The sequence below is a fragment of the Brachycentrus maculatus genome, unplaced genomic scaffold, assembly GCF_059751285.1.
Source record: "Brachycentrus maculatus isolate JH-2025_06_01 unplaced genomic scaffold, ASM5975128v1 h1tg000601l, whole genome shotgun sequence".
Classification (NCBI taxonomy): domain Eukaryota; kingdom Metazoa; phylum Arthropoda; class Insecta; order Trichoptera; family Brachycentridae; genus Brachycentrus; species Brachycentrus maculatus.
Genome location: NW_028281340.1, coordinates 297689 through 419584, shown reverse-complemented (window position 1 = coordinate 419584; position 121896 = coordinate 297689). Strand labels below are relative to the sequence as shown.

Sequence of the window (121896 nt, the reverse complement as noted above, 5' to 3'; positions counted from 1 at the left end):
ATTACACTACGGAGGCGGACATAATTACAGCTCCCAAAATTTGAGTAGAGTGATTAACAATCATGGGTGTATAAAGTAATCAGTCAAACCTGCCAAAGACAGTTCGTAAGCCCTGTAAATACCCAGACAATATATTCTTCTTCATCATCTATGTTAATATGTCAATATAAATAATATCCGTGTTGTATCAGGTTTCAAAAATACAGGGTATAATTCTACAATATTTTATTTTACTTTTTTAATAAAAACTTTTACTTGGTAAATACCACTATTCAAATACACACCGTATGCGTATGTTTGAAAATGTTGCGGAATGCATCTAAACACGTGTCGTAGTAGATTTTAAAAAATAGTGGTATTTACTAATTATTTTTTTAAATTAAAAATGATAGGTTTTACCACAAAGTGACTGCCGAATCAATTAATAAAATAATATTTAACATTTTTCCCTGTGTTAGTTTAATTTAATTATTTTATCTTTTTTTTAACTTTATTTGTGCTTCAGTCTTATTAACCTCACTCGTAAAATCAGTAAAAGAAAATACTCATTGGAAATAACATACATGTGACTTATGTATGTAGTGTTTTAAAATAAATAAATAAAAATATTTAAGGCACAATATTTGTACGGTTCTATGAATAAAGATTTTCCAGTTCACATCAAGTCAAAGAGTCAAGGTATTATTTTTCTAAATTACTGTTTTGTTTCGCTACACTGTCCTCGGCTTCGAAACCCACATAACGCAGGAGATGTGCGTAAAAATACATTATAGAAGAAGAAAAAATCATAATTACTAGTGTATAAAAATTGCTTATCTAAAACTAGTTAACGGATCTAGTAAGATTTCAGGCCATATAATACACAGGTTTAAAAAAATACTGTTTATAATATAATTAATATCTTATTGCAGCTAATTAATATTTTAAGGCTAAATTATCGTTAAAATTATCGTAGATATTAAAATAACGAATACGCGTTATATGAATGTGTGTGTTTTTCATTGATTTTTTTATGCTACCTTGGACTGATCCTTTTTGATTTTATCTTCTTGACATATTTAAAAAAAATACATATATATAAACAATATATTTTTCTAAAGAGAATTCTTAAAATTCGTTTGAGATTAGTATATATTATTTTATTCAAGAAGTACCTATACGCGGCGATGCCTTGCTATGGCTCAGTCTGATAAAATGGAAAAAATAAACGAAATAGCTCACATTTCTAAATGAGGAAGATCGAGGAAAACTTGGTATGATCAAGTATATCAAAAACTTGAAAGCGGTCAGGTCAGGAGTCGGAGTAATTGACGAGTATGTATGAGGAGATGCATGAATGTGGAAGAGGCGAATAATGTTTTCGGAGAGAGAGAGAGTGTTAACGAAACCAGATTAAACAGTTTTGATTAATCTGGATTTGTTAAGAGAATTCACTGGAAAATCTCAATGTATACCTACTAGTTAAACACTATCCTTATCATTCATCGTTCACTTGTAGTTCACAGCAAACCTGATGATGGAATTATTATTCCGAAACCGGTAGTCGTGAAGTAGAGCTTTAAGTGATATTACACAAACTAAACGATTTATTATAAGGAGAGTGTCATGTTACCATACCACAAAGTTAAAAATGCTATACATGTATACCTACTATCCGCCTCCGCGGTGTAATAGTTATCGTGTTTAACCACCGCGCTGGAGGTCTCGGGTTCGATTCCCAGAGGGAGTAAAAATAAACATTAGTGATTTTACACTAAAAAAATTATCTGATATTACCCTGGACTGGTAGGAGTAGAGGAGTGATCACCTTGTCTTCATATAAATAGCCATCAAGATTACACTGCGTAAATACGATGCAGTGCCCTATGCACCATTGGAGTGTGGATCAGGGATTGAAGATAGTAGTGAGGATAATAAAGTAAGTACAAAGAATGATATGTCCGCCTTCGTAGTGTAATGTTCAGAACGCTCGGCTACCGTACTTGAGGTCCCGGGTTCGATTCCCAAGGGGGGGGGGGAGTCAAATAAATATAAGTGATTTTTTTACTTTTCGACTGATACCTGAAGTGGAGGGCTGATCACGTTTCCTTCATGTGTTAGCGATCAAGATAACATTGCATTTTATTACGCTGTGCCCTATGTTAGAAGAAGAATAAGAAGAAGTTGAGTGAAATCTTCATATATTGGCTTATTTTATTGGATCATTCATTTCGGAAAGCCCGTCTGTCATCATAGATTGCAGATCTCCAGATTATGGTCTATGCTCGCCAATTTGGGGTGACCAGTCGAGCACATCTCCGCCCTCACTAGAGATGGCCGGGGCCATAGACTCGGAGAGAGTTAGGTAACAATCTCGCGCCGAGAGAGTGAGTGGCGCTCGGCGGGAAGGCGAAGACGAGACTAGACGGTCCGCGGTGCTCTAATGGCCGCAGTCAGTTCTTCGGAGGACATAATGCACCCGACATTATCGCGCCGGTTCCGTTTTGCTTTTAGGTTATTTAACACCAAGCTCTCTCGGGCTGCGGTCATGCCTCGATCGCTTCCGACCGCTTACTGAACGTTGTCCGCGTTTTTGAATATCGAGTGCAAATCTTACGTTCGCGCGCTTTTAGAAAAAAAAAACTAAATAGAATAAGATTCTTCTGAGTGTTTTTTTTCGTTTATTAAACTGTTTGTTTCTTTTAATTTTTGCGATTAAAAACTTTTATTCGGTGATTGAATTTATATCGTATAAATTTTCATTCGAGTGACTGGAATTGGAAAGGAAATATAAGATCAGCATGGTGAGTCATTTTTTTATTTTTATTTTTATTTTTAAGAATAACATTCGAACGACAAACTAAAACATAATATATATATATATATATATATATATATATATATATATATATATATATATATATATATATATATATATATATATATATATATATATATATATATATATATATATATATATATATATATATATATATATATATATATATATATATATATATATATATATATATATATATATATATATATATATATATGTATATGATGTAATTTTTTTTAAATAATTTTGTTTGGCAGATAAAACATGAAGTTAATATATAACTTATAAATAAGGGTTTACACTCTTGACATACCATTTAAAAAAAAACTTTGTATTAATTCATACTTAATAAATATTAGAGAGCCATTTTTGTACAAAATATGATTAATATTATATATAAGAAGGAAAAGGATATGTTATTTATATGTATGGATATATATATACATATTTACATATATTTCATGATTCATTATAATATAGTTTTTTTTAATTGACATTATTTAAATACGTACATTAAGTAACTTCCATTATACGACAAAGTAATCTATCATTTTACGGAAAGTTTCCTTTATAATATTTTCAATCCTGGACAAGAAAAAATAAGGAAACTAAGAAAATTAAAAATTCTACGTTTAAATAACAATTAAACAATATTATCCGTTTGTGCAAAACAAAATATTTTGAGCACAATTTCTCGTAGATGACAAGCTTCCTTTAAAATCAATAAATTAAAATACATTCAAATTTAAAAATTCTATGATGCCGGAAGACAGAAACAGAACCTCCCACGAATATTTTGTAAATTAATTTACTTTCATAACTTTCAGTAAAAGGTCATGTCGCCAATAATAACCATTTTGCTTAAAATTGAAATTTATTTGGCCATTTTATTGTTTTATTTATTAAGTAAAGATTCATTTATTGATTAAAACTTTAAATATAATATAACGTTAAAGGTGTTTTAATTAAAGTGTACTTTGAATTATTTTTAAATGATGATTTTAAAGTTAAACATTTTTCTACTTTCTTTAGTGATATAAATTCATATTTTTTAGTGCTTTAACACAAACACCGTGTAGTATTTTGTGATAGTAATAAAAATATAAATATACAATACAAAATTATTGCGGTCAACCGTTTTTTTTCATACTTACTTACGGTTATTAGATAAAATCAATAGATAATGACGCCTTTGCTGACGATTCCACGTGTTAAGAAATAATAAACGCAATATAAAAACTACAGAATGTTTGCTTATGTAACGTAATAATTTCTCCAACTTGTACTTCTTCTCAAATGTCCGTAATGACAAATATATTACATAAAACAACTTCAAAGATTAGTTAATACAAATTATACTCGTGTACGTTTTATGCGCTTGTTGGCCGAAATATTTTTAGAGAATCAATGAGTTTATCAATTCCTTTGCATAATCCTCAATATGGTGTGCTTTCAAATACCTGAAGACACTTTAATACCTAATGAATTTACCCGTTAAATGACGATTACATAAATTTGTAAATATGTAAATATGACGCAAAAAGTTATTTAAACGGTCATTTATAATTAACCATTGACCTTTTTGTATGATTTTTAAATTATTACCCATTATAAGTTAGTCAAATTTTATTTTAAAGAATGCGTTTAAATTTTTTTCTATTACGTTTTGATTCATTGAATACATCGTTTGATGCGCTACGCTGTATTTATAATAATGTGATATCATAAATTTAGTCACTTTGTGGTAATATTTATCCATTTTTAATTTAAGTTTTACTCCGTAAATACTACTATTTCTTTAAATCTATTGTGACACGTGTTTCGATGCATACCGCATCATTTTCAAACACCGATTGTGAAGGTAAGTCTAAATTTTATAGCTGTGTCCTTGGGACCTTGAAGGATGAAGCGGGAGAAGGAGCTGTTTCTTATTTTTATTTATTTATTTATCATTATATATATATTTATATATATATATATATATATATGTATATATATATATATATATATATATATATATATATATATATTATATATATATATATATATATATATATGTATATAAATAAATATATATATATATATATATATATATATATATATATATATATATATATATATATATATATATATATATATATATATATATATATATATATATATATTGGATATTTTTTTGTTTTTAGAATATATATGGAAAATATATTTTTATGTTTATTTTTTTAACTCCTTACCTTTCATTACCTGTTTACTTATTTTTTCAATGAAAAAACAACGTTTTAAGAAAAAAATAATTTACATGAAATGTTTCCTAGATTTAGAGAAAATAAAGTTGCTATATATATATATATATATATATATATATATATATATATATATATATATATATATATATATATATATATATATATATATATATATATATATATATATATCAATAAAAATAAGAAAAAGCTCCTACCCCCTCGTCATTCATCAACATCCCAAGGATAAATCTCTAAAATTTAGACTTAGTTTCACATACGGTGTGAAAATGACGTGGAATGCATCGAAACGCGTGTCACAATAAAAATATAAGAAATGGTTTTTATCAAGTAAAACTTTAATTAAAAAATAAGGTGGTTTAAATTATTTAGGAACGTTAAAAAATAGTAAATCATTTTTTTTATTATCATAATATATTATTAGATTAAAACCAATATTTTTAGCTTTTCTACTTTATTTTTATTTGACCAGCGACCGGGTTTCGTCGTTACCGACATCATCAGACTACTATTTCTTTAAATCTATTGGTTTTAATCTAATAATATATTAAAATGCAATTCCATCACGAAGTGTCAGTGGATAATATAAATCTATTTTTTATTATCATAATTATTCAATAAATTCTAGTAGAGTTAAGGTCGTACATATAAAAATAATATATTTCTATAATACTAAAAGTTTTTTTTAAATATATTATTGCGTATTATCTAATGTTTTTTTATTATTTAAAAAAATGTATTCAACAGTAAATATACATTAAAATACAAATGTGAACACGGAGGTCGCTGTTGTTGACCAAAACATTTGTTTATTTATTTATTATTTCACACTAATGTTATAATTTTTAAAGAAACATAAATTCCTGTTTTTATTTGCTAACATATTATGTGAAATGAATGTTTTATAAAAATAAAAACCAGTTTTAACGTAACCGTTTTTAATTTAACAAGCAATACATTAATCGGAGTTAGAATAGAGTACAACGGATGATAACTGATCATCACCTTGATTTCATAAATATAATTAACTTTCAATACATTGATTCGTTGAAGTACCCTATGCACCATTGGGTGAAGATGAGAGCCAGAATAATAAGTAAAAAATTGTATTACCATGAGCATTTGTATGACGCCCACCTCCATACTGTAATTAATGGTAAGCATGTTTAGCAACCGAGCTAGAGGTCCCAGGTTCAATTCCTAGATAAAGGTCAAAATAAATATCATCGATTTTTTACCATCATATTTATTTACCTTAACCCTGGACTCGTACCAAAAGTACAGGGTTGATCACTTTGCCTTCATTGCGTCACTGCGTCATTACAGTGTAGTGCCCTATGCACCATTGGGTGCAGATAAAGAATTAAAGTTTACCATGAGAAATAATCCCAATGTGGTATGTGTGCTGATGCAAACATACCACTCGCTCTACAGTGTCGGGGTAACGTCACGAGGGCCCTGTATCCATTATTTTAACTTTTTTTATTATTTTTATTTTTTTACAGTAAACCCCCCTACAACGTTTACATAGGTTTCCCTTTATCTTAGGGAATTTTACAATAGGTTGATGTTTTAAATTGTATTTTTACATTTTAACTAGCTGAAATGACTGTAATGAGTCGTTCAAAATTGAAATACAATTTAAAAACATCAACTACCCTATAACGTCCCCTCTGGTACCTATCTCAACGTTATAAGGGGGTTTACCGTATTGTACTTTAATCTAATATATTATAATTATTCACCACATCTTCTTTGCAACATCATGAAAAAAAAATTAAAACTGTACCATGATATACTTAGAATGTGATAAGATCATTAGCAAATGAGTCCTTAATTTCTTCTGACATTATGGTCAGATCACGTTCTGTAGTAATATACAAGTGGATGATCTTTACGTTATAAAACATATTTGAATATTATTTATTATTAATAAAAGTTAATGTATATCATCTCTGATAAAATCTGAACCAATTTCTGGGTTTGTCCTTGATAGCAAGGATTTTGCTCTAAACAATCACTTTTCATTTCGCCATTAACCTACGATGCATCTAATAGATGAATCCTACTTGATCTTCCATGGGTATGAGTATATTTAAATGCATATCGCTCACTGCTTTCAACAACGTCATATATAAAAAAAACTAGATTTTTCAGGAGATCGTCTTTAAGTTTAAGAATATAATAAAATGTATTAAAAATAAATATCAAGTCACTTATTGAACTTTTTACTGTGTAACAGATCTTTTTAGGTAAAACCTGAATGATTTTTCTCCATTTGAAAAATATTTAGTATATTTGAAAAATTAATTAAACAATACATTTTCTTCAAATTGTAAAAAATTATATTTTCTGCCCTATTAAATATTAAGTTAAAAATATACCGCTTTTGCTGGGATATATTACATTTTCTGGGCATTCCGAAAACATGCACAACTAAAAATTGACGATTTTTCATATATGACGTTGTTGAAAGGAGAGAGCGATATAATACCTATCTTTTCATTAAAAACGATCCTTTTTTAAGAACATTTTGAGTGTGTCCAAACACATTAAAATGCTTTTTGCAATATTAATTTTTTTCTGTAGAATTAATTAATTGATTTCATAAATGTAGATGAAGAAGAATATGAAAATCGACTGTCATAGGCTGGTTTAAGCGATCACTTTACACACGTGTGAAATTCACCAATTCTACCCATGATTGAAAAAAACACTACTACTTTTTTTTTTAATTACCTAACGTCCAAGTGACTCTGAAATCTAGCTACGGCTTATGCAACACCGTTTATCATGTCCCTACTCAGGCTTCAACTTTATAAGTTGCATAGCCTATGCCTACTTGGGAGTGGATTTACTCTTTATGTTTAAAGTTACTTTAATTTCATGTAATTCATGAGTGAAAATTCTAGGCAAAAACACTCGCAACCACACTACTCAAATTCTTGGAAGCTCTATATATATGATCGAATTTCGAAACATTGTGCTCGAATCACTAGAACTTCACTAGAGACATCTATTGGTGAGATGAAAGAAGTTTTTTATTGAGCAGAAACTCTTTTATTTATATGTGAGGTGCAAAATCTGGATTATAATCACAAACATGAGAAACGCCAGAAAATATCCTCTTCATTTTATTATTTTAGCTTATAATTTGACCAAATAATTTATTTACAACATTTTTAGTGCGTCCAAAATTTTTATTTATATTCTTCTTCATCTATGTTGAGATGTCAAAAAATTATATGAAAAATAACTTCTACAATTGGAGATAATCCAGATTTGTGAACAAGTATTTGGACACACTCAAAATGCTGTAAATCGAATTGATATTTCATAAATAATCTTCTGTATTGATAAATCATTATTTTTCCGTTAGATCAATATACGAGTGTGCAATTCAAATTGATATTGATCTAAATTATTACCATGGTATTTTTTTTATCTTACGAATATAATACCTCACATTTTATTTAGCTAACAGAAGCTGTAAAGTTAATTTGCCGTGTTGCTTTTTTGTGTCGACTGTCGCGGGTAATAAATTGCAGTTTTATTTAAATTAAAGATGCAAAAGAAATTTAGCAATATAAAATACACAGACACTAACGGGAAAAGTGTATTGTGTTGTAACGTAATATTCATTTACAAAAAAAACTTTCACTGGATTATCCAAAGATCTTCTGATTTAGTGATTTTATTTCTTGGGCGTTTTAATAAATCATTTTGATATCACAATTTTACAATACCAGATTACATATTATGGTCATGCCTCGATCGCTTTTTTTCTTTGTTATCTGTTGAAATGTGATTTCATTTAAAAATGACGACGTGAAAACTGTTTTCAAAAGTGTACATGAATTTTAATTTATTTTAATATAAATGTAACCAGGGCTTTATTTTTTAACAAAAATGGTCCCGGAAAATGGTCTCACTTCATGTCTAGCTTTTTACTAAAAAACATTCAAATAACATTTAAATATTCATTACAATATCATATTTTATCATTTCGATGAACGTGTATGTAACTACATGTATTTTATGCATTTATGCTTAGTGAAATAAAAACCTCGACTGATGACTACGTTGTAACTCAGTTCTCGGCGCCAGTACTGACGCCAGTAACTTACCTAATGTAAGCCGCCTTGAATTACATATTGTAAGTTTTGACAGATATATATGACTAGCAATATTTATTAGAATATTTCAGAGTGTCGTTTTTATTCTTCCCGATCAATGCAAACTTTTATTTTATTTTATATTATTTTCGGCAATTTCAACAGGTACATATTATTATTGTATAACTAAATTAACTTCGTCCTACGATAGAGTGATGAGAAATGAATCAAACAGAAAACCAACATTGCACAAAATGTATTATTGAATCTTTTACCTTAATGCGTGCAGTAATCCATAGATTATTTCTTTTTGTACGTTCTTTGTTTCCATTTAACACCATTAGATAATTCCACGTCACTTTTTAATAGCCAATGTCACGGTAACGTTTAACATTGAAAAACGATCACAATAAACAGGAAGACATTTATAAAAAGAGATTATACTCCTAACCACAGCCCACATTATGTACCTACATGCGTACAAATTGTATGCGTATGCAGTCAGTACTTGATTACCTAACTGCTTGTTTATTTTAGGTAGGTACTGCGGTAGCGGTTCTTTATTCAAAATTTCTGGCAGTTAAAAAAATAACAAATGAATGTGCGAAGCAAACATAACATCTACCTACAATAATCGTAATTAATAGAAATTGACACTTATATCCAATCCAATATGTCAATGTTTTTTTAAACGCATTAATTATCACTACAAAGATATTTCTAAGATTTGATAAACCAAACCGTTTAACAGTGCTGTTAATTTTGTGGCCACGTTAAAAAACGCAATGTTTCTTTTGACGTTACTGTGTAGTTTTCTGTTGTAATTGTTTTACGAAGATGAAGTGTCTTTCTTTACAGGTGAAGGGGTAAGATTCTCATGTTTTTATATTACTTGTAAATTACTTGAATTGATTTTCCTTTTTAAAATGTTTAGATTTTTTTTATTAATAAAATTTTAATCGAACTTAAAAGAATAAAGTAAAATATGTACAAATAATCTTCTTACATCTTCAACAAATTTTATAACACTTCTTTTTTAACAATATTATATTATTATACACTGCAATCTTACAGTATTCTTAGATTACATTTACGGGGCTGACGACCGGCATAGGCTGGTTTAAGTGATCACTTTACACACGAGTAACATTCACCAATTCTACCCATTATTGACAACCACACTACTCAAATTCTTGGAAGTTCTATATATATGAACCAATTTAGAAACCTTGTTCTTGAATCACTAGAACTTAACTAGAGACATCTATTGGTGGTCGTCAGCCCCGTAAATGCCCAGACTTCCATATTCTTCTTCATCTTTGATGAGATGTCAAAAAATAATATGAAAATAACTCCTGTAATTGGAGATAATCCAGATTTTGTGAACAAGTATTTGGACACACTCAAAATGTTGTAAATGATTATAAATGATAATAACCACCCTTGGTAATTTATAATTTTAAAGTATAATATCTAATTGCCAATATTCAAAAATACAAATTTCATTCTGGTAATTTTTTATTTCATCTTATATAATTTACGTGGTGAATTATTAATGTTTCTTAAATGTTAATAAAAACTATTTTTTTAATGAAAAATAAACAATTTTACAATTTTGATTCGTTTCCAATATGTTTTTTGTTAGAATATCTCATATGAATATTACGAATATTACAGTTTAGAAGATAATATAAAATAAAACAACAAACCACACGCCAATTTCCCGCAGTGGTAGGCAAAGAGAATAGATCGCCACACCGCTGTCATTCCAAACAATATTTACCACCTCCACGTATATGCATCTCCTCCTACATACCCACCGATTATTCTGACTCCTAACCTGATCACTTTTGAGTATTTGAAATACTTGATCAAGTCAATTTTTTTTTAAAGGAAAATATCTTTGGAATAATTCAGTTTTGTTAGACAATATTCCTGTTTTTATTTAATTTTATAACGTAACTATGATTCCAAGCAAATATATTTTTTGTACATATCAATAATTGAACTCTCTTTACGCGATACATTCGATATACCTACGCGATATACCTTCAAGATTTGATACCTACATGATTTTTTCTTTTTCTTCTAACCCTTTTCCACACCCAATGGTGCATAGGGCACTGCATCGTATTGACACAGTATTATCTTGATCGTTAACACATGAAGGAATGAGGTGATCAGCCTTCCGCATCAGGAACCACTCCAGGGTAATATTGAATAAACACTAGAGTGAAAAATCATTTTTGATTTTTACTCCCCTCTGGGAATTTTGAACCTCCCCTGGGAATCGAACCTGGGACCTCTAGTAGGTACGGTAGTCGAGTGTGCTGACCATTACGCTACAGAGGCAGACATTTTTTTACGTATATTATTATACCCTGGCCCAGCAAGGGCGAACATGAGTGCCTCGCCGATAATTCACTTCATTCCTTTTGCAAATACAGGGTTAGATGACTTTGAATATTAAAAAAAAATTGGAAACTTCTTCCATGAGCTACTGATAATCTACAATTAATACACATTCTCAGGTAACTAACTACATTAAGTAATCATTGGGAAAACGCGATATATGTAATAATTAAAAGAAATCATATTCATCAGTCTAGAAGTTTCGATAAAACCTGCCCTTCGATTCACAGTAATAACCAGTTACATAACATAATACAAACATGTTTGCTAATGTGAACAATTATTATATAGATTTTACAAATTGCAAGTCATAGATAGCTAATATATATTTAATTTTATCCATTCACGTAGACCTGCAAGTACTAAAACTAGTAGCAATAGTTTAATCACCTTTTTTCTCGATGTTGCCACCATTCAAGAGCTAAAAACCAGTATCAAGATCAAGTACTCGTATATTGAACTTTAGCAGATCACTGGGTCTAACGTGGTGAGTAGGATGTATGGGCGTGTTTACAAACATGTTTTTGTACGCGGAAATGACCGAGAAAGCCATTTGGGGTGGACGATATATATCATAATATATTCGAATACTAATATGAAATCCATAAATTTCAAATTTATTATAAGTAATTGCTATATTAGGTACTGAGAAAGTTAAATTATGCGATATTATAATAAGATATTTATTGCACTTTTAGCTGTCCTTTTCAGTAAAATTAATTCAGGTTGTCATAAATATTGAAGCAATCTAGTATAACTATAAATCAAAAAGTATTTTGTGGGATTGAATGTAATGGGGAAAATGTATTAAAAATAAATATAAAGCCACTTATTGAACTTTTTACTGTGCGACAGATCTTTTTAGGTAAAACCTGAATGTTTTTTCTCCATTAGAAAAATATGTAGTATATTTAAAAAAATAATTAAACAATACATTTTTTCAAAATGCAAAAACAACACTTTCTGCCCTATAGCGGGTAAATATTTAGTTCAAAATATGCCGCTTTTGCTGGGATATATTACATTTTCTGGGCTTTCCGAAAACATGCACAACTGAAAATTGACGATTTTTGATATATGACGTTGTTGAAAGGAGTGAGTAATATGTCTTGTTGAAAGATTTGCATTGATTTTTTAGCCCTAATTAGCATACTATATAATTAGGGTCAGGGTTGATGAAAAAATCGACATTTTTAAACAATTTGTTAAGTAAGTAGGTACCTATGTATTTCCCTCGAGAGTGTAGGTATGTAATTGATGCGATACGATTACATTGCGTGCGGTATCCAGCGCGGGTGATCACATCACATAACATTCCGTGAACTTGTAGCGTTGCCAATACTAAATATGGCGTTGTGTGTGTAAGGCTCCTATACACAGGTGGAAGGTGGAAGAAAGGCTCGGCTGACCTTCCTTGACACGCCGCGCACAATGCACCGCGCTATACACACAATGCCAGGGGCGAAGGTTCTTGGGTTCACATTCTGACACACTGGTTAACATTTTAACGGGCGTTAAAAAGAAAATGAAAAAAAAAACTGCTGTCTTTTTAAATTTTCGTTTCGTCTGAATTTAACATACTCGTATATTCATTTACTACTACTACGACTTATCCTTAAAATACACAAAAGATACATGTGTTTTAATGGGCGAATGTAAAACTATAAATAACTTATAAATTAATCAAAGTAAATTTTAGCAGATTTCAAAAAAAATTACGTACTTTTTCAGCACCTTTTATGACCACAATGGCAGCGCTGTGCGTTGAACGTAATAATAATATACGTAATACTGTACTCATCATTGCTCGTGGCAGACAGTCCGCTTCTTGACAGCTGCTTACATATTGTATAGTCATAATTGTAATTGTATCACAAGTATTGCGAAAATTAACATATAAGAAATGTGGGATTTCTACGTTCTTTCTTTCAATTTAACCAGACAGAGCCACTGCAACGCGTGGTCGGGTATAGCTAGTTTTTATTAAAAGGAAAATTCATGATTGTTATTGATTACTGTTTCGAATAACATAACGCAAAGCAAACGACAACATAAAAATATCAAGAGAGTGTGGCTTTTTTGTGGGTTCACAGTAATACCGAAATGTATTCATATCCCAGAAGGAAAAATGGTTTAAAATATGACAATATATTTAAGGAAGAAAAATTCAAAAGAATGACACTTTTTTCTACAAATTCTTCTTCTTCTCTCCGTGTCATGTCAGGTCCCCCTGTCGTCGAGAATTACTTGAGATTAATTGTCCTTGTCTTGGGTAGCTCTAAACAGCGCCTCGACGGTCCTGATCCCCGTCCAATCGCGTTTATTCCGGAGCCAGGAGTCCTTCTTCTGCCCACAACTCGTCGACCCTCTATTTTAACTTTTATAAATAGTAAATTAGTCCACAAATTATTTATAATTACCATTAATTATAAATAATTTGTGGACTAATTTCCTGATGTTTGATGTTTACAACGTGGATTGTCTTATGACATCATAACAGAGGTCGCTACACAGCCTACTACAGCCCTGGTCGACATTTGATAGCAACTGTTAAAACTCGATACTAACCAAGGTTAGTGAATAGTACCCTTGAACTGGTACGTATCCTTCACTTACTTTCAACATCTACTCTCTTAGAAGTGTAAGCAATGAAAGTTTCTTGAACAACGATAGTATAATTTAATTATCTCATAAACAACTCAATCCGTTGTGTTGCACAAAACGCGAAACCGCGTTAGTGTTGGGTTTTATTAGCGAATACAACTGTCGACTTGCTCACTTCCTTTATAGCCAAATTAAAGGTAACGTCTTGTGATTAATTACATAATATGCATTAATGAATTTCGTAAATTTCTTTTCTGCGCTGATGAACTATTCTGTAGTTAGCAAATGAATTATAAGTTATGTAACTAGGGTTTTACAACATCAAATACATATTGTATCGCTTATAACAGTTTGTAGCACGATAGAAGGTAGATAGGTACTTAGTGAAAATCCCTTTCATTCTAAAAAGTAGCTAACTAACCATCACACCGCTTCCCCGCAGGGGTAGGCAGAGAGAAAAGAACGCCACACCACTCTGTCTTTGCAAATATTCTTTACCTCTTCCGTTTGTTTTACCGTTTATTCCTCACTCATTCGTTCCACATGTCCAAACCATCTCAACACACCTTTCTTTCTCAATACGCCATTTCATTTTAATGATATTTATCGATTATTATTCGTTTATTTATTATTTATTCATTTGGCATTATTTTTTTGACCTGATGATTTAAATATATAAAAAAGCACTTGTATATATAGAACCATTTTTATGAGTTTATTAATGTAAACACGACTTGTTTCGAGAACTACAGATATTCTCACCAGCAGATTAAAATACAAAAAATATTTCGTCGTCCATTTTAAACCTCGTTTAAGATGTTTTCAAGTGCGTTTCTTTTTTTTAAGTCTGCCAAAACTTACTTTGATTTATATATGAATCAAATGACATTTACATTATAATCTTACATTCTCCTATTAAAACACAAGTGATTTACATAAAATGTCTTCTGTTTCGCCAAAAAATCGTGCTTTTCTAATTCGATTCGGTAATGATATTTTTTTTTCAAGACAATCGTACACGAGTAGAATCTCATGAATGTGTTTCTATCGGAAAGAGAAATGCAAATAAAGGTATACTGGATATAAGGATTAAATTTATCTCTGGCTTATTCTTAAAAACTGGTTTCTGACCGGTCGTCTTGTATTTTCGAATGATCACTTATATAAATTATTTAAACATAAGTATCACGCTTTTGCGAATGCCAAAAGAAAGGAAAAAGTCATTAATGTCTAAATTTAGAAATCAACACTGCATGAATAAGAACATTTATGTATGAGAATACGTGTATAATGTATAAGAGTGCATACTTTACACAATTAAATTTATTTGTTTTGAAATTAGATATTAAAAACGAAATCCTTTAACATTTCTTTTCAAATAAATAATTTTTATATTTTAAAAAATGCATAAAAATCATGCCTGTAGCGATAGAGTGAATATTTTTTATTTGTCAAATTTCCACTCGTGAATCACATGAAATTAAATTAATTTTAACCATAAATATTAAATCCACTTAAGAGATATAGGCTATTAAACTTACAAAGTTGAAGCCTAAGTAGGGCCATGATAAACGGTGTCGCATAAGCCGTAGCTAGATTTTAATCACTTGGACGTAAGGTAATTAAAAAATATGTTTTATTGAAATAACTAAAATAATCAATTTTGTTAATTATTTTCCACTGATACTCAAGGTCGAATAAATTAAATTTACTTTAAAATCAATATATTTTTATTTCGTTATGTACATCGTTGAGGCTTTCAATTCAACACACATAAGTTTAAAAACTTTATTTATTTATACTACCGTAGAACGGGGCTACTTGAACTTTTATGTGTTACTTGAACCCAGTACAAAAGAAATTGATCTGTATTTGGTCTACAATAATGAACTATCGACATGATTCATTGTTTCCCTGACAGGTGACACTTAAACGCTCATTATTGTAGACCAAATACAAATTTCTTTTTTTTTTGTACTGGGCTCAAGTAACACATCAAAGTTCAAGTAGCCCTACGGTACTCAGAATACATGGCAGAATAATTTATTCCATGTCAGAAGCTAAATTCTTAGATCGACTAACCAACTCTCAATTTAAACTAGTCATGTTTTTAGAAGCTCATATTATTGCAATGGAATTCTAAAAAAAAGTAAATATTTACGTGATCTTCAAATCTCACGGAAAAGATACATTTAAAGCACTTACTGTAAAATAATAATAATAAATATGGCCAATTTATAAAGCGCCGTTTTTGTGAGAAATCACCTCAAGGGCACTTTGCAATTTATAGTAATTATTATGGACAAGGGATCTGGAAAATGTGGGTCTTGAATTTAGATCGAAATTGGGCAGAATCCTGGATAGCTCTCAGATTCCGGTGGATATTTGGCCTAGTATGCATTTGGCAGAACGGAAATTTATCATAACGAACAATAAAAAATAATAATAATAATAGAAGACAGACTTCCACGTATCGCCCTCCAAGGCAACCCTGAAAGACGCAGACCCCCAGGCAGACCTCTGAAAAGATGGAAAGACAGCTGGGAGTCGACATCCCAAGAGCGAAATGCGGAGGCACAAACAGATCCCTAGGATCTACAAAAAAAGAAGAAGAAGATGAACAATAAAATTAGACCACAGATATTTGGCCGAGTAAATATTTAAATATAATTGTTATTAAAATTACATTTGAAAGAATTTTTTATTAGTTATTTTGAATAATACGTATAAAAATTTATGCATAAATAATACTAAATTAAAGGTATATTAGCGCAATCTACCCTCTGGTTGCAAACAGCTATATAAGGTATCAAACATTTTGACCAATATCACTAGTCCGTTTTTGGTTGTTGGAAAGATTGCTTTTTAGAAATAAGCCCGCCAATGTACATATTTCTTTGTTGTCCATGAAATTTTAAGACACATTTTTTAAAAAAAAATTACTTTGTGTGATCATCTTTGGTGAAAATGTAATTAGAAACGGATATTGGTATTAGTAGACTATTTCAAGTAATTAGTGACACTGGCTATAACACCCAAGAAGGGTGAAAAGCCATCAAAAAGAAGAAGAAGAAGAAGTAATTAGTGTAATGGCGAAAATAAAAATAAAAATAAAAATAAATGAAAAAATCTGTGTGTGAATTTTTAAAATAGGTAATCTTATACTCCATTGTGCTATCAGTTTTAATCTACTTTTGGCTCTACATCGCCGGTAGTTTAATGTGAGTGTATTAATTAACCAGTGATTCAACATTTTTAATACGTAAACGTTACGACTTCTCTCGTCGATCGTGAGCAAGGAAAACGTAGAATCTACCGTGATTTCTCGTCTCGCCTTGTGCACTATAATTATGTTTCATTTGTATCCAGGATACTATTTAGTTGAATTGCACACAAATGATACCAAAATTGTAAATTTTACCATCACAGCTGTATTGCGTGGCGGCATAAACTCGGATATTACTATGAAAAGTATAATAAAATAATAGGAAACAATCTCAAAAATGTATTTACATTTATTATTTTTTTGACATCTCAACAAAAATGAAGATATGGAAGTCTGGGCATTTACGGTGCTTACGACCGTCATACGTTGGTTTAAGTGATCACTTTACACACGTGGAACATTTATCAATTCAAGTATTTGTGCACGCTCAAAATGTTGTATATATATATATATATATATATATATATATATATATATATATATATATGTATATATATATATATAAAAATATATATATATATATATATATATATATATATATATATATATATATATATATATATGTATATATATATATATATATAATATATATATATATATATATATATATATATATATATATATATATATATATATAAATATATATATATGTATATGTATATGTATATGTATATGTATATATATATATATATATATGTATATATATATATATATATATATATATATATATATATATATATATAGATATATATATATATATATATATATATATATATATACATATCTATATATATATATTTATATATATATATATATATATATATATATATATATATATATATATATATATATATATGTATTTATATATATATATATATATATATATATATATATATATATGTATTTATATATATATATATATATATATATATATATATATATATATATATATATATATATATATATATATATATATATACATAAATACATTTCATACGATCATCAAGTCAAAAGTAGACTTCATGTAATGTAATCGTTATTGTGAAACTCGTAGTCATGAAATAGTGTTTTAAGTGGTATTACACAAAGTGAACGATGAATGACAAGGAGAGTGTAAATTTACCGTACCACAAAGTTAACAATGATTTTAATAAACAAAATATGCTTTACATTTAAATGAATAAATCTGGTTACAAATAGATAAGAAAAAAATATTAAAATTATGAATTTTTATAACATTTAATTTCTTTGTATCTAACTGGTGCGAATCATTTAGAGTAGTAAACGTTCATATTTGTTATATCCGCGTATCCGCGTAATATAAAACCAGATTAATTTAATGCATGCATAAAATTATTTTAATCTTTAAAAACACCAAGTACTGGTTTTCGTGACTAAATTTATATGTACATACGTACGTATTACTTTCTCTACGTGAATTAACAAACCTTAAAAAGTTTACTTTCATTCTGATTTCATTAAAAAATAAAGAAAGGTTGACCAAAAACGCTAAAACTTGTTATTATTAAAATAAAACTTTTTGTTTGTCTTCCGTATACTTTACATCGCTAATTGCAAACTCGAATGATAGGAAGTCTCTGTTCACAGATATTTTACCTCTATTTTTAATATTTAAAATTATATATTTTTACTTGAATTAATTTAATTATTTATAAAAAAAAAAATTGTGCTGCATAAACGATAAAAACAATGCAAAATGACATGGATTCAACATCCACTCAGGTAATAAAAAAACCAAAATATGTTTTAATTTTTTAACGAATAACCCTATTTTTTTAGAGGCTTGTCTGCGAATAGGATAGTAAAGATAGGGAAGGTTTATGTAAACAATAACAATAACAAATAAACAATAACATCATAAATATCCAGACCAAGAAAAAATAAATATTTCTACAATTTATCTTGTAATTGGTGGGAATCGAACCCACGACGCTAGTTCACAGCCAAGCGTCTACCCAACTACGCCACGGCGCCTGTTAAATTGTTGTACATATATTTAGTTCTATTTAGTATTTTGTTCTCAAAATAATATAACGTAATATGAATTTGGCCATGCTTTCGGATGCCTTTACCAATAAAGTAAAAAAAGTCAAGGAAATGATGCGTTTTTATTTCTCTCTTATAATATATTTCTAGCGACCGATCTCTGAAATAAAGATATTTATTCCTATCGATATTATTTGCTAAAAAAAGCAATAGTTACAACATCGCGAATGTAAAATTCTTAGTGATCGCAACTAAATTCTTAGTAAAATAAATAAAAAGGGTATTCTTTCCTACCAAATTCCATCTATTTCTTTTCTGTATTCAGAACGAGAATGCTCAGAGAAAGTTGACAACCAATTGTTTTGTGTTGTTGATTTGCATAAATGAAAAAAATAAGGAATTTATTCGTTTTTATTTTATGTTTGTGTCAAATGTCTGGTATGAAATAATAATTTTATCCATATCGTTTATATTTTTGTCTTAAATTCGTCAAAATGATCTGAGATTATGTTGCTCTCGCGAATGCTCTTTTTTTAAAAGCCGGTATCGCTTACTTAAATGTAATATCCCTTTATGATTTCGTGTATTTGGGTAGTATGTTTTCTAGGGATGGAAAGATTGATAAAGATATAGAAAGGAGAGTGAATGCTGGGAACAAAGTGAACGGTGCACTGAAATCAGTTATAGCAAATAAAAACCTATCAACGGAAGCTAAACTGGCAGTGCACAACGGAGTCCTGGTTCCAACTCTAATGTATGGAAGTGAAACATGGAGTTGGCAAAAGAAGGATGAAAGTAGACTGAATGCAGTCGAAATGCGATCTCTCAGAAGAATGTGTAGCAAAATGATGTATGATAGATGTGCGAATAGTGAAATAAGGAAAGAATGCAAAGCTGAGATAAGCATTATCGATAAAATTAAGAAAGGTGTGTTGAGATGGTTTGGACATGTAGAACGAATGAGTGAGGAAAGAACGGTAAAACAAATTTATGAGGCGAATGTTAGCGGGAAAAGAAGCAGAGGAAGACCGAGAAAAACATGGCACGATCAGGTATGCCAAATACTTGAAAGTGGTCAGGTTAGGAGTCGTAACAATCGGCGGGTATGTATGAGGAGATGCATGAACGTGGAAGAAGCGAAGAATGTTTGCAAGGACAGAGTGGTGTGGCGCTCTATTCTCTCTGCCTACCCCTGCGGGGAAGCGGCGTGATGGTTAGTTAGTTAGTTAGTTAATATCCCTTAAATTTATCTTATAACTAACTAAAATCACGCCGCTTCCATGATTCCCTGAATAGAACGCCACACAAATTTGTTTTAACGAACTATCTTAGCGTCACATTCATGAATTTCCTCATACATATCCGCCTATTTTTCCGACACCTGACCTGACCACTTTCAAGTATTTGAAATGCTTTAAATACCCGTTTAAATACGCTAAGTTAACAGTGTGTAACACATAGTTTGAATACAATACCACATACTTAAATTTATTATTGTATTAAGCGCCCTGAAGACGGTCCGCAATATTGGTAATTTTTACGTCACTTTGTGATAAATGTATCGTTCAAAGATGGATCAAGTGAGATAAAGTGTTTAATTAAATTAATTGCGTATTCCCGATTTTTTTTTTAAAGATAAATATTTTGTTTTTTTTTTATTATTTTCACAAATATTTCAATTTCATACTATTTATGTGAGCCTAATCGGCTCATTATATCGAGTGTCTCGAATCCCTTCAAAAACAAAGTTTTTTTAATGGTTTTTTTTAAATTATTTTTTATTACGAAGAAGAAACGACAAATAACATAATATCAGTGGAAACTGCCCTTTTCATACAAACTAACATCATAATTACACAGTACATCCTTCTCTTCTGTCTTAAAAGGAATTCGTACGAAGTTCGAGGTTCTAGTGTATATAATATAGTAGCTAGCATAGCGCCAAGAAACCGATATATGTAAAGGATAGGACATATAGAGTGTTTTTTAGGAGGTTTGGTTTTTAAACTGACAACATTGTTTCTACAGACTGTCAATTTGACAATGTAGTTAGTACGTTTTCCCATTTCAACATGAATAGACTGAATGGCCATTATACGCGTCGTAGGTTCAGTGATGGGCCGAAATCAATATTCAGCTTGATCCTCTTTTTCAACGCAAAATTTTGTTCACCGATGGGGCACATTTTTGGCTAAATGGCTATGTCAATAAGCAGAATTGCCTAATTAGGAGTGGAGAAACCCCAAAAGCCTTTGTTAGAGACGCCCTTGCATCCATCAAATGTCACTGTGTGGCACTTGGTGTGCTTTATGGGCAGGTGGAATCATTGGCCCATATTTTTTTTACGTCGATGCCTGCCAGAATGTTACGGTCAATGGAGAGCGTTACAGAACCATTATTACTGACTACTTCGTACTTCAGTTGACTGGGATTGATGTGATAGAGCTGTGGTTTCAACAAGATGGTGCAACATGCCACACGGCGGGTGCCACAATCAATTTATTGCGAGAAATTTGAATTTTTATAACTCTAAAAAACACCCTATATTATAGCATAGCGTGATGAAAACGATATATGGAAAGGATATACTAGACGCAGAATGCAATGGAACCTGATATACAGGGTCAATTGTTTATTTTTGCAGCCTTTGAGATTGTAAAACTCGTATATGAAGTTAATTTAAAGGTATGCCTACTCCTGCATAATTATTTATTCCGGTTGTGGATATATCATCCAAGTCATGCAAACTTCTAGATTAGCGTTAATGCAGGTAGTTAAACACGACACGTTTAAGGCCCTACATACGTTAAAAAGCAACATAACTTTCCTTGAACCCAGGTAGCATTTGACGTACTTGATTTTTTTTTCTTAAAACGTCGTTTTTGTATTGAAAAAATAAGTTTTTCTTTGAAATAAATAAATGGTTTTGAAAATAATAAAAAATTATTGAACGGTAAGGAGTTCGAAAAAATCTATTTATAAATATATGCATAGAATAAAAAAACAAGTATGTAATTTTTTCCACATTGATTTTATTTGACCAGAAACCGGGTTTCGTTGTAACCGACATTATCAGACTGGAGATTTGTCGGTTACGACGAAACGGTTACGACCAGTCTGATGATGTCGGTTACGACGAAACCCGGTTGCTGGTCAAATAAAATTAATTTGGAAAAAATTACATAGTAGTTATTTTATTCTGTAAAATGCAGTTCCACCAAGAAATAAGAGTATCAAACTTAAATCTGTATATTTATTCTAAAAACAAAAAATATCCGAAATAGATTATTTAAATAAATCGGGCGTGAACAGAAGTGATCTCTCCAGTGGAATTAATTCTGTGTTCGCGAATATCCTTTTAATAAATAAAAATACAAGTTTTCTTGTTTTATTTTTTCAATTATCATTCGTGCTTAAATTACACTTTCCACAAATACACACAATGATATGACCTGAACCTAGATTCTTGTACTTTTCTGTGATATAACATAATGATCCATTTTACGAGAATTTTATTTTGTGAAGAGCGAGTACCATTTCGTCATTTGCTAATTAACAATGGTTCTCGCGCTTCCTCGTAATAAATACATACACGCGTGTTTCGAAATCGCAGCAAAAGATTTTCTTTGCAGATTTAGACAGTTGAATTCTGATTTACCAAGTTGCATGATGTTTATAAATCATTAACCACTTAACGCTTTTGAGTGTTCGGATGTAAGGTATCGCGCCAACCCGTGCACTGCTCGCGTGTTTCGACTTGTTTGCGATACATATGATACCGACATCATCAGACTCGGTAACGACGAAACCCGGTCGCTGGTCAAATAAAAATAAAGTGGAAAAGCTAAAAATATTGGTTTTAATCTAATATTATATTAAAATGCAATTCCATCACGAAGTGTCAGTGGATAATATAAATCTATTAATCAAACTGAGCTCGCCAGTTGCCATTCGACGCTTTTCATTGTAAATTCTTTGATAAATGTTTATATTTTTAAAGGTATATATTGCTTTATAGAATTTCATTGTAGTTTTTGTCCATTTACATTAATTCTATTGTTGTTGATTGAACTGTAATTTTGATAAATATTTTCATCAGCGTATTTTGCATTGCTTGGAACTTTTTTTCCAACGTTTCCTTTATGCATTGCTTGGAACATTTTTGCCAACGTTTCCTTTATGTATTTATTTTTTGCATTTTTTAAGGCATTGCAACAATTACCCTCTAATCCTTATACGCACCAAATGGTGCATAGGGCACTGCATCGTATTACCGCAGTCTTACATTCTAACGCAAATTACATAAAGGTAAGGTCATCAACCCTGCACTTTGTGTACAAGTCAAGAGTCATATAAAATCAATTTTAGAGATCAAAATTCATTAATTTTATTACGTTATTTTGACCCTCCTGGGAAAGGAAACTGTATATTTTACACATGAAATTATATTGTACAATATATTATTCTATTATTAATCATTAAAAATTAAATGACTTACCTCCTTTCTCCATTTAATAATATGTATTACACGAATAATGTTACAAATTTAATAACTTTTTTTACTGTAATGAGTAAAAAGAGGCGTTTAGAGGTAAGCAAGCAACAGAGAGATTTCTCCGTATATAATAAATATTTCTGCTTCTTTATTACTTCTCGTTAACGACTATACATAATTCACTTTTGCTTTTATCTCATTTACATACCACACAAGTTCCCACAGACTGGTCTAGTTTGTATGTACTGTAGATTACCACAGTACCGACACGTCTTCCATCTCTTGTACTTCCATAACTTTATAACATAACACGTTTATCCTCTCGCAATTACTGTTTACGGCGGTATTCCGCGAAGAACGAGACATGTCATATCCAACCATTCCGAGGCCGTTAAGCTGTATCCTTTAATGAGGAATGCTGTATAACTGACAAAAGGAATAAAAGAGGTGCATTGAGCTATTTTAAGTAGGAAAATAATACAGGATATTGGATATTTTCAACCGCGGTTAGTGACAAAAGGAGCAAGGGAATCAAATAGCAAATGCAATAAATTAAACATTGGTAATTTTATATACATATATTTTGATATGCATCATTTTCTGGTACTAAGTTCGGCGGAGATGTTTAGTATTATGTAAAAATTCAATTTATTTATTTCAATACACCAATTCAGGATTCAATCAAGGATTCTATTTAAAATACAAATTAATCGATGATTTGTAAATATTTTTTTGCTTTCAATATAAATTTAATACTCGTACATGACCAAAAAAATGGACACATTTTACACCATGATATGAAGCTGAATATAATAAATTTCAACCAGAGAAAATACAAAAAAAATATATAAAAAAACTGATAAAACAAAAGTGTGAAAATAAATGTTGAAGTAGAAAATCAACAATAATGTCAATTGTTAAAAAATGTATAAAATCTACACTATGATATGAAGCTAAATAAAATATTCTTTTACCAGAAAAATAGATTGAAAAAAAATTATATAAATAGTTTAAAAAAGGATGAATTGAAGAAAGAATGTTACAAAAACAAAATAAAAGATAAAAGTGTGAAAACAAATTTTAAAGTAAGAAATCAATATTTAATTGTATCAATTGATTCAACAAGAAATTCATTCTTACACCGGACTACATTCATTGTTACCGGATAAATGTCAATGACCCCTTTTTGAAAATTGTAAAGTGGTATATTGATAATATGAATTGATTATATCATCAATTCATCAACTCAAAAGTATTCAAATAAACCTTTTAAAACCTTGAATACAAACAAATTGAAATACTCGTGATCATATCTGTTAAACCATTACAATAACATAAAATTTTAACACCAATTTAAACTTTTAAACACTATTTCTCAATGAATTAAAGTAAATATGTAATTTTATTATCAGAAATTCCGCGGATTATACCGACTAATTCATCATGAAGGACAAAAGGCGAAAACGAGCCAACTGTCTCAATTAACATTATACCAAATAGGCTAGTCAATTTTGAAGAGTTATGAAGGTCAGATCTTTCCAGCTGACACAGGAAAGAGACAAGTTTGAGGAGACGTTGACAACTCTTTTAAGACTAGGTTGGACAAGTTAAAAGAAGAAGTAAAATAATAATTAATCTAGGTTCTAGAAGAATCGAATTTCACTAAGCCATTTATTTATAACGAAAAAATTAATCAATGTCATAAAATCATAATTCATTTTATGAAATCTACTAAGGGACCATGCCAAAATTGATTTATCAATATTGGACGAATCGCAAATAGCAATCATTCGACAGCCTGTCCTTTTAGAGTATCCTGTCGCCGTAGGATTTAATATTTAAATGTTTCCTACGCCCGTTTATAAATACTCTAGTACCGCGATTAAATAATAATCATAATCATTAGTGGTTATTCATCACGATTTTAAAATAAAAGCTGCTCTTGTAGCTCTTTTCGAACATGATTCATAAATCTCCTACAAGGATACGTTTGAAAGACATCCGAGTAGAAGTTTACGTCTCAAAAGTGAGTTATTTCTTGTCAAATAAAACTGTAACACCTTGAAAATGTAGTATTAAGTTTGTATAACAGAGCTTTACATCCGTGTTCATCTGGTCTAATATAAATGTATATGTCTATGGATACTTCTTAGTGATGCTTTATTTTCAGACAATTTAAATATTTCAAACACTCAATGATTGCTGGCATATTTTCACATTCCGCGAGTGATTATTGTAGTACACATCTTTGAATTGAACATCATTAACCCTGACATTTCTAAATAATAATTTATTTACTCACGCATAACAAGTAGCTTATTTTATCCAAAGTTTATCACGCTTGTTCTAATTTAATGATATATGTATTCACAATTCGTATACGATTTTATCCAAAATCAAATTATTGGATATTATAATTCCACAATATTTTGATTGATCTGACCTTAAATGTTCATAATACCAATAAATAGTTTTTTTAAACATTCCCAAGCAATGCAGGTTTTTTATATAAATTTTTAAATTAACAAAATAAAAACCTGCATTATATTAATTTGTCCGCCTCCGTAATGGTTAGCGCGTTAAGTATCGTGCTGGAGGTCCCGGATTCAATTCCTAGGGGGGGGGATGAAAATAAATATTAGTTATTTTACACTCTAATATTTATATAATATTAGATTGAACTCTGGACTGGTCCCTGAAACGCAGGAGTGATCATCTTGCGTAAGTAACGATCAGGATAACACTGCTTCAATACGATGTAGTGCCCTATGCAATACTGAGTGCAGATGAGGGTTAGAATAAGTAAATACACAAACAATTAAATACTATATTTTATATGTGTAAGTAGTCACTTTTTTAATGAGTTATATGTGAAGATTTACATATTTCAACTGAAAATATACACACACTGTACATATGAAAACAAAACTTTTCATGGTTATACATGGATAAATAAGGTATTTCAGCACTAATCTACGGAATAATTAAAAATTTAATGAAACTTTTACGCCAGTACTTAAAAAAAATGCAATAGTAATATTTTGTTATTACCATCCGTTTGTGATTAGCGTCCACTTTTGTTTTGGGTTTTCGCGATTTTAATTTGATTTTCGAAAATACAGATTGATAAAAAAAGTAATTTGATAAAAAAATAAAGTAAATATTAATGAGGAAAGGAACATTTTTATTATAAACGTATTACTAATTAATTTTCACTTCGTGTATCTCGAAAACATCACAGGTCCAATACAATATAAATATAACTCATAAACTATGCTCTTTTAACACAAAAAGCATGTAAATTCCTTCAAACATATGTACAAGGCAAGAATTTTTTATTTATTCATTTACTCTCCTTTAGAATTGAAGTAAGTGGATTACGTTATTGAAATACATGCCAAATTCAACTATTTCTTATGCAGATCATTTTGAAGAAAATTTTAGAATAACTGCAGTCACGGTAGAAGTAACACAATGATGCTTTTAGACAGTCTTTGCACAATTTCATTTACATATTTGAACAAGTAAATACTATCCTCGATATCAACGATCACAATCCCACGTTAAGACCATACTCGCAATAATAAAACTCAGTTACTTCCGGCAACGCATAGAGCTGGTCGTCAGATCATGCCCAATTAAAAAAAATGCATATTGCATTATTTTGTTTTTAAAAATGTGTATTAAATACACACACACATATTATATATATATATATATATATATATATATATATATATATATATATATATATATATATATATATATATATATATATATATATATATATATATATATATATATATATATATATATATATATATATATATATATATATATATATATTTATACATATATATATATATATATATATATATATATATATATATATATATATATATATATATATATATATATATATATATATAAATATATATTTATATATATATATATATATATATATATATATATATATATATATGTAAATATATATTTATATATATATATATATATATATGTATATATATATATATATATATATATACATATATATATATATATATATATATATATATATATATATATATATATATATATATATATATATATATATATATATATATATATATATATATATATATATATATATATATATATATATATATATATATATACATATATATATATATATATATACATATATATAAATATATATATATATATATATACACTTATAAATATATATATATATATATATACACAATATATATATATATATATATATATATATATATATATATATATATATATATATATATTGTTAAACTCCTTACCTTTCAGTTACTCTTTTCTTTTCAAAACCACATATTTATTCGAAGAAAAAACTTATTTTTTCAATACAAAAACAGTGTTTTTAAAATTAAAATAAAAAACAATTACGTCAAATGTTACCTGGGCTTAAAAAAAATATTTGCGACTTATCGAATACTGGGCCTTAAGACAGTATTTGTACATTTTCAATTGCGTATTTGGACAAGTAAATAATATCCTCGATATCCAATCCCACGCTAAGTGTATAATATTGAGTACCTATCTAAAGTACGCTGAAGGAAAAATGATTTTATTTAATTTAATCCCAAGTATGTATTACTTCATCTCCACATTGATACTGATATTATCTTTCATATTAATCTCGTTCTGTAATAATATTATTTACTTGGGCAGGAAGAGATTGTTGAAAACAGAAAGGTTTTCATTTATACCTGTCTGATGGGACGTTCACTTAAACTGCAAAAAGAGAATTACGATAATAATTGTAACTAAGTGCATGTTCACTAACAAGGATTATCAGAATCAACGAGGTACTCTTAAGTACATCTCAAGTGAGCTACAAGGTATTTTTTCAACCAGTCATACAATCCCATTCTATCGCTTTCATAATGTTATTTATATAACTACACATATACATATCGCTCACTCCTTTCAAGGACGTCATTAATCAAAAAAGTTGATTTTTCAGGAGGACGTTTTTAAAGTTTAAAAATATAATACAATATATTAAAAATAAATATCAAACCACTTACCCAACTTTTTACTGTGCAACAGATCTTTTTAGGTAAAACCCGAAGGTTTTTTCTCCATTTGAAAAATATTTGGTATATTTAAAAAAAAAAATTAAACAATACCTTTTCTTCAAAATGCAAAAACAACACTTTCTGCCCTGTAGCGGGTAAATATTAAGTTAAAAATATGCCTCTTTTGCTGGGATATAGTACATTTTCTGGGCATTCCAAAAACACGCACTACTGAAAATTGACGATTTTTTTATTTATGACGTTCTTGAAAGGAGTGAGCGATATATCATATTATTTTTTGACATCTCATCAAAGATGTAGAAGAATATGGAAGTCTGGGCATTTACGGGGCTGAAGACCGTCATAGGCTGTTTTAACTATTCAAGTTCTATTCCAGATTCCTATAATTCTAAAACATTGAAATACTCATAGTTTATAGTTAATTACCCTTCCCTTACGATACCAAAAACTTCCGCGCACTCCGTACAACATATTACAAGAAATGATATATCTTCTTTTCAATATTACATTATGTTTTAATTAAAAACTCCATGCAATTCAAATCAGGGCTGTCGATATTAAAACACTAAAACTGATATAGTTAATATGATTTCTTCTTGACAAACCTTACACAAAACACATTGCAAAGACAAAAGAGCTGAGGTGGCAGTATTAAGTCAAGTCAAGCTTAAAAATTAAGTCCACACTGGACATATTATAAAACAATGAAACAAATGGAGCTATTAACGAGTAGTGGCTATTGTCAGACACAGTAGATTTCAGATAATAATGTAAACGTAATTACAATTACTTTAAAGTTACGAGTATGGTTTATCAGCACAGGATTACGAGTATGTTACTCAACTTGGCTTGTTCTATTCTTACACATTTTCCCGAAGATCGATTAATAACATTGTATGGAATTTATTGGTGGGAATACAAAATAGCTAGTAGCTAATTGATGTAAGTAATGTGTTAGATTAGGAGATGAACGAGAGAAGCAAAATAAATATACGTTGAAATAAAAGGCGAACGTTTAAATGCTGTGAGAATTTTATTGTCGTTGGATATAGGAGAAACACAGCATGAATTTTATTTTCAACTCAAACTGAGCAAGGTATTTCCATCACTCGGAAGGTATATTGGATTTTACAACAATAATACTTTTTTAGAATATTTTAATTACATTTATACAATTCCAGAAAATTTATGGCATGTTTTTAAGATGGATTAGCCTCCAAACAGGCCACAAGGCCTACATCAAGAAGAAGAAGAAGAAGCAGAAAAATGATAATTTGATTTCGAAAAGTTCTCAGAAAATCAGCATTTAAATTAGTTGACGTTTTATTTTATCATCTACAATACAAGAATCCTATTCACATATTTCTTATGATATTTAAAAAAAAAGCGTTTCCTTTTCACTCGGTGTTTTATAATATCGTCGATCTCCTCACCAACTGTCGTATCTGCGATTTTTGACAGGAGAGATCTTTAGATTTACTATTACTATTCTTAGTTTTTGTCTGAAATGACTACGCCATGGATTGGTGTATTTTTTTTTCATGTTTATTTTATCTCTAGAATAAAAAATATAGAATAAAAAATATACAACTTTATATTGATTTGATAAGCATTAGTTTAAAGAGATATGACAAATGTTTAAGTAATCGATATCTTTTCGGTTGGAGATGGAAGTATGCTATTTAGTGGGGGTATATGAAAGCTTAGAAGCTCTAATTCGAAAAAAAATCAATTAGTAGGGCGACGATGTGTGTTCGCTGCTATAGAGGCAAGTAAATATTGGGACTTTGTACATGTGTGTGTGTGTATATATATATATATATATATATATATATATATATATATATATATATATATATATATATATATATATATATATATATATATATATATGTACATATATATATATATATATATATATATATATATATATATATATATATATATATATATATGTATATATATATATATATATATATATATATATATATATATATATTTTATATATATATATATATATATATATATATATATATATATATATATATATATATATATATATATATATATAAATATTAAATATATATACAATTTGACATGACACAATAATAGGAGGAAATGAGTATTTATTTACTCCAATCTTGATAAATCCACAATTAAATACTTCATAAACGATAAAGACGTTATTTATATTAATTTACGTAATTATTACTCGATCATTATGCAACTGAATGAGTTTCATTATTTATTATGAAATGATGGGCAAAATATTAATTTAGTGAAAGTAATTAATGCTTACTCTTTTGATTTGCAAACGTTAACTTGGCGTATCTAAAGGTATTTTAGCATGAAAATCCCATATCGTGATCGTTTTTTATTAATTTATTTTTGTCTTAATTCGTACTGATGTTAGCATCCTTATATCGATGTAAAACAGTTTAAAATCATGATCAAGGACAGATATTATACTCTTACACCAATTTTTTAGCATAAATAATTATGTTATACTCAATTAATAAAAAAATCATATGGTATAATAAAATTATTTCAATTAATTCATTATTACATTTCCCGTGTTTTTATTGAGAACTCGTGCATTTTTTTCAAACTTGGCGATTAAGGAATAAAAATTTTCGTGATGACTTAAAAAAAACAGTTTTTTATTATATTTAAAGGCATAAACAAAATACTCAATATTTTTTTAACGCTTACAGGAGAACGGGGGCATCTCTAGTGTTAAACGAAGAAAAGTTAAATGTCTGCCGTAAAAGGATTTAATTTGTAAAAATATTGTGAATTATTATTTTTCATAGTAAAAGTATCTCACAAGCCTAAATGAAGTTTCAAACTTTTGAAAATCTATAAAACAGGTATAGTAAACCGATTATTGGTTTATTGTTTTTGTCAAACACATATAGCAATGCATTTTAATATTACTTGCTTGCATGAATTTTAAACATCGATTGTACCGTTTATAATACGTTTATATATAGGTATCTATTATAGTTAACTCTAGCAGTGGGGGTCTTCTGTATTCTGCATATTTTCCACTAAGGAATCCAAGAATTTGAAGTGCAGGACTGATTATCGTGCTTTCTACGACTAACATCAAGTTATCACCGCATCGATCTGATGCTGTTAATTATACACTACTCGTACTAGGTCCGAGCGAATGAGGGTTAAAAGAAGAATATACAAATATATATTGTCCGCGTATAATCTACCAAATTCTATAGTGTATTAATTAAGATTGAAATTAATGATGGTGCAAGTAATTCGAATTAAAATTTAACCTTTAATATGCTGAAAAATATATATTACTGCATATCCGCTTACCAAAAAACAACGATTTTCCAAAATTTAATATTTTATTATTTGATTTCTTACGGTGATTAAACAATATGATTGTCAGTTTTAAAAAAATAACTAAAGCATTTGAAAATTTACAAAGTGAATTGTATTATTATTCATGATTTTAATCCTGAAAATACGATGTCATATTGATAAATAAATACCGGTTAGGATTTTTTTAATAAAAAACATAAATCAATCGATTTGACTTGTTGAAAACAATTTTTATCGAAATTGCATAAGAAAAAAAAACTAAATTTTATAATAGGTATTAATTCACTTCTCACATAGGTTATAATTAAAAATGGTATTTTTATTAACACATAAATTCATTCAGAGATATCTGACACGAATTTCTTCATTTCATTTATAAATCTATTAATAAATAACAGCAAAAATGTGGTTAGTATTTAAATAATATATTTTTGAAGCGATGATAGAAAATAATTGAAACATAATTTTCAATCATGTAATGCATTTAAATGCAAACGAATTTTAAACACGCGGATATGAAAAAAACAAAATGACCACTCGAAATACGAAACAAAAAAGAAAGTGGCCATACAAAATATCTAATAACGCAACTTTTGAGAAATTTTCTTGATTGCAAGTCGAGTACTTATATTATTTAACTAACTAACCATCGCGCCGCTTCCCCGCAGGGGTAGGCAGAGAGAATAGAGCGCCACACCACTCTGTCCTTGCAAACATTCTTCGCCTCTTCCACGTTCGTGCATCTCCTCATACATACCCGCCGATTGTTACGACTCCTAACCTGACCACTTTCAAGTATTTGGCATACCTGATCGTGCCATGTTTTTCTCGGTCTTCCTCTGCTTCTTTTCCCACTAACATTCGCCTCATAAATTTGTTTTACCGTTCTTTCCTCACTCATTCGTTCTACATGTCCAAACCATCTCCACACACCTTTCTTAATTTTATCGATAATGCTTATCTCAGCTTTGCATTCCTTCCTTATTTCGCTATTCGCACATCTATCATACATCGTTTTGTCGCACATTCTTCTGAGAGATCGCACGAGAAAGTATATTATTTATATTGTAGAAAATGCCTATTAAAAACAAAACTGGCCTCATCTTCCGATAGGCATCGAATTTATATAAATATCGCGTCGTGAATATCATTCTGAAGATGGATACCAATATTTACAATAGTAGTTGAAATAACAACCACATATTTTAATATTGCCCTCAAATTAATTGGTCAGGAAGTGTTCGGAGGCCGGTATTTTAAACTTGTTTAAATAAAGATGTCTACATCTCAATTACTTATTCCGTTAAATTTTACATAATTAAAAACTGTGGAGGCAGATTCAATAAAACCAATTGTTTGCAATTATCTAATGTGAATGTTCGTTTGCTTAAAATCTTTGATCACCCCAAGTATTCAATTTTTAGTTTTAATTTTTTACAAAACGTTGCATTCAAATACGCCCGTATTTAAATGTATTTACATAAATAAATATGGAATAGATGATAGGTATTTATGTTTTTTAAATTATTTTTTTACCGCAATGGCAGCCTCATCTGTTGAACATAAAGACAGCACACGCAGTACTTAATATTGCTCATATAACGGACAGCGTTCTTGATAGCTGGTGTCACTTAGCATTTTCAAAGTTTTGCATTAGGGCTTTATAGATTTTTAATTAAGCTCATCGCTTTACAGACATTAAAATAAAACATTAATTTGTGTTCTGTTTCTATGATCTTCATTTTTCTTTTAACCAGACTAAGCCGCAGCAAAGTATGCCCGGATACAGCTATTTTTAACTAAAATTCGTTATACTTTATAATTCGTATTCTTCTTCTTCTTCTTCTTTTTTAATGCTTTTCACCCATGTTGAGTGTTATAGTCAGTCTCGAGTTATTATATAATTCTCATTAAAATGTAGTGACATTTATACTCTTAAATATGTGGTAAAATATTTTACTGGCGTTTAATTTTTATTGTTATCTGAATGACAGTCAGAACTTAAAGTTCATAGAACGACAGTCATTCAATTTTAATTTGGGAAAAAATGATTTTTGAAAAATACATCGGGCAGCTATCAACATAAATGTAATATAATGCAATTAAAAAAATAAAATATAAATTTTAAAAATACTTAAAAACTTTTTTTTTAAATGTGTGTGTAAATTTTTATTTCAGGAATTATAATATATAGTCCAACCAAAAATAAAAACGTTCTTGAATATACCAAATTGTATGTATTTATTATTAACTTAATGACTTATACCATTCTCAAATTCATAGAGAATTCAACTCCATAAATGAATTATACGAGTACCTGAAGTTCAATGGATTGATTTTTATTCGCATTTAAGAAAAAAATTGTCGATACGTACATAACTTAATTAGAATAAATTATTGTAGTTAACTGCGTAGGATTAATTTCTGTCAAGAGTAGTGGGACGTTATTATTTTATTGCATTTTCTCAAAACACTCGATCAAACGTAATGAATACTATCGTAAATGACGAATATGTTCGACAAATTATCTGCATATTAATAATACCGCCTACACGCCGATATGCAAAGTGTTTCAAATAGAGGATGTTGCTTGATAAATTGTACTCGTATTATGTCCGTTTTTAGGGGTCTGAAATGAAAATCCTACGGACCATTAATCTCGAGATCCCAATACACACCACTTGGTCAACCAACGTACGTAAAGTGCACTAAATTTGGCAAGCGTGTCTTTGCTGTTGCGGACCAATGCAAATGGTGTGAAATGCTCTTCCACTAGTAGTTAGAAACAGTGAGAGTAAGATGATCTTAAGAAAAAAAACTAAAATCGCATTTGTTTGCTAAATCATTTTCACAATCTCATTTTTTCCGATTTAATCACAGTAAAAAATATATTTATTTTTATTATTATTTTTTTTTTACAAATTATTTACAATATTCCAAATTTTTTACCTCCCAAAGTTTTCATCACATATTCTGAAATTGCTCCTCTTGAGAGTTTGAGAGTTTTTTATAAAGAGATTTCTTGCATATACAAACCTACCCATAATCATCTATTTTCTTTAAAAGAGCCTCCCTCAATCGTGTAGTTTCTTCAATAAGTATCTTCAGCGATCGCCAGAGGATATCTGAAATATATTTAAACGCGCAAATATACATAATATGTTTCCCGTTTTATAATCCCACCAAAAATTACACAAAGAACTAAATTAATGATTTTTTTACTAAGAAAAAAAATAGATTACCCAATTCTTAAGACTAATATATTGTCCTAAAACTGTTTTGCATTCCGTGCGAAGACAAAAGAGCAGACCATAATTGGGTTTGAGCTATAAACTTGTACAGCAGTTTAGGGATTAAATTGCAAAACGGCACTCAGGTTCGTGGCCTTGTCAAGAATAGTAAAAAGTTCATTGTATTACCGCCTACGTGGGTGCCCAAATAAGGATGGTTTGCAAAAAAACATAATGTGGGAATGTTGTTAAGACGTAATGAGTGCATTTAAAATTCCTCCTTCATATGATGGTTACGTCGTCCATTATGAAGACATATTACTCTTTATGACCAGCCATTGTAGCTTGACTAGAGTGGGTCATTTGAAAATGTATTAGACTCTTTTGAAGTATTTTTTTTGTTGTATAAGTATGTATTTTTTATTGATTTGGCATTAACTTTGTGGAATGACATGATAAAAAAAAATGTATAAGACCGAAAAAAAACTATAAGATCAATTCTTAAGTTTATTAATGTAAATTCAACTTGTTTTTAGAACTACAGATAAAATTTACATTTTTTAGATTTTCTCAATTTTTTATCATATTTTGATGGAAGCATATATTTTTATACGACATCAAATGACATCTAAATGGATACATCTACATATAAGGGTCTCTGTTTAATAAAATCTATGAAAGCTTTCTTAAACTGCCATCAACAAAAAAAAACAAACATGAAGCGACATGAGATTTATAATATTTGTAATGTAATAAAAATTGTAATGTGATTTTCAATCATGGGTAGATTGGTGAATGTTAGACGTGTGTAAAGTGATCACTTAACTTGCTTTCGACAGGTCAAATCCCTGTAAATACCCAGAATTCCATATTCTTCTTCGCATATGTTAAAATGTCAAAGTGTATAGATATTTATGTTTTTATTATACACACAGATATTTAAATTTCATACTATGTATTTTCTTAAGCCTAAGCAGCTCATTGTCAAAAATATGTCCCGAATTGTGGTAGAGTAGGTTTGAACCCAAGAACTCTGACTTAAGTCCGCTACACTAACCACGGAACTACAACCCGACACGTTACAATAATTTGATGAATGGGTACGCTATAATAATATGTTGTACATCAGTTATTCACTAGGTCGATATCTGGAGCGCGACCTTCAGCAGTCCGCGGATAGCACGACTAGGTACTTCATTTTTTTGCAATGTTTTGTAATCGCCGAAAAACACACAGTTTGATGGTTGCAGAAATTATTTACATTTGCGGATGCAATAAGATTTGGGCAATTTCAATCATGCGCTCGATTTGATCGTTGAATTGATTGAATTGAAAGCTTTTGGCGTGAAGGCCAGTCAATAGCAAAATGGAGATTACTACCGAATAACAAAATAACCCGCAGTAATAACACATTTTTTTTTATAAATAGTGTATTTCCTTAGAATTCAAGAAGCAAATTATTTCGTTTGAAATATTAGACATTGAGGATTTATGATTTGTTCAGCTAAGATTCATAAAAATAAATTCCAACGTTTTTCATTCAGATGAAATTTAAATTTTCTTGTGGTATTCAGGATTGAGAAATGGCTTAGTTCTTTTTTATTTCTTTACTTGCACGTTCATAAAAATATAAATAAAATTATTACCTCTGTATTGAACGTTATATTATACTCAAGGGACTCGCTTTTTATTATCTAAAATATGCCATAAAATAATATGAAATCGCAATGGCAGCGCCATCTGTTGAACATAGTAGCAACGTAGACTTCTTGACACATGCTGTCACTTAGCCTTTTCAATATTTTAGATTGCATTATTGTTTCAAAGATTTTTGATATTTTTATTGCAACCATTCTAAAATTAAACATTTTCAGACATGTGTGCTTTCTATTTTCTTTCTTTCTCATTTAACCAGACTGAGCCACAGCAATACGCCGGGTAGGGTACAGCTAGTAATAATATTTGACTATAGTCTTACCTTAGAAGATTAGACGAGATATAATGACTGGTAAACGGTTTTTAATTTGCCAATCTGCAGTATGAATTTCACCTATAACCTCGTAATAGTGTAGGCTGCGGAGCCTTCGACAGCCATAATAACAACCTGATCGCTGATAGGATAAGTAGTTCAAAGTCCAGCTCGTTAAGCGCTTTCAAACAAAAGCTCTCGCTAAAATAATACCGTGTTTCGCCACACTCCAATATTTGGTAGATGAAAGATATTCCCTGTATGGGCTCCGACTACACACGATGACCATTTGTGGTTTTATTATAATATACTAAGTAATAATAACTACACTCATATACTAGCAGTCAAGTCATGCGCGAGGACGTCGGACTCATTTAGTTGCATCTTTGAAATTGGTCGTACATAATTACAATCTTTTCATAGAATATAGGTTTGAAATAGTCGATATGGAGAGAGGTTGCTGAAAATCAATGTAAAGTTAGTTTTCTTTGTTTGTTTGTATTTAATTATTTTGTTTTTAAATTACTTTATGTATTTTCTCGCTCTAGGTCATATCTTTAAAAAAACATGAATTGAAGTAATGAACTATTAATTATTTTGGTGTTTTACCTTGTATTAGGTTAGGTCAGGTTGCCTTCTAATTACGACAGAAATGTCATTGAATAAATATGACGAAATTAGTTCAAACTGCAATATTTTTAGAACAGTTCATTAAAATTTGAGCAAAAAGTATGAAACAAACAACGAAAACTAACAATTTAAATGACATCTCACCAAAGATGAAGAAGAATACGGAAGTCAGGGCATTAACGGGGCTGACGACCGTCGTGGGCTGGTTTAAGTGATCGCTTTACACACGTGTAACATTCACCAATTCTACCCATTATTGACAACAACACTACTCAAATTCTTGGAAGTTTACGTATTCTCCTTCATCTTTGATGAGATGTCAAAAAATAACAGGAAAAATACTCCAATAATTGGAGATACTCCAGATTTGTGAGTATTTGGACACACTCAAAATGTTGTAATTTAAATGTCGTTATTTTAAACTACTGTTAATTATGTATGTATGTCATGTAATATGTTACCATGATGTAAGTACCTTATAGAACCATTGTTTTACATAAATAATAAAACTTTATTGAACATAACTGGAGCCATAAGACAGAATATGTGATCAACAAATTAATAATTAGAAAAAAAATCTTCTTCTGTCGTTGATATAACATTGTCGTATCCTGATTTTTTAAAATTTATTGCCTGTACCCAGAACGGAAATCAGACAATGTAATCATTATGAATAATCATAATAATTTTTTTATCATCTCATCTATATAAAGTTCATACCTTCGTCTACTTGCACAATCCTTGGTGATGTATTTTTCGTTGATTTGTCAAACATCTTCATGCTGAGGTCATTTCTAATTAATGATGTACCTCCAACATTATTCGTGACGCTCCTTTTATTAAGGTCATTCTTTTCCAAATTTCTCGTTACCATTTATCACGTCTGAGAAAAGAACGAGATGCTATTATTTGATATACAGACGTGTAATTCATCATATAAAATTTACAAGGTTTTAAGGTGAGAGATTTCGTAGATACGTGCTTTTAAATGCTCCTAAACTTTACACAATTTGATGGCATAGGGCAGGTACGAATAGTTAAAATGTTTTTTGGAAGGTCAGATCATTCGTGGTGATAGAATAAGTACTAAGAATGTTTAGTATGAAAAATGAGTAAGATATTCTTATGCAGCCTTTTTCGTGTGAAAATCAGGTATTAAATTGTGACCAATGAATTTCCAGTCCATTTTTACTATCATTCACATATTTCTTCTTTTTTATTAATACTTGGCCTGTTCAATTAACACGAATACTGGCGTTATAAAATAAAATGTACTTTATTTAGATGTTAAATGTCTGGGTCCCCTTCAAAGTAGTCACCTCTCCGACGCAGACACTCATGGTCTTTCCGTGGAAATATCGTAATGGTATTTCCACTTTTTGAAACAGTCTTGGAACGCTTCTTTTATGATGTCCTTCAGCTCCTTCGTCGCGTTTGCCTTAATCTCGGGAATCATCTCAAATATCCTTCCTTTCAAAGGTCTTTTGAGTTTGAGGAATAAGTAGAAATCAGAAGGAGCGAATTCAGGCGAGTAGGGTGGGTAGGGAAGAAAAATGATCGAGTATTTATCTAAAAATTCACGAGTCCTGAAACCTGGATGTTTCTATTTTATTACTACGAAAATTACAAATTATCTCACAAAAATAACTCCACTCTAATAAAAGAATTGTTTACTTAAATGTATTAGGTACGGACCACGTTTTATCTACCTTTGAAGATATAAGACTTGGATAAGATTGCCATCACGTCTAAACTGTGTAAGTTATGATTTAAGAATTTCTGTGACTTAATTTATTATCATGCCTAAAATGTCCTTGTTCCTCCTGCCTTCTTCGCGACTTATCAGTTCCTTGAAATCTGGCTGCAGACGTGTCCTGTCATTATCCTTGAATTTTATTGAATTAAACACTTTGTTTATTTGTTTTTATTACTTAAATTCTTGGTCACTTTGTTGTTCATTGTTACGCATAAAAATAAAAATAAAAATTGTGACAGGTGATTTAAACCATTGATAAAATCACGTATTATATTACCCTGATGTCATAATATTGTGTTACAAGTAGTATATATATATATATATATATATATATATATATATATATATATATATATATATATATATATATATATATATATATATATATATATATATATGTATTTATATATATATATGTATTATATATATATATATATATATATATATATATATATATATATATATATATATATATATATATATATATATATATATATATATACACCGCAGGACAAAAAAATCTACGAGTTTACTTGCTACCGCACGCCTTGACTTTACTGAACTCTTTTTCTAAGAAATCCTTTATCGATACCTCTTTCTTTTGTTCAATAAATTAAAGACACTTTGTGTCACCTTTCTACAATATTTACATTTGAAAATGTCTCAACAATTTTGTTTTACCCGCGTTTGAGGGAACATAACACAACAATCATGGAAAGTGCAAAGCAAATGTCGATAGCGATAAAATCCAAAATAATCACACTGTCGCAACAAAACATATCTAATTGTAAAATATCTCGTCGAGTTGGGTATTCAGAAGGTGCAGTGAGGTTTTTATTTAAAAAATTCCAACAAACTGGATCCATAGAACGGAAAAAAGGAAGCGGATGGGGGCGCGCGACATCTGCCCGAGATGATCGCTTAATAAAAAAAATTGTTATGCGCGATCGATTTTTAACGGCACTTAAAATACACGCAGAGGTGCAGTCTACTAGCTAATCAACATTTTCAGTAAAAAGTGTGTTCAGGCGGCAGTTGGAGCATGGTTTCCAAGCACGAAGTCCCGCAAAGAAACCATTACTGACGAACAAAATGCAGAAGGCTAGACTGGATTGGGCGAAGGAGCACCAGAATTGGACCTTGGAGGATTGGCAAAATGTTATTTTCTCCGATGAATCAAAATTCAACCTTTTTGGTCCAGACGGCATAAAGATAGTTCGACGAAAACTTGGGGAAAAATACCATCCTTCGTGCGTCCCTCGAACCGTTAAACATTCACCATACGTCATGATTTGGGGGTGCATGACAGCGTACGGTTTGGGACCTCTAAATTTTATACAGGGTACGATGAATGCCATCCAGTACAAAAAAGTGCTGAAAAACCATCTTATTCCAACAATCGAGGACATTACGCAGTATACCGCGGACCCGATTTTTCAGGACGATTTGGCGCCGTGCCATAGAGCCCGCACTGTGAGTACAAATATTTATTTTTTAGTGCACTTTGTAGACCACTTGATAAATAATTTATTGTTTTTCTTACAGATCATTGAATACAAGGATAAAATTGGCTTAAAATCGTTGACGTGGCCCGGGAATAGTCCTGATTTGAACCCGATAGAAAATTTATGGGCGATTATGAAAAAAAAAGTTGGGAAAAAAAAATAAAAAAAACATTGAGGAATTAAAAAAAACTTGATTCAAGTTTAGGAAGAAGAAATAACATCAGAAATTTAAGATTCGCTTTACGCTTCGTTAAATAATAGAATTTTACATGTTATAAAAAATAAAGGTGAATTCACTAAGTATTAAATATTTTTAAATGTTATAAATATGTTTAAATGTAAAATACCTTAATTTAAAATAAAGCGCTTAGAACCTTCTTCTTAAATTTGAATAAAAAAATTACATGTCTTTTATTACTCCATCACAAACACTCGACCATAAATGAACCGTTATGGGTCTCTAAGGTTCGGATAATCTGATACCTGGTATATAATGGCAATTTCTAAGTACAATTCATGAGTAAGATCTTTCATTTTAACCTCGAAGTAACGAGTAGTCATCACATATGTTAAACAATACAAAAAAAACTAATTAAATATCAAGAATAATTCATTATGTGTCAATTTTAGTTTTTTTGAGGACTCGTAAATTTTTTTGTCCAGGGGTGTATATATATATATATATATATATATATATATATATATATATATATGTGTGTGTGTGTGTGTGTGTGTAGTGTGTACTTATATTTCTTTTAACTATCCTCTAAGTGCAAAAATATGTATTCAAATTAATAAGAACTATCCGATATTACGTTATTTTCCGTCTTATTGCCCATATAAAGTGTATAAATAGTAATTATTTAGTTGGCTAATATAATAACAAAACCAGTATCTTATGTAGTTCTTAAAAGAGAAGAATGCCGATCCGAAGTAATCTTCTCTTTCAACTTTGCTTTGCAATGTTGGAGGCGTTCCGTTGCCCTATTTGCTTCCGGGATTTCAGAGCCGCAATGCGTAATACTTTGTCTTTTGGTTCGAGTCTAGATGAAATGCGATTAAAGTTTCTCACTGCCTTGGGATTAAGATATAAGTAGATGGGTGCTAGATGAACAATAAAAGTGTTGCTCAAACACTTAGCACTGTTTTTACTCGATAATCTTGTGACATAATAGGCTAAATTCCATATTACCGGTGTATTGTTGCATGGATATGATGACAAAAAATAAAACCGTCGAAATAATTCTATCATGGCAATCTCGTGGCCTTAAAAATACCTAAGTACACATATTGGTAGTGTAAAGGCAAAGGGGTAAACTTGTAAAAAAATCATTTCTAAGTTTGTTCCACAAAATGTCTAAAATAGTGTATTCCATAATCTTGCAAAAGGATATAGCTGTAGTTGCAATACTTATTTAGTTTTATTAAGATATGCACATATAAAGATTCATGAAACAAATGAGTTATTTAATTTGACAATTTTTTTTTTGCTCGCCTGTAAAATTTGGTCTGAGACAGATATACCCGTTTGCCTTTACACTACCGATATGTTATGTTATGTTAGGTAACGCCTAGCTCCTGAGGTCCTGTTCGTAGACTACACCTACCCGGAGCGATAGTATGTAAGGGAATTCCCTGATTTAATATTTTAGAGAGTTAACTATAAAAAAAAACAGCACACTTAAAAAATGCAAACAAACCTTTTTCAAAGCAGGATTACCGAAAGCAAGCTCGTCGATATCAAACAGCAACGTCACTTCACGACGAGAGTCTAAAGAAAATCAATGTAATTTTGTATTGTTTATTTTTATCTAAATATAGTGTTCATTTTAAAAATATATATTTTAAACCTATTTTTATAAGACTTTTGGCCATAACCTCCTCCCCTCAATTAGTCCAATATATATCGAAGTTTTACTATGTATCGTATTTCTCTCCTATCATAAAATGGCCAAATAATTTTTTTATAATAAACATATATATATATATATATATATATATATATATATATATATATATATATATATATATATATATATATATATATATATATATATATATATATATATATATATATTTTTTTTTTTTTTTTAATTGTTTACCTTTTGAGAATCCATATATTTATGTTTGATTTACCGCCTCGGATAATCGAGAGACTAGTGTAGTTTTTTTATCAGTTTATTCATAATTCGAATATAATAATACGAAATATTGTATATCTTATGCAAGTAAGTGTGTAACTGCAACTGATGGGATACTCAAATTAAGTGTAATCATAAAATAGTAATAAATAAAATACAATCCACGTAATGAAGTTAATAACAGTAAAGTGGGCAATCATCGGTATGTGGAGCAATTTCATTCATATTTGATATGCCATCAATTAATTTTACGATTTTTTTCCGGATTGCTGCTAGAATTTGGCAAATCCGAGGCCCTGAATTATTACAGCAACGTCAAGTTTTGCTAATCATGGTATTGTAATAAGAAAACTGAACTGAAACAACAGATCGCTAGAAACTTGGTTTGGTGAAACTGGCAAGTCACTTTTTTGGAAAAGTGAAAGAGATTCTTTGTAGTTATTTAGTTGTATCCTAAATCACTATATTATAGCTTATTTTAAAATACCTATGTATCCGAAATCACTATATTATTGGTTATTTTAAAATAGTTTAAACTTTTTTACCATTATCCGTACAAATTTAAAGATAAACACACGCTGCTCTAATAAAATTTTATGTATTATACTAAAAATGGTAACCGTATTTATTCAGAGAAGCCATTTATATCTAGCAAACAAACTGTACAATATTGCGCCACATAAAATAAAATTAGAAATAAAAAAAAATAAAAAAAAACAAGTATAAAGTGGCTTCTTGATATGGGACATAAGAGCTGCCTAAAGTTGGTCACCGTACCTAAATAAAGTCAGCTAATCATATCATTTCATTGGTGCATACTTGTCAATTTTTCACTGTACTAAACTGTATTTATTTTGTTAGCTTAACTTTATTTTATATTTTATGTTGTAATATTTGTAATTTTAAAATAATTGTTTTTTATAATGTAAATTAACGTCTCGTCACGGGTTCTGCCTAGTGAGAGGTTATGTTTAATCTGCAAAGGGCAAATAAACTAAATATGTAAGTTGTTTCCATTTTAGAAACTGATAACAATAGTGAAGGATATTGATACCGCAAACCAAGCTTGGACACAAAATGCCGAACCCTTTTCTACTAGAAAGGCTTCTCCTGAGAAGTTTTACGTGGGTTTTTTCCCAGCAATAAGCGAATGCTGAGAGGTTCCTGATTAGCCCACATTCCTGTTCCCAACACAGATGAAAATAAAACATGTTGTTAGCTAGAAGAAAAAAAATCCAGCCTAATAATCCATAAACCTTATACATAATAAGCAAGGTAAATACTAAATGTAACTCCCATCTGAAAAAAAGGTTTATTAAACTGTTCGTTTCTTGAATAAAACGTGCCACATATTCCAACATACCTCCCAAGTTGTGAAGTGATTTTGTGCAATATACATATGTAATATAACACTCGTCCGTTTCGTTACATTTTCGACTAATTTGATTATTCTACTCAGTAATGATTTTGATTAAGCCCAATTTGGATACGAACTACAACTAAAGTGCCGTGTAATTACGTATGACAAGGACGATTTACGAAATATATGCCTGAAAAAGTGTCGTTTGGTTTCACTCGAAGAGACAATACGCAAAATTGTCTTGTTTCCGTTATTACAACGCAACATTTTCTATTTTTCATTCAAGATTTGTTTTTTTATTGCCATAATTAATGTAGATATTTAAACCCCATGACGAGGTTCATATGTAGAAGAGAAGAGAATTATTTTGAAGAGATGTATGAATATAGAGTCGAAGAATATTTGCAAATATTAATGTGAAGATCTTTTATCTCTCTCTACCTTTGCTGAGAAGCACCGTGACAGTAACTGTCTAACTAACCTTTTGGGCGCTTGTGCACTACACGGAATTTTACCGTCCGGCAGTCCGGTTTTGAAAAATGAAAGCGACTACGACAGTTTGGCGTGATCAAATTTACGCGCAACGTATTCACGCACCGATCAAGAGCAATGATCCGAAGAAATATAGACAAAAGCACAAGCCAATCCAAGCCAATCATCGTTTTAAAACGCTAACTGACGTGCCGGACGGTAAAATTCCGTGTAATTCCGGGTAGTGGACAATCGCCCTTAGTTAAATTTTAATAACATGTAACAATGAATAATAAGATGCTCATTTTCACATCATAATAGGGTCGCCTACATATATCTTGCCCTTTATTCTATTAATAGCGAAACACAATATAACGATTAGCATTCTTCTTCGGCAGATAATCTTTTCACGTTAAGTGTACTTTGTACAATCCATCTTCAGTTGAATGCAAGTTACAGCTAAGTATTTAACTTGACATCGTTTCATACAACTTCAAAGAAGTCACTAAGTTTATTCCCAACTACATAACATATTGTCAGCACGGATATTGCTTGCATTGTAAGTCGACATTCCTATCGTGTGTCCTTATCGTCATATAATTTGTCAACTTTTCCCTTTTCCCCTTTTCCTCCCATCCCTCGAGTTAGTGAAAATACATCCAGGTATTTTCACTAACTGACAAATGTGAAATTTTGTGTACAACATTTTGAATGTGTCCAAATACTTCTTCACAAATCTGGATTATCTCCAATTATAGAAGTTTTTTTAATATCTCCTACAATTGGAGATAATCTAGATTTGTGAACTCAAAATGTTGTAAATAAATTAACTGGTCAAATTATAAGCTAAAATAACAAAATTTAAAATGATATTTTCTGGCGTTTCTCGTGTTTGTGATTATAATCCAGGATTCGGACATCACATACGAATAAAAGAGATTCTGCTAAATAAAAAGCTTATTTTCATCTCATCAATAGATGTCTCTAGTGAAGTTCTAGTGATTCAAGAACAACGTTTCGAAATTGGTTCAAATATATAGAACTTAAAATATAGATACATATATATATAGAACTAAGAATTTGAGTTGTGTGGTTGTCAATAATGGGTAGAATTGGTGAATGTTACACGTGTGTTAAGTGATGATTTAAACCATCCTATGACGGTCGTCAGCGCCGTAAATGTCCAGACTTCCATGTTCTTCTTCATCTTTGATGAGATGTCAAAAAAATAACATGTAATTTTGTAACTGGAATAGTACAAATACCTGTTTTGTGTTGAACTTATGTAACTGTTATTTTAAATTTCCAAATAAAATTTAATTAAAATTAAAACAATTTAATTTTAAATAAAACACTTGGTTTTTTATCACTTGAGTATTGTATTATATTGCTACGACTGGTTTGAATCAGTCCCAAAAATCTTGAATGATCCTAAAAGTTCTGGGAAGCCCTGTTACCTGGAAATAAACTTTATGAGCTGACGAAAAACGAGGGGATGTGGTAAAATCGGTATCTACATAGCTTAAAAAACTCGCATTAGCCCTGCACATATGTATACGTAAAACGTACGTAGGTATGAACGTACGTATAAAGCGATTTCACGCTTATTTTACGTGAAGAAAAAATATTTTACATACGATTGTATTTCAAGGATAATTTGTTTGAATTTTAAAAGCTTAATTCATTCATTAAAGGCTTTTATACATACAATATTGTATAATATATTGCACAAGTTTAGAGTTAATGACTTGTACCAAATCACGTGCAACCGAAATTCATTTATAATTCTCATTGTAAAGCCGTCAATCTTAACACGATTTTTACTATCTCATTTTTAACAATACTTATATCGTTTAACATTGAAACTTGGGATATTCTTTCATCGCATAAATTCACACGCATTTAACGTAATTTTAACCCAAATCAAAGTAATATGGAATAATATTTTTTTTTTAAATATACGTCATCATATGGAAATGCATGTAGCATATAATCTCTAATATTTAACAGTAATTATCCCTAAAAAATAAAAATAAAATTATGTTAACGTATTGCAGTATTTTGATAGGTAAAACGTGTGTCCCTACAAATCTCGCACTAATAAATTCGCGCAGGTGAATTATGTCAATGCAGAAAAATCGCACCCCGATAACTTAACAAAAATTTTATATCTATTCAATTTAAAAAAATAATATAATGGAATATGCCGTTGTTAACTTTTTGACAATGTAGCAACAGTAAATTGAGATAGGAAGGGTTTTCTCTCATTTTCAATACAAATATATTTTCAGTAGAACCCCTCTAATCCGCCATCTTTGGTACAGGCTGAAACGAAAATACGGGAAAACCAAAACAGATTACCAGAAAATACAAAAAACTGCAAAAAACAGATATTTAGTAAAATAAACAATCTGCCAACTCCAAAATGGCTGTATTTTATTGTTGTCTATATTATAAACATTGCAATAACCGTACAAAAGCTGTTATTTTTCCAGTCCTGGTCAAAGTATTTTCATCAGTTTTTTTTTCCAATTTCATATTATTTAAATTTCATTTCATTTAGATTACAACTTTAAAAAAAATACTTTCTTGATATTCAACTACTGAATTTAGCATGATTGCCAGTATGCGTTACGATATCGTTGAATAAATTAGTATATTAATTACATTAAGTATTCATTGTATATTATATTACACAATCCTTCGATTATTACTACTTAAACATTATCATTACGCGGAATCATCGCATAAACACCACTCAAACGCAAATTGGTATCTCGAGTAGTATGACCAAATTATTGAAGATTTTTGTCGACGAGTTTGGTGATAGTATTTACATATTGAATTTATTACCTCCCACTTCTTTCATTCTTTATTTTTTGGGTTCATGACCTTAGATGCCCAAAATAGCTAGAAGGAAGTCTGCACCCTGATTTTTGTTTTACGGAATGGAAATTTTTAGGTTAACAAAGTTTTTTGTTGACGAAGGGGAAACTTTTTTCATTTTCATTTTTCGAATATCGGGACATTTTCTAGGTCACTGAATCGTCGGCGTTGGGTCGTAGGGCTGTCCGGATATTGGGACACCACATCTTAGGGCGTTTGTCACTACACGGAATCACACGGAATTTTACCGTCCGACACGTCAGTTAGCGTTTTAAAACGATGATTGGCTTGGATTTGCTTGTGCTTTTGTCCATCTTTCTTCGGATCGGTGATTCGATCACGCTAAATTGTCGTAGTCGCTTTCATTTTTCAAAACCGGACTGCCGGACAGTGAAATTCCGTGTAGTGCACAAGCGGATTAACACGGCTGTCCAAACTTAAAACACAGTAAGGGACATTTTAAAAAAAATATTTTTTGCATTTTTGGACTTGGTAGATTCAACTCAGTCCAAAAATACAAAAAAAAGTTTTTCGAAAAAAAATATCCCTCACTGTGTTTTAAGTTTGGACAGCGGAACAGGTAACAGGAGAATTACAATTTCCCTAAACAATTAATGATTCTGAGGTACTCGTGTCATTACGCAGTGTAAACATGCATAGATTAGCTTGCAAAATAAATAAAACTACCTTGTTAGTAGGCAGATCATTGCACTGACACGCATTTCGTTAGTCACTGCATACATTTATGGTCGACTCAAAAAAATGAGAAGTCCTTTTTTACCTAAAAATACGTCACCTGATTCTGACTCATGCATAACATAAAAACATGTTCTAAGTATATTAACAGGATATTCGCAAACACAGAATTCATTCTATGGTGACCACCGAAGAGGTCACATGTCACATGTACACGTCTGATTTTTTTAAATAATGTGTATTGAATATATATTTTTTTTTTAGAATAAGTATTGTACATTTTTTTATTTAAATAATAAACCTTTTAACTCCTCGCCTTTCAATAACTCTTTTCTTTTCAAAACCGTTTATTTATTTCGAAGAAAAACCTTTTTTCAATACAAAAACGGTGTTTTAAGAAGAAAAAAAACAATTTCGTCAAATTTTACCTGGATTTAGATAAAATTAAGTTGCGATTTAATAAATACTGGGCCTTAATACCTACATGTTGTAAGTGTATCTACCAAGATAACATTGCATAAATATATCTATTATCTATGCTCTATATTGGATATAAGAAAAAGTGCTATAAATCTGTTTTTTTATGATTTTACGATTTTAATATTTCTAAAATATTATATAATTATAGATAATAATAATTATAAAAACTGTACATATTATTAGGTAGAACGAAATTTAAGTAAATCTCGGGTATGTAGCCACACGTTATTGTATTTAAATTAGACTCGTATTGTTAGGACATAATACAATTTATTTTAATAGATTTTATAAAGGCGTAACAATATGCTTATTTTATTTCCAAATTTTATACTTAACACGAGACGTGTTAAATGGTTGACACGTTTTGAAATATCTGCAGTTTCTTTTTACGTGTTTATTGAAATTAGACGTATATTACATTAGGAAGTAGGCAGCCACCTATTTAGTATTACACACTAACTGGACCACAAATGTTTACTTATGAAATTCACCGCAAAAGTTGAACAAGGACCCATCAGTAATTACTACACCGCAAAAATGTATTTTAAATACCACGCTTCACTGGATCCTGGCATACAGACGCATTATTTTCAATCAGGCAAACACCGATAGTGCCACCTCAATCTGTTTTAAGGAGTAATCGTAGTGGTTTTTAAAAAAATATATATTAGTTTGCCTAAGAAAATTATCTCTGTCTATTATGTACAAATATTTATAGCATATTTAGTTTATAAATCTTAAAAATTTTAGAAAATAATAAATTAATGAGGTTGATCCCTTGAAACAATACAATGTAATAGATACAATGGTTTCAGGATTTACTCCTGATAATGAAAAAAAAAACTATTAGTTTCCATGATGACTGAAACGTAAGTGTTGACTGATAACGTTTGTCTTAAAATCATTAGGATTAACATAAAACTTTAAACTATGAACCATAATATTAATTTAAATTGTGATAGGTTTACAAAATACTATATTTTTTAGAAAAACGTTTCATAAAATTTGATATTGTTTTCAACGCCTAAAATCCCGCACCTGGAAGTTGTCATCCAAGGCGTTGCCTCTTTTCGTAGCTGATTGATATTATATAGGTAAACATAAATGGTTACAGTTTAAAAGTTATAATCCATTTTCAGATTATTTAAATAATTTAAGTAAAAAAACTTTTCCCATATTTTGTGATAGGGTAGAATTTTTTACCGATACGTTGGTACATGTGATAGTGAGATGTGGTGTCCCGATGTTCCGACAGCCCTACGACCCGACGATTCAGTAACATAGAAAACGTCCCGATATTTCAACAATTAAGTAATAGGTTTTTAAATTACTGATAATCTGAAAACAGTGGTGAATACGTTCTCCCCTACCCATCCACCCCCTTTGATAAAAATTTCAAAATCCTGAAAAAAAAACTGATAAAAATTTTCCCCTCATAACAAGAAAGGAATTCTCAAAAATTCCCGACCATTTCCTCTGAGGGAGAAATATGGTAACTCTGATAGTGAGGAAGTACAAAATTACAAAATATTGCAAAATTTTCCCGTCTTTAACCCAAAACCTCAATCAAGTCATTCTATGATACGCGTGTATTGGTTCAGCATATCTGCAATAGTCATCATAAAATAATTAATTGTAATTCTTTTAAGACAGTTCTTTACTCGGTGTACTTTGCTACAATTGAGTAACTGAATACAGATTGCGATATTTTCGGATCCACGTCGACTTTTTGCGAAAATATACGAGATACTTTTTATCCAATATTATAGTATGCGTATAGAAGACATTAGGAAACCGAGCGAACCTAGGTTTGAATAACAAAAAGACAAATCCCAATGACTCATGTACTCTGATTCCGCTATCACAGCGTTCATTTAATGAGTATTGTAGAAATAGCGATTAAGGATACACAATATATGTCGACCATGGACCTTATATTACATAGTATACCATATATACAGTGTAACTTTGTGTAATTAAATATAACAGATCTAATTAGGTGACTTGTAACTTTTGGTGTCCTTCTCAGTTCAATTTAACAGATGAAACATTTTTTGTGAATATTCGAACATTTTTACTCTATGGTAATCTCATGTACTCTCAGTACCTAACCTACGTTAATGTGTTACTCGTGTTATTCGCTATTCTTACTGATATTTTGGACAGCATTTTGGCATCCATGAAATAAAACGCTACGACAATTCGTAGAAAATTAACCTCTTCCTCTTCGTGCGTACCGCCCCAACCGCGGGGCTATAAAATACTAGGTCAGATAGCGTATGTAGATATTAAATCTTAAAAAATAAAAACATTTAAAAAATCTCACTTTGTAGGGTCCCACAACCTTTTCATGAATATTTCACTACTCGAGAGGTTAATTCTCATAAATATACCGGTGAACTCAAGCATTTCCACCTGTCTCATTATTTTCTCACGAGTACGACGGGACAAAAAGCTGAAAAAAATATGCATGGTTACATCTTTTAACGCAATTGAAAAAATATATCGCTCATTCCTTTCAACAATGTCAAATATCAAAAAACTGAATTTTTCAGGAGATCGTTTTTAAAGTTTAAAAATATAGTAAAATGTATTAAAAATTCATATCAAGCCACTTATTGAACTTTTTACTTTGCGACAGAATTTTTCTGGTAAAACCTGAATGTTTTTTCTCCATTTGAAAAATATTTAGGATATTTAAAAAATGGTTAAACAACACCTTTTCTTCAAAATACAAAAACAATACTTTCTGTCCTGCTGCGGGTAAATATTAAGTTAAAAATATGCCGCTTTTGCTGGGATATAGTACATTTTCTGGACATTCTGAAAACATGCACAACTGAAAATTGTCGATTTTTGATATATGACGTTGTTGAAAGGAGTGAGCGATATATTTTCTTGCCTGTTTTGGGATTTACTTTCAAATAACAAATACGGACATGGCACATGTAGGGTTTCAAAGAGAGCTTAAAAAAACGATTTTAAAAACATCAGCATTTATTCATAAAAAAGCTAATTCTTACCACATATTTATCAGTATATTACACTCGTTAATTATTTGTTTTATTTTAGTAAATAACGAAACGATTACATTACCGACATTCAAATATGTTGCATTCATAATTATCATCTATTTTAAAACGTCCATTAATGCAAGTATTTGATTTATCCAGTTATGTTACAAATTCTCAACTATTTTGTTGGATCACGATTTATTATAGTACAAAGAGTTTAGTTATAATATGGATATAACAGAGCCATTATTCTTTTACGACACATTTAATTTTGTGAAAATGTGCAACGTTATTTTCTGTCATTATGACCTATAGATAAAACAATCTACAACAGTATGACTTGCATAATTTTAAAGTAAATACTCGTTGCAGAGTTCTTTGTAAGATGAAAAAAAATATGTTATTCGATATGTAATTTATATTTAGGTCACCAATTTGTAGCTAATTAATGCTAGTTACAGATAATTGGCTTATCATCGTATTGGAAATTTAATTTAATTTACAATGAAATTAGCCAATATTCGTATTTCTGCTTAAGGGCAGGCTTATCTCGTTAAGCGAGTGAATAATAATATTTAGGTAAGTTTTTAGCTTCACATAATAAAAGGTAATATTTTTGATAACTTTGATCTCTTCCTTTTTTTCAAGTCGATATATATACTTACTCGTTTTTGAGATCACCGAGGTACTTTACCAATGAGTTACTCGAGATACGGAGAGATGCTGTTTTGTCATCAATGAAATAGGAAGAATATAATTTTGTCAAAAAAGATTTAATGTTCTAGGTATTAATTAAATTAAAACGAAAATCACGATCACTCGATCCGATTTTGAAGTGTCATCATGCATCTTTAACAGTTGAAATTGATATCCATCGGAAGCCTCCATGTAGACAATAGTCGTTTTATTTTATTTTAAAGCAATCTTTTATTTCTCAGTGTTTTTAAAACGGGCATTTTTAATATAAGAATACGAATTAAAATAATTATATTTCATACCATACAAAAATTTTGTACGTTTCTGACCACTTTGCAGGTGAACAGGTTATTATGATTAATAATTTATAGTTCGTGGGATATACCTACACTAGATCTGACAAGTTATCATAAACAGTTACAGGTCTTCATTTCTTCATTTCGATCCAGTCGAAAAATAATGAATATTGTTTTAAAACACCCCATACTGGAAAAATAATTACTTTTTATAAATTAATTCATTATTTCGTATTTTTCTCTGCTAGTTGTGAATTCCGAATAATTAGTAAAATACAAATAAATTCTTTAAAATATTTCTATGTTTATGAGACTGAATCTTCTTATAAAGAAGATGAGAAATCTTTGCAGGCTACTAAGTCAATATTGGTTCGTGTGTATTTATACTAACTAGATGCAAAATTATGCAAAATTCATGCTAGTTACAACCCTTCAGTTGTGAGCAGTAATCTATCTTATCATGTAAGTAGGAACATTCGCCACTGGACCATTTTAGTAATTCAGAGAAACGCTCTTATTATTCACTTTCAATGTCTACTACTGTGGCATATAATTAGTGAGGAAGGATTGATCTTGTGAAAAAATATTATTTGCAGACAAGTCTTACTCAATTTATCCTTAGTGAGAATTTTGCAGAACCTTTCGATACTTATCTGATAAAACTGTCGAAGTGATCTGCCCCTAGTTGCTTAGAAATGTGAACGTGTATCGATATTAATTTAAGATCGCAATCACAACAGATCCGACCAACAGCGCCCGACAGATTGGATGGACTTTCGTAAGCGATACCATTCAATAATGTCATATTTATTATTTAACAATAATGAAACTGTACTTCTTTGGACACGGGGAATGTCGTGCGTGCGCTATTAGTGAAATATAAATTGTAACGGATTAAAATAATGCATATTTGTGTTGCGTAATGTTGTCACAACGCCGAGTGATTCACTTTCATTTCGCGGTGCTGACCAGCCGGCCACAGACGGCCACAGACATTGGGACATTGGTCGGCAAAGTGTGGCTCCGGAGCCGCAGTGGCTCTTTGCCCTTTTAAGTGCGGCTCCGGCACAAATATCCGCGGGAAGGCTCTTCAAACCTGACTTGATCAAACTTTCAAAGGAGATGCTAGGACATAATTCGTAAAGGTGGGAACTGACCGGAGCATTTCATCGTAATGTAACATTCGCGGCGAGCATCCGGCATCGGATGGAGTACTCGGAACGCTCGGCTCGCTGTATTGACTATACGAATGCTGGCATCGTAACGTGTTACGTTACGACGAAATGACTCCGATCAGTCCCACCTTTATAAGTTGTGTTTTTATTATCACGTTACTTTAAAAAAAATATATCAATGAATATAATCTTTATTAAGTATGAAATCAAGTTTTATTGTGTGTGTACCTGTATTGTGTGTAATTTTCATTAAGGTGTACAAGAACTGTCCACCTTCGTGTGTAGTGGTTAACGCATCTGGCCACCATGCTGGAGAACCCGGGTTCGATTTCCACGGGAGTCAAAATAAACATGGATGAATTTCACTTTCAAATTTATTTAATATCACCCTGGACTGATACCTGATGCGCGGGGCTGATCACCTTGCCTTCGTGCAATTAACGATCGAGATAATACTGCGTCGAAATGATACAGTGCTCTATGCACCATTGGTTGTATATACGGGTAAGAAGAAGAATTACGAACGAATTTGGCTCTCAAGAAAAAATATTATTGTCTCGATGTGTATAGTTGGCTCTTTGTTTAATACGTTTGTCGACCACTGGGTCAGAAAAAGGCAAACTCCGATTTGTTTATGCGCCACAAGTCTACTACGAAAGTAAATAACATTCGCGCCGCGTTCTCCTCGTAGCGGTCACGTGAGCCTTGTGAATGCCGCACTTGCCAAATCTAATGGAGTATCGTATTAAGTCATAAAACACTAATAGACAGCTGGGGCGCTTTGTCCGCTGTGTGTTGCGCACGAGAGCTTTTCGTTCGAAAGCGCTCGAGATAAAAGATTTTATTGCGTACGTTATTTTTAAATATACCTTTATGCTTTGAGGCTTAGATCTCAAGCGTTCAAATCAGAATGCGTTCAGCCACGCTCAGAGCTGGTCGTGTGCTCACGCTCAATTTTTCTGTAAAATGTAAATTTGATATTTTTTGTTTTTTAGAATATAAGTACATATCGCCCACTCCTTTCAAGAACGTCATAAATCAAAAAACTTGATTTTTCAGGAGAACGTTTTAAAAGTTTCAAAATATAATACAATGTATTAAAAATAAATATCAAGCCACTTATTGAACTTTTTACTGTGCAACAGATCTTTTTAGGTAAAACCTGAAGGATTTTTCTCCATTTGAAAAATATTCAGTATGTTCAAAAAAATAATTAAAGAATACATTTTCTTCAAAATGCAAAAACAACACTTTCTGCCCTGTGGCGGGTAAATATTAAGTTAAAAATATGCTTTTTTTGCTGGGATATAGTACATTTTCTGGGCATTCCGAAAACATGCACAACTGAAAATTTACGATTTTTGATTTATGACGTTCTTGAAAGGAGTGAGCGATATATAGAAAAAACATATTTAGTTTTTTTTTAATTCCTTACCTGTCAATAACTCTTTACTTTTCAAATAAGTAATTAGTTCGCAGAAAAACTTATTTACTTATTTACTTATTTATTTATTAACTTATTTACTTATTTATTTATTTATTTATTTGCTTATTTATTTACGTAAAATGTTACCTAGATTTGGAGAAAATAAAGTTGCGACTTAAGGAATACTTGGCTTTAAGGCCCAGTATTCGATAAATCGCAACTTATTAAACTATTTTATTTTTAAAACCGTATCGTATATCTTATCAGTTTCGAAGACATCTTAACATCTTCAAGGATACTTATAAACTATCTTAAATATATTAAACATGCGCTTATGTGCAAAATTAAAATTAAAATAGGTTAAGTCTACTTAAAAATATGTAATTTGGTTTAAAAAATATTTGATTTTCATATCCTGGTAACCCATGATAAATTCAATACAAATCTTAAAGATACTATGCTTAATATTTATGAGCTTAAATGGGTTGAAATATATTTTATTTTTTGTATTATTTTAAACTACGCACCTTACTGCACATATTTTGCGGAATATTTATGAATGAACTAAATAACGAAATAATGTAACATCTTTAATCTAAGGCATCATTAATATTGTTCATATAACATCCCTGAACTTTAATGTTTTTTTTAATCAGTTTAGTAATTAAAACGTGTATTCTTTTTTACTTTGATTTTATAAAAGCGATGATTGATTGAACTTATAAACATTAAATTACATTTTATATTGTGTTCAATGTACGCGTACATATGCGTGTAATCGATTTCGTATAGATATGGTTTAATATCATGTATGTACGTCTAGTATTTATATGTTATAACGTATATATTTCCTAATATCAATCGTTTATTTTTATGCAAAACAAATTAACCTCTATACTCTCAATCAATCAATCAGATTAACACCTTTCGAGAATTCAAGAACAAGTTTTGGTGAATTAATGAACATTTTCTTTGCTGTTTCTTTCCGTGGCATCGAATTAAATTATTTTATTTTTTCAATTCTACATCATCCTCTAAAACGGCAATGAGACAATCAATTAAATCCCAACTGCCCGAACGGCTATCTGTAGGGTGGCCAACTGACTACCTGAATTGCGATCTACCCGAATGGCCATCTGTAGGATGGTTAACTAACTACCCGAATTACGATATGCCCGAATGGCGATTTGCCCGAATGACGATCTGCCCGAATGACGACCAGCCCGAATACTCAATTACCGGAATGTCTACTGATCGAAAAATTCAATGTATTGTTTGAAGCAAATGAAATTAAATGTGAAATTTTATTGCATTGGATTGTAAATTTAGGATTTTACAAATTTGACCCCTCTTACGATCACAAAAGAAAAATTTGTACTCAAAATTAAATATCATTCTTCATCTTCTTCTTGGTGTAGGCTTTGTGGCCTGTTTTTAAGAGGGATTAGCCTCGATGTCGATTCCCAGTTGTCAATCCATCTCTCGGCCAACCCCAAGGTAGAACACCTTAGGGTTGTTTATTGTAACTGCAGACAGTTGGTAGAATTCCATATTGAATTGTTGGGTAATATATCCAAAATTAAACAAGGTTTGTTGGATTGAATTATACATTTATTTATGTACTTATATGTTTATACGTGACGCGTTTCGTCCTCTTAGGACATTATCAAACCTTAGGGTTGGCCGTGTTATGCTATATGGGGGAGTCTGCAATTTCATTACAACAAATCAAATTACCTTTAAATTTTCCAGTGTAAAAAGGGTCATTTGGGTTTAAGTAAGCGTAAATCGTAGAATTGTAGATTAATTAGATTTTACTTTCGTTTTATTTTATTTGGGAATTTTTAATTTGTCAGTTACAGCAAGTTACACTTACATACAAGTATTACAAAACAAGTACTTGTACTGTTAACTGTTACATATGTGAAATAAAACGTTTCGAAGATTGACGATTATTTCCTAAATATAAACTTATTTGAAATAATATCATTAAACAAAGAGATATGAGCGATTGGAAAACTGTATTTTTTTAATGAATGTATGGAAAAAAATATTTGATTACATGATATACGTATGTACATGAATGTTTATTAGAAATTTTCTCGGTCTTGCTTTGGAGATATGTATAAATAAATTTTTATGCACCTTTATACTGCACTATGTTTGATTATATAAATTAAAAGTAGAAATTTATCAATTAAACTGGATTATGTTTCAATTTAAAAACGCTTGTCATTTGAAAATTTCGCAAATAAACCTATCTCTTTGCTTAATTTATTGATTTTGTTTCTTAAATCTAGTTCCATTGTCTGAAGCTTCCGCGTGAAGCTATGAAAATACGATTTATCAAGTCATCCGCTGTTTCGAAATGCGTACGTCTAGCTTTATATAATGGCGGTAAGATGAAATTCATTACATAGCGTTTAATGTGAAGAGTAATTTGGGAAATATCGAGATTCCCACAAACGCCCGTATTAACACGAAAGTGTGCATTATATTCGTAATGGAGACCTATTCTGAATCATATTTTCATATTCTTTGTACAATATAATTTGGCCCATTTCTCTAGCTGTAGCAGATTTTAAATGACGATTTGGTGCTACGGGCACACGTTGGAGATTCATTAGTCGATACATGAATTTAACAACGAGGTATTAAGCAGGGCTGGGTAGATCACTGATCGCCACACGGTAACTCGTGAGCTACCGGTAGCTCGCCGAGGCTTTTTCGGTGGTTCGCGTACAATATTAAATTTGACGAGTAAATTTTATAACTGAACTCCATAATAAATAAAAATTATACTTAATTTCAATGAAATGCTTAAAAGGTTGCCTTTAAAGTAAATTTGATATTCTAATTTATTTAAATTGGTATAAAAATATTATGTATGGTACGATAAGGGCCGATGATAAAAAACTATAAAGAGGGAATTTGTATAGGAGGCTTACCAGACAGGTTCAATTTCTGAAAGCAGTTCACATCCTTATTGAGTTTGCAGACCACTGGTCTAGATGCTTACCAAACAAAGTAACACAACAGCAAGCCAAATGGATAGGCCATAATATAAGACACCCAGGCCTGCTTCTTACGATTGCGGAGGGCATGTGCGAAGGCACAAACTACAGAGGACGATCAGCTTAAACAACTGGACCAAATTATCACCGACATGCGCTGTAGCAGGTACGCCGAGTTGAAGAGACGAGCGAAGGACAAATACGGGTGGAGACTGACCATGTATGTAAAAAGCAAACCAATCATCTCAAAGATCGCAACCAACGAAGAAGAATATTGGGACGGAAATTCTACCGGCTAATAATAATAGCTGCTAGAAATCATAAATAATTTAGTGGACATATTGTTTATATTACTTTTTATATGTGATTTTGTATACATTCGCGGCAGAATTTGAATTTGGTTATGGTGATGTTTCTATGGTTAATGATGGTTGTGGATAGCTTATATTATCGTCACACATCTGAAGGTTGAAAAACATTTTGAAAACCTTCCATTGCACATCATTTGTAGTCGCCATATTCGATTTCGTTTTATTATGTAGGTACCTGGATTTTCCCGCCAGGCAAAATAGCTCAATTTTATCTAAGTGAAGGAAGGATGTACAGAGCAAGGATCCGCTTAGTAGTTTTGTTTGATGTTCATTTTCTATACCTATTACCACTAGGTTTTGAGAATCGCACCAGTAATCTGCTACATTTCGCCGCATGGCCTTCGTTGTTGTCTGGATTATGATCGTGATTGTATTTAGAGCGATATTTGCGCAAGAATAATCGATCGACTAAATTCCTTTCCGTTGGCGATGATTAGCAGGTAGAGGAGCATTTGGTTCATCCCGAGGTATGCGGCACGACTTAATTATTGAACATTTTAATCCAGTTTCGAAACGGCTATGCATTCCGTTGAAACCCTTTTAAAAAATTAAGCATTGAAATTCCTTGTAGTTTGAGCTTATTGAATTAATTAAGCATTAAACTGAACAGAAAAGAGAATGATATAAAGCCAAATGAATAATCAATCATCACATATTGATTTATTCCAATGAAAGATACGAAAACAGTCATAAAACGTTAAAGGTTGTTTTATATAAAATATAATATCTGAAATCCTTTTTTACAGATAGGAATGAATTCGCGAATTAAAATGACAGCCCGCCGATTTGTTTGCGATACCCGTGACGGTAAAGCCGGTAATATCTCTAAGAACAATTTTGTTTTTGGTTTATTTAGTTTTTATCATTAACGCAGAGATATCGTCTCATCAATAACCATAAATAATAATTACTTACCCCCTTGTACTTAAATATATAGAATTTGCAGCACCGGGAATGAAAGATAAATTGAAGTTCCTCATTTTAATTTCAGAATAATTTTCGTTTCTTTGTAAAGGTCTTGATATCTCCCTTTTAAATTTTTCGTTTTCATTTATTTTTCATATAATTATCCGTGCTTCCGAAAGTTGAATTACAAAGTTGATAGATTTTTTTTCTATGCAGCTTAAAATAATCAATTTAAAAAGGGTATTCTCATTTGTTTTCTTCAATCCAATGTTAATTTTACCTCATATCCATAATTTATTATGATAGTCAGAAAAAAATTGTTTAAGCTTTAAGAAAACCGCGGATTTGTAAAAAAATATTCTGTATGTATACAAAAAATGATTTTAACATAGAGTTTTCTACTTCATTGGATAATTATTATAAGAATTGATTGAAAAAATGATAGATGGTTAGAAATTCTTACCTGCTGACCGCCAAATATTTGTTTTTTTGTGTAGTAGGTTTTTTAGTATTAATTAGTCTTGAGGAAGGAAGGAGCTTTTTGCTTTGAAACTGATTGACATTATAATTAAGTTTTTTTGAAGATAAAAGATGCTGTTGTCAATTAACTAGGAAATAGAAGTGTTGTTCTATTTATTATATAATTATTTCTAAATGTGACCTTGGCAGAATAAAGAAGATGTCAACACTATGTGAACCAGAAAGTATTACTCCGAATCACGAGTTCTTTTATATGATTTAATTCGGTGTGAACCAGGATTGCGATGTACAATGGCGAAGCAAATGGAGTATTTAGATTGTGTATTTTAGCAACGCTGCAGTGGAACAACACACGCATTTTTTCTCTTCTTCGTAATATGGTGTCTCCGTATCCGCGTTGGCAACATGACATTCCTTGAATTGAACACTCAAAAAACACACAGTACTTTCATTTAATTTGTTTACTTATATTTCATCATACACATAATTACAAATTATACATCACAGCAATATGCCCTCACTGAGTTTTTGTCGAGGGCACATTTTACAATACTTATAAAACTATATGAAAGAAAAATGTTTATGATATGCAATCAAATACGACATAGGCAAATGATGTGATCTATTTCAGATCTACCCACTTACCTTATCAATTTATGAACAGCTTTTTTATACTGAATTTCGCTATTAATGATTTTATTAATTATTAATGGTTTATGGAAGGAGGTCGTGCAACTTTATTGCATGATTATCGAAATTCTTTTACATTTTTTCACATCTCGAGTACCTATGTAAAAATAATCCGGGGTTCGGATCTAACATACATCCTAAAAGGGTTTCGTTTTTATGACTTTACGGATAATGGAAGCAGGTTGTACACTATATTGCATAATAATTTTGCAAAGTTCTTTTGACCAAAAAGGATATACGTTAAGTTTTGTTTGATGTGTTTCTGAGTTTTGTATCTTTCAGTTCAATGTGTATATAGTTTTACTCGTATGTTAGTTCTACGTTTCCATAAAGTGTGTTAATTGTGATTTGTGTGCTTTGCTGGGAGCTGCTTTCTTGTATTATGTGGGAGTAATTAATAATAATGATAACTTTGAACTAGAAGTGCGTTATTATAAAAATTAACATTAATTATTTATATAATATAAAACTAATGGATATATCATGAAATCAATCAAATCTATTATTTAATTTATATCGTCCTCGCAGTTATAAACATATCTTTATTACTACAACTTTCCCTTTTGTCTTAAGACCAATTATTTGTTAAATAGCAATAATTTTCTTTAAACAATTGACGTTATTATTTTTTTAACCTTGTTTTTTAATTGAAAAAATAAGATTTTATTCAAAATAAATATACACGGTTTTGAAAAGAAAACAGTTATAGAAAGGTAATGAGTTATAAAAAAATTATAAAAATATTTTTTCAATACATATTCTAAAAAACAAAAACAAAATAATTTGTATTTAAAAAAATTGGTGTCCAGACGTCCAGCTCTATATGCATTGTCGAAAGCCAACTGAGTTTTATAAATGCGAGTTTGGCCTTAACTTACTAACCAGTATACATTTCTTAATTTTATCGATAATTCTTATCTCAGACTTGTATTCTTTCCTTATGACACCATTGGAACATCTATCATACATCGTTGTTGTATGATAGATATTAGAATGTTAATGTCTTATCTAGCTTATATCAGACTTGCATTCTTTCCTTATATCACCATTCGAACATGGATCATACATCGTTGTTGTATAATAGATATTCGAATGTTAATGTTCTATTTAGCTTATATCAGACTTGCATTCTTTCCTTATATCACCATTCGAACATCTATCATACATCGTTGTTGTATGATAGATATTAGAATGTTAATGTCCTATCTAGCTTAACTCAGACTTGCATTATTTCCTTATATCACCATTGGAACATCTATCATAATAGATATTGTTGTATGATAGATATTCGAATGTAAATGTTCTATTTAGCTTATATCAGACTTGCATTCTTTCCTTATATCACCATTCGAACATCTATCATACAAACATCGTTGTTGTATGATAGATATTCGAATGTTAATGTTCTATCAAGCTTATCTCAGACTTGATTCTTTCCTCAATTTCACCATTCGAACATCGATCATACATCGTTGTTGTATGATAGATATTCGAATGTTAATGTTCTATCAAGCTTATCTCAGACTTGATTCTTTCCTCAATTTCACCATTCGAACATCGATCATACATCGTTGTATGATAGATGTTCGAATGTTAATGTTCCCGATGTCGATAAACAATGCAATATTATAAACACATTACTTATAATAGTTTGGATACGGTAATCGGTTGTATCGGCGCTAAATAGGCCATACCCATATCTACCGTTTACTGGGTATTGCGAAACGGATTGTAGTATTGAGTATCGATGAGGTAAGTGAAGTTAATACGCGCAAGAAGAGCTCACACCGCACTTAAATTATAACATAACACTGAAATGTGGTGAAGGCGATCCGATGTGAGATGCACTAATCGTGAGTTAACTCTGCACAGGGCCGGATCGAACTACGCTTGTCTCGAAATAAAAACAACAACAAAAAGAAAATCAAATATATTTATATATTTTAAATCCTTGTTTAAATATTTTTGTAGGTTTTGACACCGCCAGATTTTAGGTTCTGATTAATCTGATCGTGCCAAGTCTTTTTCGGTCGATATATAAAATATATGTTGCACTAAAAAGAAAAAAAAACACAGGTTTGGACTTGTTTACGAGCCTATGACCGTACAGCACTAAAATCCCAGATCCCAATGCATTTGTAGGCATCTAAATTATTTTAGTAATTATTAGAAATTCTCTGGGACAATATGTCCCTACAGTATTAAAAGGTTTAAAAAATAGGAATAGTTTTTTTGCAGAGCGGGGTTCGAATTAAAAAAAATAGACTTACTCTGAGATCTCAGAGTAAGTCTATTTTTTTTAATTCGAACCCCGCTCTGCAAAAAAACTATTCCTATTTTTTAACCCTTTTAATACTGTAGGGACATATTGTCCCAGAGAATTTCTAATAATTACTAAAATAATTTAGATGCCTACAAATGCATTGGGATCTGGGATTTTAGTGCTGTACGGTCATAGGCTCGTAAACAAGTCCAAACCTGTGTTTTTTTTTCTTTTTAGTGCAACATATATTTTATATATCGACCGAAAAAGACTTGGCACGATCAGATTAATCAGAACCTAAAATCTGGCGGTGTCAAAAGTCTGCGTAATCGGAGGGCATGTATGACTAGATGTATGGATGTGAAGGAGGCTAGGAGTGTATGTCAGGACAGAAGAGTGTGGCGTTCCATCCTCTCTACCTACCCCTGCGGGGAAACGGCGTGATGGTAGTAGTAGTAGTAGTAGTATATTTTATATTCTCCACTATTTTACTTTAATTGCTACTATTTTGTTATAAATACTATTGGGACAATATGTCCCAATTTTCATTTTGCAAAAATCAATAAATAATATGATCATTTATTTAAATATTTGTTTTTCTCGTCAAACCAAATTAGCAAGGAATATTTAGTGCCATGAATATTCCTTTTTTTTTAAAAACGTACTGAAAGGGTTAAACACAAGCCTTTCAGGCTTACATAAAAGTGTCGACACCTATTTATGATTGAATTAAAGTGTTTATGTTTTTTTCTAAATAAGAAGAAGCTGAAGCTCATGAAACGACAACGCTCCAGCCCATTCAGGTTTCAGAACTCATGAGTTTTTGGCCAAACACTCGACCGCCTATCTTACTCACCTAATCTTGCTTTCTGGCTTATTCTTGTAACCCAAACCCAAAAGATCTTTGAAAGGAAGAATATTTGAGACGATTCCCAAAATTAAAGCAAATACGACAAAGGAGTTGAAGGACCTCACAAAAGAAGCGTTCTGGGACTGTTTCCAAAGGTAATAACTGTGTGCGTCAGAAAAATAACTACCTTGAAGGGGACCAAGACATTTAACTTTTAAATAAAGTAAATTTTGTTTTATGACGTCAGTCTACGCAATTATTGAACAACCCTCGTATTTATTTATTTCATATTATTTCTAGTAGGATCTTATTGAGAAATCAAAAGTTTTGAAGTCACAAAAAACCCTTTATTAAACACTAAAATGACTTCAAAGTTAAAATATTGTAGCAGGTACGTTTTGAATTGCAATTTTCAATTTCCATTTCAATTTCAATTTATTTTATTTATAGATAATATACACATTACAAACCTCAATTTAAATCGTATACATTAACAAAAATAGAAAATAAGCTAGAATACTATTGCTAAAGGTGTAGAAGAATCCAACTTCGGAAAACTCCTTCAGAAACTCCTTCAGCAATAAAGTAGTATAATTAAACGTTTACCTATTTTATGTAATTTCTTAAAATTCACATAGTAAAAAAGGACCATCCGATGATTCAAAACTGAATCTTGGCTTACAAAAATAGATTTACGTATTGAATATGAGAGAAATGCAATAAATAAATAAGTAAATTCTGTATTTTAACAGCCCTATTCCATTTTAATGCTCACCAAAATTAATAATCACGATTCCGAAAATTTTTATGGTGTATTCATTTTTTTTTTTAACTCCTGTATTACTGTAGACTGCTCTTGTTAAAATCATATCGTGGTTTATCTGTGCAATTTCAGCCATTCACTGATCGAGTGTATTAAGATTCTAAAATCACACTAATAAAGTAAGAAAATGTTAATTCGTGAGATAAAATCATATGCTAATGCGGATAAATCACATTAACAATTTCAAGCCGTTTGTTGACTCATTTCGAAATTTAATCAACGTATTTTTGATTGATATAATGTACACTTACTATTTGAAATGATATATTGACATCTCAACATAGATGAAGAAGAATATGTAAGTCTGGGAATTTACAGAGCTTACGACCTATCATATGGTGGTTTAATTGACTTTATACAATTTTAACATTAACCATTCTACCCGTAGTTGACAACCTCAATACTCAAATTTTGGAAGTTGTATTTATGGTTTAATTGACAACATCTTTCACATGCCAGTTTTCGGCACCATCTATGATTAAGGTTAGTATTATTTTATTATCAGATAATTTTGGTAGTGTGGTTGTCAATCATGGGTATAATAATGAATGTTACACGTGTATAAAGTGATCAATTAAGGTCCAATATACGATAAATTGCAACTCAATTTTCTTGAAACCCGGGTGACATTTAACGTAACTAATTTTTTCACTTAAAACACCGTTTTTATATTAAACAAAAAAAATATTCTTTGAAATAAATATTTGAATTTGAGAAGAAAAGAGTTGTTGAAAGGTAAGAAGTTCAAAAATATATTTAAAAAAAAATTTCAATGCATATTCTTTTTTTATAAAATCTGGACACATCTGGCACGATCGCTTAATGAATTAGATGTTTGCGAGTTTCCGTTTAATATTGGTTGATATGCTCTTCTTTCAATCGTTAATTTGTATTTTCTTCGATGAAACTTTAGAAGCATAAATCAATCGGTTTCTATTCCATTAATAACGGGCCAATATAACATTTTCCTCCTCCATGTAATTCACACTACCTACTTTAATTGTTATTGACGATATCGAAGTGAGATTGTCTTGCCGCAATAAATAAATGACTATCAAAGGATTACATCACCACGACTCTGTTATAAATTATCCACAAAGATGATACGATAGAACACAATTGCAATCAATTGCATCTTTACAGATCGCCAGACCTTGTGGCCCACTTAGAGCCTTCAACTGTAATCTGATAAATAAAATGTAACACCAATAATAAATTCATACATAATAATTGTAGGGTTATTTTCTAAAACAGACTGCTTCCAAATTTACATTTTGTGAGATAGTGATCATATGTAACGTACTATTACGTATTTAATAGTACGATGCAGACCTTGGGAGAACAAAAGAGGTGTCGGAAGACCCCAAAAGATGGTCCGACGACATAGTCGCTGTGGGGTGTAAAAACTGGATGCAAGCAACAACCGAGGGAGGAAATGGAAGGAAGGGGAAGAGGCCTATATCCAGCAGTGGAGTTCAGAGGGCTCATGAAAAAGAAGAAGAAGATTTCGTGTTTCTAGGTTTTTTTTGGCATTTAACGATTGTACTTCTTATCGGCTTTTCAGCCATCACTACGGGGGTCATCTTTAGGGCACTATAGCACTGAAATTATGTGATGGAAAGAAAATGTCCCTTAGCGCCCTGTATTGGCAACTCACTCATCACGAAGGATTAAAAAACATAAACATTGTAACCCACAGATGTGCTATCAGCATGCGAAGGCCCTGAAAATATTTGTATACGCTTTATTTTTTACCAAATACCAAGACTCAACAAATGATTTGTAAAATTGTTTTCATTCGTACATTAAATTTGCTTTTCAGTGTGAAGAAACAAATTTAAAAATGGTTTTTTAAAAATGTAGCTATATTATGTACACAAATTATTGGTCAAAACATAATTTGATATAGCCCTGTGATGCAGTGTAAGCATTTTACAAACGTAGGTAGGTAATCTATAAAGTAAATTACTCAATAAAAAATCTTTACCGAAAATTTAAAGATACCATATCATATTATATTTATTACTCTTCTGACGATACTTTCAAAAACTATGAACTTTAATCCAGCGTTTTTAGATAACATTGTTTTTAGCTATGGTATGTCCATGTGTGTGTTTTATGATTAAAACACATAATGCCAATTTCCACAATATTTATATGCCAAATTTTAACAGTGAAAATATCGTTGAATGAAATACCTGGATAAAAATAATTTAATTTTGCAGGTAAAATTGGTTTACACGAATTCGTTTCAAGGTGATTACAATAATTGGTTCATGCTATTTATTTGTGTACAAGTATCTGTGTGATAATCTTGTCTCTTTTATTGTTTTCATAAAACAATATTATTTATATTAAATAAGACAAGTACAAACATATCCATTGTTGTGCATTTCAGATTTTTTAAATTAAAAATAGGCTAACCAATTTTGTGGTTAAATTCTACAGTTAACTCACAGTAAGAGAATTGATATATACGAGTACGTATTATTATTACAGTCTATTATTTAAACGACTAAATTACTCAAGTTACGAAATATTGAATATCGATTATCACTTGCTGCTGGGGGTATATCATTGTGTATTTTTTATATCATCAGTAGTAAAGAATCGGCGGATAACTGGTATACCGGATAGTGTTGAAACGTTTTCGATTTCAGGAGTCGATAGTTGTTATTAAAGATTCTATAGGGCATCACTTCGTAATATTTTAAAATATAATATATTTAAAAATTTTACATCAACAAAATTTGATCCAGAATAACCTTTTTTAATTTTGTATTTTTTTTATCCCTATTTGCCTCCATATGGCGCATAGGACACCACATCGGAATGACACTCGATCAACTCTATAGTTATTTACATGAAAGAATCTGATCAGTAGTGTTTTAAAGAGTGTTATGTTTTTAATGGGATATGTGTGTGGGAAGGAGTTCAGGGTGAAGGACTTTAGTGCTATTTGGAAATATAAATGGAAGAAGAATTGTTAGTAAGTAGATGGACAGTAACAATTTCTATGACAATGGGGGTTGCATAGCAGTACTAGTACTAGGTTATACCACTGGTACGCAATAGATGTGTAAAACTATTTTTTGTGAGTTAAATTGCATTAACGCATTCTACTGTTGAAAACCCCTGGTTTTTATTTTCAAAGTAATTCATTCTATTCGATTTAAAATTAAAATCAAAGGTTTTTGAAAGTATTTCAATTCGTAAGAAAAATAAATTAAAAACAAATGTGGAGAAACCCAGATTTGTGAACAAATTGGACATAGTCAAAATGTTGCAAAAACAAATCTTTCATTGTAAAATATTTTTTTATTACAAAATACATTGCAATGTCACATACAACAACATTATAAATGAAACCTGTTTTTCGCGAATATTTTTTTAAATAATGTTTAATCTTCTTCTTCTTCTAACCCATATCTGCACCCAATGATGCATATGGCACTGCATCGTGGCGACGCAGTTGTTATCTTGATCGTTACTTGCATGAAGGCAAGGTGATCACTCCTGGGCTTCAGAGACTAGTACAGTGTAAAATCAGTAATATTTATTTATTTTCACCCCCCCCCCCTCTCGAAATTGAACCCAGGACCTCCACCACGGTAGCTAAACACGCTAACCATTACACAACGGAGGCGGACATGTAATAAGAACACCCAATTAGATTGTTTATTCATTTTTTTCATTTTTTTCAGGGGTTTCTGTCGTCATGGCCGCTGTTTACTGCGGCGTTATTCTTGGCGCTGCGAGGTTCTGGGGGCGCGCCCCACGTGTCCCAGGCGTCCCACCTGTCGCATACGTCGCACGGGCTGCACGTGCCGCCGGCGCCCGTGCCGCCCGTGCCCGTGCCGCAGTACAGCTCGCACGTGTCCTTCGCCACCCCCGCGCGCTCCTTCTCGCACGGGGTGGGGTCCGCACACCCCCCAGCGCCGCACTCACACTCGCTCCACGGCAACTTCAGGCAGAAGCTGCCCATCAGACTCAGACTGAACAGTTACAGAAGTCTACAAGGTTTTATAAACAATCGAATTCTTGAAAAACCACCTTCAGAGCGCTAGTGCACAACACGGAATTTTACTGACCGGCAGGCCGGTTTTTTATAATAAAGCGACTACAACAATTTAGAGTGATCGAGTTCACGCGCACCGTGATCACGCACCGATCGAGAAAGACGGACAAGTGCACAAGCCAATCATCCGTTTTTTTCATGCTACACCGGACCGTATAAAAAACTGGACAGGAAAATTACGCTTAGTGCACAAACGCTCTATGTCTATATGAGCATTTTTTTTTAAAAATTAGTTTCTATACACAATTCGTTATTATTTTGTTATCTATATACTTCTTATATTTATATGTGTAATAACTATTATTGAGTTAAATGGTTTGCTATTTAAACATTTTCCAAGTTCTGATTAACGATCTGATCTGATATATGTATAAAAACCTTGCTCTATACTTGCTAGTGGGTCTTTTTGGGCCAATGTCCCCCCTTATTGATCAACTCCATGATCCATTAATGTTCGTCCTTGTGAAACTTCATACAACTGCTAGAACTCCGTTATCTCTATTTTTTATGACGAAGCTCTAAATGTCAACCTGTGCCTTAAAGCTCCCCTTGTAGTTTTAAACTAAAAAAACACTATTCACAATAAATATTATATTATTTTAAGGTATTAGAAACAGGTTTTTAATAAAAGTAAAGAATATGTATTATATTTCAATCAAAAATATTCATCCATTATGACATCTCAACATAGATGAAGAAGAATAAAAATTTCCGGGTACTTATGGTACAGAGCTTTTGACTTGTCATATGCTAGTTAAGTGATCATTTTATTCACGTGCAACATTCACCATTCTACCCATCACTGACAACCACACTACTCAAATTCTTGGAACTCCTAGATATATTGATCAATCTCATCACACAGTACATATGAGCTCACAACAGCCATCTGTGTTGGATTAAAGAAAGCTTTTATCAAGTTAAAATGTAAAAGTGGAGTCGAGAAAATCCAGATTTGTAAGCCTATGACAGATCATAAGTCCTGTAAATACCCAGACTACCATTTTCTTCTTCATCTATGTTGAGATATCAAAATGTAAAATTAAATCCTTGGCGGGGAAAATCCAGATTAATGAACAAGTATTTGGACACACTTTAAATGTTGTGATGATTTTTTTAAAAAATAAACTGTCTCACTAAATATTATATATACCTACTTCCATATATCGCTCACTCCTTTCAAGAAAGTCAAAAATCAAAAATCGACAATTTTCAGTTGTGCATGTTTTCGGAATGCCCAAAAAATGTACTATATCCCAGCAAAAGAGGAATATTTTAAACTTAATATTTACCCGCTACAGGACAAAAAGTGTTGTTTTTGCATTTTGAAGAAAAGGTATTGTTTAATTATTTTTTTTAATAAACTAAATATTTTTCAAATGGAGAAAAAATCTTCAGGTTTGACCTAAAAAGATCTGTTGCACAATAAAAAGTTCAATAAGTGGCTTGATATTTATTTTTAATACATTTTATTATATTTTTAATCTTTAAAAACGATCTCCTGAAAAATCTAGTTTTTATTTTTTATTTTAACGTTCTTGAAAGGAGTGAGCGATATTTATTTAAATGCACTCGTTTTTATTTCTAACGGATAAATATTTGCTGTGTGTAAATTCTTAATAATTGATTCCATTAATTAGAGCGTCCAGAATTGATAATCACGAAAGATATTTTCGCCATATTTACGATATTAAGAAATCAGAGAAAACTTATTTAAAATTGTGTATAAAAATGAATAACACATTATTCACTGATCACGTGATGTTTATTATTTGTCAGGACTTCCGGATGAGACAACGTCGCGCTTCCGGAATGATGAAGTTTTCGAAGGATATCCTCGGGAAAGACCTTCTATCCCTTTCCATCTCTACCCTTACACTGGAGACAACTCTCTCACCCAACCCGCCCGGGTTAATTATGGGGGTAACTCATTGAGTAAGTACAAAAACAATTTATTTATATGTTATTATATTAATGTTTTACTTAGTAAATACCAACATTTCTTAAAATCTACTGTGACACGTGTTTCGATGCATTCCACATCATTTTCAAACACCGTATGTGAAGCTAATTCTAAATTTTCTAGTTGGGTCGTTGGGACGTTGAAGCTTGAAGAGGGGGTAGTAGCTGTTTCTTATTTTTATTTATTTATTTAATTTTAATTTTTTATCAGTGACATAGAGAGCGTAGACAATATAAGCGCCATATGCCAGAGATTATTTATTATCATACTTTGATATGGAAATATTTATGATTTTATATCATACCTATATATTTTTAACACGAATTACCAAAATTACCTATTAGCATTCAAGGCTTCTGATTCACCGGAAGGAATTTATAATTACAACCAAATTAATCATAATCATCATTTGTAATCTATTTATTCAAAAATTAGTAAACGATTGAGTTCTCAAATACTAAAACTAATTTAAGAACATCTAATGGATTCGATGTATTTAATTTCCAAACGTGATATGAGATAATGACTCTGTATGAAACATTTATCAGACATTCAATTAGAAATACCATTTATTTTAAGTATGATATCTCGTGTATTTCATTATTTAGAAGCTGTGTAATTTCTTGATATAATTGTTCTTGGTTATTTGTATTAAAATAATTTGAAATAACCTTCCCGATCGTATCGATTGCCATTACTGCTATAAAAAAAATCTGCTCCAAAGAAATACTAAATTGTTGGTTACGCGGATGTGTTAAAATGGAACAAAAAAATGCCTCGAGAAATTGATTTTATATAATGAATAAAGTTAAATTAAATGTGATCAAGATATTAAACATTACCTTGTAATAGAAACTTGTGTTTATTTAGAAAAAGGTTTATCAAAGGTTATAAATCTATATTTTAAATATAGCAGTAGGTACCCGACTACTCTATGCTGTGGTTCAGTTTGGTTAAATAGAAAAGAAAGAAAATAAATCACACATAATGTACGTGTTTAATTTCACAATGCCGTGTAAAAACCTATGGAACAACACCATCGAAAACATTGAAAATGCCAAGTGATAGCTGTTTTCAAAAAGCACGCTGTCCACCATGAGCAATGTTAATTATTGCATGAGTGCTACTGCGTTCAACAGATGGCGCTGCCAATACGGTAAAAATCTGTTTTTTCAAAAAACCGTTTAATTATTTTCTGTCCCTTTTTATATATTGTAGATAAAAACACACGTATTCAAGCGAAACATGTGTCAAAATTTCAATGCAATCGGTGAATAACTTTCAAAGTGGGTACTGTATTTATGTCTGTGATCGGGTATTTGATAACCATATATTGTATATTGAACATATTATTTCTTCCGTACTTTAACCCTCTTGGAGATGATCAATAAAATTGTCATTAAAAGCTCATTGATTCTTATTTATGGGCATCAGTTATATGAAGATCGTCTTTAGGGGTTTATCGATGCGCGTAGATAATTATTTAATATATATAAAACTTCTTCTCATTGAGCTACTCTATTTTGAAGGTTGGCAATCATAAGAAAGGAATAATGATGAAAACTTAAAGCTGATTGCCATTAGCAGAGAGATGCATTTCTCATTTTTCTCAAACGCTTGCTAAACTAAAAAGACAGACAATATCTCAATGTTTCATTTATTGATTCGGCAGTCACTTTGTGGTAAAATCTATCCACTTTTAATTAATGTTTTACTTCGTAAATACCACTATTTCTTACAATCTACTGTGACACGTGTTTCGATGCATTCCGCATCATTTTCAAACACCGTATGTGAAGCTAATTCTAAATTTAAGAGTTGGGTCCCTGGGACGTTGAAGGTTGAAGAGGGGGTAGTAGCTGTTTCTTATTTTTATTGATTAATTTAATTTTTATTAAATTTATCTCAAAGGTTTGCTACAATTGACTAGTTAAAAATGACTAACTGCATTGGTATTTATTTTCTTGCTAAGCAATAGTGACTTAGCAAACATTTTACGTTTTGGTAGTTGGTCACTTTCTCCTGTACGACTACGATATGTTTATACATAGTTAACAAATAGATGTTTTAATTAAAAATAATAATAAAAACTAATAAACATTTTTTTATTCGTTAGGTACATTGTTTTATTTATCATACCGTTAAAATTGTGTGGTACGATTTTTAGACAATGCAGACAGCTACAACGTTCCTCTTTTGCCACCTTCCCCCTACCGAGTGGACTCCCCCGATCCAGAGTCGCTGTGGCCCGAGGGACTGTTCATCCCTCCGACTGTCCCCCTCAGGATACCCCTACACGACCAAGGGGAACCACACACCAACAACTTCTTGGGGTATTCCGACCAAACAGGCAAGTATAACTTTAAGATACTAAAAAAACTAAATGTGACGAAATTGTTTATTTTGTATTGATCTTTAAAGTCTAGTACTCGTTAAGTCGCATTCATTCCACCAGAGACCACCGGAGAGATCAAATGTCTGCTCACGCCCGATTTTTTTAAAGAATGCATATTGGATATTTTTTGTCTTTAGAATACGTGGGTTTACAGGCAAAAACGTTAACTCGAAAATTTGCAATTTTGACTTACTGATGTATGTTACAAAGATTTCAACGTTCTATAAACTGGAAAAATACATTTTTAATTAATGTTTTACTTAGTTAATACCACTATTTCTTAAAATCTACTATGAAACGTGTTTCGATGCATTCCGCATCATTTTCAAACCGGAATGCATCGAAACACGTGTCATAGTAGATTTTAAGAAATAGTGGTATTTAGTTAGTAAAACATTAATTAAAAATGGATAAATTTTACCACAAAGTGACTGCCGAATCACTTAATGAAAAAATGACAAAATACAGTTAGTTAGTAGGAAGAATATTTTTATATATTTTTTAAACTCCTTACCTTTCAATAACTTTTTTCTTTTCAAAACCATATAAATAAAAGCACTAGAATGCAATACAATACAATTTTAGTAGTCTGTTTTTGGTAGGTTGGAAGATGTTGCTTTTTAGCAGTAAGCCCGCCAATTTACTTATCTCTTTTCTGTACATGAAGTTTAAATAAATAAATTTAATTATTTGGAAGAATAACTTTTTTTTCAATGCAAAAACGGTGTTATAAGAAAAAAATCAATTGCGTAAAATTTTACCTGGATTTAGAGAAAATTAAGTCGCGACTTAACGAATGCTGGGCCTTAACTTCTAGTCACTTCTAGTCACAACAAGTAGGTACGTGTAATATTGAGGATGGATATCATTGCTGAGCAAATAAACTAGTACCTATAAAGTATAAAAATACTCTAGTACGCAACTATGATGCCCGCTTCACCCTCTAATAAAATTTTGTACAAGTTAGATAATTACCATTTTCAAATGAAAATATTCTTCTCAAATGAAAATATATTTCATTTGAGAAGCCAGTTAACGCAACAGGGTAAAACCCTGTCCCAGGGTAGGTCCCAAAAAATCTGGAATTAGACTATCGATGTATTAATTATGGAATTTCATCGCGATGTTTTTTGAAGAAGCATAGCGACACAGCTCAACTTTTTTTAAACCATGAATGTAAAATATTATATTACTATTATTAATAATCATACTACTAATACTACTACTACCATCACGCCGTTTCCCCGCAGGGGTGCCTACCCCTGCCTAGAAAGGATGGAACGCCACACTCTTCTGTCCTAACATACACTCCTCGCCTCCTTGACATTTATACATCTAGTCATACATGCCCTCCGATTAAGCAGACTTTTGACACCACCAGATTTTAGGTTCTGATTTATTTGATCGTGCTGAAAGTCTTTTTCGGTCGTCCTCGTTCTGTTTTCCCGCTCACATTAGCCACATATATTTTCTTAGTCATTCTCTCGTTATCCATTCGCTCCACATGTCCATACCGCCGTAAAGAACTCTCCTAATCTTTTTGATTATTCCTTGTTCAGCCTTACATTCCTTTCTTATATCTTCGTTTTTAATTCTGTCATACAATGATTTTCCACACATTCGTCTGAGGAAGCGCTGTATCGTAGGTATTATTTATCATATATTTGAGCTTAACTTCTTATTACAATATTTCCAATGAACAAAAACTTCTTACTACTGAATATAAAAAAAAGATGTGTTTATTTAATATAAATATTACTCATCCTTTATTTAATATAATAATAATAATAATAAATCCCTTACCGCACCCCAATGGTACATAGGGCACTGCTTCATATAAACGCAGTGTTATCTCGGTCGATTACACATGAAGGAAAGGTGATCAGCCCTCCACTTCAGGTACCAGTCCAGTGTAATATTGAATAAATATTATAGTGAAAAAATCACTTATATTTTTATTAAATTTTTTATTAACTGGGAATCGAACCCGGGACCTCCAGAACGGTAGCCGAGCATGCTGACCATTACGCTACGGAGGCGGACAGCGGATTTTTTTTAAATTTAATAATAATGTACAATTTTATTATTACCAGAGATGCAGAAGAGAAGGAAATTGGTACTCAAAATAGTCTTACGAAATTGAGAACATTTCCGCAACGCCTTATTATTTTAGTACATATTCTGATATCATGTAATTCCATGTAGAGGAATTCAATAATACATCTATTATCACCTACGCCACGTCACGCAATCGCTTTTACAACGACCATTAGAAAATATATAACATTATTTTAAATCAGGCGGCTACTTGTACCCTATTAAAAATATATCAATAATCGGCCCTTTGCCCTAGATACTCAAAAATCTCAATAAAAGATGCAATCTGCTCTATTATTCATGGTCTATTATGAGTTAATGCACCATAAATATATAAAAATATATATGTTTATGATCGTGACGATCAATTTCGGCCCTTTGTATTACTCCTAACTGGCCTTAGGTATTAAACATAGTTGTCTCGCCCTAGGAAATTGTAATTTCACCGTCTTTTGATCTAAATTACGTACGTGTCGTAATCTCTGACCACCGAGTGTAATAATAATAATAAAAAATAAGCGTTCAAACAGATTAAATCTAAATGACGATTTGTACATTATTTACAATTATTTATAATCTTTTAAGTACTCCACGTTTAAGACAATTTTATTTGGGTACATTTTTCACATTTATTACCTGGCACTCGCTCATATATTTTGCTATTTAGCTTAATACATGGGTATGAATATTAGCGGATAATTATGTAATAAATTTCCGTGCTTAGAAATTTTGAGAAAATTATAATAAACTTTACTACGATAAATATCATGGCATGCATGATATTGAGCGCAATATCTATTATTATACACATAATTACAAATTCGTACGTATGCGTAGAAAATATGGACTTTATGGTAATGCAAGATGATATCATGTTTTTTTTTTACATACTTCTCATCCAAGTACCTAACTCGATTTTTTTAAGTAATACCAACATAACATAATGGCAATTTGATACACTATCTATTACATTAGTTTTAAAAAAAGATAAGCCACAAAAAATTATTTTAATTTTAATTTTATCTAGAGGGAAAGGGTACCCAAATTTTCTAAAAATATCAATAAAAACCAATCTTGAAATCGATTAAACGTAGCGTGTCCATTGAAGTCAAATTAAAACATTGACTTCGGATTATAGAGCTTGCATTATGCAATTTTTAATTTAATTTTCACATTTCAATATGTACTGTAAGTACTTAAGGTAAGTGTCTATAATACTGACCTAGTTTTTGTCTTAAGCCGGTCCATATTTTTAAAATATTTATTTAATATTAAAACGGCTTGATAATTTTTTTAATTTATTTTTATTTTTTAATGGGATAGTTTTATCCTTACAAAGTTAAAAAAATAATAGTCAAAAGTCAAGTGCATATATTAAAATCCACGCAATAAACAGTTAAAGGCTTTGTATTCAATACTGACCTATTCGAAATGGATTATTTCATAATACTGACCGCTGTTGCCCCTATTACTGACTATGAGTGAAAAAGACAACTCAATTCATATTTTAATATATTTTACCATATGTAAACTGGAGTAAGATATAAGTATTTGTAATGGAAATAAATGTAAAAGTAAGTACTTATGTGAAAATTTATTATTTATTAAAAAAAAACATATTGGTTAAACAAAATGTATTGTTAATGTATTTTTTTAAGCTCACTATAAATAAGTAATTCTGGAATGGAATAATTTCCTCTAGCATTTAGTCACACCGGTTCTGGAATTGTTTTTATGATTCCTTCTGAAGTATACTATCCTGTTTTTCTGGCACTTCCAGTTCAGGCATACCACGACCTTGATCAAAGCGGAACCATCCTTTTTGGGATTTATTACAATTCCTAAAAAATTCCCCTTCCTACTTTACAATACAGGACTCATTTTATTTTAGTTTTTACGAGGAAGATTTTTTTGAAGACCCTTGGTGATTTTCAGTTTTTTTTTCTTCTTTTCTGCCACTTTATCTTCTGGCACACAGAGACTGCTTAACCTTTCCTGTCCAGAGTAAAAAAAAAACAATCCGCGGGTTCCGAAGGGGGTACTGGCAATACCCCAAGTAAAATGCTAAAAATACAGGTTTTTCACAAATTCGACTTATGTCAAAATGTTTATCATGCTATTGTTATTCTATTTTTTCCATTTAAATTTGAATTTTCTGCAATAAACAATAATTTTCAAAAAAACATAGTTGTGAAAAAGTTCTCTGCGGAAATGACATTCAATTCCGCCCAATGTTTAAGCATCACTGGACACTAGGCGCTTCGGCCGGAAACGATGCAAGCGAGAGGGGGTGAGGAGAGAAAGAGAGAGAGAGAATCATACTACTCGGTACATACTAGCGGGTTTCTAATTTGTCGTATATTATGGTGAAAAAAAAACAAAGAATGGTAAAAAAATCAGATAGCGAGAAACAATACAAAAATGACATTACGTTGTATGAACAGTTTGGACTTGGGTTTAGGAATATCTGTCCATCTGTAGCCTGATTTGGAAGTGAACAAATTTTCTTCATTTCTACTGTTGTCTACCATATGTACGGGCTTGACGCTGTTAGAGTCAGATTCATCAAGTTCTTGGATTATATAGTTATCTGAGTCGGCGTCGGAAGCATAATCTTTATTTTCTAACCCTAAATGGAATTCATCATCACTTATATACATACATCAGTGTCCGTATAGCTCAGAAGTTGCTCAATCATATCATCTGTCAATTATTTTCCACTCATTGTTAGGGTAAAGTAAATATTAAAATTATGACAATTTAATTAGTGTAAAAAGGTAGATATTTATAAAATAAATATGAAAATGCAATTGCACCAAGAAATTTCAGTAGATAATTTAAATTAATAATAATTCTTATTAGAAACGAAAATAAACACTCTGTATTTGCCAAATAACGCTAGCGTATCGAGAACACGATTCACACGCGTGCAAATTTGGGGATCTACCGCCGATGGTTAAACTGTGGAGATAAATACAGCGCTAGTAAAGAAATTGATATCCCCTTCGGAACGGGACAGTTAAACGCTGTTAGAACATTTAAGATCGTGGGATTTGGAGGTTTACAAGGAGTAACCTCATTTGGGTGTGCAACATTAGAGCATGATTGTAGAGTGCCTGATATGTATATACATATATATATACATATATATATATACATATATATATATATATATATATATATATATATATATATATATATATATATATATAAATATATATATATATATATATATATATATATATATATATATATATATATATATATATATATATATATATATATATATATATATATATATAATATATATATATATATATATATATATATATATATATATATATATATATATATATATATATATATATATATATATATATATATATATATATATATATATATATATATATATATATATATATAAATATATATATATATATATATATATATATATATATATATATATATATATATATATACATATATATATATATATATATATATATATATATATATATGTATATATATATATATATATATATATATATATATATATATATATATATATATATATATATATATATATATATATATATATATATATATATATATTTATATTTATATTCTACTAACCCTTATCCGCACCCGATGGTGCACTGTATCTGCACTGATGTTGTATTGACGCAGTGTTATCTCGATAGTTACTTACATGAAGGCAAGGTGATCACTCATGCGAGTATAGTGGAATCAGTTTATGTTTGATAATAAACAAAGTTTTTTTTGTTGATATTATGTTAAAAAAGAAAAAATAAATTGTATTTTAACATAAGAAAAATCACAAAAAGATGGCTCAGAACGAAACTCCTTTTCTGAAATAGTATGTGTTTATAATACTGATCTAGATTCGTTTCTATTACTGACCGCTGAAACTATTTATTATAATTATAAAACCAAGCAAAAATATATAGGTCAGAATTAGGCCCCCATAATCCAAAAACTGTATGCTATCCAAAGCACGCAAGAAATTTACGTATTTAAGAATTTTCACAAATTTATGTAAACTTTAAAAATGCTCTCGTCTTACTCATTACTGACCTATAGGTCAGTAAAGGAAACTAATGAAATTTCGGGTGAATGTAATACTGACAACTTTTATTTTATAAATGTATTGTATTAATCATATGGTTATTTCACAAATACTTTGTTTTTTGTAAATTCAATACACTAAACTAACTAACACATATAAAATATTAGTAAATATCAATCATATAAAAATAATACACCTTTAAAATAAAACTTGAAAGATTAGGCTTGTCTGTTAAGGATTTTCCGTGTGCGCGCGCTACTTGCCAGATGTCCAAACTATAACTGATATTTCAAATATGAAAAATCAAAATATTGACTGTAAAACATTGTCATCACATAACACAAGCATGGCTGCAGTGTTGGTAATATTAAAAATTAGTAAAAATTGAACCAGTGTCTTATTATCTGTTGTTTCTTTGAAATAGGTCAGCAATAGGGGCTAGGTCAGTTTTATAGACACTTACCTTATACGCTTTTTAATATAATACTTAGCGAAGATCACAATCTTTTAAAATACGGTCTCTCCTGACATCTGTGAACAAAATGAAAAACAACTCTTTTTTTTTTATTTACTTATTTTTTGCCTGAATTTTCTCTAATAAGGAAGGAGATTTTCACATATATTTTATCTTAAAATAATAATAATCTGTCAAGTTGACAGTGTCACCAATGGAAATATAACAGCAACCGGATATAAATTCTGTAAACGCTCTCTTATATTGTCAGCCCTAAAATCAAAATACGATTTGAAACCTGTTTGGTTGAGGTCAAAATTGAGATTGATATAGTTATTTTATACTTGACAAAGTTTTTTTAAATACACATCCTCATATTTAACATTTGTCAGCAGTATTTTCTTACTCTAGTATTTGTTTGACACATTTCGGACGGGTGTTTTTTATGCCTGTGGACCGCTGGCAACGAGATTTGTTAATTATGTACAAATAGTTTTTACCTTAACAAAGAGATTGGTACATAATATTCATGTCAAAATATTAAATCATTCCTTCTTTTCTGACTTTGAAATGAGGCCGGCACACAAGGTAAAAATATTCTTTCCGTCCTTAAGCATCAATCGACCGAACGGGTAGAAATACCTTTCCCATCCTTAGGGCGTTTATGCACTACACGGAATTTTACCGTCCGGCAAGTCAGTTAACGTTTTAAAACAATGATTGGCTTGGATTAGTTTGTTCTTTAGTCCATCTTTCTTCAGATCGGTGCTCTTGATCGGTGCGTGAACACGTTGCGCGTAAATTCAGTCACGTTAAACTGTCGTATTTGTTTTTATTTTTCAAAACCGGACTGCCGGACGGTAAAATTCCGTGTAGTGCACAAACACCCTTAGTGTGTTTTAATATCATCCTGGACTGGTATCTGAAGCGCATGCTCGATCATGTTGCCTTGATGTAATTAACAATCGAGATAACACTGCGTCCATATACTACAGTGCTCTATGCACCATTGGATGTAGATAAGGGTTAAAATAATTAATGGAATATTTGTAATATGTGTTTTCAAAATACTTCAATAATCATATATTGTATTTTATCCATCCATAAAAGATTATAAATATTTAACATAAACTTTGTAAATACATACTACTTTTAAAAATTGTTCTTCTTATTATTTGGCAGCCATCTGTCCACTGCTAAAGATGTAGGCCTCTTCTGTTTTTTCTTTCTCTCATTTGGGCGTTTTCGATCCACTTGTTCCGGTCCTTATTATTAATTACCATACTTTAATAACATTGAAGCTCGTTGAACAATAAAGTGCAATAATATTTGGTATTTACCAAGTTAAAATTAAATTTTAAAGTGGATTTATATTGCCAAAAAGTGAATAATGTGCATTATCTTCAGAGAACACAGATTACAACCTAACCCAGTCTAACCTAACGTCAAGTCCTTATCTACATGAACAATTTTAACTTGCACATTATATAGGTAAGAAAATATCAACCTTTTTTATTTGCCTTTATTAATAATTTTGTTTTGATTCCAGGTAATGGTATCTATGATCCTTATTTCCTAGATGGACTGGATGCTGTTCGAGCCTTCGCCCGGATAAAGGCTCACGGAGAATTATTTCATCATGAGATTCCACACATACGAGCACTTCTCGCTAATCAGCGAATGCGGTTAGCTAACGGACTACAACCTCATCGACTTGGGAGCATACGCCCTACATCACCATGGCATAGATTATAAAATAAAATTTTATCCTACATCGTTACAACCACTCACTATTAAATTAATATGACATCGCTAATCCTCCATATTCATAAGTTAAGGGTAAATCCGATTTCCTAGCAAACATTTTATGATCTCAGTGTTATTTGCAACTAATTTTGTGGGTTTAAAAGATTACTTTTTTTTTGTATTTAAACTAAAACTCCCTAATGCTAGATTACGAAAAACTTTGTAATAGCTAAAAGTAACATAATACCACTCAATAATAATACCTATGGAGAATTTTGGTGTTATTTAAGACAAACATTTACTTCTTTGCAGTGTAATGGTTAGTGCTTTTAACTGTTATGCTGAAGATCCCGGGTTTGATTTCCAGGGCTTGCCAAATAAAAGTAAGTGATTTGTTACCGTAATATTTATTCAATATCACCATGGACAGGTACCTAAAATGCAATACTGATCAGGGACATCAATGTTATACGGTGCCCTTTGCAGTAAAAGACAAACGGTTTTTAAATAGACTGATCCAACCACATACATGAAGTGTTATTTTGATTGTACATTATTTTATGTAATACTTCAGGTACCAGTCCAGGGTTATTTTAAATAAATATTTATGTGAAAAAATCACTCACTTTTATTTTGACCCCCCCCCCTCTGGGAGTCGAACACATTCCAGCCAAACGCAGTAACCACTGCACTTTGTTCACCCTTGTAGGCGGACAAAAATCATAAAACATCAGCTAACTACTGATTTAAAGCAAATTTAGATTCAATGTGTACAAAATATGGTTCATTTATTTATGGGGATATTATTGAAATATCTACTACTAATATTTATTTGACATCATTATACTACATACTGAAAAGTATATGAGAAAATGCACTGTATATTCAACACTCTATTTTTTTCAATTGTTTGTTGAATGATAGCATTTTTCTGAGTTATCATGCCATGATTGTTGTATGTTTGTTTTTTATACTTCTTCTTGCCAAAATATTTTGTCCACCATTAAAAAGGCTAAGTTATATCAAAGTTATGGACACTTTTTATTTAAAAAAAGAGAAATATTTGTGTTTTTACAAAAATATTTTAATTTCATACTATTTCTGTGACTCTTAGTGGCTCATTATTAGAAATAGGTATCACATTGTGGTAGAGTGAGTTCGAACCGAGATACTCTGACTCAAGAGTCCGCGACACTAACCACGGGACCACAACGCGACAATAATAAAGCGTCACTCATCAATAAAGTGTGATAATAACCCAGCAATGCAGCGTCAGAATTATGTATAATTTATAGCCGTCAAAGGTGGAAAACTAGGTTTGGGAAATACTAGACTTAAGCAATAAAAACAGGTGAGTTTAAAATTATTTGTTGACACGGGGTTTAATGTATATTTTACATAAATGAAATCCATTTTAATCTTACCATTTTGTTTGTGATATCAAACAACAAAATCGAAATGGCTGAACCTATTTCATAATATTTAGCTCACTCCTTTCAAGAACGTCGTAAATCAAAAATTGACAATTTTCAGTTGTGCATGTTTTCAAAATGTCCAGAAAATGTACTATATCCCAGCAAAAGCGGCATATTTTTAACTTAATATTTACCCGCTACAGGGCAGAAGGTGTTGTTTTTGCATTTTGAAGAAAAGGTATTGTTTAATTATTTTTTTAAATATACTAAATATTTTTCAAATGGAGAAAAAACCATCAGGTTTTACCTAAAAAGGTGTGTTGTACAGTAAAAAGTTCAATAAGTGGCTGGATATTTATTTATTTTTGACACATTGTATTATATTTTTAAACCTTAAAAACGTTCTCCTGAAAAATCAAGTTTTTTGATTTACGACGTTTTTGAAAGGAGTGAGCGATATGTAATATTGATTATGATTTTAATTCATTTTTGAGTTCCCTTTGAGTTATAACATCAGTTTATCCGTTAAATGTCAAACACTATCTCAGTTTACTGTACATGGGTGAGTAAGAATTTTACAATAGGTTTTTTTTTAATGTAATAATTAAAACAAAATTTATCTGTTACAAATAATAGTTTTTATTTTGTTGCATTTGGTAAATATATGGAACACAACAACGAATATTAAAAAAATTGATAAAACACACTTGATGGTCAAATTGTAATTTTTTTACTACTTACTTTTAACTTTAATCCCATATGGACAGTTAGAAGAGTGTTCAATAGCTTTTAATCGATGTTTTTAATTATTTCTGTACAGTATCGAATATGAGATTTATAGTATGTCCAAATCTATTATAAATAAACTGGTTTTAATCAAAATTTATTATTGAGATATTTATGAATGATATTATTTGTCATGTAAATGGCCATAAAATATATATTTCCTATTCTTTCATATTCTCTTCTCATAAAGTTTGTCATCTCTTCTTAGATATAAATAATGAATCAATTTGGATATTTGAGATTGAACAATAAATTCCTTAATTAGGTTAAAAAATTAATTATGCTGCCATAAATGAATGATCGGTTAATTTTATAAAGAATATTTTACTATTATGTATTATGTAAACCTTGAATTTGAATTTAGTATACTGCAAAAAGTATTTCCGTAATCACTAAGGCATTGAATATTTATTTTCATAGTTTGTAAGATAATATTATTATAATATAGAAAATCATATTAAAATAACATGTTTATTGATATTTTCTATGTGTGAGATTGCTAGTTTTTTTTTTATTATTGTATTTTGTATTATATGTATTGATAGTGGAAAGAACTCCATCTTCAAGAAATGGTTGCAATAAGAGTACCTTGTGTTTTGAATGTACTAAGTAGCGAATGTGCTTATTAAATAGATTATGATGACAGTCAAATCATAAATGTATTTGTAAACTAATTTAAAATTATATAATGTGCCTTTTATATGATTAATAAAATTTGCCAACCTCATATAAATATTTATTTCATTTCTGCTTTTAAGTATTTCTTTTCAATTTATAAGATAATGCTAAATATACTGTCTGAAAATACTAATAAATTTGAAGCAACCAACAACTGGGGAAACCAAAAATTATCAGTGACTGGCCGTCCACCCAACGATTGTATATTATATTTTCTTGTCATACTGCGACTGGGCAGTGCAATGGCTGAACAATTTTATCCAAGCAAAAAGTTATTACCTGTTGATGTTTATTTTTAAATGTATTTTTTTAATTTTGGTGTAGTAACAGCAATCCAATGTAATCAATTTGGACTGTTGCATGAAAAGTGATTTTGAGTAAAAAATCATTCTAATATTTATTAATTATAATATCTGAGCTGGGATTCTAAGACAACATTTAAACCACGTAAAGCGGATAAGTTTTGTATTTCTGATGACTGGGCATTAAAATGGTTATCGGTCAGTATTAACGCGTTAACTTTCCTGTGGAATCAACGCTTTTATCCATATAAAACAAGAATTACATTAGATGTTGATAAATAAGAAAACAAAAAACTTTAATCAAAAATGGAAAATAATTTTTATTTCAGAGTCAGTCATAAAAAACATAATTAAAATAGTACAATTTGATTTTATTTAGAGTATTTACATAGCGTGGCAATTTAATTGCATGTAAATAATAATTTAGTAATTACAGCAATTTAAAATCAGTGAGAGGAAAAGTGTCACAAATAGTAGGAAAGAATTTAAACTGTAATTTTGGTTAGATCCGTTGCACAAATCACCTTGACAAAAACACATATAAACCTTTTTGTAATTCCAAACAGTGTAAGCGCAACGTTCTTCATTATCAGATGGTCCACGCTGCAAACACATTCTCTGAGTCGCTATTCCATAATCTAAAACATTGGAAAGAATATATTATCAATATATTTATGCAACTACAAAAACCGAGACGTGGTAGCCAAACATGTTCAGCACTACACTACAGAGACAGACATAATTTCACAGAATTATTGACTAAAATGCAAGCGTTCTTGAGGCTGTATTTTATAACAATGGCAGTAATTGGTCAACAATACTGAGCAGATAAGAAAAAAAATCTGTTAGCCAGTTCCCAGTCTAGCCAGAGCGTGACTGGAGCAAGGAGTTTGTATTATATTGAGTGCTGCTCGGTAAAATCGTATTCCGAGTTATCAGTAGTGATTTCTCAGAGCCCAATACAGTTAAACCTCCCATAACAAGTATAATTCGTTCCAGAATCTTACTTGTTAAGCGAAACACTCGTCAAACATTTTTTGTTTTGACTAGCGCAGAACTCCCGGCTCACAAGTAAATGTTGTGAAAAAGGGACTTGCCTTTTCTTTGTAACTTGTTATGCGAAATGTGGCTCATTATAGTGGGGACTGACCGGAGCATTTCATCGTAACGTACCGCCGTAACATCGCTCGAGGCAAGCATGTTACGTTACGGCATTGCTGACTGACCGCAATCAGTACTCATTTAGAACACAACTGCTCGCTTGTGGCCTTGTGCTCAGTGTTGATATATGGATGCCAAACCAAAAAATCTTAATTACAGTCTAGAAATCTGTGTTAAATTTGTATAAAATCAATAACCCAAAATCTGTATGAATCTTTGCATTCGTAGTTAAAATGTCGAACGACGAAGACGTGATTCTTGGTTCTGTGATTTTCATAAATTACAGCTTACTCCAGATGAAGAAAAAAAATATTCCACACAGTTTGGGGAATTTCCCACAGATTGGCAACCCTGGTACTGACCTAAAATTGCATCCAACTTCGGATGGAGCATTCGTAATGAGCGGCGAGCAGCTCAGCTCGCTGTACTGACTATCCAAATGCTCGCATCGTAACATGTTACGTTACGACGAAATGCTCCGGTCAGTCCCCACCTTTAAGGAAGCAACTTTTACACTTTTTTTTACTTGCTATGCAAATTACTCGTTATGAGAGGTTCCACTGTATAAAGAAGTATTTGTTTCTATTGATTAACCCGAGTGGTGTTCAGGCAGTTGTATTTCGACTCGTAGGTGACAATTTCCCAAAGTGATGAATTCTCTTGCCTAAATTGAATTGTTATAATCTAGATTTTTTTTTATTAAATATAAACTATAAACTGGCATGCAAATAAGTGATTACCAACCATCATCTTTATAAGTACTTCCACCCTCCAACATCTTCCCACACCAACCGGAGGCGCATGGTCCAGCTTCCACTCCACGAGCGGTATCAGCTTGAGTGCTGTTCAGTGTAAAAGGATCCTTACAAGTCCCCAAGTCTCCTCGAGACCTGCATGTGAAACATCGCTTCAGCAACCCTGAAATTACACCGAGTCAACCAATCATTTTTGTATGTTAAAATATATACTATGAAAAGTAGGATTTAATCTAAAGAAATAATATTATACGAGCGTACAAGTTCATGAATGAGCAAGAGTCCGTTGAGGTCATGAAGTTTATATCGCTCACTCCTTTCAACAACGTCATTTATCAAAAAACTTGATTTTTCAAGAGATCATTTTTAAAGTTTAAAAATATAGTAAAACGTATTAAAAATAAATATCAAGCCACTTATCGAACTTTTTACTGTGCAACAGATCTTTTTAGGTAAAACCTGAAGGTTTTTAATCCATTTGAAAAATATATTTGAAAAGTATATTAAAAAAAAATAATTAAACAATACCTTTCTTCAAAATGCAAAAACAACACTTTCTGCCCTGTAGCGGGTAAATAATAAGTTTAAAATATGCTGCTTTTGATGGGATATAGTACATTTTCTGTGCATTCCGAAAACATGCACAACTGAAAATTGACGATTTTTGATATATAACGTTGTTGAAAGGAGTGAGCGATATGTGAAAGGTATTGTTAAAATGTTCAATTCTTATTTATCAGAAGATATTTTTACATCTGATACCTAATGAAAAAAAAAACATACAAGACGCTGCATACAAAAAACTACAGCGCCAGTCAAGGATGCCATATGGATAAATTCAAAGAAATTAGTTCACTAAACAATAAGTTTGGAAAACTTCAATTAAAACAGAAAATGGTTAAAACAATATCAAATAACTAAATCTGAGAAAAAAGTAATTGCCTAATTGGGAACTTGAACCCTGGAACTTTAGATCTCACCTCTGCTGCAAATAGAAAATACCCTTTTAAATCTTTTTCGGTTATTCTACGAAGCAAGAGAAACTACATTTATTCAATAATTATATTATAAAGGTGACACTTAATACAAAACTTTAAACTTTAAAACGATCTCCTGAAAAATCAAGTTTTTTTTATAAATAATGTTGTTGAAAGGAGTGAGGGATGTGTGGTATGTACTGCTGTATGGTTCTGAAACCTGGACCCTAAAGGTGAATAAGATAAATCAGATTAAAGCATTTGAAATGTGGCTTCACTGCAGAATGCTTTGTATTCCCTGGGTGGATAGGGTCCCAAATGAGAAAGTTAAAAGAAGAGCTGGATCATACAGAAAACTCTTATCGAATATCAAGGTTTGGAAGATTTTGTATCTGGTTCACGTATTTCGTGCAGAGAAATTCCACCTTCTAACAATCATCATAATGGAAAAGATAGGACGCTGAGGAACTGGCAGAAAACAGAAATCGTGGCTTCGCAACATCTGCAACCGGATCGGATAAGAGGGGTGGAGGAGTTGTCCCAGAGTGCGCATGGTCGCGAAACCTTTGCCAAAGTGATCGCCAACGTTGGGAGGACCTGACAGGGCACAAGGTGTTATTGACGGTCCTAGTAAAAGTATGAGTAATATATAGTCAGATATTACAGTTGGATATTACGAGCATCTAAAAATAAATATGTATTGTACAGAGGTGGGCGGATTGAAAGGGCTGGTATCATGTTAACATGATGCACGCGGGAGGCAGCCTCATCTGGACTGGCCTTATCCACGAGCACCCATGTTACCTCTAAGTATAATCATATACATTGACCAGGTGCCCATTAGACAACTAGGCCGCAGCAAACAGATCGAGTGGTCACTGAGGTCTTCAATTCCTTGAGTAAACGCACTTAGAGACAATATAGATGGTGACCAATTGCTTGAGAAGTATTTATTTACCGTCTGAGATCGACTCGGCATTAATTAGAACATTCATTATTTGAAGGCTGATCAGTCCTGCACTCTAGATTCTTGGATCTATGAGTAGAATACATTTGATAGGATACAGATGTGAAGGAGCAAACGCTGAATGAAGGATATTACTGCTATGTGGGAAAGGAAATGGACTAGTAAAACTAAAAATCAATTTGGCATAAAAAAAAATGTGGTAGGAACCTAAAAAAACATTTGCTAACACAACTTAGTGTTTTTCAAATTTAAAGTTTCCGAAAATAAAAATTAAATTATTCACTTAACGTTTGTTTTTCACAATACAATAATAAAACTTTTCACAAATTCTATGTAGGAACTAAACGCGCAGGTAAGCAAAAAACCCGAAGCTGTAGTAGAGATTCACGTTCAAGATAATAAACCATCATACAAATTACCTTCCACATCGAAAATAAAAAATCCAAATAAGACACTGATAACAATATATTTATTCACCATCATGAGAACAATAGGAGCAGCTGTTAATTATTTCATTACCCATACATTCTACACTTTTCCTACGATTTACATCCTGATGACAACTGCGGATATGACAACTCGATATAAATATTCAAGGTGCTTCGAAAACACTGTTATCTCTTTCTTATTTTAGCTTCTTGGGCAATGCATAAGAGATAAATATACAAGCTTAGTTTCTCTTCCAATGAATAATTATTTTACGTAAAGGCCGCTTAACACTTTTGAAACCGGCTACAGACTATCGGCCGATCACGGTCTAACATTTTTTATTTGGTTATTATGCCAGTTATTACCACGTTACATTAATTTCTTTAAAAAAAATATTTGTACACATTGTATTTTGGATTCAGAATGTTGCATTTATTTATTGTTCATAAAAAAAAACACATTTATATAAATAAATCAGTATTTTAATATTCTAGTATTAAAAATATTATACTAAGGATATTATGTTATATAAATTGACCATTTTTTACTATTGCATTTTTCATAACTTTTTATCGATCAATCGTTCCTAATTATAATACTTCATATCACTTCAAATCGTTCGCCATATATTGTATGAAAATAAATATAAACAATCGCAAATGCCATCTCTAAAACCATTACTTTAAACAAATATTTAGCCACAAAATTTACTACATTACATCACAATTTCATTAACTAAATCTTAAATGTAATAAAGCTTACAAAAATAAAGAGAGACACCGAACAACGATTTACTTAACTTTTATGGGGAAGGTCACCAAGGAGAATATTGATTTCCTTTTGTCGTTTTGCGAAAAACACAATTTTTAATAAAATAAAACAAATTTAAAAAAATAAAGGTGTTATTTTTCTCCCTATGCAATTGTTTAAATTATTCATTACGATTTTTGTCGATTCGTTGTAAATAGGTACTTTAACGGATTTTAAAAGATGTCAAAATATATCTGATTAGTTGACTGGCAAGCCCAACTGTGGGTATTTTTTCATTAGGTTGGTACTTGTCAATATTTCTTTCAAACGCCAGATTACGATAGCGGTATTTGATGATTTTATTCAAAATATTGGACGTTATTGTCGATTTTAAATGAGGCTACAGTAAAAATCGTAGCGTTATTTATCTTAGATTTAATAAATATTCTCGAATTCATTAATATTTTACATGCGTGCAGACAAATTCGTTCATATTTTTCCCGCTTGCGCGCACACGGTCGCCCTCTAGCGACACAGTTTTAAGGTGACAACGTCAACATGGCGGATCGACTTGAATGTGAGTTTTGTTTTTAAGTTTTAAATAATCCGTTTTCTTTTCTCAAATTGAAATTTGTTCGTTCAAAACATTCGTATAATATTTTTCAGATCTTTCTTTTCATTTTTAAGACTACGAATGCGTTCCTTAACATTTATTTTTTAAGTATAAACATCTTTGACATATTCAAAATTTGAAAAAATTCAAATATTATTTTAAACGTCATACTGATACGGGTGTTTAACGTTTAAATATTAACGAACACGTATCAGGATCTCGAGCACCAATATCAAATTCTAGCTATGGACCTCCTATTTTATCAGCATTATGCAACAAAGTTTATTTTATTTATTCCACAGACGAAACCAATTTGAAAAATGGGACAGTAATGTTCGGCAGTTGCGCCGCTAAAATCAAGGATGAACCCGATGAAATGGTGACAGACGAAGATGACGGAGCCCCCCCGGCGTTTGGTCCGGCGGCCCTCGGATTGCATCGCGTGGGAACCACTCTTCCCCCCAAACCCACTCCCACACAGCCGCTGCAAAAGTTAAACGCCAGAGGTATGCCAGCTAGGATAAGGAAAAAGAATAGATTGTTCTTCGATGATAACATCGTTAATGCTCCACCGCCGAGAGCTTCCCCTAAAAGAGGACCCAAAACTACTCCCTCTAAAACCCCGAGCAAACTGACCTTGTCAGCTTCTAAAAAACAAAAATCACCCTCCAAGACTCCTCGCATTTTGCGGATCGTGCAACAGGACAATGGAACCACCAAATCTGTTCCCAGTTTATCTCCGGATCGGAAAACCGGCCAAAAGATCGGTATGCGTCTCCGCAACCTTCTCAAACTACCCAAGGCCCACAAATGGGTTTGTTTCGAGCACTTTTACAGCAATATTGATAAACCATTGTTCGAGGGAGAGAATGACTTCACTATTTGTTTAAAGGAATCCTTTCCTAAACTGTCAAATCGAAATTTGACTCAAGTCCAATGGACAAAAATAAGAAGAATCATGGGAAAGCCCAGGAGATGTTCTCAATCCTTCTTTGCCGAGGAGCGAAAAGATTTAGAACGTAAACGTCAAATAATACGATTCCTTCAACAGAGAAAAAATGGTAACATTTGCTGTAAAGATTTGCCGACTGAAATACCTATGCAGCTCGTGGTGGGAAGCAAAGTTACAGCCAGGTTGAGGAAACCTCAGGACGGACTGTTTACCGGAGTCATCGACGCTGTGGATACTTCTAACAATACATACAGAATCACCTTCGAGCGTCCCGGTCTGGGAACCCACTCCGTGCCCGACTACGAAGTACTGTCCAACGAGCCTCCGGACACACTCAACCTGACCAGCATATTGTCGCAGCAGCAGCGCCTCCGGCAGGGGAAATCGGAGCACCTGAATAATGTGCGTAGCTACTCTGGAACTGTTTCCGAAAAGTCCTACAATGACCCGCTTTTGGGATGCGTTTCAGGGATTCAGAAACCGGATGACGTTACCAATATCGGAGGGTACCCTGTGAAATTCCTAGAACACATTGTAAGGATCACAAAAATTCTAAATGCCAAGAAAAACAAAATAAAAATGCTCCAGGAATTCAACAGTGAAATAGAAAAACGAAAATCTTTCGGCGAGAGGATGCCGGTTGACTTTGAGCGACGATATGCGGCTGTCGTAATAGAGTTGGAAAGAATGAACATGGATCTTCAGGAATATTTAAATGAAGTACAGATTTATTGCCATGAAATATCGCCCGGCCTGTGTGAAGATGTCATGTTGGCCCCGTCGCATTTGAGAGAAAAGTGTAAAGACGAAGCTACGGAACTCGTAAATAAGAATAATGTAGGGTCCGTTAAGAATGAGAGGATTCTGGATTTGATTATTGATTTAACGGCGTTGATGTTACAAGTAAAAAGTTTATCAGACTCTGAGCAAAACGCGTACGAGTTGAAAGTCCTTCAAGGTACCATGGAGCAAATAAAATCTAAACTTCAACCCACTGACCAACATATATTCCAAAACTGTGTTGAAATTCATATGCAACGAATACAGATGGGTCTCGGCCCAGTGGGATTAAGCGCTTATATGCCCACCAGCTCGTAGATTGAAGAATATCTTTGTTGAGTTGTATTCTAACAAGACTGCTATTTATTTATTTTCCCTCTCAAAACGGATATGAGCACACATTTTTATTCACATCTAGCGATGATAATCCACATTGAGATACCAATTACCTCACATTTATATAGCCAAAGGCATATCCGCAGTTTTGACGAATTGTAATATATTTTCATTGTTTCAGAGTTCTTAAATATTGACTTTTTTCATTAGATAAATGATTATTTTGATGTGTAGATTTATTTAATATATTATATTTAAGAATATAATTTCGCTGTACTAGAATGTATTCTTTATGCGAGTAATTTAATGAATTATTTGAAAAAAAAATTGTTTAACAGATGTGGTCCTCCGGGAAGTAAAAATTATATTTTGTTTTGTTTCTTTTGTGCGTATTATTTGTAATGATAATGTACGTATTCAAAGGTCATCTTTATGTCTTGTAGATAGGTAATGTGTTTGTGCTAAAGTTGTGTGTATATTTCACATCTAAATAGAATATAATTTACAAAATATTTAAATGAATTTCCTTCTTCATAGTTATGAATTGCAATAATTTTCTAATATATTGGTATGTAATAGTTGATATATATTACACTTAAATTCATAATTAGGCTAAAACTGGTAATACCGTTAAACACGAGACTTTTATTCCTTGTCAGGAAAATGCTACCTTTTATCTGGTGGCGTGTATCGCATATTATTTACTAATTGTGATATATATATAATTGTATAATATAAATACCTATACCCATAAATTATTCAGTTATATGTAAAAATATAGAAATGTTTAAAAATAATGTGTTTTCATTTATTATAATATTAAAAAAGCGAAACTAGGTTATGGAGATGATCTTTTTTTAAAAATAGACAATTATGAACTACACAATACTCCAATTTTTTGTGTAAGTAAAAATATGAGATTTTTTATGCTCTTCTAGAGCTATTGCATATTCTTCTTCTTCAAACCCTTATGGTGCATAGGGCACTGCATTATATAAACTCAGCGTTATCTTCATCGTTACATACAAAAGAAAGGTGATCAGCCTTCCACTTCGGGTACCAGTTCAGGGTAATATTGAATAAATATTAGAGTTAAAAAATCAGTTACATTTATTTGCCCCCCCCCTTCTGGAAATCGAACCTGATACCTCCAAAACGGTAGCCAAGCATGATGACCATTACGGAGGCGGACATGACTACATTTATTTCATATAGAATAAACAAATCACCATCATGAAGTTTAATGTACAGGTATATTTTCATAAACTTTTAATAACATAACAGCAGTGTCTCCTAGGAGTTCTCTAGATAAATTTGTCAATTACCGCTAGGCATATGACATCCACTGTGAAGTGGCTACTGAGCTAGAGGATCCGGTTTCCATTTCTAGATAGGTTAAAATAATTTAAAACTTATTTTACATTAATTACATTATTTATTTATTGTCACCCTAGACCAGTGGTTCCCATACTCTTGGCCCACGGATGCCTTTTCTTTGTCAAGACTTGCCTATGGACCCTGAGTGAAAAACTACATAAATACAAAATAGAAAAATTGCAAATTTAACTTTGATGTCTTGAATGGTGAGTAAATGGTGACATAAAAATAATATATATATACATAAAACATTTTCTTGAAGAAGTATTTTCTGCTCGTTTGCTGTCTTCTTCTTCTTTATGAGCCTTCTGTCCTCCACTGCTGGATATAGGTCGCTTCCGTATCTTTCCATTTGTCTCAAGTGTCTTACTCCAAATTAAAAATAATATGAAACGTGAGGAAGATGGCATTATTACTATTGACAAAATTTGTTTTAAAATCAGCTAATAATTTATTCATTGTTATTTATTATGATGTGGCAGTGAGGATAGCCTGGAACGACTGGTTCTGATTGGTAGCCTGGAGAGGAAGATCCCTACACGATGGACCAATTAAGTTAAGACAGCAGCAGGTACCTCGGTGGGTGGAGCGGTATGTGCAGTGCAGTCAAAGGATAACTGGAGAAGAGTCATTGCTTAGACAAGGGTCACAACCTTCAGTAATGAGGACTAAGATAGAGAAGAAGAATTTGTTATATGTAACTTCCATATTAATAAAAATGTGTCTTATATTGTTTTATATTATATTACACCTTCCACAGACCCCCTGAGGTTGTTTAGGGACCCCCAAATCAATTTGAATTTTTCATGGACCCATGAAATATCCCAGGAGGTCCGTAAGGACCACTACCCTAGACTGTTACCTGAAGTACTGGATTGAACGAGGAGGGACCTTGTGTAATCTTTAATCAAGATATTACTGCATCAATATGAAACAATGCCCTAAGTACCATTGGGTGCGGTTAGCCGCACCCGATGGTGCTTAGGGATCTTTATTATGTTATATTGTACTTAATCACTGAAATAAGGAATTCTGTATACTGTTTCACCATTGAATTGCTGAATGATTACCATAACTACAAAACTGCCTCACGATGGACTAAACGAAAAGCAAATATTTTTGACAATATTGATTCGTCATATTTCTTACTTTATATACGCTTCTTACGGGCAGCGCATGGAATTGACAAATTACTCCAGACTCTTCTGTGGTTGTCTTGGACCGTGCATAATTATTAAAAAATAATATCCACAACTAAACATCCAGATTATGGTGGGGAAAATATGGTTAGCATGTCTAACTAAAAGTATACAAAATTTGGGACCGATTACAAGGTGTTTGTTTTTTGACATTTTCTCGAGGAATCACACTTATAGAAATTGTTGATACAAGGAGTATTTTCCAGAGTTGTAAATATTAACTCTTTGGAATCCAAACGTTATGTACATTTGTGGTTTTTAACTTTCTAATCAAAATGCAGTCAATTCATAGGTGTCTGTAAACAGCACTGCCATTTCGAGTCTGCACTGTAAAAACAGCAAATTGTACCAAATTGGGGGTTTCGCTGACAACATTGAAAAGATACCACACATTGGTTGAAATTGCATGTAAAACAGCCAAGCATTGTAAAGTCATACCTACCATCTACCATCGCCGGCGGCTCAGCATTTCATTACAAAAACAACTTATTTTGTAGTTTATAAATGTAGTGCTTGTTTTGGGGATTTTTAAGATAGTTTCTTTATTTCATGTTCAATGCTTACTATGGATAATGCATAATAAACATTGCGAGGTGGGGAATGTCAGATCAATTCTAGAGCAGGTCAGTTAAAAACTAACCCTCAAATTACAAGCATGTCTACTAGTAATAGAAAGTGTCTCAATTTGTAAAAAGGAAGAAATCATTTGTGAAATATGTAGAATGTGACGCAAAAAGTGTGTCAATGCCAACATTGTGGAGAAACAAAAATGTCTTTTTATCTGCATTTGAAAACAACATCACGGATATGAAAAAAATTAGGAAATGTGATCATATAAACATTGATGAAGCTTTGCTACAATGATTTTGAAAGAAGCGAAAGATTTTCTAAATTTTATAGGAAAAGTGGATTGACAGAAAAATATTGTATGTATCTGTGTAATGGATAATTTGTTTAAAATGCGACTTTGTGTTTGTGACCATTCCATATCATATTATTAAAATTCGGGTGGGAGAAATAAACGACAGATACGGGATAATGAATATTCGAGGAACGATAGATGGAGGTTTCACTGCAATTATTATAAAATTATACAAAAATCATCGTTTTACCATTATACTTGAAGATTTATATTTCACAAAATTAAGTAAGTACATGTATCTCTGATTTTACATTATGTACTTAAAAATTTAGAATATTTGATTATTATATACATATGCGTATGCAATTTTATATAAATAATGAAGATGCCTTGTCATTTTATGTTTTATTTTTTTTATTTAAAAGATAAAAACTGAGAAATAAACATTATTTCTGAATTTATTATTTCTTGTATTTATCCAAGGTCTCCAGAAGTTCATCAGCTTCCTCACTGGATTTGACTCTGAGCAGGACAGGAACTGGTGGTGGTTTGGCTTCTGGAGTTGGTATAGTGACCACCATGACATTGTTTTTCCCCACTCGCTTGGTTGGAATGGAGGCAGAGAGCACCATGTTGATTAACAGGTTGCCGAGACTATTATCAGCTCGAACGATGAGCTGACACTTTTCACTACCACTGATGGGTTTCAGATATAGAGTTCCGACTCCTCTATCTCCAAAAGACCCTTGATTTTTCACAAAAACTTTGCATCGTTTTGAGTAAACTGAGTCTTCTTCAACTACGGGTGTGAATGATACTTTGGGTGGTTCTTCATCTTCGTCGTTCTCTTCGATGGGTTTAATATCCGTTTTCTTCTCGTCTTTCGGAATGTTGCTAAAGGAGAAAGGCGTACTGGCGCTGAATGAAAAATTATTTGTCGAGTTACTTGCGTTTGTTAGGGGTGGCCTTTGATGCCCAAATGAGAACATAGGAGCCTGGGAAACTGGAGTAGATGAAAAACCTTGGCCAAATATGCTATTAGCCGGCTCGTTGCTTGCGTCAGGATCTTCGTCATCTTCGGCACAAGTATCTGGGACAAGTTTACGTAAGATATCGGGGTTAACTTTAGAATTAATATTAGTTTGTGAAATAAGTCCCGTATTTCTATCACTTTTTGCGGATTTAACGATTTCATCCATTTTCGAATTTTCCGCTTCATCTTTATCCAAATCCTTTAAGTATTTCTTGTAATCATCAAAAACAGGTGTAAGGATACAGTATGGATTTTTCTCAATATGAGATTTGATCCATTCAAAGACACTCTGGTTAAGATTTTTTAAGCTCGCACAATATTCACTGCTGTGATTTATTTTGGTTGCATTAGTTACACTGGCTTCAGGTTTTTTATTCTTAATACATTCGGTAGATTCATCCGTATCAGGTTTTCCATTTGGTATACTAGAAAGGAAATTGAACGTTCCAGAAGATGGGGTTTTCCCAAATCCTGCAAAGCTGCTGAAGATTCCTTTTGCTGGCTGAAAAAGATATAAAAGGTCAGGCATCAACAGCAGGCACCAGTAATGGGTTGGTCTTGTTAAAGGATTTGCTTACTATACTATATTTGGTGTGATACACTATCTTAAAGACGACAGGTATTTTATGATTACTACATCAGTTGATGAAATTAGGGACTATCCAAACCTAAAGAAGTTAATATATCCCATTGGTTTTCAACATCAGAACTGATAAAACGTCATTTTTATTGGAAATCGTTGCCATTACATTTTTATATATTGTATATTAACCCCTTTCCGCACCCAACAGTACACAGGGCACTGGATCGTATTAACGCAGTGTTATATTGATGGTTACTTACATGAAGGGAAGTTGATCACCCCTGCGCTTCGGGGACCAGTCCAGGGTAATATTAAATAAAATTCACCAATATTTATTCCCCCCCCCCCCTGGGAATTGAACCCAGGACCTCCAGCAAGATAGATACATACGCTAACCATTACACCACAGAGGCGGATAAATAGATTTTTATACGGCTGTAACTTGCTTGCGCATGCTACCAACAGCGCGGGTTCAAGGGGGCGTGCTCTGAGCACGCGTTCAAAAAATACTTAAAGCAAGTATGCTTACTTCAAGCGAATGTATACAGGTAGAGTATGCTCGCTTGAGCGTGCTCACAAATATACTTTATTAGCAGCATGTCTATCTTTGCCTTAAAACTTGTTGGTAAAACATTGGACCATCCGCCATTCATAGCATCATCAGTGCAAAGCCAAATAAAAACGTGACGCGAATGGGCAAATTAGAATTCAATAAAAATTTCGTTGGCGGCCATCTTCGTCCATCTAACAGATTTCAATATTACAGGAAGGTTACTAGGAAACAAATTCTCAGAATTGCATTTCACCTCGTCTTTTGGCGTTACATTTGCACGGCGTTTGGCAGTTCGCACGACTCGTTTTTGAAGTTCTTCTTGGGCAGCGACGCGAAATGTCCCGATGTCCTCCGGTTCATCAGTATGGTCCCAATTATCCGCATTTAGCTCGCTACCGGCCACGCGTTTATTGGACATGATTAAGCTGTAAATATAACGATTATTATAAAACTAACATCGTAGTAGAGAATCGTTCGATCAACCAATACTTGCATTAATTTCTTAATAAACAATACATATATCGCTATTTTTCTCAAGTGGGTACCTGTCAGACTTCACTCAAACATCGATTATGTCTGTAAATATGAAGCAAATGCGCGGTTAACAAGACACACAAAAATTATCCAATAAGACCAAGTCACGATTTAGGTTCAAATCCTGTAGGGATCTATCGAAAAGAAAATATAATCGCAACAAATTAAACCCGGCTGCACGCGCGATTGTGCGAGACGAGAGGAAAAGTAGACAGGCGGACATAGGTAATAGAGATGGGAATTTAACAATCGATATTGAAAAATAGTACTTAAACACCGACACGTCATACACGTACATCAAACTAACATTATGACTAAAACTAACTTTACTAACAATAATAATATATGTGAAATAATAATTTAATTTATTAAATATTTAAAATATAAATGTAAAAAGTTTTGATGAATAAAAAGAACTTAAGACTAGAACACTCTTAAAAGGTGAACACCCATAAAATAGTGAAAAGAAGAGAAGAAGACCATAACATGTTTATTTTGCTGTGGATAAATTTAAGCCGCGATAAATTTAACAAATATTCTTTAAGAAATTTACAAATGAACAAATATTCTTAAGAAAACGATAAAATAAAGGGTTGATTATGTTTACATAATCAACTTATTCATTAAAACAAAATTAACATTTCCTAACCGAAGTTTTGATGAGTTGAAAATTTATTTTATGGTCCAGGATCTGTTAGGATATGTAGGATTATATAGGATTCTATATAAAAAAATTACCTGATGTTTTTGGGGGCTAATAATGGTGTTCCAATTATTTTTAATGAAAAAATAACATAAGAGCTCAGTCACAGATTTTTAAAAATTATAACAGTAAAACAAACTCAAATATTGATACATCCAACATATTACACACAAAAAAGTATTTTTTCTTTTTCACTTATAAAATTAAAAATTTTAAAGCAAAAAGAGCTTTATAATACATTTTTTAAAAGAGCAGGCATTGCAGTGATGACTTATCCCCTCATAATTTTCAAAGGAATATGAGTTAATTTTAAAGAACAGATAAGATTTCATAAAAAAAAAATTTTTAATTGACCTTAAAACGTATTTTCGGAATAAATTATTCAAATACATATTATTTTTAAATATTATTTTTTCTTCAAAAAATACATAAAAAAATTCGATTGTTTATGCACATCTCTAGGGCAGCTGTTTTGTCTGAAGTTTGCGCCGATAATGGAGCTCTTATATTCGGCTGTCTTCATTCCAAACGTAGAATATTATCGCGGAATGACATGCAGTGGAAAAAATATCGCAAATGTTTAGGTTCTACTGTATTTGAATATGATAACAAAAGAGAAATAGATTTTTCAAAATTTCAACTAAATAATATATTTTTAAAAGTGTCTGTATAAGTTTTGCGGAGTGTCGTTTCCGTTTAGAAAATATTTTTCTTCGAGTTATTTTCATTGTTACGTATTTTTATTATTATTTAGTGAAGTGTTAGTGCTCATTAAAATCTTCATGTACTCCGCTTTTGAGGTTTGTGGGTGTCGTTCTAGTGTACTTTGTTTTTGAAAGTGTGTTTAAATTAGTGAATTAAGTTATGGAGGTGTCTAATGAAATTAAAGAGGATATAAGAAAGACGCAGAACGACCTGAAAAATGCGATAAGGGTTCATCAGGTAAGTTTTATCTTGGTTTGCAGTTTTGTTTCTGGACCTTGATTATCATAATTTGTATATTATACTCTTATAAATTAGATTTCTTTCAAGTTTACTGTAGATAAAGTTTGTTTGCATTCGTTTTTATGAAAAAAAGTTTTCTGATTATTCTTTAAAAACTTCATTAACAATTTTCTTCGTTTTTCCAGGCATGGGTCGCCAGATTAAAAGAAGACCAAAATGTGAGTGCATTACAAATACTTATTTTTGACTTTTTCGATATTAAATTCTCGTAAACTAATTATTAAAAAATGTTTTATTTCTAGAGTGGACTAATTAAAAAGAAAATCAAGGAAGCTGAAAAGAACATAATTACAATCGGAAATATTCAGGTTAGTACATTTACTCAATACATAACAATAAAGAAAATTTAATTTTAGAACTAAAACTTTTACCAAGTTATAGTTCTTTCTTTGTTCTAACAATATCAAATTTAAAATGTGCCTGTGTTAATTTGTTTTCATTCTTCATTTAAATAATCTCGGTAATGGATCGAGACTATATAAATTTGAGAATTTTGAGATTTCTCTAAACACGCATATGCCGCTAGTTTTCAAGGCGCGTAAAGTTCGCGTAACAAGCATTTTGATGCAAGGTGGTTATTGATCTCGCACAAACTTGGCCGGGGAGGGTGGCATGAGATGGAGTTTGTAGGTAGATTTCTCTAAAATTAGGATTGTACGATGTCAACAAAGCGTGAATGAAATTGACTTCTTAAATCTTCAATGCAAAAAGATCTCTTGATGCTTTAAAATACTTACGTCATGATACTATGCGTAATCAGTGATCATTATTCATTACGCAGGTATAAATTATTTAATTAGGAAGTAGTTTTATTTGAAATATTTTCGGTTTGAAAATATTTAGATAATTTTAAAAAAAAGCAATGACGCCACCCGCATGATTTGATTTTTATGATTATTCTGTTAAGTTGTCTATTAATACTAAAGAATATAATATTAATTATATTCTTCTTTTTCCCCTTTTTACTGTTGGGTGCACCCAAATGGTGGGTAGAGCACTGTATTAGATTGATGCGGCGTTGGATGTTTTACTGATCGCGAATTACATACTAGTTAGCCAGGTATATAATAAAATATTAAATATTATGAGGTTTTATTAAAACTCTGTAGGGATCAAACTCGGGATATTGCGCATAGAAGCTAAACACGCCCTCGATTATTATAATATTTAAAAAATAAATAACGTTTTTCTATAATCGAAACAAAACACCGATCATGTCTTTAGGCAAGAAAAATATTCGTATAAAAGCGCTTGTGAATTTAGTTCGGTCGCCTCAAATCTAGTTGAAGTGTTCGATAAAATAAACCAATCAGCAAAAAGTTTTCAAATGTATCAATGTTGTATCTGGTAGGTAGAGATTTCGGCTGTGCCTTTTTTATCCATTCTCCTACTCTTACAAATATTTTAGCCCGTATGAATACTCACACCGGTTATTTTTTTATTCTGATTCTTATTTTAGTCGCTTGTGGCGCTAGTGTCGCCGCAGTGAGACAACCGAAATTCAAATGACGTTCCTATCACGTGACCCATTTGCAAAATCTGTAATTGGGGAAAAAAGTTGTCTTGAACGGTCTTCTAAGCGAGGTTTTGTTTTACTGGTATTTCAGAAATCCGATTATTGAAAAATAGATTTGGGGTGACACATTATTAAATATAATTTCATTGTAATGGTAGTACAGTATACTTTTTTCTGTAATTGAGTCGTCCACTTGCAAAACCACGTTATGTTATTTTTTTTTAGCGCCAATTGCAGCAATTGGTAGAATATTAAATCGTCTACCGATTTGAGCTTTTTTGAGAGATTATTGAAAGTGAACTGTCGTTCGGCATAGCGAGTTTTGCAAGAGTATTCATTTTTCAATTCAATTTTATTCTTAACTTAACGAGTTTTGGCGGATAATGTTAAATATGCACGCTAATATTTTGAATTTTCTATCGATTGACGCCATTGGGTAAAAAACCTTTTTTTAAATTAAATATAACGTGGTTTGAAAGTGAACTACTCAATTGCAAAAATCAATATTAATATATTTGGTTGTTACTCGAGATCTATTCGTATTGACTTACTTTATTTTATTTTATTATTTATGTTCGTTTGTTTAGTTTGCACTGCACGTCTAAATTTATTGTTTTTACAAATATAAAATTATTCACAAGCAATAATATAATACCTAATATCATTAGCACGTCATGTCGACGAATGTTGTTATCTGCATTATTATGTATTTACTCAGAAATGTTATGGGCTAGGTACGGTATTTCCGATAGTTAGCAATACCGATAAGACAATAAATAATATCGACTAGAAAGCATTATCTTCGTTGTGATAATTTTTAAAAATATTTTGAAAATACTTTTGAGCCCCAGAGGTACTCAGGGACAGAAAGTAATCCTTTTGGAATTATCATTTTAAAACTATCTAACTAATCACCGCGCCGCTTCCTCGCAGAGGTAGGCAGAGAGATTAGAACGCTACACCAATCTGTTTTTGCAAACAATCTTCGCCTCTATCACATTCATGCATCTCCTCATACATACCCACCGATTATTCCGACTCCTGACCTGACCACGTCCAAGAATTTCACATACGCATTGATCATGCCAATTTTTACTTTGTCTTCCTGTGTTTCTATTTACAACTATATTCGACAATTTTTTTAAAGGCAATTGTATATTACTCGGCTTACCCCTGCGGAATTGGCGTGATGGTTAGTTAGTTATGTTATTTTTTAAGTTCAAAAATGTTAAATCACAAAATTAGTGTTTACTGTTATTTCATAGTAAGGATAAATTAATTTTTCCTTTAAATTATAATATTTAATAGTAATATTTTTTTAAATTATTAATTTTACTACGCGAACACCTCCAGACCATTTAAAAAATCGTATTACGTATCTTTCAAAGTACCTACCATCAAATCAAACGTTTCAAGGCCTAGATCTTGAGCGTTCAAATCAAAACGCGCTCGTCCGCGCTGAGAGCTGAACGTGTGCTCACTCACATTTTTTAGAATGTAAATTCTATTTTTTTTGTTTTTAAGAATATATGTTTATTGATTTTTTAAACTCCTTGCATTTCAATAACTCTTTTCTTTACAAAAGCTTATATCTATTTAAAAGATTTTTTAAATACAAAAACGGTGTTTTAAAAATAAAAACAATTACGTCAAATGTTACCTGGGTGTAGAATAAATTAAGCTGCAAATTATCGAATACTGGGCCTCGACTATAAAACGGAATATCATATTACGATTTTGCAAACTCGGAAGTAGCTGCGGTTCCTCATATGAACAATAATTATTTTCTAACCCTGACCCAAATTTTTTCATTGCCGAGTGGTATAAATGTTTAGTAATTTCTCTAGAATGCTTTTCACAAGACATACTGAGTCTTGAGCAGGAATCCTTGACCATGTGACCATTACATTCTCTTCCACACTACATCATAATAGGCACCTTTCCATCCAACCGCGTCTGGTATATGGTCGAAAATAAGGGCTAAACGAGGTTTAGAATATTGATGCATCACAACACACACATTCTCAGGAATTCTCATCATTGTGAAGTAAGAAAAAAATCGAAATTAATGTTCTCGAAAATTCTCTAGGCGACCGCGGACCTTTGATGCAGTGAATATTTTTAACGAATATTCAGTAAAAAATTCGATATAACGGACTAATTTGGGGGGAGGGGGTGTCCGCTTAAGCCGAAAGACCGTTACATAAAAATAGATTTAAAATGAATAGTAAAACTTAAAATCACTATTGTAGTTAGATATGAATTGAAAGTTGTCCCACCGCATTCCCAGATCTGATACAGAAGCATCTAGGCTTCCTGACAGACCTTCTCTTGCTAAGCATTTTTTGTTTTGTTTTATGAACTGTATTACAATGCAGAATACAAACATATATTCGTAAATGCCCAGACTCCCATATTCTTCTGCATCTATGTTGAGATGTTAAAAAATACTGTGAAATATTAATATTTTTAAAGCATTTCGAAAATTCGTTTATCTCGTCGGAAACAAAAAAGTACCGCCGTGATCGTATGTTTTAGTATTGTTTTGATAAAAATAAAATTGTCCTCTGCGCACTTAATTACGTTTCGCCCATTTTCTTGTATTATAAATGTTCACGTTTTTGTTTTACGAAGGTTTCGAAAGCGTTTGATGTTAAACCTCGTACATATAAAAAAAAGTAAAAAAAATCTCTAGTGTGGAAATCGTGTAGGTAATTAGCCACAGAAGCCTTTTTAAAAGGAATTTCAGGAACGCCACATATGAGGCTTATTTTTATTTTATTTTATTTTTTTAAATTTTATTTGATTTATTTTGTATTTAAAGGAGCATAATATAGGACTGTAACATTTTCTATGCTAATTTTAATAAACGATTATAAATAACACAGTACTCTGTCCCATGTTTTTCTTAATCTGAAAAAAATAATTACATATTCACTTGTTGGCATTGGATAATATAATTATATACATTCGTTTTAATTTCATTAAATATTTACCTGTTTCATTGATATGTCCATAGGCCTTCGAGTTACGCTTTATACCTTTTATGATACAAGATCGAAACTATAAGTCTTCTTGACTTAATACGCTAAAAAAATATGTGTTGGCAATTGATAATATTGTCAGTGCATATGTTACAAGCAGAAGGCACGTGTCGGGTTGTGATCCCAATGGTTAGTGTCGCGGACTCTTGAGCCAGAGTTTCTCGGTTCCAACCCACTCTACCACAATTTGATACCTATTTATAATAATGAGCCGCTTAGGCTCACAGAAATAGTATGAAATCGTAGTATTTTTGAAAATAATTAAAACACAAAAGTATTTTGTTTTAAATAACAGCTATGTTTATATGATAAAAATGTAAAATAACTCCAAAGTGACAAAGGACACATTCCAAATGTTGTGAATTTATTAATATATTTGGTATTTATGTAAAAATAAAGGCTAAAACTATATCTACAATTAATGTGCTATTAAATATATATCTATATATATATATATATATATATATATATATATATATATATATATGTATATATATATATATATATATATATATATATATATATATATATATATATATATATATATATATATATATATATATATATATGTAATAAAATAACTAGGTACCTACCTATACATTTTATTAAGTACTTACAAAAAGTACCTACATAAAACAGTTCTACCACCAGATGCCGCATGCGTCGCTCAGAATTAAACAAAAGACTTCCGATAATATTATTAACTGTCAGAATAAGATAGATAGATAGATAGATAGATAGATAGATATAAAAATTATTATAAAGATAAATTAAGAATAAACTTTAATTACAAAGCAACACATTGTTTATTTTATTATTATACACTTACTTTACATATTATTTACACTTAATTTTCAAAAGGAAAATATTACCACGTTATAAAACGACAATTTTGTTAAATGGAAATGGATTATGAAACATTAGATGTATTAAAACAATTACTACAATATGTTCGGAGTGAGAGAGAAAAATTAGAAGATAATTTAAAAGATCAGAATAAAAATAAAGACATACAAATAACACAGAAACAGTGCTTGAAAAATGAAAATAAAAATAAAGTAGAAAAAACTTCTACGAAAGATAAAATAAAATATACTCCAGGAAAGAAGAATTTAGAAGTAGATTGTATGAGCAGGAATCCAGTTTTAGAATCGAATGAAAATGCAGATGAACAATTAAAAGTTGTACATTTGGTTATATTAGAAGATACTTTAAGAGATCTGAATAAAAATGAAGGAATTCAAAAGAAAAAAACAAATGGATTGAAAAAAACTGTGTCTACTTTAAAAGGGTCAAGAAAAAAAAATACAAAAAAAAGAAAGAAAGAAAAAAGAACGAAAAAAAAAGAAAGAAAAAAAAAAAAGAAAAAAAAGAAGGAAAAAAAGGAAGAAAGAAAAAAAAAAAACTTTACATATCACTAAACTTATACCAGTCCCTTCACTACAAGAAGATGATCCGGAGGACGAGTGAAAATTTTACTATGAATTTTCATCCCCAAGGGGGGAGATGTAATAAAATAACTAGGTACCTACCTATACATTTTATTAAGTACTTACAAAAAGTACCTACATAAAACAGTTCTACCACCAGATGCCGCATGCGTCGCTCAGAATTAAACAAAAGACTTCCGATAATATTATTAACTGTCAGAATAAGATAGATAGATAGATAGATAGATAGATAGATATAAAAATTATTATAAAGATAAATTAAGAATAAACTTTAATTACAAAGCAACACATTGTTTATTTTATTATTATACACTTACTTTACATATTATTTACACTTAATTTTCAAAAGGAAAATATTACCACGTTATATATATATATATATTTTTTTTTTTGTAATTAAAGCCGAGATCTCAGACGATCAAATACAGAACGCGAATGGCTGCGCTAAGAGCCTTTCGTGTTTCCGCGAGCGATTTTAAAAAAAAGAAAATTGACTTAAAGTATACACTTATATTTCTTTTTTTTAAATATAAAATATATTTATAATAAATTTTTTTAAAAACTCATTGCCTTTCAATAACTCTTTTCTTTTCAAAACGATATACTTATTTCGAAAAAAAACTTATTTTTTCAATACAAAAACAATATTTTAAGCAATAAAATTCAATGGATCATTCTCATGATGTGTTATTATTGGTTTATAAATAAATATGAAAAATCACAAGACTATCGGTAACATTTTTATTGAAATCTGTAGAGAAGTAAGGGATATGAAGGTTTTAACTTGAGATATGTTAATAAAACGAAAAACGGACACCGCTATACGTCATCAAATTTTACGTCATCTCGTGTGTTATGGGGTGTATCCCTTTATGTTTCTGCTTTGTAGAGCTGTGATAGTAGTGTGGATTCATTTGTGTGACGTCATTCGTTACCAACTTACGAAAACAACGTTTTTACGAAGGCGAATTTTGCTAAAGAAAATGATGAATGAAAATATTGATTATATCGGCTGTTATAAACACAAAACGAGTCTTACACAATCGTTTATTGGTTGAGTATGTTAAATTAGATATTCCTCCCGAGTGATAATACCCTATTACGTCAAATGTTACCTGGGTTTACAAAAATCAAGTTGCGATTTATAAATAGTATGTCGGGCCTTTAATTTAACCAAAATGTTATTTGGTATGTAAACCAAGCACGTGTAAACCGGAATCTCTTGTTGCATCACTTCCTACTTTCAATCTTTGCCATTGAAGACAACTGACGTGAGTATTAGCGCGTTCTCCTCTCCTCTCTAGCGAGCATGAAAGGTTCGTGACTGCCGTTCCATATCAGCATGTAGGTGCCTGCTACACCTGTGTTCGTCGAAGCGCGTATATCGCAAGGCGTTTCATTAGTGGGTCACGAAAGTTGTTGCTAAGTAACATAACCTACATTAACTTTGGTATTTTTAAGATTAATCGTGATTTAAATTCATCTGTTGGTTTGATCTTGATTGTATGCATGTATAATGGTGGGGATTGGCCGGAGCATTTCGTCGTAACGTAACTTCGTAACATCGCTCGCGGCGAACATCCGAGACTATGGATGGAGCGCTCGGCTCGCTGTACTGACTATGCGAATGCTCGCATCGTAACGTGGTACCTTTTAGTTTGGGAGACCTTTGTATGGTTACGGGACAAAAACTAAACCGCCCGGGATTCCGGGGCCCGTGTCTGAAACCGGGACAATCCCGGTCAAACCGGGACATATATGGTAAGCCTAAATAGACATTGCTCGTGCAAACCGGGACAAAATATAAACCGGCCGGGACAAAATCTAAACCGGCCGAGACACTGGGGCCCGTGTCTGAAACCGGGACAATCCCGGTCAAACCGGGACGTATGGTAAGCCTAGGTATGAGGTATCTAGCTCATTCCGAATCCCTTTCTTCAAACGAGCGGAACGGCGTCAACGAAAGTCTTGGATTGTTTTTCGCTCTCGTTCTGTGCCGCATACCTACCGTGTTCGGCGCGCGATGCGCTAATTTGACCTTTATTACGCACGTGCCGCCTGCATAACTCGGTCAAATCCGAGAGCGAAATGATCGACCGGTCATTGAAGAGATGCTTGAACTGCTCGGAGTAATAGACGCAAATTAGTCAGCGATTGGTATTGTCTCGATAGGTGAGAAGTGAGAACTAGTCTCGTAGAGAGCGAAATAGCGTCATCGCGGCACGGCGCATTGCGAGCGCAGCGTCCGCAGCAGGGTTGCCAGATGTCCGGTTTTAGACCGGAATTTCCGTTTTTTTTCAATTTGTTCCTCTATGTGCACTTGTGCACTACACGAAATTTCACCGTCCGGCAGTTCTTTTTTTATTTTATTTTTTAATATAAGCGACTACGACAGTTTAGCGTGATCGAATAGCACCGATCAAGCGCACCGATCCGAAGAAAGACGGCCAAAAGCACAAGCCAATCATCCGTTTTATCATGCTAACCGGACCGCCGGATAAAATTCCGGTGGTGCACAAGCGCTCTAAAGCTTTTTTTTTTTAAAAAGCAATTTTTATCACATAAATTGATTTATTATATATCCTTCTTACCCTTATCCGCACTCAATGGTTCATAGGGCACTACATAGTATTGATGCAGTGCTATCTTAATCGTTACTTACATGAAGGCAAGGTGATCACTCCTTCGCTTCAGGGACCAGTCTAGGGCAATATTAAATAAATATTAGGGTGGGAAATCACTAATATTTATTTTGACCCCCCCCCCTTGGGAATCGAACCCGGGACTTTCAGCACAGTAGCTATGTACGATAACCATTACACCACGGAGGTGGACGGACAATCCTACCAATGAATATTGTAATTTATTCATTATTTACAATCTATCCCAATTTTATAAATTATGTTTTATTCTTTCGTGATGAAAACAAAAAGATGTATAAAATTCTTTGGTAAATAAACCTATGCTGGATGAATATTTGAATTTTTGCATTATTTCATATAATTTTGGTGTAAATTTTGAATGATCTTATTTATTTATCTTTAGAACCAGAAAGTGTTTACGTCATAGAACTTAAATTATCTTTTATAGCTTGATTTTCATTATTTTTTGAATTCCTATGAGTGCGTACAATAAAAGCAGTTAATTAAAAAAAGTTTAACTTGCATACTATTGCATACAATATTTGTTTTGTTAAATTGTTTATCAGTTGATCGGTGAATTGTTTAACTAAAGGAATGTTAGAAAATAATATTGTTGCTGTGATCAAAAAACAATAGTTTTTGCTGCTTATATCAGCATCCTTTCAATCGCACATGGTTTACGATTAGCTGTGTAAAATGTTGATCATGGTTAAGTGCTGTTGATAATGAATTGAAGAAATTGTAAAATACGCCAAAAATTGTAAATTATAAAATGATGATGATGCTAACCCCATTGCTCATTTAGGAAAAAGATGATATTACGAATTAAGGGTCAAGTGCTTTTCTTTATATTATTATAATTTTGATGGTAATATTGCATTAATAATAATAATAAAACCCTTATCCGCACCCCAATGGTGCATAGGTCACTGCGTCATATAAACGCAGTGTTATCTTGATCGTTTACACATGAAGGAAAGGTGATCAGCCCTCCGCTTCAGGTACCAGTCCAGGGTAATATTGAATAAATATTACAGTAAAAAAATCACTAATATTTATTTTACCCCCCTTGGGAATCGAACCCGGGACCTCCAGAACGGTAGCCGAGCGTGCTGACCATTACACTACGGAGGCGGACAATATTGCATTATATTATTGCATTATATATTAATATTGCATTATATAGGTAAATATTTATTCTTTCCACTTTTATTCTCGGTTTATGTAACGTCTGCACCAAATGGTGCTAGGGCATTGTATCATATTGGCGCAGTATAATCATGACCGTTACTTACTCGAAGCTAAGTTTATCAATCTTACTCTTCTGGAACAGGAATGTATATTGGATATTGGAAAGGGAGGTATATTGGAGTGAAAAATCAATAATATTTATTTTGACTCCACCCTGGGAATCAAACTCGGGACCTCCAGCACAGTAGCTGAATGCACTAACCATTACTAATTATTAAATGTTTTTATTATTTTATTAAATATTATTTATCAATCTCTTCGTTTAAGTCTTGACTGTATGTACAAAATTATCAAATCCTGTCGCCAGCGCTCCACAGGCTAAAAAACGCCCGTCCTTAGTGTGTTAATTTTTAATAATTAATTTTTTATTTTTATCTTTCTAGAAAAAAGTAATCGAACGATTGAGGCAAGAATTAGAGCTGTATCAACAGAGGCTGAGGGCTCGCAACAAGCAGATCAATGCCGAGTATGACCACCGCCACATTGCCCAGCAGCTGCGAGACTACCAACTGCAGAACAGAACCAGAAAAAAGTCTATTTCTCTTCTCAAGCCATCCGTTCTAAGTGAAATAAATGTCAAGACTGTCCACCACAACCTGAATGGGATAATCAAGTCCGAGAGCAACTTTGATGACCTGATCCGCGTTGAGGCTGAACAGGCAAACGGTGTCAAACCCAAGGACCAACTGGACGATGACGAGTTTATACGGGCTACGGAGAACTTTTCTCTCAAGGATCCCGCGGTGCATCGATCCATGTCGACAGATCCTAGAGCTAATTTTGCCAACGCTTTAAATAAAGCCAAACAGAGAATGTGGTAAGAATATTACTTAAAAACTTCCTCTATTTTATATTTGTATGACGGTTTGACCATTTTAAGATATCGTAGTCATACAGGAGAAAGTGACCAAGTGCATTTTTTAACAAAAACTTGACTATTGACTATCTGATATCTTACTAGCTTTGAATCTTATTGCCCTGATATCTTATTGCCCTGAAAAATCCCAAAGCGATTTTAAACTTGCAAGAATAATATATTGACTTGTTAAAAATGACTAACGGCATTGATGTTTATTTTATTACCTAGCAAAAGTGATTTAAATGGCCCTCCTGAACATTTTACGTTTTGCTAGTTGGTCACTTTCTCCTGTACGACTACGATATGTATAGAATAAAATAACAACTATATAGTATATTACACATAAATTTTATTTGACCAGAGACCGGGTTTCATCGTAACCGTCATTGTCAGACTGGTGTGAGGCTATAAAATACTTAAATTCATTAAATTTAAATTCATTTTGACTGAAAAAATATTAGTTTTAAGTTTTGTACTGACTTTTCTTTGTGGACCTGCATTTTATAGAATAAAATAACAACTGAATAGTTTTTTCACATAAATTTTATTTGACCAGCGACCGAGTTTCATCTTAACCCACGGCAGTTGCCTAATTTAACTAGGAGTCTCAGTCACGGTGATGTCGGGAGCATTAACAAAGCCTTATTCGGAATAAACATGAGAACAAAACGGGAAATATTTATGGGTACATATCTTGATTAGATCTAAGTTTTGTACTAGCATTTCTTAGTGGAGCTGCATTTTGTAGAATAAAATAACAACTAAATAGTTTTTTTCCATATAAATTTTATTAGACCAGCGACCGAGTTTCATCGTAACCGATATCATCAGACTGATGATTAAGATATGTACCCATAAATATTTACCATTTTGTTCTCATATTTATTCCGGATAGGGCTTTGTTAATGCTCCTGACATCACCATGACTAACACCCCTAGTTACATTAGGCAGCTGGCGTGGCATACTTGCGAAATCGGCATCGCAGGTTTAAATACTGCTGATTGTGAAATAAATTTATGAAAAAATCATTTTTAATATCTTACGACATCATCCCATATGTTGCGAAATGCAAATAATTCAAAACGCTTGGTAGTATAAAATTGACAAATTTCGTACAAAAATATTGATTCCTGCACTGATTGCAGTTTATTGGAACTACAATTTATATATCGCTCACTCCTTTCAAGAATGTCATAAATCAATAAACTTGATTTTCAGGAGTAATGTATCAAAAATAAAAATCAAGCCACTTATTGAACTTTTTACTGTGCAAAAGATCTTTTTAGGTAAAACCTGAAGGTTTTTTTCTCCATTTAAAAAATATTTATTATATTTAAAAAAATAATAAAACAATACCTTTTCTTCAAAATGCAAAAACAACACTTTCTGCCCTGTAGCAGGTAAATATGAAGTAAAACATATGCCTCTTTTGCTGGGATATAGTACATTTTCTGGGCATTCCGAAAACATGCATAACTGAAAATTGACGATTTTTTATTTATGACGTTCTTGAAAAGAGTGAGCGAAATGTTTGCTTCTAACATCTTTATGTATACATATGATGTGTAAATCAATCACTAATTTGTGTCATTTTGTTTTTATACAAAATAGTATTTTGTGATTTGGCATAAAATTAGCAGTCTTCTAACTAAGCACGCTCATGACGATACAGTGTTGCTGACAATGCAAGCCTAATTATAGCGTACACTTTATGTTGAAAGAAACACAATCAGTTCACTATTAGATTGTGCAGAAGTATCATCGTTTTTGTTACAGGTGAAACCTCAATTGTTTATTTAAATTTGAATATACTATTATACATGTATTAATTAGGTTCCAATACATTGTTTTCACTCATATGAAAATCGCTAGATTAGAGTGTGAGACATTGTTCCCACGTGTGAGCTGACTCAAAGTTGTTTTGAAGGCTTTTACTTGTAATTTTTCCCCATAGATTTTGCCACGAGTACATTGATAAATTATATTTGAAAAATGCACTAATCTCACTACTTCTGAGGTTGTAGATGTGTGAAAAACTAAGCGCTGTTTGTTTCGGTAGACTTATTCCATCATTTATGATTTCAGCCCTCCGGCGCAAGAAGCCATGTCCAACAAGAGGTCTCCATCTCCCAAGAGCTTGTCCCCCAGCCACTCGATGCAGGCTTCCCCATCCCCCACTTCCTCGCCGCCCCCCGCCATGCCACTCCCCGGCGAGGAGATATCTCAGGAGACTTTCCTCCGATTCCTGGGCCTCATCACCCATAAGCAAAAGCAGATGCTGGAGAAAAAACGGAGCGAGAGGAAGAAACGCTCCACTACGAGTACCAACAAGAATGAATATGTGTACGGGAATTTTGATCTACAAACGGTAAGTTCTTCCTGGGTCCATCTTAACTTTATAGACTGTCAGGGTCAACTCTCCTCGTCCTCAGGTTGTTGGTCCTTCTGTCATGGGCAGCACCACCTAGGCCATGCCTTCGAATCATGTTTCTTTCTGCAGCGACCATAAATTATTTGGTCTTCGTCTTCGAAGAAGACTCATTGCGATTGCCTGGTTTATAATATGATCAGGTTCTCTGCGTCCCATGTGCCCATACCTTCTCGATTGCCTTTCCTCTACCTTGCTATTGATGGCTTCCACAAATGCGTGAACTCTTTATTTTGTCTCTAAGGGACACACCATCTAAGAATTTCCTTTCAGCAGATTCTAGTTGCCTAGAGTAAGTGTTGTACATCGTCCAGATTTTGGAGCCTTAGAGGAGTGCAGGTCTGACAATTGTTTGGTCGACTCTAGATATTCAAAGGTGTTGGAATTAGGTATTTTTTCTCCGTTTGTATTTTCGAATGGTAGGTAAATATACTCGGTCTTGTTTCTGCCCAGTCTCAATCCATTGTCCTCCTAGATCCTTCTCGAGGGACATTATTTAGAGCTGGGAAAATAAACAAACTTTGAGGATTATAATGACAATATTTTTTTTCAGAAAAAGCGAAAGTTAAACTTCCCCTACCTCCAGCAGAATGTGGCTCCTCCGACCACACGTGCTGCACAACGCATGAAGAGACAGCAACAGCAACAGCAGCAGCAACAGCAGCAGCAACAACAGCAGCAGCAACAACAGCAGCAGCAACAACAACAGCAGCAGCAGCAGCAACTGCAACAGCAGCAACAACACCAATCTCAGCCTTCCTCCTCTTCGTCCCGCAGCACCTCTCCGCAGTCCCCCTCTACGCCGCCCTTCCTCACCCTGCCCAGTGGGCTCACCATCATGCCCGTCATCTCGCCAGACCCCACGCCTTGCTGCGTCTGCATGCAGAATGGTGATTGCACTTGTTAACCTTGTACTGATTATACAAAAAATACACACGATCCGAAGCAGGGTACCAAAATATTTGTAGTTTATATCAACGCACTATGTGCGGGAAGGGTAATTTTACCTTTTCACTCGACTCATCGTAAATTGCGTGTAAGTTATTTTTACGCATGACTTTTGCGGCATCTTTTGATCTCATATCGATGTATACAGTATGGTTAAATGTTATCACTTCTTTTCAGAGATGTTTATCTCTATTATGAGCGCGAATCCGCCCGCTGATAGTGTGTTAAAACTTTAAATCTAATTTGATTTCTGATTACATTTATTGTATTCTTGCCACTGCCCTTTACTATTATTTTGAACATTGAAATAAAAAGACCCTTAACTATAATCCAAAATATATACCCACACATAGGCCATGGCTTTGTGGATCTCTTTTTGTATTATAAATTATATAATACAAAAAAAAATCCACATTATATATATTTTTTTTTACTTGTATTTATATTATATTGTGAAATGCAAAAGAATTTAAAATAAAGAAAGAAAAAAAGACCCCAGTTCACATTTGTATTGAAATCATATATAAGCGAGAGGCCGGAAATCAAATTGAACGAAAGCGGAGTAATCGAACTGTCTCGCTCTCTCCTTGTGTTACATTTATTCACATTTATCAGAGTGAATGAAATAAGATGTGGCTAGCAGATGAAAAATTAACATCCTTATTATACTGACTGTGATTTTCATCAAAACCAATATTCTTAAGTATTTGATATTATAAAAATAAAAAAGATTTATTTTTATTTTTACGATTACAAAAAAATGGAATAAGTAGCTCTTACAATACTAAAGTTGTCTAATTAAAATTCATATTTGAGGGATTTCGATCCCCTTGTTCGAACCATCTAGGTTAACACACTTTGGACGGATGTTTTTTATGCCTGCGGACCGCTGGTGATGGGATTTCATAATTATGTACAAATAGTTAAGACCTTAATAAAGAGAGTGGTACATTATATTCATATAAAAACATTAAATATGTAATTCCCTCTTTTCTGACTTTGAAATGAGGGCGGCGCAGAAGGTAAAAATACCCTTTCCATCCTTAAGCATCAATCTAAAAATATTAAAAAAAAATTAATTATTATGGCAGTCACCCAGTGAAAGGATGTTTCTGCCAGTGTCAAGTAGTATTTTTATTTACAAACAAAATAATAAATACCTTTCTCTTCCATAGTGTGTTAATATTATTATAATTACTATTCTTTTTTTTTAAAATCCAATTTATTGTCTCCCAGATGTCCCCTCACTGTTGCGGCACTGTCGCCCGTGCGGTAGTTACTTCCACTGGAGCTGCGCCAGTTCCGGCAGGACCTCCCCCACCCCCCGGAAGGAGCCCCCCTCGTGCCTCCCCTGCCCCCTATGCGGGGAGACGGTTCGGGAGCCCCGGGCCACGAGCATGACCGTCATCGGGTTTGCTAACAAGTCTGAAGTCAAATCCTCGGAACTTCTGATTAAAGGTAAACGATATTGAGCCCGCTTCCACAGTTCAGCGGTTAGTACATTTGGCGACTGTGTAAGAGCTTTTGCATTTAATTCCCACAGGAGTCGAAATTAGTACAAGTGATGTACAGTGAAACCTCTATCTATCGTTTTAAAGGGACCTATTGAAATAAACTATGAATGCGGGATTTAGAAGTCATACACAAGGAGATACAATCTAGTAAAGATATCGCCTTCCCAATTTGCATAACCATTGTTAGGTTAAAATTCTAAGAAGAATATAAGTTTAAGAAGCAAACATATGTATTTATTAAAAAAAAAGTACAATACTAAAAAGAACCAAAAAAATATTTCAGTTTATTGCATTATAAATAATCTGTGATCGACATATTAATAACATAAGTCAACAGTATATTTTCGTTATTATTTTTTAAATTTTACTATGCCTCCACTTGTTTATGAGTGATTTTATTTTAGTTATCTATGCCACACGTTAGAATATTGTTAAATATAACAAAATAGAGAAAATTGAAAAAAATGTAAAAAAAATCAGTCGAAATATATCAAATATACCGTGTAATTCAAACGATGAATCCGGTAAAATAGTGATAGAGAAACGATTGATGCATTTTATTTTTGTATGAAATGAATTTGGGGTAGGAGAAATAAACGACACATCCGGGAAAACGATTATTCAAAGAACGATAGATATAGGTTTCACTGTATTCACTTTAATATTTGATGCATAGTATCCTCGGGGAATCTCATCTGCCAATGATGAGGACATTAAAAACATCAAAATCGAATTTGTAAAATAAAGTCTAGACCAATAAACTAGTATATAAACATATTATTTATTGATTCGGCATTAACTTTGTGGAATGACATGTTGGTTATTTTAAATGTTAAACATCTGTATAATACCACTTATTAAGTTTGATTTCATTACACATGACTAATTTTTAAAAATATAGTTGCTTTCATCGACAGGTGATTATTAAATCATATTAATCACCCGTCGATGAAAACAACTGTAGTTTTCGAATCTAGTTGTGTGTAATGAAGTAAAATTCTATTAGTGGTATTGTACAAGTGCTTAGTTTTTAAAATAATCAGCTGGTTTCAGTGTTCCCTTAAACCAGCCTATGATGGTTGTAAGCCCCGTAAATGCCCAGACTTCCACATTCTTCATCTATGTTGAGATGTTAAAAAAAATAATGTGAAAAATAACTCCTATAATCTGAGATAATCCAAATTTGTGAAGTGAAGTATCTGGACACACTCAAAATGTTGAAAATTAATGAAGCTTATTTTTTGCTATTTACAAGAGTGGACCTGAGACCAATGCTCAGAGTTCAAAGATTAAAGGTCTTCAAACTCGATCTGGGTATGGAAGGGAGCTTTTAATGCCCTCAAAGAACTCGTGCACATTAGCAGTAGCTTGTCTAACTATTATCATTTTCTTCTCCTTCTTACCTACTATTCCTCCTCCATTTCTGTTCCCATATTTCCTCGACTTACATCATCTGTATTCTATAAAATATATTTCACTCCTCGATTTGAAAATTCAGAATGCACAACCGATCACCTTGCCTTCATGTAATTTACTATCAAGTTAACACTGCATTGATCCAATGCAGTGGTCCATGTACCATGGGGGGTTTTATTTTTGCAATCTATCTTATAAGTGATGATTTATTAATTATTTATCTAAATGTCGAATATAAAAACTACATGTACAATAGATTAGTACTTTTAGACTACAAAGTAAAAAATGCATTTTATCACTATTTTTTTACATTTTTAAATTTTTTTTATCTATATATATGTAGCTTTTCGAAATGATTCAATACATATAATGTTCCATTAAACAATCAATGATTATTTTTACTAACTCCTTAAAGACGAAGCTTTTTGTACTAAATCTACTCTGGGAGAGCTTTTTCATTTTTTTTTCAAGTAAATAATATGTAAAATTTTATGATATAGTATTTCATGGAATAAGATAGACAACAATATATAAAATTAAAACTCAACTCGAAAGTTAACCTAAACGAGAAAAGTAAAGAAAATTGTGTTTTGATGATAAAGGTTAGTTAGGTAATAGAATTAAGTAATAGTTAGGTATACATCATGATCTTTGGGTGATGTGAAAAATATGCGCCAGCTGATGAAATATTTTTTGTCAGTATAAAGTTAAACATCATATATATACACACAGCCATTATCTTCTCCAAGTGTCATATGATAGTATCTTGTACAATTTTTCAAATTTGGAACACAAAAAAATGTTACATAAAAATATGCAAAGCTCGTAAAAATAAACCTAAACTTTCACAAAAAAATGCAATAAAATATCTTTTCTATTTCCAATGTAAAAGTTTTTAATATTGGATGTGTTAAATGTAAATGTATATACCCCGAAAGTACATTGCCGTTGTAGGTATTTTGTCCGCTGTCAGGACAATGCGCTAGCCGTAAATGTACAGCATTACTCCCGAAAGGGTTAATAGACAAAAATACTTAGATCCTGTTTTCCGGGCTACTTTTCTTTACTCTATCTAATATGAACTTTACTCGAATTGCAGAAAAACTTTCGGAAAAGAAACTACTGCAAGAGCGTAACCTCCAGCTCCGGTCTGACCTCAAGAAACTAGAAATGAGAGCTGAAACACTCAAGGAGAATATCGAGGCAAAAAACTGTGTCAAAAACAAACTCCTCTCCGAACAGATTGAAACACAAAAGAACCTCCAGAAACTGTTAGAGTTCATTGGGAAATTTAAGGATACACCTCCTTACAGCGTACGGCACATGATCAAGGAAGATCCAGACTGTGATTCTTAATTAATCAGTATTATGATCTTTCGTAGAGTCCTTTTCGGAAACGATGTTGTATTCTACCAATTAATTAATGCTGATTTTCTTAACCTCAGAGAGTATAGGCAAATTTGACTGACAAAGAAAAAATAGCCCCGAAGGAAATAGAAAAATTGGCAAAAATTGTCAATTTTTCATATTATCGTTGGCAATTAAATTCATATATGTAATGACGATTGGTACTATTCTCGTTAAAATCTGTCAATAAGGGAGACAAAAATTATGATTTTACATATTTTTATAAGAAAATCAAACAATTTATGACATCGTTAGTTGTTTCGACCGCAAGGATTAAAATTGCAAAACTTGGAAGTTTATGTACCCTGTTTATGAATATTGTACTGCAAGCAGGGAACTGACTCCTGTATGAACTGGTTTTAACGGCATTGCTACTGATTTTCCTAAACCAGCCATATGTGTAATGATGCAACATATTGCCAACTTACAGTAGATTTGTAAATTGCGCAAATAAAAGTTTAAAAAAAAATACTGGTCTTTCGGATTTATATAAATACAAAGATAATATACTTTATATGAACTTCAAAATCCTCCCAAATTTATTTAAAAAATAGTACTGGAATTGTCATCTGTGGTCTTAAACACATATGTAGTTTCTTGAAACTTCAGTGCAATTATTGATTGCCAATTTAAATTTTAATTAAATACCTTTACTCAAAATTGTTTGCCCGAAAACGACAGTTTAAGATTACAAAAATTTGCTGTTAGTTTTATCATGTTTGTTTGTGTAAATCACTCAAACAAACAATCAATTCGATTAAGGTTACAATATATGCCCTATATTAGTTAATTTTTGTTTTATTGATTATATTTTGAAGGTAAAAAGTAAAAAAAAATAATGTATAATAAACAAAAAAATTACTGTGTGGTTTTGCGTTAGAAGCATTTATGCATGATTTAATTTTGGTGATGTTTCCATAATTGCTCTAATTTATGTAGAATACAACATCGATCTATTTGTGGACTCTTCGTTTTCATCAATTTATACCTCCGTAGAATTTATACCCAAATCATGTAATTTTTTAAAAGAATTTTGTAACTCACGGTTGAAGTTAAATTATGCTGCACAATAAGAATGCGAATGAAATTAATAACCTTCCTGCCAAAAAGTGATGTTCTAAAATTTAGATATAGCTTTAATATTTACGCATATCACCATACAATGTTTTCATTTACTTTAAGACTTGTGCGTTGTTAGATGAAATTCTTTTGTTGGAAGTGCGATTTGTTTGGTTGACGCCTTTAATCACTCATTATTTATTTGCTAAATTTTATAAATCATGTTATATGAATTTTGGAATTTAATTTGGAACGATTTCCATTTTCAAGTTTTCCTATTTACTTGATTTTATACGCTTCTTTTAATGAATTTAATTTTTCCTAGCGAAATTGCAGTCAACTCATCACAAATAAGAATTGATACTTTTAAAATAATGTAAATAAATGTATTATTTATTTCTAAAGTGCATGATGGCGATGTTTTTATTTATATTCCTAGATTTTATGTAAATCTGCCATTTTGGCGGCTTTAAGAAGAAAATTGATTGTTGTTTATACTATCGGTGTCTAGTTAGTAATTTGTATAAAGTTATACGTTGTGATAGAATAATGGAGTGTACATATGTGTTCTTTTCAAAAATATTGATGAATTTCATACGACAAATCTTTAACAGAGAACTGATATTTTTGACAAATTGAAAACATTAGGGACTAGAATAAATCTTAGGTATAGAAATTATTAAAATTATTTTAAGAAAGTTTTACATAATTGTTATTTAAAACTGATATTTTATATTGCTCTTGGATATTACAAAATTATAGTTTAATTATTGGGCTCAATAGATATTTTAGCAAAACATGAATTTATCTTTCGCTTTTTGTGTGACAATATTGTTTAGATTCCAATACCACAAATGATACTTTTTTTCCACGCTCTTTGTATGTCTTCCTTTTACCAAGTTGTACATATGCCATCGGATTTGGCTGATGTAGTTATCTTAATCGTGAATTATATGAAAACATTACATTAAATCTACTTTATCATCTGAGAATCTAATCCTGGGTGATACGCATGGTGATCGGACCACTAAATTAATCATGGTTATTTAATCTCTTAGAATATCAAATAAAAAAAATACAGTAATGTTTCTCCAGTTGTTCATACGACATCGCTGTTAATTTCTTCATTGTCATAATGTCTTTATCTATAAAATAAAAGGGTTAATTTTGTGTATATTTGTGTCACACATTGTTAATGCACATTAAAATAATGCATTCTCGGTATTTAGGATATTGAATGCCTGAAGGATAAAACAGTTTCCTATTTTTACATTTTGACA

At 31.6% G+C, this 121896-nt stretch overlaps 5 protein-coding genes across 5 annotated transcripts; 3 read left to right on the top strand and 2 right to left on the bottom strand.

The window, feature by feature from the left end:
- The first annotated feature begins 2395 nt into the window (after window positions 1-2395).
- On the top strand, window positions 2396-85656 carry LOC148301153 (uncharacterized). The gene is made up of 5 exons (XM_088273734.1): window positions 2396-2783; window positions 69215-69530; window positions 71368-71523; window positions 73719-73901; window positions 82134-85656. Exons 1-5 carry the CDS (start codon window positions 2781-2783, stop codon window positions 82337-82339), a joined length of 864 nt encoding a protein of 287 aa, XP_088129860.1. The 5' UTR covers window positions 2396-2780; the 3' UTR covers window positions 82340-85656.
- Window positions 85657-85806: 150 nt separating this feature from the next.
- LOC148301152 (UPAR/Ly6 domain-containing protein rtv-like) lies at window positions 85807-90027 on the bottom strand. The gene is made up of 3 exons (XM_088273735.1): window positions 89791-90027; window positions 87417-87590; window positions 85807-86149 (listed from the first exon to the last, which is right to left on the bottom strand). The coding sequence occupies exons 1-3, from the start codon at window positions 89852-89854 to the stop codon at window positions 85935-85937; spliced, it is 453 nt and encodes a 150-aa protein (XP_088129861.1). The 5' UTR covers window positions 89855-90027; the 3' UTR covers window positions 85807-85934.
- Window positions 90028-90907: 880 nt separating this feature from the next.
- Window positions 90908-94065, top strand: LOC148301151 (protein lin-9 homolog). Its single transcript, XM_088273733.1, has 2 exons — window positions 90908-91127; window positions 91466-94065. The coding sequence occupies exons 1-2, from the start codon at window positions 91109-91111 to the stop codon at window positions 93211-93213; spliced, it is 1767 nt and encodes a 588-aa protein (XP_088129859.1). The 5' UTR covers window positions 90908-91108; the 3' UTR covers window positions 93214-94065.
- A 2848-nt stretch (window positions 94066-96913) lies between these two features.
- Window positions 96914-99599, bottom strand: LOC148301150 (nuclear pore complex protein Nup50-like). Its single transcript, XM_088273730.1, has 3 exons — window positions 99384-99599; window positions 99092-99263; window positions 96914-98204 (listed from the first exon to the last, which is right to left on the bottom strand). Exons 2-3 carry the CDS (start codon window positions 99254-99256, stop codon window positions 97131-97133), a joined length of 1239 nt encoding a protein of 412 aa, XP_088129856.1. The 5' UTR covers window positions 99257-99263; window positions 99384-99599; the 3' UTR covers window positions 96914-97130.
- A 945-nt stretch (window positions 99600-100544) lies between these two features.
- LOC148301149 (uncharacterized) lies at window positions 100545-120415 on the top strand. Its single transcript, XM_088273738.1, has 8 exons — window positions 100545-101017; window positions 101206-101238; window positions 101323-101388; window positions 111368-111801; window positions 113930-114212; window positions 114826-115162; window positions 116457-116678; window positions 119250-120415. The coding sequence occupies exons 1-8, from the start codon at window positions 100940-100942 to the stop codon at window positions 119504-119506; spliced, it is 1710 nt and encodes a 569-aa protein (XP_088129864.1). The 5' UTR covers window positions 100545-100939; the 3' UTR covers window positions 119507-120415.
- Window positions 120416-121896: the final 1481 nt, after the last annotated feature.

Excerpts from the sequence above, each read along its gene's own strand:
- LOC148301153 (XM_088273734.1), top strand. Across the intron at positions 69,531-71,367 it reads CAGTTACAGAAGTCTACAAG|GACTTCCGGATGAGACAACG; the intron begins GTTTTATAAACA and ends ATTATTTGTCAG. Across the intron at positions 73,902-82,133 it reads GGGGTATTCCGACCAAACAG|GTAATGGTATCTATGATCCT; the intron begins GCAAGTATAACT and ends TTTTGATTCCAG.
- LOC148301152 (XM_088273735.1), bottom strand. The coding sequence starts at position 89,854 with ATGATGGTGAATAAATATATTGTTATCAGTGTCTTATTTGGATTTTTT. Across the intron at positions 87,591-89,790 it reads TTTTATTTTCGATGTGGAAG|GGTTGCTGAAGCGATGTTTC; the intron begins GTAATTTGTATG and ends GTGTAATTTCAG. Across the intron at positions 86,150-87,416 it reads AAGTACTTATAAAGATGATG|ATTATGGAATAGCGACTCAG; the intron begins GTTGGTAATCAC and ends CCAATGTTTTAG.
- LOC148301150 (XM_088273730.1), bottom strand. The coding sequence starts at position 99,256 with ATGTCCAATAAACGCGTGGCCGGTAGCGAGCTAAATGCGGATAATTGG. Across the intron at positions 98,205-99,091 it reads ATGTAACGCCAAAAGACGAG|CCAGCAAAAGGAATCTTCAG; the intron begins GTGAAATGCAAT and ends TATCTTTTTCAG.
- LOC148301149 (XM_088273738.1), top strand. The coding sequence starts at position 100,940 with ATGGAGGTGTCTAATGAAATTAAAGAGGATATAAGAAAGACGCAGAAC. Across the intron at positions 101,018-101,205 it reads ATGCGATAAGGGTTCATCAG|GCATGGGTCGCCAGATTAAA; the intron begins GTAAGTTTTATC and ends TCGTTTTTCCAG. Across the intron at positions 111,802-113,929 it reads AAAGCCAAACAGAGAATGTG|CCCTCCGGCGCAAGAAGCCA; the intron begins GTAAGAATATTA and ends TTATGATTTCAG.